Source organism: Vidua chalybeata, chromosome Z (genome assembly GCF_026979565.1).
Source record: "Vidua chalybeata isolate OUT-0048 chromosome Z, bVidCha1 merged haplotype, whole genome shotgun sequence".
Taxonomy (NCBI): Eukaryota; Metazoa; Chordata; class Aves; order Passeriformes; family Viduidae; genus Vidua; species Vidua chalybeata.
In genome coordinates this window covers 31,141,717-31,285,895 of record NC_071570.1, presented here as the reverse complement: position 1 = coordinate 31,285,895, position 144,179 = coordinate 31,141,717, and the positions used below count along the sequence as shown (strand labels likewise).

Genomic DNA, 144,179 nt, shown 5'->3' with positions numbered 1-144,179 from the left:
GAAATTTATGTGTTCATTGATGCAGCTCTAAAGAGGTGTAAAACAGTGCACTCAAGTAAAATATTGTGCTAAATAATTTTGATAACATTGTAAGAGGAAATATTAAATCATCATTTAAGGCGATATAAGGCATCATCTTATGCGATATAAACATTGCTGCCATTATTATTGGTACTAAGTTTGGGTTGGACAAGATGGCTTAGAGTGGCATGAATTTTGGGGCTAAAATTAGTGGGAAGTATTTTTAGAGATGTCACACTGACTGCAGTTTTCCTCTGGGATTGCTACACACATTCACCTGTAACCTGTTACCACTACAAAACTCAGCAATGACCAAGTGGCAGTGAAATAATTGAAGCATTCTGCCTAGCTCCAATCTCTCTTCCCTACTTTTCTGTTCTTTGTCCCATAACAGGTGATCTGAAAACCATCTGCTTTTTATGCAGGACACCTTCCAAGCTCTGCTTGAAAAAATTGCAATCACAGTGGTTTCTTTACCTCTGTGCTCCCCATTGTGAAGTGATGGGAGGTGAAAACTGTGAATCTGCCCTGCACACATTGAGATGAATGCAGAGTGTGAAAACAGAAGGAGCTGGTTCTTCCAGTCATGGAAGTAGTCAGCTACTTTTTGACTTCCACATAGCCAGTCATGTGGCTTCCATGTAGCCAGTAATGTGGGTACCTCAGCTGATTGATTGCACCAAATAGTGTAGTGTTGTGCTCTTGGGTCAGTAAGATCCATTCTAAGGCAAACACAGGGATAAAAATGTGTTATGCAGGTAATAGAAAACTTTAATCCTCAAAAAGAAAACTGTAACTCCTCAGTCCCAGTGAAGAATCCTCTTTCCATTCCCCTTCTGCTTACTCGGGCACAGTAATCAGCTTAGGCAATTACTGTACAAATATAAATCAGTGATGAAACATGTATGGCACCTGATACTTATTTATGCAGACAAACATGTCATTAAGAAAAAAGATACCTGCTTAGTCTAATTGCATATTATGCAGATTGCAGGAGCCTAAAAAGTACGACAATAGTGTTTGAATTCCCTGCAAAATACAGAAGGATGCCCTATCTCGTTGTCCCCTACTGATAACAGTGTTTGCTGGGATGTAGCCTGATACCCTTCACACCCTGGCTGACCAGCCAAGCTGGTGAATTCAGTCCCATGGTTTGCCACCATTTCTGTTTCTCCAGAAGGAACTTGCCTTATTGGACTTTAGGAGAAATTGATGGTCCATGGAATCCCCACGAAGGTTTTGGCAAAGCAGGACTACAGAAGGGTAAGACCAAGTGATTCAGTGAGGGATGTGGTATTAAAATACGTCAGTTTGAGGCAATAGGATATGCACTTACTTCTCATCTACATCAAACAGATCAATCTCGCTTTTTAATTTAGTGATTGCATAGGTTTGTGGATGTGGATCTTCAAATTTGAAAGAAGGAGCAAATTACTGCTTTTTAAATGCATTTAACTAGGCAAGAAAGACAAAAGACACTGAAACATTCTAACACTGTAAGGTATTGAGCAATCTACATGGCTTGATATCCACATAATTTCAATATTCCAAAGGTAAAGTGGGCTTGGATTCTAGCACAAACCAGCTACCATCTGCCTATTAAATAAGAAACTTATTTAATGACCACAGGTGGTAGCAAGGATGCTGAAAGTTTTTCCAACACTACCACCTTGTGCATCAGTTCAACTAGGTTTTTATGCACAATCATCTCAATGATCTTCTTTATTTATTTTATTTTATTTTATTTATAAAATTCCAGTTTCCTTACCAACAAATCTGGAGCTGAGCAAGGAAGAAAAGGGGAATCATTCTGATTCCTCTTCTTTGCTCCTGTCAGGAGAAAGTGGAGGTGGCAAAACCCAAACCTTAGTAGAATATTTCTATCAATTGCCTGTTGGATCTTTTCTCAGGACTTACCATACCCATCCCAAATCAAGAATTTTTTCTCTCTTTCTTTAAAAATATATATCTATATCTATATCTATATCTATATCTATATCTATATCTATATCTATATCTATATCTATATCATCTATATCTTTAAGAAGATTTTTCACGCATTAAGTATTATGAAACTGATTGATGATTCACAGTGGAAATTATTTCGTGATTTAGGCCAAAACTGGCTGCTGAAATGTTGGTAAGATGATGCACTAAAACTGAATCTCTGTATATTAAAGTGATCAGACCAGAACACCCATGTTTAAACATTTATTAAAGGATTATTTAGACTGGGTCTTATCTGCAGTGATGCAGATATAAGCAAACAATTTTTTTCACTTGAAACACAGTATATTAGCTTTTCTAATTAATTTGCAATATTGTTAGAAGATGGTCATTATGACATGCAAACCAAGCATACCTGATTCTAAATAAATGCTCCTGCTTAGTCAAAGCAGGGAGTACTGAAATTGTGGAGAATTTAAATTCTGGGATTTTTGTTGTTGTTGTTGTTATTTTTAACCACTAAAGAAACACTTTTCTCATCTAAAGCACTAGTTTTACACTATATATAATTCCATCTTTTTCTGTGAGAAATGTTCTAAAAGCTTCTAACCAAAAGGAAAAGAAACATATTAACATTGTATAAGGATGATTATTTTGAGCCAGTTTGCAGATATTTTCATACCCAGAGACCACAGCAAAGGTAAGAATGTCAGGCTTGAACACCAGCTACATCCTCCAGCCCCCAGACAAGCCAGACTCTGGTCCATCATGTCACTACGGTGTTTTGTACTATAACAGAACCTGTGGGTCAAAATCAGAATTGAATGTCACTGACTGCACAAAATAAAAAGTAAGATGCCAGCGCCTATCCTATCTATATAGATGTTCTACATTTTTGATATGATCTAACATGCTTCCATCTCAGGCAGCTGGGCTGTGGGATCCAGACTGTCTTTGCCTTCACTGGATGGCTTGTGCAAAGTGACACTGCCCTGGACATTCCTGTTCATGCTTTTCTTTTCCTGCATGCTTGTTTCTCCTCAGTGCCCACCCTACTGCAGGAACAGGGGCAGGTCATGTTGCAGTTGACACTTTTCCCTCTAAACTATGTTTAGCCTATTTATACTTGAGCCTTTGACTAGTGCTGGGCTTTCTTCCAGCTAAGTATTTAGAAAAGACTCTAAATACTAACACTGTGCTTTGGGTTTTCTATATTCTAAAAGCGATAACAAAATATTGTTGAACTTGCTGTGCTGCTGTTCCTAAATTCATGGCTCTGTCTCATCTTTCTCTGTCTGACTGGAATAGCAAGAGCAGACCAGTTTCACTTGTAGGTTCTCACTGATAAGTACATCATTATTATTCTTGCCAGAACAGCAGTATTTTTTTCATCATTATAATTGTTAGATTCACCTCATCATCCTTCCACTCTTTCTACCATTAAAAATAACAACAAACCTGAAATGTGTCCATCAAGAATAGTAGGTTTCTCCATGGTATCACCAGAGAACTGGGATACTGTGTTGTCCAAAAGTAAGGAAATACAGTAATTGATTTGATGCTTTTAATGATCTCCTTCTTGTAGTTTTAAAAATTTATTTCTCTGTGTTTCATGTGAAAGTCACAGGCTTTTCAGCATTACTTTCTACACTTTTATGTTTTCCCTGGGTCTAAAGATTACTGTTTTATTAATAAGAGAGATGACTGAAGAAGCAGAAATGTGAAACTTGTGCACAGTAGGATGCAAAACTGGCATAGAGATAGCATATATTTATAAAATGATTTTTTGTTTTGAGTCTAATAACACCTTGTAAAAACGCAGTTCTTATAAAATTTTCCACAAATTATCTTGAGGCAAGCATGGAGTAATCATGTGTTGAAAAAATGTACTGTAGAAACAGCTCTGGACAAGTATAGTCCGTATTACTCCAGAAGTTGTAACATGTAAATCCTTAAAGTGCAACTTTGAAATATACATAAATTCCTACTCTAAGCATCATCAGTACAAAGATGATTATTGGCATGGGTAGAAACATTTTGGAGATAGGGAACTTCTTTCTTTTCCTCTTTGTTTGGTTAAAGTGACATATAGCACTAAAAATGCTGTGGGGATCTGATTTCAACTTTGAGAATTCCAGAAGGCCTTCAGTCATGACAACAGCCTGTCAGTTTTTTGTCATGTTGGAGTCTGGCTAGAAAACAAGAATTTTGTCTAGGAAAACATTCACAATGTCTTTTATTTCTATATTCACTAGATAGTTAATTTCACATTTAAGTGCAAAATTGCACTTTCCAATAAAAGTAGGAAAGAACAGAGAGATGATCCTGCAATAACGAGGTCTGCACTTCAGAAACACTAGATGTTTCCAGGCATGGGAGCAAAGCTGGATCAGCTGCCCCATGGGGCTTTAGCCCCAGCACCTGCCTGCAAGTCCAGTCCAGCGCAGATGGGCAGCCACAGCCTCTCTCCTGCAGCCCAGCACAGACAATTTGTAATTATTTCTCTAAAGTGGAGTATCTCCAGCAGAAAAGCGAGGACAGAGAATGGCTCCACAGTCACTGTCTAGGGTAGTGGGAAAAGCTCTTTTGTTCCCAAATAATCTGATTGGTGTGGGTATATGCCCTTCCTTCTCATCCCTCAAATTGCCCTGAACCCGGTTCTTCACGTCTGTGTTCTTGTTGTCAAACTTGTTGTTTGTTTGAGGCATGTCGTCAAAACCATGCCATTCCTGGAAAATATTTGGTTTAACCAACTGTCATTTTTAGATGGAAAAAATCTGTCCTCAAAAATGCTTCTACCTGCCGTACTGGGCACGTACTCACTCATGTACACAACCGTGTTGCTTCAGAAGGATTTTTCACAGCAGTTGGTTTTTGTGAAACACTCATCCTGGCCTGATGCCCCATGATTTTAATTGGGGAAAATAGTGGCACAAAACTGAGGGGGACTGCTGTGAATTCTTTGAGACATTTAAGTTGCCACTCAGAAATCAGACCCTACAAACACAAAGTTACTACAGACATCAAGGTGGCCAGCTAACAAAAAAAAGCAGTCTTTAAAAAAATTGGCATTTTTTCTTCAGATTTCTCAGAGTTCTTAGTGCTGATGACATGTCTGACAGCTATACAGAAACAGGAAACTTCTAACACTTGCCCATGGAAATTTTAATTGAATTAATTTTATTTAAATAGAAGGATATGACAAAAAACTATCATAATTTAAAATATTTGTCTTCATGCAAATACAGAGCAAAGTTTGCTGATGCCTTGACTGATCTGACAGAAGCATATTCAGCTAGGAGAGGACTTCAAATGAAAAAAGAGGATAGGAGAGGCATCCATCTCCATTAGACATTGTCTTGTCAGGAATCCTGTCTCCCTTTGGAGCAGTACTAAGGCTGAGGGGAGCACAGCTGCCTGCAAACCAGCCCAAAATGGGGAGCTCTGCAGATGCAGGCTGATGCCCTGCCTCCTTGCCAAACACAGCACTGCTTCAGAAAGGTGCCCCTGGGAAGGCAGGAAGGGCTGGCAGGGTAAGAGAGGCAATTTAGGCTGCTTTAATAGTCTTTTCACAGAATTGCTTGGTAATTACATAAAATGTGTTCTGATTCAGTATTTATATTTAATTGGATTTATCCAGGAAAATAATTTTGGATTTGGTTTGACAAGGTTTGAATTGCAAAAGAAGCTTTGCAACTAGATTAATCAAGTCAGCCTGCTATGAGAATGACAGCCTATTTTGCCACAGTAGGACTTTTTTGTTGGTAGCCTTAAGTGCCAAAATAAGCAGAAATTATGTTCTTATTCTCTAGGGGAAAGTATAGAGCAGTGTGTTTTCAATCCCTTTGAAGGCCTTCTCACGAAATCATATAGGTGTAAGCCTTTGTCAGAAGCTCCTTGAAGCTGAGGGGTAAGCATGGGAACTCTCCATGTGCAGGTCTGGAGCAAGCAGTTATTCTCTTCAGCTGCAGCTCATCTCTGTGGGAAAGCTTAGTTTAGGCACAGCATCTTCCTCCACTAGGTGTTTAGGAATTCACCTATCCATAGCCATAATGACCTGTGGGAAGAGAGTGTGTAATGCTCTCAGTTCTGAATTCATTGTGTTGCTGGGGCAGTGTGGCTGAAAGCTGCCCAGTGGAAAAGGCCCTGAGGGTGCTGGTGACAGCGACTGAACGTGAGCCAGGATGTGTCCAGATGGCCAAGAAGGCCAATGGCAGCCTGGCCTGGATCAGCAATGGTGTGGCCAGCAGGAGCAGGGCAGGGATTGTCCCCCTGTGCTGGGCACTGGTGAGGCCACACCTCCAGTGCTGTGACCAGCTCTGGGCCCTCACTGCAAGAAAGACACTGAGGAGCTGGAGTGAGTCCAGGGAAGGGCAATGGAGGTGGGGAAGGGTCTGGAGCACAAGTCCTGTGAGGAGCAGCTGAGGGAGCTGGGGGTGTTCATCCTGGGAAAAAGGAGGTTTGGAGGGGGCTTATCACTCTGAAAGGAGGCTGTAGTCAGGTGAGGTCAGTCTCTTCTCCCAGGTAACCACGGATAGGACAAGAACACTGAGTCATAAGCTGCACCAGGGGACATTTTGGTTGGACATCAGGAAAATATCTTTACGGAAGGTGTTGTCAAGCCCTGGCATGAACTGCCCGGAGAAGGGATGGTTGCCACACCCAGCAGTGTTCAAGAAATGACTTGACATGCCACTTAGTCCTATGGTTTACTTGGAAGGGTGGTGTTTGGTCAAAAGTTGGACTCAATTATCTTGGAAATCTTTTCCAACACAAATGGATCTATGAAAGCTGTGGAGCAAGAGTCTGTGAGTGCCTCAACAGGAAGTAATGCTGCCCATTACCACTAAAGATTAGATAATATCATAATTGCTGCTCTACCATAGTAAGACCTTATGTAAGCACTTAGAATGGGAACGCTTGCAGATTAAAAAAGGTCTTTGCCAACGTCCCAACCTTAACTGAAGGAGTAATCCTGTTAACTTCACACATTTACTTGCTAAATACAAACCACTCTTGTGAAGAAAGTGGTATATTATTTAGCCCTAAACAAATCAGAATATGCTAAGGAGGTTGTTAGGTGAGGAGATCATTGAAAGATGAAAAGGGATCACACAGTTTGTTTTGAAAATTTGTTTGATTATTCTTTACAAGGGTACAGAATGGAAGATATTCACATTTATTTTTGTTAAAGGTAATCCAACCCTGTACTTTCATTTTTGAAGACAGAATAAGCCTATTTATGAAAATGCCTTTGATTAGCCATTTCCCTTCTGAAGACTGGCTAATGTATATCCCTGGAACACTCTGCCTGTGGAGCACATCCCCGCAGCCTGCTCGTTTTCCCGAGACATTCCTGTGGTGCAGATACATCTGAGATCATCTGGAAAGCCTCTGCACAGAACCTGACAGCCTTTTGGAGATATCTGTACTCCTTCAGCATAAACTGGATAAGCAGCAGCTAGAAAACAAACCTTCTTCAGAAGTTTAGGTGCAGTGGTGGCAATGCAAAATAAAAATAAGAGAGGGAGCATGATGATTTCTATTTAAATCATGGTTGCAGCTCCTCTTTTTGTCTAAAGGGATGTTCAAAAATTTCAAGCATATTTTTTACTATAAAATAAGCTACAGGTGTCCAACAGAGAGAAACAGAGAAGTTAGCACTCAGCCCAACAGCAGAGTGCCTTCTGCGTGTCCCATGAATTTTGTAGTTACTTCAGCTGAATGCTCTTTGAAAACTGGATTTATATATATTCAGTAACAATTGTTCATATAAGCATTTGACAATGACTGCTAAAAGCCCTGCAGTCTGCTTTTTACCTTGTTTATCTGCAATCAGGTGTTTAGCTCTCTCAAGCCAGAGAGGTGTTACATACAGATACTTCTGCCAAAAAGTTGGTTGAGCATTTTTTTCCTTTATGAAATTTTCTCTTTCAGTTCAGCACAGAACAGGGATGTTACTTGCTGTACATTCCATTCCTTTGCCATCACTGGCTGCTCACAGGCTATCTCCTTCTACCCATGTTGAGAGTTGTAGTGTTTTTTGATGAAATAGGCTTTATAAAGATATTTAACAGTTTATTCTAATTCAGTGAGAAAAAGATCACTTATTTCACTAAGGTATGAGCCTTGAACCAACTTAATCAATGATACAGGGAAAGAATATAAACTTAGGTTTCTAAAGAAGCTGACAAATCAAATTGGAATTAATAGGAACAAAAGATATAATCTAATTTTCTTTCTGTACAATTACTTTCTGTAATTTCTGGGTCTTTGTTTGAAGCCCACATTCTCTTGTAGTGAATATTGTTGAGGATGAAAGGATAGCAAGGCACTCTTCCATAATATATAATAGAGGTGTGTTTTTACATATACCAGGCATACAATTTACGGCATGTAGGTTTTTAGGTTAAAACATGAATTTGGACATTCAAGGCAATATAAGTAAAAAGCCCTTCAAGGTAACTAAGACTTCATTTTAATTGAAGATTTACTTTATTATCACATTTTTATTGAAATAATTCTCAGCAAAATTAATTTCCTTCCAACAAACTAAACACTGAATGAAAAGCAATTCTGAATCATGTGCTAAGATACCCAGTAGTGGTTAAATTTAATCAGTAAGCATTGTGTCTAATGAGCTCAGTTGTAGAGCTACTCAATTAATGTATGGTGTTACATATGTTATGGTGTTATATGTTATGGTGGAGTTAGTCTGAATTAAATGCAAACTACCAAGAAGAAACTAGCCATTTAATCAGCTCTGTTAAGACACTAGTTTTTTTAACCTAATGTTACCTAAAATTGCTACATAAGAATGAAAATATATTAGTTTGTAAAAACAAAAACTTTATGTGAAAGACTGAAAAACCTGTTTTACTACACATGTCCAAACAACAGGTAAATTTTCTTCAGTATTGGCTTAGCCTAACCAATTTATATAAAAAACAAAACAAACAAAAGGATGGAGTCATCTCTTGAATGAGTGACTCTGCCAAACTAACACTGAAGAAATCTTATTAATTTAACATTGTTGACGTGAGCTGAGTGACAAAGCAGCTTGCAAAACAGAGTGAGTGAAACAGGAAATTTAAAAATTTAAATAAAACATAAAAACCATTCTATGTGTGGGGAGCACCATTACACACAAGTCAGTGTTTGATATATGGCATACAATTACAGGAAGTAAGTAGAAGGAGCCATGATACCTGTCAATTATCAGCACGCAGAAAATGAAGATAACATACATAATTCATCAGCATACTGACCTTTGTTGTTAAGCTAACTGATTTGGCTCCATAACTGCTTATTTAAAACAAGACATTTAAATTCAAATTAAATACTGTTAGCTTTTAAAAATGTGTTGTTGTTATTATTATTATTTCAAAATCAATTATTATACTGATCCAGATGCAGGTATATGCATTTCTAAATGCTAACAAGGAAGACTACAACTACTTTAAAATTGCTTTTAAAACGGTATACAGGTAAATTCAGATTTATTTCTGTAGCATTTAATTCTGGCTGCTTGAAGTCAGATGGATCTTTAGGAAAAAAGCCATGTAGATAAGGGCTACCAGCATGCACTGATCAGATATTAAGTGGAAGGTTTACACGCTTTTTTCCTGTCAAGGAATGCCCTCATTTAAGATTAAAAAACAAAAAAATTTAAAAACCCAATAGCTACCCAAAAAAAAAAAAAAAAAAAAGCCTGGGTATGAAGACACAACAATTCAACATTCGGAGGAGGACAGACCTAAGAGATTATATAAATTTGTGTACGGTGCAGAAAACATATAGAAGAAACTTACAGATTTTATTTATTATTCCAGAATACAAGAAGGAGAAGATTCATTGTGAAATCAAGAAAATATCAAAGAGATATGAGAAAACTCTTCAAGGGAAATGGCTTCCACATAAAAGCAGGGTGTTCGCAGTTGGAGTTCGCTTCCACAAGATGAATGGGAGCAAAAAGCTCTGTTACATTAGCAGGATTCTACAAAGGGTAAACTTTAGGAGTGATGACTGTATTCACACCCATATATAAAGGAAGCCATGGATGTTCTTACTGTGTATAAAGTTCCAAAGTTCCACTGTGTACCAAAGCTGGTACATCCGATGAATGCATTTCACTTAGAGGAGATTGTCAGCACTTGTCTGTGCTGGGTTTTATTCTAGACAGTAGATGTACTATGCAGCTAGAATGCAGTAAACCCTGTGTTATTGCTATGCAAGCATAACAATTTTCCCAGAAGCAAATTGTTTTCATACAGAAAATTATTTTTCTAGGTAGAATAACAAGATCTAGTAAATCAGATGACATGAAGAAACGCATGACATGAAAATAATCTGAAAAGGAGAAGAAAGGTAGTAAAATGTGCATGGGATCTGTCCTTTCCATGTAGGCTGCAGTTAACCAAAGACCCTCCCTGGCAGCCTGGCTGTCTGGTCTTGGGCCTGGAACCCTTTCCAAGTTTTTGCATTTCCATTACTGGCCTGAATGAGGCCTTGAATGAGAATAGTCTTTCTCACAGTTGAAAGAGAAATTTTAGCAGTTCAGCTTAGGGAAATGTTTTGGGTTAACTTTTCAAAAGATTGTTGATGAGACTAGCAAAACAAGAAGCAATTAATTACATCAACAGGACAACAGTTTGCAAAACTAGCTTTTTGGGAAAGGCTGACTCCTATCCCCATTTCTGAAGATTCCCCTTGAGCCCAGGTACTTTCTCCTCAGCTACTAAGGTGTTTATCCTTGCTGTGTGGATTCTGGATTCTGGGTAGGGATATGGCCTACTAGATCAGGTTGCTTTAAGTCCCATCCAACCCAAACCTGATCACTTCCAGTAATGAGGCATTTGCAACAGGTGGTGAGGCAACTTCTTTCAATGCCTCACCACCTGCACTGTGAAGAATCTCTTTGTAACATTTAATGCAAATCTGTGCAGTTTTGTCTAGGGTAGAGTTAATTTTCTCTACCACAGTGGCTGATTTGAGGCTGTGTTTTGGAATTGTGCTGAACACAGAGTTCATAATATAGAGATGTTTTTGTTATTGCTGAGTAGGGCTTACACCGAGTCAAGGCCTTTTCTGCTTTTTGTGCTGCCACACTGGTGAGGGGACTGGGAGTGCCTGGGAGGCTGGGAGGAGACACAGCCAGGACAGGTGACCCCTGGTCAGTTGACGAAACAGATATTCCAGATAATGTGGCATCATGCTCACTATATAAAATAGGGGGAAGAAGAAAGGACATTTGGAGTGATGGAGTTTGTCTTCCCAAATCACTGCTGTGTGTGATAGGGCTGTGCTCTCCTGGAGATGGCTGAACACTCACCTGCCCATGGGAAGCAGTGAATTAATTCCCTGTTTTGTTTGGTTTTAATTTGCTTTGCTTTTATGCGTGGCTTTTATGCGTGGCTTTTACTTTCCCTGTTGAATGGTCTGAACCTCAACCCACAAGTTTTCCAGCTTTTACCTTTATTATTCTCTCCACGATCTCACTGGTGGGCTAGTGAGAAAACAGCATGATTGCTGGCTGGCTTTAAACCACAACAAAACCTTTCTAATTGTAGCTTAAACCCATTCTTCCTTGCCCTATCACGATCTACCTTTGTGAAAATAATCTCTCTGATACTCCTGTAGCACCCTTTAGGCACTAGAAAGTGCTATAAGGTCTTTCTGGAGCCTTTTCTTCTCCGTGCTGAGCAATGCCAGCTTTCTCAGCCTTTCCTCATAGGAGAGGTGCTCCATCCTTCTGATCATCTTTGTGGCCCTCCTTGGACCCAATCCAACAGGTCACAGAATGACAGGCTAAACTAAATTGGAAGGGACTCACAAAGATTATCCTGGCCCTGCACAGCACCAAGCCAAAAGCTGCATCATGTGTGTGAGCTGCTTGCTGTGACCACTTCCCTAGGGACTCTGTTCCAGTATCCATCCACCTCCAGATGAAGAACATTTTCTTAATATCCAACCTAAACCTTCCCTGACACAATTTCAAGCCTTTCCCTCAGTCCTATCACTGGTTACCACAGAGAAGAAATCAGAGCCTGCCCTTCCTCTTACCCTATAGAGTTGTGACTGCAGTGGGGTCTCCCCTCAGTCTCTTCCAGCCTGAACAGACCAAGTGACCTCACTGCTCCTCATATGGCTTCCCCTCAAGGCCCTTCACCATCTTTGCCACTTTCCTTTGGGCTCTCTCTAATAGTTAATTATCTTACCTGTATCACCCAAAAGTGCCCCCAGCACTTGAGGTGAGGCTGCCCCAGAGCAGAGCAGAGCAGGACAATCCCCTCCTTTGCCTGGCTGTGATTCTGTCCCTGATGCCCCCAGGACACACTTGGCCCTCCTGGCTGCCAGGGCACTTCTGGCTCATGTTCAACTTGCCATGGACCAGAACCCCAGGGCCCTTTCCATGTCACTGCTCTCCAGCCTCTCATTCCCCAGTCTGTCTGTAAATCCAGGGTTGCCCCAGCCCCAGTGCAGAACCCAGCACCTTCCCTTACTCTTGAACTTCATATGGTTGGTGATTGCCCAGCCCTCTGATTTGTCAAGGTCTCTCTGCAGGGTCTTCCAGCCCTTGAGGGAGTCAACACCTCCTCCCACTTTTGTATCATCTGCAAAGTTGCTTAGCATCCCTTACAGTTCTGCATCCAAGTCATTATGAAACTGTTGAAGAGCTCAGGGCTGAGGATGGAGCCCTGTAGAACCCCACCAGTGACAGGTCCCCAGTCTGATGTCACCGCAGTAACTGTAACCCTTTGTGCTTAACCCATGAGCCAGTTGTTCACCTGTCACATGATGTGTTTGTCCAGCAGTGGGATGGCTATTTTGTCCAGAAGAATTTGGTGCTCGAGACTCCAGAGTTGGATGCAGCACTCCAGCTGGGATCTCAACCAGAGTAGATCAGAGGGGCAGAATCCCCTCCCTGGCCCTGCTGGCTGTGCAAACAGTTTGATAGAAACAGTTTATATCCACACAATCTCATATTCTTTACAAGTTCAAACTCATACTAAACTTTGAGTAATATTCATATGGGTTGAAGATTAACATGGAAACCAAAACTAAAACACATTAAAGTGAAAAGCTCAGCTGTCTAAAAATTGCATATATGTAATATATGTAATGTTCATGGTCATGGCTAAAGGTACATTTAGCTTCTAGCAGAGCCAAACTCTAATGCTTTGCTGATAGAGTATGGGCTTTTGGGTCTTCCCAAAAAAGTTGCTGTCAAAGACTATGGCAGTCTCTGTCCAACTTTCATTTTTGTCAAAATAATGGACAGACTCCCACTTACTCAGATTCAAGGCAAAGGACTTTAAGGCAAAGTCGTCTATAAGTAGGGGTATGCTGGCAACTGTGTAACATGTATTAAGATAGCTAGATTCAGACACTTAAAATTTTTCAAATTAGTTAAAAATAGCAGCTGCTTTTTGTTACAGAGTTTTCAGATGCAGAACCTCAGATAGCATAAATCATCAAATCCATTGAAGTCTACTGGAACTAAGATAATTTACATCAGATAAGAATCTAAATTATAATTGGAGATACAGACTCCCCAGGAATATTAAATGAGAAATGCTGCCTAGTGGATATAGCAAAAAGTCTGGAAAAGCATTTGATCCGATTGTGTCAGTCAGTCCATATGTTAAAAGAAAGGTGTGATAGTCTTGGGAATGCCTGACAACTTGTGGATTTAATTGTAATTTAAAGTGCAGATTAGACTCACAATTCTGTAGAAGGAATAAGATTCTATCTATGGAGTAGAAACAGACTTCAAGAGTACCTCAGCCAGGAATACTTTCAGCCTGGAAGAGCCGTTAGGCTTCTACTACAAACACCTGTTATCACAGCATTTTGATATAAACCTGGTGTGTAGCCCAGGAAAATCTCATCTCAAGTCAAAGAAACTTGGGCTCTTTCAAAAGAGAAACCTCCTTCAGTCTAAAGGCAAAAAGTAGAAGTGGAGAAAGGAGGATGGAAGAGGCTTTGCCTCCTTTCCCCAAAACCATAGATAAAACATTTTTTCTTCTGATGCCCATGAAAAAGGAAGATATGATGGTCAAGTGCGGGTGGGAATAGACCAGCAAATGCTGTGCTGCATTGCAAGGTTTCTTCTTGTGACCTTGTTCCAACACAAAGAATAGCATCTGAGATGCAAGACTCTAGTAGAAGGCAAAATTCAGCCTGGAGGTGTGAGATACTAAGCTATCATCTCATAATGTTGTACTTTGAAACCTCCTGTGTCAGTAAGAGTTGTCTGGCAGAGTTTTTGCCAGGGAAGACACACACATAGATTCAAAGTTAAAGGTGATTCTTAGAAGCATTTCAATCTTAAAAGCATTTCAACACAGCAATGGAGTTCCCAAGGCATGGAAACATAGGACCACCCACCCCAGAGTTTCAGACATAAGACATCAGGAATAGTTAACAGTCTGATTATTTGCTTATTCTGCTAGCTTTGTCTGGGAAGATCTAATTTTCTTCATAGTAACCGATATGGTGCTGTGTTTTGGAATTGTGCCGAACACAGAGCTCCATAGTGATTTTTTTGTTGCTAAGCAAAGCTTGCACAGAGCCAAGGCCTTTTCTGCTTTTCATACTGCCACGCTGCCATCCTGCTTCCCGATGCAGGGATGTTGAGGGTTCCTGGGAAGCTGGGAGGACATACAGCCAGGACAGGTGACCCCAACTGACTAAAGGGATATTCCAGACCATGTGGCATCATGCTCACTATATAAAGTGGGGGAAGAGGAGGAAAGGGGGACATTTGGAGTGAGGAGCTTGTCTTCCCAAGTCACCATTATGTGTGATTAGGCCCTGCTCTCTTGGAGATGGCTGAACTCCTGCCTGCCCATGGCAAGCAGTGAATTCATACCTTGTTTTTCTTTGCTTGCGTGCACAGCTTTTGCTTTCCCTATTAAAGTGTCTGTACCTCAGCTCATGAGTTCTCTCTTTTATCCTTCTGATTCTTTCCCTGATCCTGCTGGTGGAGCAGTGAGTGAGCAGCTGCCTGGAGCTCAGTGGCTAGCTGGTGTTAAACCACAACACTTACTATGGATTCCCAGAGTAGTTTAAGTACAGTCAAACACCTACTCTGATGTGAAGATGATTAGGAAGGAGTTACCCTTCAATTACTGTCTACCAGTGAAACTATAAGGCAATCTGATTAGAAAAAACTACTGCTAAAAGAGAAAAAATAATCTCTTCAAAAGTAAAATACTATTGAGTAGCTTAATGAGAAATTGGCTTCATCTGAAGAGAGGCTAAGCTCTGGAGCTACTGATATCAATGGCAGCAACTAGCCCAGCTCCCTCCTGGTCAATGCTGGAATGAGGAGGTGACCAGTGCTTCCTATGTGGCAGTGTTACTACTGACACTACTGTGGTTCTTCCTTCTCTTGACTTCTTGACATTATGCAATTTATTAGCTTTTTCAATATGGGACAAGAAAACATTATTTGTGATGCCTTTTTGTAAATTAAAAAAAAAAAAAAAAAATTAAACACATCCCTTTTTTACTAGTATCAAAAGAGTTAAAGAAGTCCGGAGACTTGTATAGGGTACCAAGGCCAACTTTGTACCAAAGATCTGTTGACAGGAATCGCTATCAGGTATAAGGTTTTAGCCTGGAGAAAATGCAACACAAAAATTCAGATGATCAGTTATAAAGAAAAATGAGTGACAACAGAAAAACAAATATTTGGTTCTTGTTAGAGACTACTTGGAATGCTGAGCTCATTGAAACATGGTCCTTAACTTATTTTAAATTTCTTATGTAATTATACCCTGTTTCTTGTCACTGCACAGAGGTCCCTTTTGAGTAAGTTCATATTCAGGTCAGTTCAGAGAAGCTTCACAGACATCAGAGACAAGACATTGTCCTTCTGCCAATGAGGTTTTGCCCCATGCTGCAAGAAAGCTGAACTAGCCACTGTAAGGGATATTTGTGTCTTTTATTGCTTGCAGAAAGGAAGTTTTCAGCCAAGGAAGGATACAATTTTAGTTTTCTGTGCAGAAAGAGGGAACTGATTTGCTGTAAATAATGATAAGGTAATCTTGATAATTACTTCTGCACTTTATTCAAAGAACAAAATACCACTTTACAAACAAAAGACAAAATACAAGTTGGAAGTTTTTGATAAGCTAAAAAAATAAGTGTCAATATGGACATATCCTTGTTGCATTTAAAATCATATGAGCATACAAGACTTAATAGAGGATCTTAAGCTGTTAATCCAGAATGGGATTCCACTTTCTGTATATGACTACACACATATAGTGATGCAGAATCACCAGATAAACTACTAATGCAGAAGACTATTGCTAAGAAACTGCAATAAGCAGAACAAGAGTGCTAAAATTCCATGTGTGGCTGTCTCTCTTCCGTGTACATCTTTAGAATAGATTCTCAGGCAGTCTGGATCCCTTGCTACACTACATCATTTACAACTGATTATGTCCTTTCTTAAACAGCTGCAGCTGCCCTGAAGTTCCAGTACAAATGGTAGCCTCCACAGACAAAAAATGGATCATGAAATAAATCCATAGGAGAGCTGAAGGAAGGACCAAAACAACTTTGCTCCCCATCAAAGATAAGACTAGAACATCCACTTTGACCATCCTCTGGGCTGACCAGTTTTGTCACAGAAGTCTCTGTGCTGTCATGAACTATTGCTGAGTTGAGCTACAATACCTATTTTAAGACAGGTATCTCTTGAGGTTAAAAATAAAGATGGAAAGCCCATCATAATTTACTTTAAACTGTAAAGATCAGAGTTAACTGATCTGTATTTAGGCAAAATCGTACCAGTCAGTTCCAGTCTGATTTTGTTCAGCTTCCAACATTCAGCAATCAGATCCTTTTATGTCTGTCACCCAGATGGAAAAGCCAGGCATCATTTCATTGCAAATACTTTTGAACTGCAGACTATACATGGTTTTGTTTGATAAAGAGGAAAAACTTCCTTCTATTGTGCCACATGAATCAATGACTTTTCTGGCTTTTCTCTCAACCTTTCCTTTATACTAAGTATTCTTGAATCCTAAACTGCAAAAAGCAAATTAAAAATAAATTTTCAGTGCAAACATATAGTATTGTCTATGCAATCCCCAGGGATTTCTTTTAGCATAGCCGAGATTTACACAAGGCATTTTGACCAAAGCCCCATATTTAAGAGTCCATTCATTGTTACCTCTCTTGACAAATCTCTCTGCATCTCTTCATTCCTCCTCCAAATCCCCAAATCATAACTTGTGAACAAAAAAAATGAAGAAAACCAGCATTTTCAGTTCTTCTTGGGTCCAGCAAAACACAAGTTTCTGAAGATGAGAAAGGCAACAGCAGCATTAGCTTTGCAATAACATGACTGATGATTAGACTATGGGAATTGTCTACAGATGTGGTTTTATTCCCTTTTTTGTTACAGCTGTACATGTGAAAAGGTTATGCCAGGCAGAGAAAGGGTAACAGAAGTAGTGATGAATCTAAGGTATAAGGCATATTTTAAAATACTGGCTCAAATTTCAAAAGTAGAGTCAATTTATAGAATGGGAATGTTTTATCATTGCTCTGAGATACCAAAATAAAATTGTGTAAGCATGTAATATAACAGAACACTCTAGAGAAGATCAGAGCCAAAATATACAAGTAAACACAGGACAACAAATTAGAGGCTTAGACTCACCTAAAACAAAAGGCTGTTGACTAGAGAATTTTACTTTTAGAACAACTTGTTCAACTGGCCTTCAGTGGCTCCATATTTGGGTGTCTTGTCTGTTCTGATGATCTAGAATTTGATGGGTAGGCTAAATGTAAAGGTCATAAATATAAGAGTAAAAAGGACATGCTTTCTCTGTTCACAAATGTTTTACTTTAATAGTTATCCACAAAACACTTGTCTGTTTGCCTCCAACTTATTAAAGCCATCTGGTCTGTATTAATGACTTTGTTGTTTATTATATCTTCAATCTTTAGGGTCATCTGTGAGTATCATTAATAATTTTGTACAATGTTGATGTAATTTAAAACAAGCATAAAATAACACATAGCAAAAAATAATTCCTAAAATAACCCAAATATGAATATACTTGCTTAGTTAGGATCCTGCATTTACTGCTTTTTTTCTGGCTGCCATTTACTCAATATTTTAGTAATTAGCATGTCATATTGATCATTGGATCAATATCCAATGATATATAAAAAGTGTCATGCAGCAGTAAGTCAGAATGTTTTCAAGAAATCAAAACATTACATATTACAGTATTGTCATGTAAACATTATTTGATTAGTGTGTTAGTAAAATTGTAGTCGGATCTGTTTCTCCTATTACCCATATTGACAAACATTAGCTCTACTGATTCCCTTTAAAAGCTTATATATCAGTTGTATTTTTTTTGCCTACATGGGTGCAATAATCATCTGGATTATCCTCTTTGCCCTTTTTACTGCTAATACTTTTAACGACTCTTCTGGATTGTCTTTCCCACTTTAAAATTTTTGAAAACAGACAGCAGCAATACAGATAGCTGCTTGTTCAGTTATAGTATAAACACTGAATTGAAGTTACCTGAATGTGTTATTTTAAAATTAGTTTTGATGGCTAACACACTTCTGAGTTATTGCTGGAAGAGGATGTGTTTTCTCATATTGTGAAGTGATAAAATTTTGGGATTTCCCAGATACTTCAAACACACCAGGGCATTCACAAGCCCTAGTCTTTACTGGGGACTTCAACCACCCCAATACTGGTTGGAGGGAAAACCAGGCACAGGCAATACAGGAGGTTCCTGTGATGCACTGATAATAACCTCCTTCTCCAAATGATAGAGGAACCAATGACAGAGGTGCTATGCTGGACCACATTCTTGCGGACAAGAAGGGAATGTGAAGCTCAAACACAACCTGGGAAGTAGTGGCCATGAAATGGTGGAGTTTGAGTAAGAAGGACACACAAGAAGCTCACTATGCTGGACTCCAGGAGAGCAGACTTTGGCCTCTGCAGGGGTCTGCTTGGTAGAGTAGTAGGGCATAGAATCCTGGAGGGAAGAGGGGCCCAAGAAAGCTGGTTAATCTTCAAGGGTCAAGGTCCTCCAAGTCAGGAGCAATGTATTCCAACAAAAAGGAAGTCAGACAAAAGTACTAGGAGACCTGCATGGATGAACAACTTGCTCCTGGACAAACCCAAATGGAAGCCTACTGAGGATGAAATAAAGGACAGGCACCCTGGGAAAAATATGAAGAGATTATCTGAGCAGCCAGGGATCAGGCCAGATTTTTTACTAGCATAATTTCCATCATTTCTATAGATCCATGATTCTGAAGACTAACTTAACGCTTCCTAAATGTACCACATTTACCTATGAGGGTAGCAAGGGACATGAATGATGCTGTGTTCTTCACACATGTAACTGTCATCAGCACTGTCTTACATGAAGTAGCAACTCCACATAAAGTATATCATATTTCCAGACTACCTGATGTGTTATTCCAAGATGGTGTGTTGTAGCAGTAAAGAGCCGTCACTGTTCTGAGCATCTGTTTAGAGGGCAGAGTCAGCTTAAAATCTAGCCAACTTTCAGAAGTTAGGTCTGCAGTTCTGCATTTTCCTACACATTTCCTACATGATTTGTGGAACTTATTTATATAAACATGTCTGTCCTGCTAAGTGACAGATGCACACAAAAGAAGACATAGACCTAAACAAAAACAGTGATGTTAACCACTGATGAAAGTGTAGACAGAATAACCACAGAACTATTTTTGTTCAGCACTGCTTGCAAGAGCTGGCATGACTCAATGACAAAGGTGTAGTTATGTTGTCTCTGCTTCTTCCAGAAAGCAGTGACCTGCAGAGAGACATCAAGAAGCAAGCTATAATTCAATCAAGTTTAATTCTGCCAGACCACAACTTCCTGTATAAAGGATTTCTGTCTGCAAGAACATCACAACATGCGACTACAAAAAATATTTATTAGTCAAAGTTTAACTGGGATAGCAGGGGACTAATTCAGATCTAGAACTTCCTTTTATATTACTCTCCTTGATTCTCATTCATCCCACAATTTTCTTCTTTATGTGCAGGAAGTAGAACCTTCATCTTGTCTAAGAATTGTCATTCTTTATTTTTTTTCTCAAATGAACTTGGAAAAAAGATTTCAACTATCTTTGCACTACTGTTGATCATAAAAAGCTAGTAGTGTTTGTATGTTTTAGGTATACTTCACACAAAGTTATAGCTGTTATGTGGTCTGAATCACCAATCACCACTGTATATTAGTATTTATACCAATATGCTTTTACTCATCAAAGTAAGAGCTATATAAATGGTACCACAAACATTCTTGCTGAGATCAGCATAAACCAAACTGGTAAATTTTGCATAATTGTCATGCTGCAGATAGCGAAGTGTATTCCCGTATGGACTGTAGTCTGAAACATTCTTTTTCAGTTGTCAAGCTACTTTTAAACAGTTGCCTTCTGAATGCTAATTTCAGAATTGCATTGGCAGATCTGCGTCAGTTAAAAAAGATAGTAAAATTAAGTGGTGTCCGCTCAAATCCATTAGGCCGGAGTTACAGAATCGAGCTAATGAAAGCTGTGAGTTTCTTTTAACAGGATTGGATTTGTGGTCATCCTCATAACCCATACGCTCGCGTGCTGGAAGAAGATACAATGCCCCGGCAACACCCAGAACCTCAGGAGCCAAAAAACAGTGATGAGTCAATGGACAGCCCAGCAGTACCGGAGGGCCTCGTACGGTCAAAGGTGATATGACGACGGTACCTTTGTATCATTCTATTCTTAGGGCTTGTTACCACAACTGACGCCTGGCATTACCTTCATCAGCCGTTCAGGTGGGTCCTATGTCACCTCTTGGGCGACAAACCAATCAAAGAAACATTAGTGCCAGACAGCCTGTCCTTTGAATTTAAGCTGAGGGACATATTCCCCTCCCAGATGGGATTTCCCAATTTCGGGGAGTCACTATACCAAACCTATTGGTGCCCCGCCTCAAACCCGGGCAAAAGCTACTGTAATTACCCAGGGTACGGCTACTGCGGGTATTGGGGGTGCAAAACCCCCAATGACAAGTGACAGATGGCAGCCACAACAACCCGACCAGTTTTTACAGGTTAAATACGCTCCCAGTGGCTGTCGTGAGCCTAAATTCGCGAAAGACAGCATAATATACACACCCCAGGGAGGAAGTAAGTACACCTGCAAAGGCTACACAATGACAGTTCAACAACCAATGCACAAAAACTGGGCCACGGGAAAAGTCTGGTCGGTGTTCGTCCATGCCTTTCATGACCATTGGGTGAACATCCAAATTATTAAACTCCCACAATCGCCATCCTTTCCAACTGGACCCAACCCGATCCTGGCACGAAACGGAGTTAAAAACAGAACTATAATTACCATTAAACCTAGCCATGTGACATACATGCCCAACCCCACCTCCAGGCCGCTTGCTCCTTTAGCACCCAAGCCAGTTTCTTATGACCCATTTTTCAACATGTTAAATGCTACTTTTCTGTCCCTAAACCAATCAAACCCGGACCTTACCGAATCATGCTGGTTGTGCTATGATTCGAAACCTCCCTTTTATGAAGGCGTTGCCTTGAATGTTTCTTTTAACTACTCAACATTACCAAGTCCACCCCAATGTAGGTGGGATACCCCCCGGAAAGGAATCACTCTAAGCCAGATCACAGGCTGGGGTAAGTGCTTGGGCAATGTGCCCCTGACAAGACACAAAGGCATCACTTGTGATATAGCTACACAGCCCCAAACATCGGACAAGTGGGCGATCCCATTTGGGCCAGGGATGTGGGTCTGCCAGCAATCCAGAGTCAGCCCCTGTGTATACCTTACACGTTTTAACTCTTCCATTGACTTCTGTGTTCAGGTTCTGATTGTCCCCAGAGTTCTGTATCACCCAGAAGAAGATATGTATCTTCTTCCTGATGAACCTCACCGGCTCCATAGAAGGGAAATAGTGACAGGTATCACCTTTGCAATGCTCCTCGGATTGGGAGCAGCCGGCACCGCCACAGGCGTTTCGGCCCTCATAACTCAACGGCACAGACTATCCCAACTGCAGGAAACCATTGACGAAGACCTGCAAAGAATTGAGGAATCCATCTCCCTTCTGGAAAAATCCCTCTCTTCTCTTTCAGAGGTTGTCCTGCAGAACAGACGAGGCTTGGACCTCCGGCTCATGCAACAAGGAGGTCTCTGTGTTGCCCTGAGAGAGGAATGCTGCTTTTATGCAGATCATATGGGGGTTGTGCGAGACTCAATGGCCGAACTAAGAGAAAGGCTAGCCCATAGGACAAAGGAAAAGGAAAACCAGCAGGGATGGTTTGAGTCATGGTTCAACCAGTCCCCATGGCTAACTACCCTTATATCCACCTTCATGGATCCTTGCATCATGATACTCTTGCTGCTAATCTTCAGGCCTTGTGTTTTAAACAAGTTGGTGCAGTTTGTTAAGAATCGTTTAAACTCAGTTAACATTATGTTAGTTGAACGTCAACAGCTGCTATAAGCAAAGTTGTTAAATAATTGATTATAATGTTGCAGTTTAAAAGCTGGGATTTCGGTATTTTAATACCTTGCAGTTATTAACATTAAAGTTATAACGCTTGTTAAGTATGTTTTTGCATTTAACTAGGCATAGAGAGAGGGGGGAAATGTGGGAAGATAGGGACAGGTGGTCTGAAGATTACGTGGTGTACGGGAAGATAGGGCCTCCCCTCTGTTTGTTAGTGTTAGTGTTTATGTACCAAACCAGCTGAGATTGAGAGGCTTATGACGCCAGCTAACGGAAGTGATGCAACCCCAGGTTATATAAGGCCGTGTAACTCGGGAATAAATGCCATTTTACCGTCCACCACATTGGTGTCTGTGAGTAATTGGCCCGAGCAGCCAAGGCTGGCTGCCGTGCTGTTCTTGAACCAGGTCGCCACGCCTCTTCAGAGGCAACACAGATCCTTACAGACCACGTCCTGAATGTTGCCGTTGGTTAGACTCTTCATTTAGTAAACAGTATGGAATAAACCCTCATTCACAGGCAATAATGCAACTTAGACTAATCCCCAGGTACTCTTAAAGTGGTTGCTCTTCATTTACACTTCTTAAACTCTGAGTAAGCAGAGACTGCAGGTTTCATTTCCAAATAGTATAGGGGACACCATACCTTCTAAGAAGTGCTCAAACCTAGTAGCAATTTTTCACTCCTAGGACCACCACTGCAGACAAGACAATACATTCCAAGCAAAGGGAGAAGTTGCCTTCTCCCCCTTAGCAGATGTGGTGACTGCAACTCATGAGTAGCAGGTGAAAGTTGTCACCACAGTATCAATTATTGGAAAACTGCAGCTTTTGAAAGGCTCAGAGCTATTTATGGAGGATTTTCCTGATCCTACAATCAGTCCAGGGTGAATACAATTTCCCTGATGGTAAATACCATTTAGAGGGTGGAGCTGGCAAGGAATTGTGTTTTTACATTTATTCCTCAAATCTTGCTTCAGTTCTGCCTTCTCTTCTTCAGTTATTCCACCCCTCATATCTTTCTTGTTTTCTTTTGAAAAAGACCTCTAGCTTTTCTAGTGATCTTCAAAAGCAGCCATTCATCTGCAGCAAGCAAAATTTTGTTTTAGAAGAATCGAAGACTTTATGCTTGCAGAGATAAATTAAAAATCAGAGCAGCATGCAAACCTGGTCATCCAAATGTGCACATCATTAGCTTTGGAGCCTGGACTGTAGTCCCGAACATGAAACCATGCTCAGGCTGTGCTGCTGTTGCTTCTCAGAACCACTGAAATCACAAGAACAAAATTATTCTGGTGCTGTCTGTAGCAAAGCTCTCAGAATCACATACTAAAATTACTGACTGGGAAGCAATTCTGAGTTAGGAGAATATTCTTCCTAGAGATAGTCTTCTGTCTTAGGCTGGAACACTAATGCAACAACTGGACCTTTACTACGACTGGAGGAATTCAGAGGCTTTGCCCAGGTCTTTGCCTAGAGGCTCCATTTTTGGAACCATGAGAAAATACATTTTACATGAAACACTAGAAGAGATTTCTACCCCTCCTGCTCATGGATCATAACATCTGCAGGATGACTGATGGAGACATCTACCTAAGCTTGCCGACACTGATTCTGTATCTCCTGCAGTGCTTGAACCACACCACACACAGTGCCTGCATTTATTCCCCCTGAAGAACCCCAATACAGCCCAGCAGAGGACAGTGTCTAGCAATAAGGCATCTGTCCCATGAGTCCTGCATAATTTATTAAAGCAAAGAAGCATGGGGACATATTAATTACCACGGGGTCCTTTCCTTTTCAGTGGTAAACCCGCCAAATTCTTGGAACTCCTAATACTCCCCCGGAAGAGGCTCAAAACACTAAGTTTCCAAAAGTGTAAGACCCCATTGTGCCACTATTATTCCAAGTGTTGAAGTGCAGCAGAGGTGAATCTATCAGCTCATCTTAATCCCTGGAGCAGAAAAGAAAAGAAAAAAAAAAAAAAAAGGAAAAAAAAAAAGAAAAAAGAAAAAAAAAAGAAAATAAAAAGTTATCCCTTTCTATCCAAAGCAACTTCAAAAGTTATTCAGAGCAATTTCAAAAGTTAAATGTTGTCTAGTCACAGACCAGTAGAAAAAAACCTAAATCCCTGCTCTAAGAAAGGGATTCCAGTGAAGCCTTTGAAGGTAGTGAAGTAAAAAGAAGTACTGGTTTCTCTGACAAAATTTTACTGCAGGCTCTAAGCATAGCTTATCTCTATCTTCTGAATTTGATTACAAGGCTTAGCTTGACATTTCCAAGACTGCAGGACAGGAAGAATAGGAAGAAGGAAAGGCAAGTGGTTGGAAAATTTACCCATTTTGTCTCTTTAATAGGGAGAGAGTGTACAATGGACTGGCAACAGCAAAGTACAGTCAAAGAAAGAAGGGAAAGAAAAAGAAGGGATAGAAACAGACAACCTGATAATGATAATACTTTCAGCTGGGATACAAAATACAAGTAAAAGTATATCAATGTCACTCAAGATATATGTTAGTAAGCTGTGTTTAACCTTGAAAGTTGACTGCTCTAAACAGATGCAGTATTCCACAGCTCAGTCAGTGTTGCAGGGATAGATCTAAGTACACACCACTCTAATTAGCACTTGGGCTACAAAATTTCAAATACTTTCTAAAGTTTTGGGGCAAAACTTTATATCTGTAAAACCAGGTTTTACAGATGTAAGATACAATCTGGGTTGAGGAAAAGAAACTGGGAAAACAACCCTTTAAAATGTTATACCCTTGATTTGATCTTTATTAACTATTCCTCAGCATAAAGTCCTTTTTGAACAAATTAATGACAAGACAGCACAGTGCAATTCTTTTGTCAGACAGAAAAACCTTGGTCTCTTAATTTCAAAGGGTGTCTTAGCTATACAGAAGCCCTTGTACTTAAAGCACTACCTTGTAAGTTTGTCTCTGATACAACCCAAGAAAAAAGTTCTCTGTAAATCTTGATTGGGTGTTTCAGTCCCAGCAAAGCTAGAGACAGGTTTGCAATATTGTTCTAATACCTGTAAACTATGAATTTAAGTATCAATTGGAACAAAATTTTAAACAGAGATCATTAGGAAAAAAAATATAGACCAGCTCATTTTCCCAGCTTGCTAAATGCAATCACTAGGGAAACAAGTAAGAGGAAGCAGGTATTGTACCTGAGCTTTTTAAAAGAATGACAGTCGTTACAACAGGAACCATTATAGTGTTGCTTAGCCATCTCAGCCTTTTCTTTGCCTCCATACTTTCTGAGGTCCTCAGTTATAACTGATGAAAGCTGAGAAGTTCACAGAAAATTGGCACCCAAAGAAATTGCTGTCTAGTTAGCTATACTTTCCTCTTCCTAGGACTGCCTTGGCTGTGCTGCTGAAGACAAGGGTACACCAGCACAGCATGGATCCTACTGAAAGGCACCCCATCTCTATAGTACACAAGCAGGAGCTACAGATTTTGGCATATTTAAGCTGTCCCCTTGTATGTTTGGCTCTCTTGCCATCACACATTAATCTGGACTCAGACTTCTTAGTCAGTTCTGGCTAATCAGGGAGGTTTGGGGATGTCAGAGATGACTGGAAATTGGCCAGTGTGATGTCCATCCACAAGAAGGGCTCAGGATCTAGCCAACTACAGCCTGTCAGCCTGACCTCAGCACCCTGCAAGACTATGGAACAGATCATCTTAGATATTATCACATGGCACACCCAGAATAACCAAGGGGTGAGGCCCACCCAGAATAGGTTTAGGAAAGGCAGGTCCCACCTGACCAAACTGATCTCAATTTACGACCAGCTGACCTGCCCAGTGGATGAGGGAAAGGCTGTGGATGTAGCCTACTTGGACTTCAGCAAAGCCTTTCGTTCTGTCTCCCACAGCATTCTCCTGGAAAAGCTGGCAGCCCATGGAGTGGACAGGTACTGGATTGGCCAGGCCCAGAGTGGTGGGGAATGGTGCCAGTAATGGGGCCAGTTCTTCTGTTTAATATCTTTTTTGATGATCTGGTTGAGGGAGTTGAATGTATTCTTTGCATATTCACAGATAACAAGTTGTACGTAAGTACTGATCTGCTGGAGAGTAGGATGGCTTTGCACAGGGATCTGTACAAGCTGGATCAGGGGCTGAGGCCAGTGGTGGGAGGTTCAAAAAGGCCAGGACCCAGGCCAGTGCTGGGTCCTCCTCTTGGGTCAAAACAACCCCAAGACAATGCCCCAGGCTGGGAGAGAGTGGCTGGAAAGTGCCCAATGGAAAAGGACCTGGGGGTGCTGATTGACAGCAGCTGAACATGAGCCAGGGTGTGCCCAGGTGGCCAAGAAGGCCAATGGCATCCTGGCCTGGATCAGCAATGGTGCAGCCAGCAGGAGCAGGGCAGGGATTGTCAGCACTGGTACTCAGCACTGGTGGGGCTCCACCTCAAATCCTGGGCATGAATGGAAGCACACTGAAGTGCTGGAGCAGGTCCAGAGAAGAGAACAGAGCTGAGGAAGGATCTAGAGTACAAGTCCTGAGTGGCTGAGGGAGCTGGGGGGAAAAGGAGGCTCGGGGGTGGCCTTATCACTCCCTACACCTGCCTGAAAGGAGACTGCAGCCAGGTGGAGTCAGGCTATTCTCCCAGTCAACCAGTGACAAGGAAAAGAGCACAGAGTCTCAAGCTGTACCAGGGGAGGTTTAGGTTGGACATTAGAAAGAATCTCTGTTGTATTGTATTTGCTTTTACTATTGTTATTACCCGTGTTTTAAGATGGTTTGCCCCTGTTGCTCCCCCATATCATTTTGGTTTCACCCTTGTCACTCTTCCCTAAGCCTGCCCCTTGACTCAGCAGAAGTGCTGAGTCATTCCCGTGTCCCCTCCCTGGTGCCCTGTCCATCACTCGGTGGCCCATTCCCACCACCTGGAAACTTCCATGAGGGGCATCGAGTGATTGGATCAGGACTAGGGACCCCTCCCCTACCTTCCCCTAATAGGTTGTCATTCCTATCTGTTTCCCTGAAAGTCACTCCCCAGTTAACCCCATTGGCTGTTCTCCCCTTCCACTCCCCTCTTTATAAGTCGCTGCAGAGGCCCTCTCGGGGCTCTCGTCGGTCGGCTTGAGTTGGGTGTAGTTGGAGCTCCAGGAGTTACCAATAAAACCTGACGTTTGCCCCCGAGGAGAGTCAGCCTCATTCCTCAGTGGTCTCGCCGTCCAGTCGCTCCTCCGGAGGCACTCCTTGTAAACCCTTCAGGGAACCCAAAAGGAGTGCCTTCTGCCGTCATCGTGTTGCCTGGCCGGGCCACTCGAGCGGGATCCGAGTGGACACGATGGCAAATCTCAATACTAAGAGGCTGTCAAACATTGAGATGGACTGCTCAAGAAAGTGGTGGAATCAACATCCATGGAAGTGTTCCAGGAATTACTGGACCTGGAACTTTGTGCTATGGTCTAGCTGACAAGGTGGCGATCATTCAAAACGGTGGACTTGATGACCTTGGAAATCTTTTCCAAACTAAATGATTCTGTGATCCTTGAAATGGGAGAAGGAAGCGTTTTGACTTGTTTAGCGTTTTTCTTTTTTTTATTTAAAGCCATTTTAAAAATCATTCTACCAGCACTTAGCATGTGGAAAAGCTCTTCTGAAAATTTTAGTTTATGTAATTTCTCTTTCTTTGCTATAGGTTAAAATCTAGGTAAGCAATGTCTTTTACTTTGAGACCTCAACCATGTCGAGGTTTTCATGTCCTTCATGAAGAATTTCTGCCCAAGAATTACTGGGCCTGATACTGCAAAGTAGTTACTTGGTCCAATGCAAGGAAGTCTAAAGCGCAGTTAAAAGGGAGAAAGCCCAAGAAGACAAAAAGGGGGAGTTGTTCATGTAGGATGCTTATACACAGGAAGGCAGTGCCCTAATGTTCCCTTTTAAACCACTAGCCCATTTCACTTTCTGTACATGTGTATTCCTACACATGCTGGTAGACCAAGCAATGGCATTTTGCACCTGATAACTTCTAGACCAGACTATTTCATTTTTGGTGGAGAATATCTGACCAGAAGAAGATGAAGTTTTGAGGAACTTTTTTTTTTAAAATCACTTAATCACAATTAAGTGTATGTATTTGCACTAAAAATAGAGAATAAATGAAGAAAAATGTTTTATTATCCAATATTTTCATAAAATTCTTTTATTTTGATATTAGGAAAAGATAATACTTTAAAACTAACAATTACAAAGACTTGTGAGGATAATATACTGTTTTTACTTTGAGTATTCATAAATTTTGCAACTCAGATCTAAATAAGGTCACAACAAACCCAGAGAGACGCTAAATCTACAGTTCCCTCTGAGACAAGACTTTCTCCTTTTGACTTTATGCAAATACTAAATCGGAAGAAAGGTGAGACACTCTTATTCCTCTAGTCTTCCAAGATCTCAATATTCTGAACCATCTAAATGACTGCAACACATTTAATTTTACGAAGTTTCTTGCATATTGTCATTTTGCTTGTAACAGTGATGCTTTTATCCCTAGTGACTTAGTAGTGAGCTGAACTGTCTCAACAGATATCTCAACACAAGGGTCCTTATAAGGAAGAAATAATTCGTTCCCCGGATCTATTCTCAATAAATGTAAACTGAATATGCTCAGTCCTTGAGGAAATACAGACCAGCATTAATTCACACAGCTCTGGGACTATGTGACAATGCCTTCCCCTTCAGTCCATCTGAGAATGACTTCATACATCAAGTATCGAGCCACAGAAATGCAGTGGACACAGAAATTAATGTCAAGGGGATTTAGCCCAGTTTTAGATGTTTGTTTCTTTTGACTATTCTAGAAAACTGGCAAAGTATGCTTAGTATTTTAAGTAAATTTTCCTAAATGCTTTTAGATTCTAGTTAGTCTCTGACTCCAGTTTTAGAATCAACATGGAATTTAATCAAAATAAAAAACTGCTCTTTGAAAGGGCTCATTTGGTGCTGCCAGTTTATTTCCACTTCAACAGAGAGATGCTAAAGAGCTGGCAATATTTATCCTAAAGTATTTGATTTAAAAGGCTAGCAAAAGGCAAAAGTTTTTTTAAGGCCTTAAATTAAAAATAGCTTCTGAACATAATGAAAGAAACTGTTTTATTAAACAGTAAAACTGTGAAACAGTAAAACTGTAAAACTGAGGACAGTGACCAACTACACTATTTTCTTCACCAGCCAATCTTAAGATAGTAATTTCATCAACTCTCATCACTTCTGTCTACTTTTCCTGCATTTGAATTCCCAGTTTCACTACACTGCAAAGTACAGTGATATTCACTATCTTTACATACAGCAGTGTTTTTCAAGCTTTCACACAATGTTAGAATACATTTGTTTTTCGTAAAACCTATAACCTTCCTCCAAGAAATGAAACCCCTTGTTATATAAAAAGGCACACAGAAACAGGTTAAAAGATTTGGTTTAGTATTGCAAATCCCGTTGTTTCAGTAGGCCTGTCATTCTTTTTGTTTTAATTATTTTAGTTCTGTCTCCTCAATTTTTCTTGCTTTTTTTTCCTTATAGCTTTAGCTCCAAGAACCCTTCAGCCTCCATTCCCAAGTCTCCTTCTCTGTCTTTGTCCCCCTACCCTCTGAGAGTTTAGAAATATTTTATGCAGTGCATGAATCCAGACCCTTGTTCAGCTTCAATGCAAGAATGCCAAGTCTCATCTTTCCTGATAAGATTTAACCACTGGGGTGACTTATGTTGACCAGCATTATGTCGCCTGCCATTGTTTTTAAACATTTAGACTTTGGTGTGTTTCATACAAAGACAACTGTGCAGCTGTATGTGACCTTCCTTTTAGATCAGAACAACTGGTGGAATGCTCAAGCCTTTTATACTTTACTGTAATGAGCAAAACTGAATACAATTGGCCTAATGCTCTGAAAAGATTATTAGGAAGGAATTTCACTGCATAGTTGCCAAGGGTGTTTTTCCAAGCAGCTTACAGAATAGCCTTTTATTACATGCAGGAAGTTAGCCAAGTTAAGCTTGCTGTTTTGCAGCCATTCCTTCCTCTCTGTGTAGCTCTGGAATAGAAACTTCCCAAAATGGTGACATGGAAGCAGAGGCAAGAAATGCTCAGCTCAGTAAGGTCTTCACTTGAGAACATCCACTGAAAGAAAAACTAACTAGCAATTAAAATACCTTAGATATGGTTTTAACACTTCCTAATTTCTTCTCTGGAGTTAACACATCTTCCCACTTGGTTTCAGAAAGTGGAGGGAACTCGGGGCAAACCTTGCAGGACAGAAGTTCAGCCTCAGATGAAAATTTGCAAGTTGTTCAAGTGCTACGCCAGTGCAGCTGGAGCCTAAAGTGGAGCACATTTGGTGCCTGTGGCGGCATGACAAGAGTAAAGACACCTCTTCCTTCCTTGTCTGCTCTGTAGCCCAGAAACTAAAAAGATTCACCAGTATTCTGTGTGTCTGTTATTATATACAGACTCAATAGGAAGTAGCTACTCCTGATGAGAGGTAGACAGATTAAAGAGGTGGATCTAGGAATTCTTTCACCTGCTTTTCTCTGGGATTTCTTTACTGAATTAAAAAATTTCTGCCCAGATCTGTGAAGAAAAAAGAAAGACTAAGTTGAGAACTGACACACAGGTTAATCTGCTTATTATGGATGATTTGTTGTTCATTGTCACTCTTCCCACTCTTCTTGGTTTTTATTGTAAAGTTTCTTGACTATGACATGAAGAATTCTTCCAGTGGCATTAGTGTTATTTTTATTGCAGCAGGTGGCTAAGACCTGGTAAAGAACAGCTATTACCCAATTTGGAAGAATATTTTTACTGCTAGATGCTTATTTAAAACAGAAATAGTGGTAGAACAGAGAAGAAAAATTGTTTTGACATGTGAATAATCATTACTCATGAATAAGTGATGGAGTGAAAAATAATTTTCCTCTCCTCTCACACACATGCAATCATGAAGTTCTTTTTTTTTTACCTTTTTCCTACTGTCTACATATTTAGTATCTCTGCTTTCTGAAATGCTGAGATGAAAACCATATTAATAGTAAAATAAAGTACTACAAGCTCATCCCTGGTCTGCAGCATTCAGGCTCCCTAACACTTCCAAAATTCTGTTGGAGTTAAGTTTATAAATCCAGCGGAACATTTATAGAACATGCCTAAAATGAGAAACAAGACAGCTAATATTCCAGCAAGCTACCTATGAATTTATGAAACTGGCTTCTCAAGAGTAACTATTTTGTGAAGTCCAAAGCCAGAAACACAAGCATCAGTTTAAACTCATTTCTTACACAGAAGGTAGGTTTCATGATCCCAAGGGAAGAAACTCCAAACTTATAGAATAAACCCCCACCAAAAAAAAAAAAAACTAACCCAAAACAAAACACAAAACAAACCAAACAAAAAAAAACAAAAAAAAAAAAAAACAACCAAACTGTGCAGAAAATTATTCTGCAGTTTAAGCTACTTGGTTAAAAAGTGTCCATCATTTTCTTAGTATCAGCAATGGCAGCAGGAGAAAAAAAAATAACCCAAAACCAGAAAAACGAACAAACGTACAAGCAAAAAACCAACCCTAACCCTTCCCTCCACCAAAAGCGCAGGTCTATACCTAGATGTAAAAAAATTCTCTACCCGTGAAGTAGAGTATTCCAAGTACTGTTACTGTTTAGAAGTTTAAAAGCATACGCTCTCCCCCCTTCCCCAATATGTGCAAATTCTAAACCATCTCAGGTTTCTGCCAATCTTTCATTAAAAATCAGTCAGCGAGTCTGATAAGTTTCATTCAATTTCCCACCCACTTATAATGGAAAATGCAGTTTCTGCAAAGCTTTTCAATCGCTTGACGACAAAATAAGCTCCTGTTCCAGTCGGAGGTCGAAGAGGGGAGTTGGTGCAAACAAAAAGGAGACGACAAAGTTTCGAGCCAAGGCGATGATGTTTGCACCTCTTAGATTTTATGCCTGGCACGCTTGACATTCCTCCGCCGCATTCCCTGACGGAACCGCCTCCTCGCTGGTGCCGGCTTGCGCTGCATCATGGAAAATGTAGTCTGTCTGGGAAAACCAGCCTACCGGAGAGAAGCCGCTCCAATTACGGCTTCTGCAGGGCATAGCATGCGAGTAAGTGCTGTTTTCAACAGCAAGCCGCCAAAAAATCCCTCCTACAAGCTATAGTTCCGAAACATTTAATTAATTAAAAAAAAAATGGTTTTAAATTTGGTTAATAAAAAATGGCGACTGCTCTACCATGAAACATCAAAGCGTAATCCCATTTCCGAGATGAAATTCCAAAATACCAAAAATATTTATTTTAAAATTTAATTAGCGGAACAGAAGTCAACCGAAGTTGCTCTGCAATGACACGGAGCCCACAGCCTCTCTGCGCAGGAAGGCGCTGTGGTCTGCGCTCGCTCGATCCCTCCCCGGCGGCATTTCCATGCAGTCGGTGTTGCAGGAGCGGCGGCGGGAGCAGCGCTCCGCGCTGGATCCTCATCATATGTACATCCATCTATCTATCTATCTATCTATCTATCTATCTATCTATCTATCTATATCTATATCTGTATATATATATATATATATATATATATTTGAGGCGCCGGCACGGACCCCAACGGCACGGTTTTTAAAGATCACCGAAAACACCATGACCCTCCGCTGTGTCACCACATCCTCACGACCCACCTGGCCAAACACGGTGCTTTCATCGCCTCCAATTGACTCACTGCGGGTCCGTGCCGCCCTGCCCCGTGTCTCGGCTCTCCCGCAGCGCTTCCAAGCCCTGACATCTGCAGAGCCAACCGGGTGCTGGCACCGGGATGACGACCTTTACCGTACTACCGCTAATAGAAGGAAAAGAAAACTCCCCACAAAACTCAACACCAACACATCTTGGTGCGCGCCTCACTCATGTAACTCAAGACCTTGTTATATGCACGCATCGGGGCTCCTGCTCTAGGGGCGGGCGGAAAGGGCTTCGCCCGTTGCGGTCCGCCTCTGAAGCAGGAGCGCAGGTCCTTTCCCCCGGGGCGGCCGCAGCCGGTACCGTACTTCCCATCCGCGAGGCGCGGCTCGCCCCGCCCTCCGGCTTTCCCGGCAGAGGTGACCGAGTTCAGGCCGCGGCGACGGCCCCGCCTCCGCATTCCATTCCCTATATGGCGGCAGAGCAGGGGGCGCCGCCGGCCACGCCTTCCTTTCCCACCACGCGCGCGAGGGCGCGCCCGGGCTTGCGCGCGTGACATCAACGGGAGAAGAGGTTGGGAGGGCGGAGGGAGGGGAGCGCACGCAACTCCTTCCCACTTCCCCCTCCCCCCCCCCCCGTCGTTCTATTTACGTTGTGACGCCGATTTGCATAAGACTCCGCCCCCCCGCAGCCGGCGAGGCTAAAAGGCCCCACCCTCTTCGCCACATAAGGGCAGAGGGGGGCGTGTCCCCGGGGGCTCGCGGGCCTTCGCTGCCTTCCTGGAGCCGTTTATAGAGTACAGCCACTTCCGCTGTCGGCTTAGAAGCGGCGCGATCATGGCGGAGCGCGGTCAGCTCCCCCACCCCGCCAAGCGCCTCTGCTGCAGACCCGGCTATGGCTCGGGCTGCAGGCCGGGGCAGCGGGCGGGCGGCTCTGGGCCCGGCGGGGGCGCGCTCTCCGCCGGACCCTCCTCCGCAGCTGCCGCCGCCGCCCTGGGGCTGCTGCCGTTCGGCAAGACCCAGAGCCCCGAGTCCCTGCTGGACATTGCGGCTCGCAAGGTGGCGGAGAAGTGGCCCTTCCAGCGGGTGGAGGAGCGGTTCGAACGGATCCCGGAGCCGGTGCAGCGCAGGATCGTCTACTGGTCCTTCCCCCGCAGTGAGAGGGAGATCTGTATGTACTCCTCGTTCAACACCGGCGCCGAAGATCCCGCCGCCGGTCCCGGGGGCGCCGCCGCGCCTGGCGGGGCCATGGACGCCGCCGCCGCTGCCGCCGACGAGAACCGGCTGCCCTTCCGCAGGGGCATCGCTCTGCTCGACGGCGGCTGCGTCGATAACGTCCTGCAAGTCGGTGAGTCACCGGCTGGTTCCGCTCCCGCGCCAGGCCGCCGCCGGTCGGGGCCGCGGGTCTCCCCCTGCGTGTCACCCGCTTGCCGTCCCTCTTTCTCCGCTGCAGCTCACCCCCTGCGGCCCGGCCCGTGCGAACCTTCACTCCCCGGCTGTACCGTGGGACGGGCAACTTCCTCCGCCGGTCTCCTCCCCCTCGTGCTCGGGACGCGCAGTGGCTCCCTGCCTCCGTGACACGGACACGGCTCCCTCCTGTCCCTTTAACTCGCAGCCCCGCACCGCTCCCCGTAATCCAGCCTGTGTAATCCCATTTGGCTCTGCCCCCCTACCAGCGTCCACCCCCGGCAATCCGGGTCATCGCTTTTCCTCGAGCCACAATAGCGAAGAGATGCAGCCCCCCCCCCCCCCCCAATCCCGAGAGGGACCGCCGGTGGAAATGAATCAGCAGAAGGGCGGCCGGCGGGGGAAGGAGGGAGGGCGGGATGCGCCGCCGTCCAAAATAAAGACATAAAAGCAGTGCGAGACCCCGGCAGCGGGAGTGCGGGGGGGCGTCCGCGAACAAAGGCATTTCTAGGGCAGCGGCGACGAGCCGGAGGGAAGGGGGCACGATTCGCCCCGCTGGGGGTGGTATGGCTTGGGGGGATGCTTTAGGATGAGCGGCTTCGTGACAAGGTGGGGAAAGCGAAGCTTTCCTCCTACTGGAACAATACCCCCCTCCTCTTCCTCACCCCCAGCCCAGCCGCCTGCCGCTGTTCTTCACCCGCTGTGGGCTCCCTTGGTTAACTCCTCCCTGCCAGTGTTTAAAGGGCTGCAGAGGTGGGTATTCCCCCACTTTTGGGGGCTGTCTGCCGGGAGCGGCTTCCCTTCCATTCCTTGAATGAAAGAGGAGCCGCCCCCGGCAGATAGTCTCCTCCGCCGGTGGAGATGCTCTTTGTGCGATCCGGCCACTTTGTTCTCATTTTCATGTATATTTGCCTCTTTTTTTTTTTTTTTTTTTTTTTTTTTTTTTTTTTTTTTTCTGTCGTTTCCCCTCCTCCTCCCCTTAAAAGGGGAAGACAAAAGAGGCTGCTGCTCGCCTTTTGTTGACGGCGGCGGCTCGGTGTGTGTGTGTTTATGTGTGTTTGTGCGTGTGTGGGGCGCCGGGATTCCCTCCTTCACACTTCCCCAAAACCTCGGTGCTGCTGCGGGTTTGACTTGGCGGGCACCTTGCAAATGTGCCATCAGGTTTTTTTTTTCCGAAGGGAAGATGTGACCCTGCTCTTAGGCTCAGTGTTCTTCTCTTCTGCTTAGGGGGACTTTCTTTTTTTTTTTTTAATTTAATTTAATTTTTAAATTTAACTTTCTTTTAAATTTAATATTTTGACTTTCTCTTTCCAAGGGGTCTGAGGTACATCTGTGGTTCCTCAGGACTGGCAAAACCAGAAGTAGGGCTTTTTTAGTTTGGTTGGCAGTGCTGAGATTTTTTTTTTCCCTTTGCTTGCACTTGATTCTGTTTGCAAGCGATTAGGAGTGACAGGAGTGCACATAGGGAGGGTTTCTTGGCTGATTGCATTTAAGCCAGGAATTCACTGTGAAAATAAAGCCAAGGGGCAATAAATAAAAAAACGCAATCTTCTCTAGGAGGCAGACACCCAGCGAGGACTTTGCTTGCTTTCAGCAGTGGAATAGGCCCCAGTGAGTAGTTGTGAAAGAAAAAAAGTAACTTTTTGTGTATCTTCAAAGGGGAGGGCATTGAGAAATGTTGGCAAGGGTCAGTATGTAGAAAGAAAATATGCATGAATACAACTTAAGTGTTGACTGCTTTTTCTGGAACCCTTAAATGCATTTCAAACAAATACTGTACCAACTGCTGAAAATACATTTGCTTTGTTGTATTTCCCCCCCTCCCCCCACCCTTATGTGAGCCTCCTTTGAAATTCTGTGCAGAAATAGTAGTGGAAATTGATGATATGAAAGATGTCAGTTTTGTTTTGACAAAACTTCTTTGACAACTCCTTTGGTGAGGGAGTTGTGGAGGACCTAGGTAGATCCTGCTGTAGGAAAATTCTTGTGTATTTTGGGTAGGTAGCTGTGTCATTAAGACCAGGTCTTGCTGACAAGATATTCCTAGTGAAGGAGAAAGGTGCAACTGCTAAAGGCAATTCCGCTCTAGAGTGAGTTATGTTGGGCAGAGAATGGAATTGATTCCATATAATGCAGCAGAATATGTAACATTGATGAAAACTTAGAATTAAGGTTATTTAAGTGCATGTTTAGTGACTGTATAAATCTGAACTTGTGTTCTTTGCAGTACGAGTAATGGAAACTCTGTAAATGTTTACTGTTGAACTATGGAAAAGTGCAGTTATTGGACAAAATACATTTTATTATATATCAGTTCAAACAGCCCTACTTGTAACCTGAAGTATTACTCTAAACAGGGAATGCAGGACTTGATTTGAGAGACTTATACATTTCAGTTCAGTGGTAGTTAAATGGCACCATTTGCTTCTGAATTTTGCATTTTACGTTTTTCAATCTAGCCCTGAATAAACATTCTGACTGTTACATCATGGTAAATAAACTTAAGCAGGAAGATTTCCCAAACCTTGTGTCTAAGGTTTGCTAAAAATACTGCTTCATACCTACCAACTTAATCTCTTGTGTGTTATCTTGTTGTAAAGAAAATCTGAAGTAAAATGAATATGATGTATTAGAGATACACACAAATAACATTCTTGATAATCAGGCAGTAAAGTTGTCTGCTAGCCTATTTTGTAGTGTATTGATGCTGTCCTAGCGTAATAATTAGCATCATTTAATTTTGAAAGGGCTTTTTCCAACGAAGATGGCTTTGGAATTCAATTTGCATCTAACTTATTGATGTGTTTATATCTTTTTGATATGCTTAACTGGACATGAAAGTTTTTCTTTTTTAGTTCATTTCAAAAGAGCCAGAAAATGCAGGTTCCTAAAGCAAACCTTCCCAACTGCATAAAACAACTCTTTTACCATGCATGTTTTTAACTTATTTCAAACCAAGTATTTTTAGAAAAAAAATCAAGTCTAAATAAGAAAGCACTTTGTGAGTAAATACAACAATCTGGAAGGAAAATTAGAAATTGACTGTTTCATTTGGCCAAATTTTGAAAATGCCAGGAGCAAGCAGACAGTTTTAGATGGCAAAGTGTATATTTGGTTTCTGAGGTTAGTCCTGAATTAGTACACAGTACTGTATTGTTGTCACAGCTGTGGCTGTCAAGGTTAGGAAGAGGTGTGATCCCTCAATAGCACAGCTGACCTGGTGAGAGCCCTTAATGCAGCTATTCTAGGAGAAGAAATAAACCCCTGTGCCTCGGCTGGTATGACTCTTGCTTGGGGAAAGACAGAGGTTGCGGTGGCTGTAGTGCTGTAAAACTCAGCTTCACTGCTGCAGCCGCATTAGAAGTAGGTTTGTCTTTGTTGCCTAGAACCTGCTTGCACATACAGGCCTTTCTTAAAAGGAGTTAGAGCTCTTTCCATGGTAGCATAAAGCTCTGTGGCAAGTCATGCTTTTAGATATGAATGGGAGGGAAGGGACTCCTAGGGAAGGAAAATATAAAGAATTCATTGACTGGCACTCACCACAGCTCTAGAATATGATGTTAATATTATAAGATAGAAAGCTGCCTTTTCTGTGGAAGGAGGTTCAGCTGAAGAGCATCAGTAGCTTGGAGCTGCAGGCTTGTGTTTTGGAAGCCCCTCAGGTTATCTGGTTGGGACATGTAACCAAAATGCTTCTTAGAGAAAAGCAAAGTAAAATTTCTCCTTTCTTAAATAGTAGTTGAAGGTCACTGATGTTTCTTTAATTTGTTCTTGAGTTAAAGACTGGAGATAGTTCTGCTTTCAAAACCAGGTGAAGCCTTTTTTTTCACCAGGACCAAGAGAAGGCTTTAGGAGACTGAATTGGTGGCTGCATGTAATTCTGGTGGAATCTGTATTGTAGTCAACAGATTTCAGATCCTTTTGGTGGACAATGATTTCAGGTAAATTTTGGTTCTTCCTAGCCATCTTTATTGAAAAAAAGAAAAAAAACCCAAACTTTCTGAAGTGGCAGAGTAAGTAAAACAAAAGTAATTTCTCTTTTTCTGTGACTCAGTTATTTGAGTGCCAGTGGTATAACATGAAACACTTTTTTTTCTTGTGATAAAACCATACTGAGTATTTTATTAGCAAAGGTGGCACAAATGTTATACTGTGCTGTGAGTTGAACTGCGACTTTTAGCAGATATGGTCATCCTCACTGGTGTGTGCAATATATATATGTAATTGTTGATGAAACCTGTAGGACAGATGTATGTAGTAAAAGGATTTACTTAATGAAAGTAACACTGTGTTGTGTGACAAACCTAAGGCCGTAATTAATGGCAGTGCAGGAACTGTGTTTAGCGTTAACTTTTTTTGAACTGTGATACCAAATATTCTGGTATGTGTAGTGACCTTTTTCCCTTGGAAAAAGGTTGTGTTAAATTCTGCCTATTTGAAGAGGAGAACTTTGTGTGCTTACATGCTGAAAGAACAATCATGTTCAATTTAAGGGGTTTGGTTAGGAAAGTATAAGTAAAACAAGTAATCCAGAATTTGTTAATACAATATTGTGGTATGGGTGTAAACAAATGATGTCTGACTTTTTGCTGGACTTTTTTTTGACTTAGTTCCAAGCCTAGTAGAGAGTTTTGTGAAAATACCTTCTTCAATTCCACTTTCACTTTGCTCTAAGAAATAACTACTGATATTTCCAAGTCCCAGAACAGAAACTAGTAAGCTAATTTTTAAATGTTTCTTCCTGAAAGGGAGACATCTAATGCATTGTAGTTTCCTTGTTGAATTTGGAATGTATTGTGTTAACTGGTGAATATGCAAGCTATTTTCTGTGTGCGTGCTCTAATACACTATCCTTAACCTTGAAAATTTTCTTTGGAAACTCTGAAAAAAAAGCTGGAGCTAAAGAAGAAAAAAAGCTGTCTATCAAGACCAGATCACTAAAGGTGGAAAAGCTTTGTAAATGAGCTCTTGCATTTAATTCAGGCTTTCTAAAAGTATCAAATCTTGATTTCAAGAGAGAGTAAGTATTTAAGAGTGATTACAAGTTCTGAAACAAAACTTGTATATATATATATATCTTCCTATGTAATTGTGAATAGTAGGATAAATGTAATTGGACAATGTCAATACTTCTGTAGAATTAATTTATTTTTTTTAAGGAAAATAATTGTTAATCACAAGTTTAAACCAAGAAATCTTCCTTTACACAAGAATACAGTGTTGTATTTGGTTCACGTAACAAAATTTTTAATTGTGTGTTTTAGGTCAGTTTTCATGTTTCTTATGTTCCATTTCCCCCTTAATTTCAAGGTTTTCTTCACTTTCATTTTCAAAGCTGCCATTTCTTTTAGAAAGTGATTCCATCTTTGTATATGAGCCGATGCTTTGGTATGTAGCAATGTTTGAATTTCAGCCACTTGTCACGCCAGCATTGGCTTTCTCTCCCTGTATGCTAACTTTCAGAGGTGAACTATTAATTAAACACAAAATCTGTGTGTGACGGTAGGCTGGGGCTATTTCAAAGTGAGCATCAGACAAACTGGTTTCCTTAAAAATAATTTGCTAGTTGCTGTATTTTGCTGTATCATTTGCTTTTATAAATGAACCTGTTAAAATCAAATCATTACTTAAGACTCTCATCAAGTTCTAATTTAAAAAAATCAAGAGGAAAAAATTTGCTAAATTGTCAGGTGCAGTTCTTACTGTTGAAGGATGAAATGTAGTAGATGGCATGCTCTAAGATATGTCTGCATGAGTTCAGTTTAAGTGTTACCTACTCTCTAGGTCATCTAGTGATGTCAAGATAAAGTGTGAAGTTTTGTAGTAGTGTAAATATGATTGCAAAGCTACAGTAGTATAGGAAAGCAGCTGACATTCCTTAACTTGTTTTCTATTTGCTTGAGGGGTACGGTAGGAGAATTTACTGCTTCTTAAAAAAAAAAACCCGAAGTCAAGTCAAAAAAGGACCACACTATTTTAACTGACAAAAGGTATCCTAATTTATGATTACGCTGTCTGTGACATGAACTAGTTTGAAATCTTAAAAAGCTTTCATGTGTGGCAAGGATACAGATTTAATGTGAATTCTGATTGCCTGGAATGCAGTCAGCCTGACAGCACGTGAATACTTGAGTGTTGTCCAGCAACTGCACTTGTTCTGAGAGATCTGTCTCCTCGAACTTTTAGTTTTTGCTGTTGGTTTACTTTCCAAGATGATGTATGTAAAAAGTTCTCAGCTGGATATGTGTGCAGCCCTTGACATGGCTTCATAACCTTCTGTGACCTGGATCACTGGTGATGTTGGCTGGTGCTGTACACTGGTTTGCATTCTCTTTCCAGCTGCATGCCAATTACCATGATTTATGTGATGGCCTTGCGGCACATTACCCTGCTGTCCTCTGAAGCAGCAACGTGCATCCAGTCTTTGTGGCCTTGGCTGTGCTTTGGAGGGCCAGGAAGTATGGAAAAGCTGAGATATAAATCACCATCTTAAAATAGATGTTTTCTGACTGAATTCTGTAAATGTGCAAACAGACTGGAGGAGTCGAGCCTTCTAATAGTAACTACAGTGTATAGAATTCCTTTGTGGTTAAGTCAGAACTGATAAAAGGCCTGCTGTAAGAGCTGAGTGGGCATACAAAAGACTTTTTCTGATGTGACACAATTCAGTATAGACTAAAGTGTCTCCTAATGTGGAATTTATACCAACACTTTATTAAACACCTTTGAAAAGTGCAAACTAAATATTCAAAGAGGGCAGATTTCAGCAGTGTTTAAAGTATTGTGATGCACATCATTACATGCTTTAAAAATGAGAGTGTAATTTTTTATTTGTGGCTTTAAAGGTCATTTATTTATTTATTATTATTATGTAAGCCTCCATTCCTCTTTGCAAGTGAGTGTATTTGACAGTCGAAAAACCTGGAAGTTTTGCTTTGGAAATGCAAGAGCAGTGGCTGAGAAAGTCTGATGCTAATTGGAAGGATGCAGTAAAACCTGTCAGTGAGTTTAAATTTGCATTAGTAGAGTTAGCTGATCAGATAAATAGGAAGCTTATGTACTGAATTAATGTTCTAAAAATTCAAGTGATATACCTTTTATCATAGTTTATTTAACAATACACTGGTTTATATAAGTCATCTTTCACTGTTAATTGGTGTCAGACCTTTAATACATTTTGGCATCATTGGAAAAATAATGGGGGAAATGGCATAGTAAGATATTTCACAGAAGTGCATGTTAATATATATTTTTATTATGTCTTTTTTACTTTATTTTTCACAAAAGTTAATGGCATTCAAATAATTCTTTTAAAGGCCTGAACAATCAACTGTTGCATAGCTGTATGACTTCTAAGAAATGAAACACTTTGTTGTATGTGTGCCAAATTTTACTGCTAACTAGTTACTGACAGATGAGAGTAAATGCAGTGACAGTGCAGGAACTATGCAGGAACTGTGCAGCTGACTACAATATTTAATTTACACTGACTAATGAAATGAAAAACATTAGGCCGTCAAGGCACTTTAAATTGCATAAACCCTTACAGATTGTTACAAATGTACAGCCTGTAACAGAGTAGAGGCTCAAGTTTGCATGTATTCTAATTATTTAAGTGTTTATAAGGTTGTGTTAAAAGCTTGGCTTTGGGTTAAAGGCTTCAGCAGTGGCTCTCAGATTTGTTTCTGTATGTTATGCCTTCTTTCTGCATAGCAATGTTCCACTATGTGTGCAAGTCAGCACAAACTTTTTAAACTCAAACACTTCAGCTTCTAGTTTACCCTTGTCAAAAGTGGCTCCTGAGCTTTATTATTAGTTTTTAATTTCTGCATTTAACTTGGCTATTTTGACTAGGCTGAAGTGCATGGAGCACCGATCCATATTCAGTGATTAATGATGGGATTGATAGTATGTTTGTCAGTAGTATAAATAAATAATATATAATGTCATCTTCAGAGTTTCGTATGCTTGATTGTTGGTCCTTTCTTTGACTTAAGTGCAGCTGTGGCTATGAAAGGATAGCAGATAAAATCTGTGTTAAGAATTCATTACCAAATACACTTACAGATAATCTTCTTGGGATCTTCTGGAAAATGTGAGGTAATCAGTTTAGTGGAGAGCTGTACTGTAAGTTGTTAGTTGCTTCCACACCAATTCAATCAGACTTTGCTTCTGCTATTGGCGGAATATAATGCAGTGTTTTGGGAGGGTGGAAAGTAGTCTTAGTCATCTGCATATTTACGAAGCTGGATTTAGTGACCATGCTTACTGGATTAAACATGGCTTGTTCTTCTTTGGACAATTCTGCAGAGTCTACTGATTTTAAAAATATAAGAACAGGGAAAAATCAATAGTCTAAATGAATTGTTTAATATATTAGCTCAAGAAAAAGAAAAAACTGGAACACTTTTATTCTGAAATACTGTTATTACCAATGACAGCTGGCTGTGCTGGTGCTGTGGTACATGCAAAATGAGTCTCAGTTCTTCCATTGATTTAGATTGTAAACTGAAACCTTGCAAACTGTCTACAGTTAGTGTCTTGGGGATAAAATATCAAGTACATTATATTCTCTTTCTGGATTTAATGTAGCTATATTATACAGAAGCCCAAAACTTCAATTTTGCTTCCTCCACAGCAGGGGGATGAGGATGACATAAAATGCATGGCTGTTTTTTAATCTTTATTATTGCAAGCCATGATACATGAGTGCGCCATCATGTAGCATTCCTTGTCAAATACAAATACCCATGAATTAATAGAGGTGACTTCAGTTCAATGTGCTAATGCATGAATGGCCGGCAGTGACTAGGACTGGGACATAATTTAACAGATGCTGTGAAAGTCTGATGGAATAAGGAAGCTAAGAAAAAAATTCTTAGTCCTGTGTATAAATTTTAGAAGCAGCATACCACTTAGTTTTACTGACTTAGTTTTGAGTGATCAGTTTTTAAGTTGTCATGTATCCTGGCAGTAGTTTACAGGTTTGATTTCTAGGTAATTTTGTAGATGATAAATGTAAATGACTGTTCGGTAGCAGGGAGCAAAGATGTACTTAGGAATAAACAAGAGTTTGTCTTATTGAATAATACATGCTCGAAGAGAAGAAAGGTGATAAAATGCTGAGTAAAATGCTTTATAGATGAGAGGCCAAGAAGAGAAGCGGGAAAGTGGTACTTCCTGAGATAATACAGAAGTCAAAGACCTCACCAGATACCTGATCAGGTATATTTAAGGAGGATGTAGTCTAAATGACTCTTGCCTCTATACGATCTACTTTTAATGGGTATTAGCAAATGCATGGAAGCTTTTTCCTACAAAATGAAACATGGCTTTCAAGATGGAAAATAGGTTAGCAAACAGTAACTTAGCTGTTCTGTAGCTTTTGAAATTGTAAAATAGTTTTAAGTTATGAAGTGGGTGTCCTTTCACTCTTTTCAACCTTTTGTTCCAGTTTCAGTTTTATAAATAAGGTATATCAGATGCACAAAGGTAATGCTCTGATTTTTCAGGTAATGATTTTCTGTGTGTTTGGAGGGTGTTTGTCAGATTTTCTAATGGAAAGCTTGGCCAGTGGTATAACAAAACCATTGACTTCATCTTGTACAACTGTTTCAAAGAGATTTTTTCATAGTGTTAATTATTCACTGATAAAGCTGTAGACTCATAGTGAATGAAATTCAGTTAAAGCTGTTTCCAAACTGTATTTAATTCTCCTGTATTGGCATGAAATGGCTTGGTTTTAAAGCATTGTATATTGCAAAAAGAGACTTGTTTTCTTACTCCTCTCCCCCAGCAGTGAATATTTATGGCACCCAGACTTGTGAAAAACAGATTTCTTTTCTTCCCAGAACCCATATATTGTCCTGACCTGGGATGGAAGTGCAGACAGGAATCTGATGATGAGTGATGCACAGCTTCATTGGACAGTTCTTCAGACAAAAGTAGGAAGGAGAAAGAGGAAGACAACTGCCAGAGTTGCTGCAGTGGTCATCAGAGGGACTAGAGTTTTTCCTGCTGATAAGCGGCCATATGGAATACAAACTTAACATTGGTAGGGGTTATAAGATAAGTGGTAAAGACTAAAAACATAGGACAGATGTGAGCATTGTAATCTCAGTACCAAAGAGATCCAGAGTCTTGTTGTACTTGAAAGGAAGGACTTGTGACTGCTCAGCAGGACAAGGAAGGAATGCTGCTGTTGTCAGAAAGCTGAATATTCCGAGTATGTAGAATATGCTTAAGGGAGCAAGATGTCAGTAAGATCAAAGCTGCCCCTTCCTGATACTCAAGGTGTGAAATGGTAGCTATTGAAATGTTAGATTGGATGAGTAGAAAGATGTGAATCATGGGTATGTGCTCCAGTGAATCGTGCCTGTTATGAGGTCCATCTTCCCCTCCCCCATTGAATAACAAAAGGAAGTTAAGAAGTAGAGGTCAAATGTTGAGAAACATTTGAAAGGCAGAAGCAGAGGAAGACGACTGAGCAATGAGACACTAAGCTTTTCCTAAGTGATTTTAGGAAGTAAAAGGAGAAGCACAAAAATCTATAAAAGTTGAAATTTCTGGGAGGGAAATCAACATTTTCTGGAAGTGCTGAAAGGTACAGGAACCTGAATCCAGAAGACATTACCACTGGGGACTATGGTGAGAACCATCCCAGTGTGATGCACTGCATTGGAGCCAGCAAGGGCCCAATGGCAGAACCACATTCCAGGCAAGGGCCTTGGTGTACTCAATGACTTGTTGTGGGAGCGAGAGAGTGATGTGGGACAAGATGGTGTGATACAATGAAAGCACCTCAGGCAAAAGTTAATGGGTGAGTTAGGTGGGAAAATCAGCAGCATTAGAGTGCAAGAAGTGTCTGTATACTAGCCTGGCATACATGTAGCTTGATTGGTAGGCATTGGAGGTTTTGTATAGCTATGTTTTGTTCCAGGAGCCCAGGAGGTATAGCATGTCATGCATGCAGCCTTGGTGAGGCAGTAAGTGTTGTGAGCCTGGGGATTGGGGTATGTGGTGTTCATATATGACAAAGTCAAGAGCAGATCCACGTGTATTGCAGTTGATGCTGGTTTGAAGTATCAGAAGCAGAGTGGGGATGCTGTATTTGTATAGTGGGTTGGAGGTGGGACTGCTGCAGAAGGAGCCTGCAATTTAATCTTCCATCAGTAGTTGGGTACAAGTAATGTGAGTCAGCAGCAGCATGTTCAATGCAGGTGGAGGGACCTTTGAACCAGCTTATTCTCTGTAGAGCACACTGCCCTGATACCATACTCTCTGCGTTGACCAGCTCCTCTTGCACAGGTAAAAGCAACTTCGGTCAGCTGCTTTCTGTCAGGAATGGGTATATTTGCAAGCAGGGGGCTCCTGCGACGTTTGTGGGCAGTGTGTATTGTAGGTGTCTTAACAGTGGTGTCCAGTGTGGTGGTGACAATGCGCAGACCCTGATGTGGTGCAGCAGCAAAGGGCCTCCACTGACTTGAGCGATGCATGTCAGCTGTTTGGAGGCTCTTGTACAGGCCTGCAAAACCTGTGTAGATGTGGTGTGCTGAACAAGGGCTATGGTAGGTAGTTTCTGGTCTTTGTAAATATGGATTTCAAGCACAACTGCAGTCCTGATCTGTCTTTTTCTTAAGGCTTGTAACCTTAGGTTGCCTGACAAAGGTTATAAGTGACAAAGGCCTTAAACTCTGACAGAAGTTGTAACTATATTTCCAGTTATTCCTTTTCTTAGGGAGGGGGCATATTTCTCATTGACCAAGCCTGCTGCCCTAAAGAATGCTGCTGATATGGAATCACAGTGTGGCTGTGAGCATGGGAATTTTCCAAGAGCCTGTTCCAGCAGGCTTGCAGTCTCTTGTCACTCAGTGAACTTCTCCAAGGACAGACTACAAAACAGGCCTATCAAAATAATTGTTTTCCATGGTGAAATACTTGTCATGAATATGGTAAATGAAAGAACGGACTCATTGGCTGAGCCATGACTCATTTACTTCTCTGTGCCTCATTGTGTAACTCTTAGAACAGAAAACGCACATTGCTGTGCTTATAAACTTGTATTTTGGAAAGATTTTCTGTGACTGCCATTTGCGAACTTCACTCACTGTGTTATTCACCCTGAAGTTCCGTCATTGCTTTAGGCTGGCTTAAATGCCAGCTGCTGTTAAAGGAACAGTGCAGTTCTCAAACTTTCAGCGTGTGCCAGGGCTTGTGGAGCTGCATGGTGAGCCAGACAACTGGCCTGCTTAGGAATTGCTTGGTGAGTTTTACCTGGTTTATTGGCCAAGAAAATGCTACTCTTGATGAAAGGGAGAGAAGATTGCATGAGGGGGCAGACAAAGTCAGGGCTCCTTTCTGTGTCAGTCAGACTGGTTTAGAGTGGACATGAAGCCATAACTGCTACCTGGGGAAAGGAGGTAGGTGCTGTGTTTGGGACTCCAGCTGTGGCAAAAGGCAGCCTGTTTGTTTCAGAGCCACTAGGACAGGCCTTTCCTGCGCTCAGGTGCTGTGTTTCGCATATATGAGTGAGCCATTTTCCATATCACTTCATCCACAGTGGTTTTTTTTTTTTCTTTTTTGTGGCACAAAACCTTGTCTAAATGATGAGTACCCCTTCCCACTCCCATCAGTGGTTAAAAGAAAGCCAGACAAATGTTTACATTAGGAGTATAGGAAAGGGGAAGGAAATACCCTAACAATTTAGTCCAATTGTGCAAATTCATATCTGTCTGTATTTGCATAGCTGTTGTAAATGGTACTTTTTGCCTTCAAAGTTCATACATTTCCTCTTCTTTTGTGGCAGTGTTCAACTTCAGTATACTTATAACATAGACTTTTAAAGTAATTTTTCTCCTTACTATGCTGTTGTTTGGTGTCCAAATTGTGTGTTTTGTGTTTATTTTCATCATAGCTGTCGACCTGTTTATTTTCATCATAGCTGTTGCTAAAGTGTTCACAGCTTTTAGTGTGACTAGACCTGCTGAGCCAACATAACTAAGAATGAGAAGTCTCTTCTTTGCTTCTTGAACTTTCATCTGTTGCTACTCAAGAGTCACTGGAGGTTGCAGGGTTGTGGTAATGTAGCAGAGACTTTGGGTGTCTCGCATGGTCTTTTTTTTTACTGGTGGTAATGCTTGTGAAAGACCTGATGGAGCACAATGTGGAGATTTCAAGCAGAGTTTGTAGGGCTGGCTTGTAGGCGAGAAAAAGCCTTACTGCTTGTAAAATACGTATTTTTGATATGGATTTATTGAGAGTCTGAAATAGGTTTGTGGTGTTCCAGTATCATTACTGCTTCCTCAAGTAGAACATCAATTGAGCAGAATGGTGCTTTTGTGTAACTTTGGTAGCGTGGAACAGACAGCTGCTTCGATAAGTGAGGTGTGTTTACTGAAATGATCTGTTTTCAGGACTCAAAGTCAATGTGTGATCTATTCCAGATGCCACTAACTAATGCAGAGCTTTGTTTGCCTCTAACTGGTGGAGGGAAGAAGTGCAGGAATGCCTTGTTGCACACTTCACAGTGCAGATGAGGCCATTTTTAGGGCAGAAATGGCTTTCTTTACCATAAAGAGAATTTCTGTGGGACTCATCTATCTGGGAGAGGGTGCTTTGGCTTTCTCAACTGCTTGTGCGGTGGGTGATCAGAGTTTATTACTGGCTTACTTCTAACAGTAGCCTGCTTCAGTGAGGAAGGATTCATCTGGGTTGCTCACCTCCTAGAGGCTTCCTACAGTTCTGACTAGACAGTTGTGGCTGTCAGACTGTTAAAGGCACGGGGTGAGACACGGAGTCCTTACGTTTTGCAAACCTTAGGCAGGGTTCTTTACCTCTCTGGCTTGTCTCCCGGTAAAAGGGAGCCTACGTGACCTCCAACCCTAACTGATGCGTCTAGAGCCTTCCAAACCTTTTCAGCTAGTGTTTATTGTACATATTTAGCGCCTAAGCTAAACATTTCTCATTTGAGGAAAGTAAAGTTATATAGTCTTGTTATCTTTTCTGCTCTAAAGCTCCACTGCTAATGGTATAAAATTAGATGGTTATAAGATTAGATGGCTTCTTTCTGTCATATCTTGTTTTAGGTTCACCAGAAATGTTTAATGTGATACTTTGGAAGCTGACTATGACTTCTGCAAGCCAGGTTTGTTAAAGAAGTACCAGTTTGAACTCTTATCTGTTTAGGAAAATGAAAAGCACTCAGGTGTATAAGTCTTTTAGGTTTTGTACCAATTAGTGTGGTTTCATGGTTGTTTTGGGTTTGACCCCTCCACCTCTATTCCTACTTCTGCTTTGCTATTTTGAAGATAAGTACAATCAGGGCAAATTGGCTCTTCAGAACAGGATTTTGAGCTATACTCAGTGCTATTGCTCACGTGAAACTAACAAATAGGAAAAAGAACAATCCCCGTGGGTAGTGCAGGAGGTTCTTTAAATACAGTCGAATACAACAAAAGTGTTCAAATTTGAAGCTTGGCTAGATTATATTCAGCACAATCCCTGTGAGGATGGGGCCAGGGTGAGGGAAGAGGAGAGGAGCAGAGGTTGTAGATGTCCTTTACCTTCATGAAATTCTGAAGTTATTTCCTGCACTTTCATTTCTATATTTGCACAAATCCAAGATTGTAATTAATGTAATTCTAGAAAAAGATTTTTTTTTCATTTTACTCATAATTGAGTATGTTTTATTTTTAATCGGGGGAAATTTATTTTTGCATTTGTTTTCAAAATAGGGTTAAAAACCTGCAATTTTTATGTGCTGCAGTTGAGTGAATCTCTGTAATGCTGCTAAGTGTAAAACTTAATTGGATTGATATTTCTTGATGGAACAGGTTGAGGTGGATGTTCTCATCACAGCTCTTGGGTTGAATGAAAAAGAGTCTGCTGCTAAATCCCATGCACTTAAGTCTTTGCATACAGATTTGCTCGCAAGTTTAGAATTTTGTGGAACTAGTTCAGGAATCTTGACTGGCACTTGAATCTTTGCATACAGATTTGCTCACAAGTTTAGAATTTTGTGGAACTAGTTCAGGAATCTTGACTGGCACTGGCCATCTGTGCCAAAGTGCTCCAGAATCGTTATGTAAATACCCTCACACCAGCTGTAGGTGAGAATGCTGTCTGTGGGTGCATGGCCAGAAGCTGCTGCGTTTCAGCTGCTCACTGTAATTTTCTCTCTTCAGACCTTTATCTTTCACCTTCCTGAAAGACAACTGACCACTCTCCACCAAGGACTAAAGTCCTCTTGGGGGACTATCCACAGGGCAGTTTCCATGGAACAATGAATGTGCCACCAGCTGTGCTTGTGCATAGTTTCTTCTGTTGCCATAGTAGGTGTGAAATTATCTAAGGTTGTTTAACCTGATAGAGAAGTTTAAGAAAAGTCTTAGATTTTAAATGTGAACATATGAGGATGGGTTCCTACTAGTTTCAGATTACTACCGTTTCTGAAATTGTTTGTGTAGTTTTGTCGCCTTAGGTGCTGTTTGAATTCAGGGTAAAGTTTCTGCCAGTTGTGCTGTGCAGATGGTAGGTTTAGTTCATCTAGTAGTCTCCCTAAATGTATTCATCTTTAAAGACAAAATTTTATGCAAACTAGTAACTGAGACTCATGAAATTACTTTTAGCATGCAATTTCTGTGAAATGCATCCCAGAAAAACTTAGTGTGCACAGTGATTTGATAAGCTTCCATGAAGATTAATCTGTCACAGAGTCAGGATGCAAGTACTGGATCTGTTCTAGCTCACAGTACTTGAGCAGAAACAACAGGCACAAAATCAATTAGTCTGGGTCTCTGGGACGTGTTCTTTAGTATTATCTTCACAAGAGCAGTGCAGCACCAGGTAATAAAGAAAATAGAAGATTTTTAGTGCATAATTGTCGAAATCTTTGCTGTTGGGAAACCTCAGAACATAAAGGTTATTCAAATCAAATATATGAAACTTGCTTTTAGATAGGAGTGTCTGTTCTTGACTTAGACCATTTTGAGCACTTACTGTATTGAGGCATTAAAAGCAGAGTGTCAGTTTTAGAAATACTGTCATCCCTCAATGAAGGAAAAATGTATACTGAATGATGAGTTATGGTGAGTATACAGGTTCACACTGTGTTTCTTACTGAGCTTCATGATAGTTTCAGTTCATTTCTGAACTGAAATCCTTCCCCCACTCATGTAGTAATGAGGAGATGGAAAGACAAAGATATACCCAGACCCAAAGCAGTGTATTATGAAAAGACAGCTGCAATTTAAGCCACCTATTTGTAAGTGACACTGATCTCTAGAGATGCAGTGGTTGTGAATATTTTGAAGTTCTTCAATTCTTAATTGCTAAAATCTCGAAATGCATCCCTGATTACTGCAAGCTTTTTTATCTCTTTGCATTCTGATTATTATGAATACAATTTGACACATCTTTATTAAGCCTATTTTAATTTGATTCATACAGAGAGAGTGAACTGAATGCAAAAGAAGAACCTCTCCTGAAGACTGGAGTAGCTTCATTTAGCCTGGTCAGTTAGAAAAAAATGTATTTCCTCTGAAGAGGGGTTAAAGTATGTGTGCTGTATCTTTGTCGTCATTTGAAGTTATACTTGAAATTATATATCACACTGGGGACTGTACAATAATTGAGAGGTCATTCAAGAGAGAAAAACCAGCAGGTGAATGGAATCTGTGACTTCTAACAAGTTCACTGAAAGTTACTAAGTTTTTGAGCATGCCTGCAAAGTAGGATAACTTATTTCTTCTGTTGACAGAGTTGCTAAACATTTACCCTGTTATATTTACATCAGTTCACCTAGTCCACTTAAAGCAGAAGCAAGACCTCTAGGAAAACCTTCATTAACCTATGTACTGATGATGACTGTGCTGCTCTTCTCATTTCATATTAGCAGTTAGCAGGGAGAGTCATTATAATTTGGAATTCTGAAGCTAATTACATTTACTGTGCTGTCTGCACAGGCTAATTTTGAAGGCTTATAAGATTAGGTGTGAGAGGAAGGGGAAAAAGATCTTTCAGAATATATATTGAAATGATTATGTGTTTTGGAGACTTTTGTGCATTGTAAATATAGAAACTACTTGCCGGCTTTTGTTTTTTGCCAGTAGTAATAAGTTTTTCATACATTCACAGCTGTTTATTGTATGAACAGCTGACAACTCATGCTTTCAGAGGTAAGGTGAGCTGGCTTCTGGGTAGAACAAAGACCTTTGTTAGAGTAGGAAAGAGATTCCCCCCCACTCCCAGAACACAAATGTAAAGGCAGCTGGCAGCATGAATGCAGATCGGAAACATATCTGGAAACTTAATTCCCCCAATTGTGGTGTTACTGAAGTGCAAGGATTTATTTTTGGTTTACTGTCTTTAAGGATTTTAGTATTTAGCAAATAAAACTGTATGCTTTTGTATGCTGCGTTTTTGGGTTGTATGAAAAACTTTAATGCACAGAGAATAGTTGCTAAAAAGGAGGAATGGACATGCTTGCAACATATTGTGTGATTTGTCTTGTGATGAGGAATAGGGGAGTCATTTGGGTTAAACTAGATTAAATAAATAAACCCTGTAGGTCTCAGAGCCCTTGGGTGTCCCTGAATACAGCATTATATGGGAGTGTTATGGAAATAGTCATTCAAAATAAGCAACCCCGATGTTTGTAAACCGGTATCTTGTGGTTACTTCTGTAATCTCCTTCCGTAGACATGATACCACTTATTTTGCATATGTGTTATTACTTAGATAACCTTTAAGGAATGCTACTTACTCCCTCCTTAATTTTTCTGTGTGCCTAAACTATTACCATAGTCTTGATCTAGCTGTGTGACTACTTTAGCTCCAGTGCTTTGTTTATTCTGCCTTTTTACCCTTTAACTTGGCAACAGTGTTTGGAGAGAACTTCGTGAGGGAGAGATGCTCCTTGTGTTTTGAAGAGTAGGCACCACTGAATCAAATCAGCTCTCCATACACAAAGAAAAGGAATTTGAATGCAGCAGCATAACAACAAGAAGTGTGCCCAATTGCACTATACAGGTTAAATGACATATAGAAAGTGGTGTCTTCCACAGATGGACCAAGGTAGTGTTGTACTTTCAGTTTGTTTGTTTGCTGAGAGCAAATTGCTTTTCCTTGAAGAACAAAATGAAAAAGTTTTTATCACAACCTTTGTAATTGGCAAACAGTTGTTTTTGTACTTTGGCTTTGTAAACTGTTATGAATATACCAGTTTGAAAAATAATAGAAACTAGATTCTTCTTTAATTTGAAGAGCGTTTCTAACATGCCATGCTTTTAACTTATGTGCTACTGAATACTTTGGGAGTCTTCCTTGAGAAAAAAGGTTTAAACTTAGCTGAGTTGTAATCTCACACAAAATAACTGATACTTAATATTAAAACAAAAACTACTCAAATTCACTAATGAGAATAAGCTATTATACTGTATTAATTAAACTACATTTTTTATGTTGTTCCATTCTGTGCTAGTCATGAAGTCTTAAAACTGTTATTGTTCTCAGTTCTGTCTTCCATATAGAAAACACTGAGCTTAGTTACAGCAGACTTGAGTGTTTAGGCTGCTTTTTTTACTCCTTTTTTAGGCTCCTTAGAAGACCAGTCTGTTCACTGAAAATAGAAATCAATTTAAAACTGGTTACAGCCACCATTTTCTAAGCCTCTTACACTGTTTTTAAATCACTTTGCTTTGCAATTATTCAAGTACATTATCTCTAAAGAGCAAAAGCTAGTAAGAATTTAGGATTCTTAAAGGGCATAGTAATGCATTTTTGAAAACTGTTTAGACTAGTTCAGTGACATGTAGAGGGTTATCAAAGCACAGCAGGCTCAACACTAAATGATACAGTGATTTGTACTACTCAGAATGTTCTGTGTTAGTGAGAAAGCCAAGCCGACTTCTGACGTATGAAGATAACAGATGGCAATCACTGGTCACCCTGCTGAGTCCAAATGACCTATCTCTAATTGTATACTTAACACTCTTTTGTTTCCTTTTTTTAAATCTTGCTTGTGGCAAAATATGTCAGGTACTTAAGGCACTTTTTGGATTATGTAGAGCAACATTTCTGGAACTCAAGGATCAGTTTGGATTCTCTTTGGCTAGATATTGGTACGATAATGTTCCCTTTCCGGCTTTCTTGCCCCCTCTTCAGATTATTGGTTTGTACTGTGTTCATCTGCTGCAAATAAATAGTGGGATGAAGTTTCTTGTCCATGACCATTACTGTTACAGTTTTTCATAACTCATGTAATATGAAAGCTTCCTTTGGTTCCTTTTTAGTTTGTTTAGATCAGTTCTTTTTCTTATTGCATTTGTTATGAATTGGTTTTGAAACTTTGTATAAATGGAGGAATCCACTAGTCTTGAAATGTGGTTCATTCAGTGAAGATCTGTATGCAGTAAGGCTTACTAAAAGCTATAGCTTGCCTTTGCAATTTGATTGTCTCTGTAGAAAGATTGGGGCTTGGTTGACCTATGCTGTGCCTGTGTAGTATGTCACTGGACATTCCAGCTATTAACATAGCTTTGACTGCATCTACAGTTAAAGAACATGAAACCTTGCAGTGTTGATGAGTTTTAAATTGAATTTGCAAGAATTCCATGTGCTATAAGGCATATGCTACTAATATGGAACATCCTGAATGATGATTAAGGGCTTGCAAAACTTTAATCTAATTTTCAAAATGAGTGAAGTTAGATTTGTAGAGTATTTTGTACCTAAGTTTGTGCACAAGTGTACAGCACAGCAGCAGTTATGCAGCTAATAACTTTGCGCATGTTTGTATTCATTGGCACTAAAATGGTTTTTAAAAAACACAACAAAACCAGGTACCCATTGGTTTCTTTCAAGAAATTACTGCTCCATGAAGGATAAGATTCTTAAACAAAAGCACTGCACCTTTTCTTTTGAGTTTTTAAATATTTTGTCATTAACCATTTGTCACTGTGTTTGCTGGCAGTTGAATTTAAGCTTTAGAATTTTTGGGCAATTATCAATAGAGCTTAGTTCTATTGTCTCCTTGGATTGTGTTGAGGTGTGGATGTTTTTGTGTGGTTATTTTTTGGTTTTGGGTTATTTTTGGGTTTTGGGGGTTTTTGGTGTTGTTTGGTTTTGCTTGTTTTTTTGTCTTTTTTCTCTCTAAATGACTAGGTGGGAATTGAAACTCTTTAGTCTATTTTTTTTTTTTTTTTTTCTGGCAGAATTATCCAGGAAGAAAGATAATTCTGTTTCTGGGATTTGGAACTCTCAGTCAAGGCTGAAGAATGAAACTGTTAGGGCAATAAATGCAAGGTCTTAAGAAGTCAGTAATTTTATCTGACTCCTTCCCAAGATTTCTGTCTAGTTTAAAGACATGGCATGGCAGACTGGTAAGGAATTCACCATGACAGCAAAAAGTGTTTCCTTCTGCTCAGGAGGAGCTTCCTGTGTTTTACTTTATCTTGTCACTGGGCATCATGGACAAGAGTGTGGCTCAGTTTGCTTTATGCTCTCTCTTTCGGTATTTCTTGAGACAAATTGATGAGACCTCCCTGAGCCTTCTTTTCTGCAGCCTGACCCCAGACCAAGTAGTCACAGCCTTTTTCTTCTGTGTGAGGTATTTCAGCTCCTATATCACCTTTGTGGCCCAGAATGAGTTCTGGACTCATTTGAATAGGTCCATGTCTGTCTTGTAATGGGGAGCCCAGCCCTGGACACAAGCACTTAAGTGTGGCCTCAGAGGTGCTAAGCAGAGGGGGAAGATCACATTCCTTGATCACCTGACAGCACTCCTTCTCTTGCAGCCCAGGTATACCACTAGCTGCCTTTGCTTCAAATAACAGTCAAAAGAGAGCAGTTTAACTGGTTCTGGTTTCAGACAACCCTTAAACTGTTGCATCCTGGGGTCAAACGCCACATTAAACCCAAATAAAAGTGGAATAAAAACACTTAAAAACAATCACAACTCTGCATTTACCCTGCCAGTGTAACTGGAACAATTTCCTTCTTTTCAAACTTGAATTTTTAACACCAGCATTAACACCATTCACTTAGTGGATGGAGAATTGGTGCTGCTTTATTTGTGATGAGCTACAAAATAATTAATGAATTGCGTATTCTCTGTTAGCATAATGTTTTCTTGCTGTTTCTATGATTTGCTTGGATTTCTGCTTAGTAGAACTTGGTTGCTTTAGTTCACACAGATAAGAGTCTTGAGGCATGAGGGTACTCATGTAAGCTTTACCTGGATTGCCTCTTTTCCCCATTTCTCTGGTTCCCTCAGATTATCTTGAGTAGAGCAAAATGTGGGTAAAGAGGAATTGAGGCTCTCTCTTGGAGAAATTTTGGCTATTTTCGTATCTTCTGTATGCAATGAAAAAACTTGCTTTGCTTTTTATTATGTGCTTTTAATAGAACAAGAAGAAAGCTTTATAGTGGTTTACCTTCTGGTTTCGTTACTGACCTCAGCTGAAATGGAAATGGTGTAGGTGGAGAAAGCTATCCATCAGGATCTGTTCCTTGCCCTTTCTTTCCTCCCCCTTTCACCAGCAAATCTCAAGATAGCTCTGACTATTCCAGAATGTACATAAATGTTATGAGGAATCTCCTACAACTGCATATTATTACCTAAACTCAAAAATTATAGATGCAAAATATGAGTGGCTACTTCTGGCCAAATGCTGAAAAATGTTTCAGTGTAGAACAGAGAATGCTGTGTAAGTAAATTAGTTTTCAAGTCAATGATTATTTGCCCTTAATAAGTATTATTTTTTAGAGATGCAGTTTATCACAGAGAAAGTGACAAGCAAGATAAATAGCTGCAAAATTACATTTGAAAAGGGAAATTAAAATTTCCTTTCTTAACAGCAAATCTTTTCTTGAAAGTGGCCCAGAGGCTCTCAGTTTTCAGTCTGTGTGACTTCCATGTACAGCAAGACTTGCAGCATAAGCAATTTCATGCAGGTGAAGGGATAACTAAATTCCGACTGTGTGCTGATTATTTTTTTTCCCTTTTATAATGAAAAGTTGAGTTTTCTGTTTGCAGTTCAACCTAGAAACTTGTTTTGATCAGCAGACAGCTGATCTGTGCTCACTTCTACTCTTCCTTCCTGCTGTTTGAGAAGTCACTTACGTTTGCAGAAGATAAATAGTGCAATAGAGTTCAGAAAAAAATAAAAATGTGTTTGTTTCCCAAAGTTCAGGTTTAGGGTGTGCTATTGTTTCTGTTGTTCTTATAATAAACAGATTTGTTTTTTCTGGTTCTGCTTAAAAAATTCAGGTTATGTTTCAGACGTGTATAGTTAGAAAGTAGGGATTAAATAGATACAGATACCACCTTGTAGTCAAAGTTTTTGTCTATGCTCTCAGAAGAAAAAGTGAAGTGCAGTAATGATAGAGCATCACAGATGTTTGCAGGTAATTCCTCCTAAATAAAACAAAATAACTTGTTTTGCAAATAAGATATATTGAGCAGGTGGTGATAAACTTGAAGGAAAATGTCATGCTAGAGATGACAGTGCTTTCTAAGTGCTTTGTTTAAAATACACTGCAGAAATACTAATAGAAATAGATGCTGTGTTGATCTTGAATGTAATACAAAGAATGCATGATATTTAAAGGTAAGTTCGTATATTGTATAGTGAATCATTGAAGGTGTGAGACTAAGTAAACATGTAAAATGCTTAGTATGATGCCAGGCACAGGGAAGTATCTCAAGTACAGCAGAGGACTCATAATTGTTATATTAGTGACAAGTGAGCTTTGTTCCTTCTTGTTCCCTTCATGCTGTGAACAGGTTTAAGAAGGTATTTATTTCACCAATCCCATCAACACAAATTTTTGCCTTGCCTATTCCTTAAAATTTAATCCAGTCATCAAAATAGTTAAGAAAATAACTGAGTACAAGCCAGGTAGAGCAAATTAGATTCTTTGAAGTAAGAATTGATTAGGGAGAGTTTGGAGTTCTACAAGTCCACACTGAAATTAAATAGTACTGGAATTTATGGATTGGAGAGCATGTTAATGGGTTGGAAATTAATACCCAACCAAATGAGGCAAACGTATATTCTCAGTCCAAAAGGTAAAGTTATTTAGGTCTAAGAAATTTGGTTTGACAGGCCTATTTGTGCAAGTATGTCTGTAGAGTTTTTGTTCTGGTTCTTTTCTTTTTTCCCCACTTACGAGGAAATTATCAACAAATAAAATTAATCTTGGCCGCTTCTGTTCTAGTCCTGTACCTCTACAGAACACTACCTTTGTCACTAGAGAACAGTATAATTGAGGCAATATTGGGGTGTTTCAGGTCATCTTTAGAAGTTCTGTACATTTTTATACAGTTTTGTGTATAAAGATATGTTTTGGCAAGATGACAGAAGGATTATCATGCTTCAAATAATTTTCTCTATGTAAAAGTGACAGGATGGGCTAACTTCTTGCTTTTTCCTAAAATTTTTGGAAGACAACATACAGCTTGGTGAGGTTTGGGCTTTGAGCAGTTTTGTTTCTGTTCAGCCAGAGCTGAATCCCTGTCTTTTTACTTCAGTGTCTTTAGGTTAAGAAGTGGTTATTTTGTCCACTGATTAGACCATGACTCATGAGGCAGCTAGGATGAAAACACATTTCTTTCCCAGTTCTCTCATTCTGCACCAGGCAGTGAAACAGCAGGAGAAACTGGCTTGTGTACATCAGTAGATTGTACCTAGACAATTTATTTTGACTGGGAAGTGACACTCTTGTTCTAGCCAACATCCTCCTGGAGAAAGATAAAATAACTTTGAGAGGTATTTCCCACCTTGGAAGTAGATATTACTGCATCCAAATCTGTCATTGTCACTGCAACCAAATTTGTCACAGCAGTTAAATATTTTAGTTTCACCTGTAAACCATTAATTTCTTCACCTTCTAAAGTACTTAAGTTGTCTCTTCAATCAAAAGGCTTGGAGCTTGGGACATGGAGCGGATTCTCAGTAGAAGTTTTGGCATACCTTTGGCTAAGATGTTATAAATGATGTCCTTACATACTGACTTAAGTATTATACTAGTTAAAATTTGAGGTCACTATCACCTCATAATGAGACTTGAGAGGCTGCTCTTTGAAAAATACTTCTAGAAAGTTGCATTCTCTGAAGTAAGAGTGGTGAAGATTTGAAGTAGAGAATTTTGATTATGATGTTATCCTTAAGAAATATGGTAGTTTAGGAACAGCAAGAAGCAAATTCTGTGTAAATGTTGTTTGTATTTCATTATTGCTAAATTCTTTGTATTAAAATGTAGGATCCTTTTCTCTAAGGAAGTTTCCCTAAAGATCTTTGGAGAAGGTGACTTATACAAGAGTGGGTTGGTTTCTAGATCTCAATTTTGCATGCCCAGTTTCTGACATTTTGTCTGTTTGGAAGCTTCAAGAGGCTTCAAGAGTTCCTATTTTGAGATTACTAAGAGGGTGGGTGGCTGCTAGTGTACTTTGAACTTCATTTTCTCAGTGGGACCGTCCCTTAACAAAGGCAGTCTGGATCAAACTCCCTGAGACCTCAGTCTCCCTGAGACCGCTAATGATTCTTGTCATTAGTTTCAATGGTCCTTTCTGGTTTTAACAATCTATCCTTAACTTGGGACAAAATCCATTAGTGTGCCATGGTACTAATGACCCTTCTTCCCCACACCCTGCCCCAGCATTTGTAAATGGAAGTTGAATTCAATGTTTGGTTATTAACTGAACATTACCACTGTAGGTGGTGGTGTTGCTGTCATGACATTCTGCGAGTCTTGGATTTTTCTAGTGTCTTTTTTTTTTTTTCTGCAATGGTAGCTATTCTTGGATTGTAAATTTTTTGGCATTTGTTGAATGGACTTTGAGTCACTAATGCCTCCTAATTTTGCCATATGAAAATTACCCTTCAGTGTTTCAATGCACTTTAAACTTTGTTAATTTTATGTTTTGTCTCAGCAATACCATTGTTTCAAAAACTCGCTTTTCTATGTTGGTGCAAGGCAGGAACGTTTCAAATTTTTTGTAAACCAGTAAAATGTCATTAAGAAGGGATAATTGCTCAGAACAGTGTGTTTTAAGCAGTAGTTGTCTAGCAGTTTATGAACTGTGTTTATTTTAAGTATCTGAAATTTCTTTTTTGTTTAACGATTTCTGTTGTTCAGTGCACAGTTTTAGGACTGTACTGTTGGAGCATAATATACTGTCATTGTATTTTTGCTTTCTTTTTTAACCCTGTGATGATGACACTCTTTCAGTTGTAAGAGTTAGTCCTGAGTAGCTGATGATGCTTCCTTACAGGATATTGCTCTTTATCATGAGCACTATATTATAGGAAGAAAAGACAAGGAAGTTCCTAGTTTGAACTAGGACAGCTTTTTGTGAGGGACAGAAGATAGCACAGTAAACTCCAGCAGGTTGCATAAGTAGGGTTTGTGTCTCTTGTGGATGCTTGATATTTCAAGAAGAAAGATTTAACTCTTGTTAGATATTTAGATATTATTGTTCTGAAAAAGAGTAACTAGCCATATATACCCTGAACCATATCATAATAAAATGCAGAGGTTGAAACTTGGTGTTTTTCACTTGAAATTGCAAGGAGTTTAGTTGTGTATTTAGAATGTCTGTAGTCTGTGGAAGTGTTCCTGATCAGTACACACACGGTGGTGTTTTGTTAGCTGAAGGTAGTCATGAGAATAAAAACCGTCCAGGGACAGTTGTTTTCTTGTCAGGTGAGTAATTTAACTAACATGTAAGTTCCGGGCTTTTTACTTCAAAATGCACTAAAAAGAGAATGAATGTTAGTGAGGGGTGTGTTTTTACCTACTGTCTTAGTATAAAAGCTGTTGCATTTTTAGTTTAGCCACTTTTACTTTGAAATCTACATTTTAAACTGGTGAAAACCTTTTAACGTGGCCAAGATGCAAATGTTTGCAAGTACACTTCACCATGGCCTGTGGGACTCTGTATATATTTTATGATTCAGATTGTGGTTTCACTTATGTTTTTCTCAATGTCTGTATAAGCTGGAGCTGCTCTCAGCTGCTTTCTTCTTTGTGCTGTTCTTTTACTTATGCAGAAGTGTTTAGGTTTGGTTTGGGTTTTTTCAGTGTGTGTCCTGGCATGGTGACATGGATCAAGGAATAACTAGTGAAAGTGAGAGTTCTATTTTTTTTTTTTTTTTCTTATTTGGGTGGGGTGTCCCCCCCCCCCCCCATCCCCAGCTGGGTCCATTCCTTGATCAGATAAATGTAAAACCACAGAGAGGAGTTTTGGTCAAACTTGGTAAGACAGAATAGGAACCAAAAAAGTGTCAGTGGCTGGACCATCTTCTGCCTTTTCCCTAATGCTGAAAGTAATGCACGAGGTCACGCCTGTAGGTATGTTAGCCTGAGGTGCTATGGATTTCCCAATCCTAGTCCTAAACCATTAATAAAACATTACCTTATTTCTTCTAAGCTGTGCTTATGCAAGATCTTTGTCCAAGGAGAAGTGGGGTGCCCCTTTGTGTCCAGCTTACCCAGTTTCTTCTAGCCAGCTCTTAAATTATGTTAGGTCTGGCTGATGAAGCTTTTCTGAAAGACAAGATGGAAGTAGGAAAAACATGTCCTGACACCCAAAACTAAGGGAAGGGAAGTTTCCCTTCCCTTCAGGTGACTCCTTCAGGGATTTGATTTAGGTGATGTAGTTCTGCATGTAAAAAAGTCCATGTAAAAGCATTAGTGGACAAGCTTCTCCCTATTCCTGTCTTTTGCTGGTAGAAAGAAAAAAAAAAAAAAAGGAATGTATGCTGTTTTCCTTCCTCAAATATATTCAAGTTGGCTGGAAAATGTTCCCTCTGTAGTACCTGTCACTCTTCAGCAGGGTTCATGAAATAGCCTAATGCTTAAAGCTTTGATATGCCACAATGCAAGCTGGTAACACTTGATTGACATCACTCCGTGTTTGCGTACTTGACTATCTATTGCAGGATACCTGTAAAGGTAGGAAAGGGACAAGTTAAGGTTTTTTCAAACTCTCTTTTTAGACCACTTATGAATGAAAACTGATTTTGTAGATAAGATCAAGAAGAAGATCTTTCTAAAGTGCAGAGCTCACAGAGAGAGAAAAACATGTCTTAGTCTGCAAAAGTGAAATGCAAGACTTCACTTTGTTATTAAATAGAACTCAGAAATGTCAGCTTTAAAAAAGGGTGCAGTTTAGCACTGGAGTTTGTCTTAAAAAATATCAGCAAGGCTAGTGATTTATATTTAATAGCAATAAAAACAGAAGCTATTTCTTGATTATAAGAGCTGCTTTAGTGTTTCTCTTTGGAGATGAGAATGAAGCTCCTAAATCAAGGGTTTTGGAGATTTTAACTATATAATCTTTAAGCTAAATTGTCCTTTTGCTTCCCTTCGCTCCCTTCTTCATGTGTTAGGTTTTTTCCTCACTGGATTTCCTTTTCCATTAGAAGCTTTTTATAATCATTCTTGTCTGTCTTAAAAGAATAATTTGTTTAGACTTTAGTCATCATCTTTAGCTGATAGTAGAGATGTCAGTAGATGACTAAATGGGTTTTTTCAGTACACCATCACTCCAGTATTTCCCATTCTTCTCTGCCATTACCCACCTGTACTGTAGTTTACAGTATTTATTATTTTGTCTGCTTTGTGCAAGATCCTGTGTAAACTCAGTGCTAGCTCTGAAAAGTTTATTCCTAAATTATAATGCAAAAAGGTGCAGCAAAACAAAAAAAAGTGAATGAGAACAAAGATGTGAACATGTTCCTTTCAGAGTCTAAATAGTTACATAATTACAGCATTTTGTAATTGGCAACCAAAGTGTTCAAAAATCATGATTAACATCTTCCGAAATCAAGAGACTTAAAAACTAATTGGAAAAAGCTTTAGAAGTTAATATTGAAATTTCAGTTACTTGCTTCTTGTAATGCTTTAGGGGTTTGAAGTTTTCAAACTGTCTTCTACAGCTAAAAATAAAAGCTTAAAACAATCCAAGGGGTAAAAAGCAGACAGAAGTAAAATGTATTGTTTTGAATGAGAGAAATAGCAAGTTGAAAACCATGATTTATTAAGGAATGTGATTATTTTAAGAAGAGTTCTGAAGATAGTAGCAGCTGTCCATGTTACTATCAAAATGTTCAGCTTTTTCAAGTTATTAGCTGGTAGTGAAACACAAACCTGGTGATACTAAATGTGCTAGAATCAATTGTTTTCCTGCTTTCAAATCCCAGACAGCAGCCAGAAACAGCACATGATGTGGTTGGCTTCTCTGCTGATGACCTTTTTTGAGGGCTACTGAGATAATTAAAATGATGATACAGTAAAAACCACCCAAAGGACATAGTTTTCAATGACAGCACTACCTGGAATCACCATGAGGAGGAAATGTTAGAAATGTGGTGAAAAGTTACGCCTAAATGGATGATGTCTGTCCACTACTACGTATAAAAGTAATTGTTACTTCAATTTTGTTACACTCTGTAGTGTCTCAGGCTGTATTTTGTCAGCAAAGACGATTTTGGGGCATTATTGTAACAGAAGAAATGGGACATTCATGAGGAGGTATTTTTTAAGAGTTCATGCAAGTGTCACAAATTAAAACTTTTAAACTAGGAAGATGGAAGCTCAGTGATGGAAATCTTTTCAATGCTGCTGTCAGTTGCCCAATGGAATATTTTTGTCAGTTTTTGGAGTTGGCATTGTTAGGAGAATTTTAGGAAGATTGTCTCAGTAAATCTGTGAATTGCATATTCTATCACTGCAGTGATAGAATAGATCAGATACAGCAACAGATCCTGTCCAACTCAGTTGTTTATCAAATGTAAAAGAACTACAGAGCCCATGTGTAAAGCAGAGACCAAATTTATAATCAAAGAACCTAAAAGTCATGGCCCAAACAGCCAGTATTAAGTCATCCCCTGGTGTGCTGGAGTTTTGTGTTGTATATGCTGATAAAAATCTTTCCTTAAAATGTGCATGTTTTGGCAGTTAGAGTAGATATGGGGAACTTTCTATTCAAATAAGTGCCCTGATGCTTTGAAAGCACCAAACTGATTTATTCCATGCTTTTAGACCCTGGTGTCAGTTATGCATTCAGACAAAATACTTGTTGTAGTTAGCTCCTCAATTTGTCCAGCTTGCCACCACATGCAATCGGGGCAAGATTTATAAAACTTAAGGTGAAAGGAATTGTGGAAGAGATAGGTATTTGTTAGTATTTGAAATTCTTAATGCCACCCATTGAAATAGTGTATGCCACATGCATTGTAGTGTAATTATGTCTCTTTTGGTGGCTGGAGCTTCTACACTTCCTATAAGTGGTGGTTACAGAAGCCTGTGAAAGGGACTCTTGTTGAAATCATGCTTTAGACTCCATACATGACACGGAGGGAGTGTGAGGAAGAGATCTTTTCACCCATCCCACCTGCTCATTCAATTTAGAAGTTCACTATAATGTTTCAAATTAAAATGTAGCATAAAATGTAGCATATGGCACAGAAGTAAAAGCTTTTTTGTTTTAGCAATCTTGATCTGAGGAATGTTAGATGAGATGGCTATCTCCCTATTTTGTTTTCTTAAAGTGGGGAACTTTAAAAATCAGAACTTCTTTTTCTGGTTAAGAACATGAACATCCATTTTAGAAAATCTAGTTTGTAATTAAAAAAAAAAAAAACAAAACTGTAAGCTTAGGAGTCCTTGCCAGTGCTGTACTTGCCCTTCTTCAGGAAGTACATAGATTTTTTTTTTTTGTCCTGGGGACATCTGACATCGTTACCGGAATATGATTACTTAGGTTGTAAATGACTCTGGAGAGCTGGAAACAGCTGATGAAAATATCTGTGAAAAGGTTTCCTGTTTTTTTAAACTTTTTTTGATAGTTGTACATTGTTAGCAATTTATTTGCTGACTGAATTAAAAACTATAGTTTTATTATCAGATTAGTTATATGTGGGCAGTACCTGTAATGCTCTATGGTACTGAGGTCATGCTGACAGTCAGAGGAAAGACTTCCATATATTTCCAGATACTTCTTAGGGTGACCACTACTTTAAAAGAAGTGCCCCTTACTGGGTAAGATAATGTGTACTGGTAGTGTGTGTTCATCTAAAAGGGCAAAACTTCTAGAAAAGTATTTTTCCATGGCATGCTCTCTGAAAACCAAAGCTTAAGTTGATCAGGTGGAATACGAATCTAAATAGGAGAACATGGCAGGATAGTACATTGTGAGTTCTTTATTTGGGAATGGTTTCATGCTGTTGGTGATACTTGAACTTCTCAGTGTTAAATTAGCTTGAGCCCTTGTGTTTAACTTAGTCTTAAAATGCCTTTTTCAAAAGAGATTCAGGGATAGTGAAGCTTTCTTTTATGCTTGTCATTGTTCTTGGTCTTGCAGCACAGTTGGTGTGTGTTTGTAGGGGGAGAATTTGGGCAGCAATAGTTCGTGGATGTAATGGAGCTACAGTCTGGGACCAGAAGTCTAAAAATGGGTTGTTATCTTCAGAGAGTCCCAAAACAGTGTGGGTGGAGTGGTGGGAAGGAATTTACTATACTGCCTTCACAGCTCTAGAATAGGAGCCCTCTCAAAAGTAGCAGGGTTATGTGAAAGGAACGTGAAAACTACAGTGGCATGGCCTTCAGAAAGCTTCCTTAATTTTCTTCAGAATTGTAGAGGTATTTGGAAAACATTTACACAGCAGATAGAGCAGGTTGTAATAACCACAGCTATTCTTAGCCTCCTTTCCACCTCAGGTTTTAGACGTGCTTATTCCGAGCCTTTTCTCAGGCCTCCTTCTGTGTGACCTCGGTGCATCGTTCCACGTTCACCCTGTGGCCAGCTCCAGTGCAGACAGAGCCAGTGGTGCTCGCCCCGTTCTGTGCTCGTGTGAATCAACCTGCGCGACCGGCGGCACCTTCATGCTTCGTATATATTATATATGAGAAGGTGATTAAAACCAGACCTGCTATAAATACAGTGTCGTGCCTGGCTATCAGCATGCGGGCTTGCGTAGAACCGGAGAAAATCGCGGCTGTGAGTGGTCCTGCCCGGTTTGCATCTGCTGGGCGGTGCTGGGGCTGGCTCCTCACTTTCCAACCCGCAGTAATGGGCGACTGGGACGGCGATTCCCTGGTCTGGACAGCCTCCCCGTTCTTGTCCTGGTGTGCCCGCGGAGTGGGGCCGCGACCCCAGTGCCGCAGGGGTTAAGGGTGGCGGGGCCGCGGCGTTATGCAAAGCCGTGAAGTAAAAAGGAAGTGCATTGCAAAATGCTGAGCTCAGTAGCCTGGCTCCCGGCCAAGCCCTCGCCTGCCTCGGCACAGCTGAGGGCTCGGTGTGCGCTCGCTGGCGGGGCGGGCCCGCGGCGCTGTTGAGGAATGCCGTCGCCGGCTGACGTCAGCGCGGGCCGGCGGTTCAGCCGGGGGACAGGCGGGCGGGCCCGGCCGCGCCCCGCCCCGTCACACCCGGCCGCCGCGGAAAGGGCGGGGTGCAGTTTAACGGGAAAAAAGGAGGGGCGCGCTCACGCTCCCCCTCCGGCCCTGTTGTAGCTCGTGCTCAGTGCTGCAGTTGAGCCCGTGGAGAGCTCTGAGCTCTCGGCGTTCCAAGATTAGGGGTTTTGGGAGGCACTGTTGGCTCTGCTGCCCTCTTTCTGCTGTCCGCCGGGTGAGAGAAGTACTATAGCAGTAAAGCACGGTCAGTGGTGCCATCACAGCACCTTATTTCATCAATCTTGGGAGAGCTATATATTTAGGAAGGTATCTTGAGAGTGGCAAGGTATTAAGCTTTTTAGTTAAAAATGAATACAATTATCCAGGTTTTGTGTTTGATTGGGTGATGAATCTTATGGATGATACTCTCTTAAGCTCTATAATCAGATTTCAGGGTGGATCTATGCTTTTGGATTATTATTGCGAAACAAATGCAAAAAAAAAAAAAATCATACCTGGACAATATCCAGGTTTGTGCAAGAGTGACAGAAAGCATTTTTCACTGTCAGGCTTACCAGCGGTATAGGTAAGTGGAACATTACTTAAATGTTTCCTCTTTTTAAAAGGATTTTGGGAGACTTGCTGGTTGCAGAAACTTCTGGGCTGCCTGGATACTTGTTTAGCAGGTCCAGGCAGCTTTTTTTGAAGCTGCTCTCTTGTTTTTTTTTTTTTTTTTTTTTTTTTTGTTTTTTTTTGGTTTTTTTTTTTTTTTTGTTTTTTTTTTTTTGGTTTGTTTTTGGTTTGTTTTTTTTTTTAAATCAGTATTTTGGGGTCTACCTTTATCTGCTATAACCAATCTTGCTGCTTGTAGTCTTCACTGTTAAATCTCCAAAACTTCTGGGGCAGTGCTTCTCATCATATGTCTCTGGTCAGTGTACACTTGTCACAGCAGCATAATGCTTCTATATAAATTAGAGTTATAGGTTGCAGGACTCTTTTCAGAGTTTAAGTAGAAATACATGATGGAATTTTTTAACTACTAGTTCAGTGAAGGAGAGGTGAGGTAGGAAAAAACTTCAAGAGAATCGCTTTTCTCTTTCCTATTTTTCCTGTCCAGTTAATGACATTGCAGATATTGGTGACATTGGTATAGAATTGTTCCTGATAGAGCAAATTGTTTTTGCAAGGCAGGTCTAGTTCATGAAATTCACTGTCAAATGGTATTGGGGCCAAGTCTTAACCAGAGCCAAAAAACATCATAAGTAGTAGTACGGAAAACATCTTTTAAAATTTGATACCTCATCTAGTGGTTGGTGTTTTAGGGGTCAGAAGTAGTAAATTTATTTTGTATTACTGTGGTGTGCTATATGACTCTGTATGAATCACTCTGCTTGTGTGTGTTGCTTTCTCCACTGTCTTGTCTGTTGCAGATTATTATTAAATTTTATGACTGCTACTGGACAGTGCATACCATAGTGGTGCCTCAAGTTCTATCTGGGCAGTAGTGACACAGTGTGACTATGAGGAAGCCTCTGGGTTGCCTCTGTGAATCAGACTAGTTTGTACCTCTCATTCCACCGAGCACGATATGGGATTTCCTCTTGAGCTATAAAATGACTAAGTCTAGTTAAATGCAGCATAAACCATATAAAACAGGAGTTTGGATCTTTCAATCTTTCTAAATATTGCAGGCTGTTTAATACGAATGGCCTACACTGTGCTCGAGCCCTGAGAGACCCATTGTGGGTCTGCATTTCTGAAAAAAAAAGGCACCAGATAAAGCGTAACATACTACTTCTGAAATTCACTGTCAGAGGCTTAATTTGATATGTGGAGATGGATTTTGCTAGACTGCCTATTTTTTTATTAAATCTATGAATTAACATGGCAGAGGCAGTATTGTTGTGTAGTTGTCTTTTTTTTTTTTCTTTGGTGTTATGGTATGTAAGTTCCTCATATTTGATGTTTGACTTCTCTTCAGAACCTGTTTTTATGTGCAGTACACATATTCCCTGTAGTATCTTGTCATCATGACTCATAATGAAAGAAACTTACCAGCAGTTCTGAGAGAGAGGCCCTTTTCCTGTTAAGAAGGGACATGAACCCAGTGCTGTATCCACTGAGAAATCCTGTGCATTTACTATAATTTTGGAAAAAAAACCACAAAAAACAAATAACCCCACACACTCAAACAAAAAATAAAAAAACCTCCACAAACCAATAAAACCAACCAGCTAAATCCCAGAACTATAGAGTGGTGCTGCAGCAGTGGTGCCTGTGTGGCACATTTTTCCTTTTCTGCTCTACTGGCTGATGGTCCTGTCTTGTATAGGTTTTTTTTCCATGCATACTGGAGCAGTATTACAAGTTCGGTACAATGTCAGTGTAAGTGTGCAGGAAGAAAGCAACAAGAGACTTGAAAAAAATCTCAAATCATATAGTAGCAGCCCCTTTGCAATTACAGGCATTTTGTCACTCTGATAACGGGCAGACAGTATTAATCAAAAGAGATCAAATATCCAGTAAGTGCCTTGTATGTACTAACTGATTTCTCAGGATCCTTATTTCCCTGACAGTGTATTAAGTGTCATGTTGGATTTTTTTTTTCCAGTTATTTTGGCAAAGGGGTGAATTTGTGTCCTTAAGTTTTAATACCTAAAGAAATTTGAAACTCATCATGTTCTTGCTTCACTTCTTTTCTGGAGGCATTAACCAGAACGTAATTTCACATACAGCTTCTACAGAAACTACTTTTGCAAGGGCTGTGATTAAGACACCACATCTTGTTCCCCTGCTTTTCCCCACTCTATCAGTTTTTTGGGGCATCCCATCTAGTGAACTCCTGAACCCAGAGAGGTAACAGTTGAATACTCTCACAGCTAGCAGATAAATTAGGAATAATAAATTAGGTAGCTATTTGATTAGGTAAGAAAATAACACCCAATATAAACCATTTCCTGAGCTTTACCAGTAGCCAAAAGTGATTGTTCTTAGGTGCAGCAAAGGCATTTCTAATGGTTCTGAAAGGAATCCTTTGCAGAAGATGAGTGTAAAAGTTTTCCAGATGTCTCCTATCCATTGTCCCTCCCCCTGTTTTTCATATGCTGTACTACAAAACTGGCTTTTGTTCTGCAGCTGTTGTTTAATTTGCATGGTGTAGGGATGAAAATGCCCATCTACCTTTAAAATATCAGAATTTTTTGGTTGGTTGGTTGGTGATGTTTCTTCCTCCTCTCTTTCTGGTTTGGTGAATCAGGAGAACGAAAATCGATCTTGATGATTGTATTGATGGGATTTGGATATGGTAGTGGTGACAAATACCTTTTCTTTCTCATCCCATTTGCTGTGTATTATTTACTTTTCCACTTCTCCAGCTTTCTCTTCAGGTCTGTCTGCTCAGCATCCCATACTGTGCTTATATCAGAATGTGAGCCATTGTGTGGGACAGAATTATTGGTGCCCTTTGCCAGGACGTTCTGGGGGATTGAAGTAGTCTCAACTCAGCAGCAACAAGGAGAAACTGAATATTGATATCTCTGGAAACTCTATATAAAATGCAGCATGTGGCTCAGAGAACTCTTGATGACTTGATGATAGTAACTGGTTTGACGATCATAAATTATGTACGTTTTTCTCTAATTATTTGAGTAACAGTAAAATAACTATCCCCAGGGACCTGTAGTTAAATGTGTAGAAAGAGCATTTTTTCAAACATTTGTTGAAATCAGTGCCCATAGAAAATTTGTTAACTTTGAACTCTTTCATCATTTTTATCCAAACCTTCTTGTGAATCTTGTGTCTTTTTAGTTTGAATTTTGATTTGACTATGTTCCACTCTTATACCTTATTCTGTATAATATAAACTGCATTTTATTACCTTTAGCATGTAAATGGCACAAGTCATTGTGCTGGGTATATCTTTTGTGTGCCTACCAAAGCAAGACACCGGTTGGTGTGGTTGGCTGGCCAGTGCTAGCAGGAGGCAGAAGAAGCTGGATCCTGTTCTGTTGGAAAGAATTTGGTTATACCAGGAAATATAATCTTGTTCTAGCCTTGAAGCATATCACAGAGCTGTTTGGTGGTAGCTGGCAAATTCTTGTAACATGGTGTGGTACTTGTGTCACAAAGATACTGTAATAGTACATAGAGATACAGCAGTGTCTGCATTTCTCTAGTGCTTTGAGATTTGTTGTATCTCTAGGAGCAGACTGGAAGAGTACGGATGGGGTTTCAACTGGCTTCATGACATTTTGAAAACTTTCTCTTGAGGTTAGGCTCTTTGAAGTGACAGTTGCTGCAGAGATCCTTGTAATTGATATTATTGTTGTTGTAAAGCTAACTGAAATAAAGAATAATAAGAAAAAACATTCACAGGTTGTGATATTGTTCCTGCCTGTCTGGAGTTACATAGTGTTTTTAATAAGAATCTATTAAAAACCTATTAGCTGCAAATTGAGTAATGTAGAAGTACAGTATCTGGGTTTTTATGCTGGCACAAAAAGAATAATTCCTCTCTGTTCAGAAACAACATCTGTGGGTAACTATGTGATAATACTCTTATTTTCATGCACTGATGTTTCAACAAATAACAAAAAAAACAATTACAGAAGAAAAGTGACAAAGCATTTATAAGCGGCTTTATGCAGGGTGAGTTTTCTTTTTTGCATGCTGCTTTTCCCTGTTTGGCAAAAAGCAGTGGCAGATACTCTTCACACTCCCACACAGGTAGGAACATGAAGGAAAATTTTGCCTTCACCTGCCTGTTTAAGGATCTGTTGTCTGAATTTTTTTGTTGCCTTCAAAACAACAGCTGTGTTTTATATTACCAATTTACATTTTTTTAATGTGAACTAGTGCCTAGCAGCTTTTGCTCCTATAGTTACTCTGTCACTGAGTGTTTAGTATCTGGTTGTTATGTGAAGCAGCATTGTTAAAGATACCGTGGAGTATCTGGGTTTCTCTGAGTCTTATGTTGGCTGGAAGTGAATTGTTACATTTGGTAATAGATATTTGAGCTGTTCCTGAGTCTGAAAAAGTTCAACAGGTTGTTCTTTTTTGGCAATAAAGCTTGGACAATTCTGAATGCTGAATGTCGGCTTGTTCTCCTTAAATAAAAATTAGTCATTGAAGGAAGCATTAAAACTCAATTCACAGTGAATTCTAGGTGATATTTTTTGGCGGTCAGGGAAGTATCCCAGAGAGACTGCCAATATAAACACTGTGTGCGCGCTACCATGTGCTTCTTCTGCGTCCTCCCGTCTTTGGTACAGCTACGTTGGCACTGACTTCATCAGCTATTGTTCAAGCTGCTGGAGTTGAACTGGTGCTGCCACTTGTTTGGGAATTACTGTCTAAAATTAGAGTCTGTTTAGCCAGCAAGACCTCCATGTGGCAGGGAACATTATCTGCAGGTTGTTGTCCTGCTTCCACCCACTGGGAAGGGGATATGAATGCAAGACAGCCAGATAGATTTTGGAGAGCTGGAGAAAGCAAATGATGAGGTATGAGCTTTTGCTCAAACTGTGTCTGATGGGCATAATTTGAGTTCAGCATGATATTTTTGTGAATAATATTTGTGGCTTTGTGAATGGCTTTTTAGCTTGTAAGGTTTCCATAGAAATGCAGTTCATAGTTCATTTGATGCTAGTTGTGAAGAGTTGGTAGAAACCACAGGTGTTTTCAGAGGTGGAAAGCCTAGTGTTAAAGAACCTGGTCCCAAATACTTCCAGTTACCCAGTTTAAAAACACACAGGATTTGCTTATTTCTTTTAAAACCCCCAACACTTATATATATAATTGTATTTGTGTTATGAGTTATGATGTAGTTTATTAAAATCAGGACTAGCAAGATGAGCAGTATTGTGTCAGTGCAAAGCATGCTCGAAAGCTGTCTCTGCTGGTGGGGATTTCACATTGTGAATATTGGAGCTTGTCTCTGTGGACAGGAAGGAGAAAGTTGTATATCATATGCCAAGAATTATTTAGTAATTAAAAATTAGTTTTATTAGACACCTTTTGAACTATCTGCTTAATTTCTTAGGTGTAATTAAGATATAGTCACCTTGTACTGATACGGATGTAAAGTCAATGCCTAATTTGCCTGAGGAGAAGGCTGGTTTTCCTTTGAAGGTCTGGCTGTATATTTCCCATTCCCCCTTTACTTCTCCCTCATGTTAAAGAAAAAGTCATTATCAATTAGAAAGGAGAAGCAAATAGCCAGTTTTAAAATTCATGTCCTCAAATGTTAATTTGATGCTTTGAGGCATAAATGACCTTTTTAACCTGCCCAAACAAAGAAACTATAGAAATAAGCTGCTTTGTTCTAATACAACAGGCTGCTTCTCAGGGAGAATTTCTAAACAATTCTTCCTCCCTCTTCTCAACTACATTAAATTAAACTTTGTCCTTTGCAAAATTTGAATTTAGATGTGTGTATGTGTTGTTGGAAAGATAATAAGGAACTCTAGACAATGTGTCCAAATTTGTCTATGGATTTCACCTCCTGAAACCCAGGGCAAGTGAATAATGCTTTCAACCACAGCTACCCCAGCTGGTATTACTTAGCACTGCAAAAGCAGTTAGGTGTGTGTCAGAAGCTGAGGGAAAGATTAAAAGGGGTTTTTGTCTTGTTTCAGAACTAAAGAGTGAGGAAGAAAGAGGGGGGAGAAGAGAAATAAAGCAACCACCATTTCTTGAAACCTTTCATTTAACTGTTTGGATGGCTATATACACCTTGGAGGTCAGATTTAAAAACTAAATATAAAGGTTTCTTAACTTCTAGGGATTTCATTGAGACTGGAACTGTGATTGTGTACTCTACAAACAGGAAGAACACTTGGTGCATCAGTGACTGTCATTACCAGTTTTACCAGACAAAAGAAATACAGAAAAAGACAAGGTAGAAGATATAAGGCAATATAAAAAAATACATGTCTTTAGACAAGAAAAATGTTTTATTTTCTACCTCTATCCAAAAAGAAAATAAATCAAAATTGATACTTGAATAACAGTCTTCTCTGCCATCTGTGTTTGTAACAAGTGAAAGTAATCTCTTGGAAGAGTGACATGTTTCTGAAGCAAGCACCACATTACAAGCTTTTTCTATAGGACATAAGCAGAATTAGAGTAATAGTCTGGTGTTGCAGTTGTTATAGCTTGTCTCTTTTTGTTTATCCACATTTTTGCCTTTTCTAACAGTGATCTGCAACCCCCCCAAAAAAAGTGTATCTAATTATTGAATTTGTTCTGACTTCAGAAATTGAAATATGTCCTTTAATTAGTCACTATTTTTTCCCATTACTTCCCTGTTCGTAGATTCAGTTGGCATGCTCTACTGTATAACCTGTATTGGCCTTGTTTATCTACAGCTCAAGCCTGCTGTAAGAGTCAGACAGATGTGAGAATGCAGTACCTGTCATTTTCAAATACTCAGCAGGTGAGCAGTATCATAACATCTCAGGATCACATTGGTACTATTCATTAATGTTTGGTTGCTTGAATCTTTTATTTAGTTATTTGGGTACTGAAGTGAATACGTATGTGGATGGAGCATTAGGTGATGTTTTCAGCATGGCAGAACTTGGAAAAAACACCTTATTGTAATTATACTGTCACTGGCTTTTATCCAGCCAAAGCTTATCTACTCTCTGGGGCCAAAGCCTTTATTTAAAGATTGAATTCTGCAATATAACTATAAGATATCCACAAAGTAAACTGCTGAAAATGCTTCTTCACCTCTTCAGCCTTGAGTGTGTTTTGTGCTACCTTGACAGTTCAGTCACAAAGAACCTTGGGTTTGTGGCTTCCAGGCCTGATTAATATAATGTACTGTAATTAAAAAAAAACCCACAGGCTCTTTTCCAATTTAAATATTCCCACTGCTCCCAGGACTTATCCAGCTTTCATTGAGCATTGTTTCAGATTAGTCATAATTTAAATATTTGTTTTGTTTACTATGACCTGGACACTGGGAAGAGCCCCTAGAATAAATCCATGCCTTCAGTGTGATTTTGGAGTCTCTTTGAGAAAGTGCTATGATTTGCTATGTACCCTAAGAACGACCAAAGGTACTACTATGACATCATTTTCATGTTGTATTTCTGTAGCACTGGTACTTATCCAGAATGGAATTACAGATAATACAAGATATATTTTTCTTACTTGCTCTTCACATGTTCTTCAGTCACTGTTACTTCTGGACTTTGAGAGTGCCAGTGGCAAATGAGTTGATGAAGAACATTAAAGCCCTGAAATGGAAAATACAGCAAAACACAAAGCTACCTATATTTAATTTTTCCAAGTACAATGGTAACTGGCTCGATAAAATAATCTTAGACTTTCCCAGTTTTTAATGTGAGTTACCAAATGGCATTACTTAACTTTTTTTTTTTACTACAGCTGCTGTAGAAATGTGTCCACAGCTATTGTTTTGGTAAACAAAGCCTAGCAGCCAGATGGCAGTAATATTTAAAAAGTTGAGTGATATGGTTTGGGAAGCATCCAACTGGAATATGTGTTGTTTTGCTAGGTACTGTAGATTTAGTACACCGTGAAAGACTTTTAAATGTGTTATCACTGCAGTGGCTTGAAAGAACACATAGACTATTATGTAGAATACAAATAATGCTTATTAAACTTGCAGTTGATTCATTCTGATAGGTGATCCAAACTTCTGTCAGACTGTATTTACTTGTACATAAACAAACGTGATTGTGCTCTAAGTGAGTATAACTATTGCAAACCTAGTTATGCATATTTTAAACAACTGTTAAATACTATATTTCAAACAATTTCTGGGTTTGTGAAGACTTAAATTATTTAATATGTCCTTTCCTCACCCTTACTCTGTTGTATTTTCCTGTTTGAAAGGTTGAGACTTGGTACATTTGGCGAGTTGCTGTATGACTGGAGAACTTCTCTTGAGAGAAGATGATAGGCAGGGCATAGATGCTTAGGGTAGCTTGCTGTTCTTTTTGTATTTTTAATCTGTTGGGTAACTCTTTACCATGATGCATTAAAGCAGTCAGCTTGGTGGTTTCGTCTAGTTTCTGAAAGTAAGTTACAGACTGGAAGGTTCTTAGCATCAATTTAGACACAGTCAGACTTACTGGGAGATAATGAATTAGATTCATTTTCCATACATTTTTCCACGTATGGAAAAATACAGTCCTTGAGTTATAAAGTAGCAAATCAGCTTTTCTAAGACATGAAGTATCATGAAAAAATGGTGGCAGACTTCTTTCTGTCTTTTTTAAAAGTGGAATAGGTCTTCCTGCAAGGCTGCCTGTCTCTTTCCCCTCCCTTCCCCTCCTTTTGATGTGGGAAAAGCCTGCATTGTGGAACAGTCGAAGCAAACAAGCTGCACACCCCCCGCCCCCATCCTGTCTAGACTGCCTGTTCCTCATGCACTGCACTTCTTTGGGGCTTACATTTCTCACAGGTTGTGCTGCTCTCTCCTCCACGAGCGGCAGTGTGGACTCTTTCCCTCTTTTTGTTAGCTAGTTCATCTTCTGCTATGCTAGACATCCTTCATCTGAGGTGAGTTAGTCTGCCCTGCAAACTATTTCCATACAGACTTCTGTTTGTCAGCGTGCACCAAATAGGAAGTAGTTTTTTGGCAGCTGTAGCCTGATGCCTGTCCGGGCCTAGGGGCACAGACATTCCTTCAGTATAGCTGCCAGCCTGGCTGTGGCTTAGCCCACTCTGCTGTTGAGCCTTCTCACCATCATTTCTCAACAGAATGCTATGCAATCCATGATAGACAAAGAAATATATCCCTCTGCCCACCCCTCCCTCTGCAGATGATTTTTGTGGATTATGAGTAGAAATAATACTCTGTTGATGCAAACATTAGCAAACTGCCTCTGGTGGGTTAGAACTTTTTCTCTGCACTTTGAAGTGGTAGTGACTAATGGTATGCAGCATCCAAATGTCAGAATGAGAGGCTTCCTTCCAGCAAAGTTTTTCAAGAGGAAAAGAGAGCAAAACAAACTTCATAATGTTATTGAAGGCACAGGTACTTCGTGATATTGCAGTAATTTTCTGTTTCTTCTTTACCCTTAAAATACGGTAAGAAGGAAAGATGTTTCAAGAAAGATGTTTTCTTACTGGAGAACTCCAGTCAGGAGGTCTGAATTCAAACTAGTGTTCTCTCTTTATTAGGCTTTTTTACTTGCTTAAAGTAATTACACTAGGGAAAGAAATTGGTTAAGTAGTTTGTTTTCAGGTCAGTGTACTGCTGATTTCAGTATGATCTCTGAAAGAACAACTGCAAGTTGTATAGTATAGTAGTATTTGTTTCAGCCTGGTTAGATTGTAGAGCATTTTAAAAGTATTAATTCCTTTATTTAATTAACCACCATTTCATTACAGCAACAGATCCTATGAATGCAAGTTACTTCCTAAGGACAAGTTACTTTTTTTGTTCACCATATTTCCAGAAATTTAAAAGGTGGCTTCTTTAGCTGTCTTGTTTTTCATGGTCTAGAAGGTTTGTAATTTGCATTGGCCTCTCAAAACAAAATGTTCAGACAGTGACATGATTACTCTTAAAAAGAAAATGAATTATTTTTCTAACCAGTTTTATCACTGGCAGGGATCTTTTAAAATCATATTAAATTTTCCATGCAAAATTACAACAGATCCATTTTCTGCTTTATGAATTTTGTGTAGATGAATTTAAATATATATATTAGTCTGTTTTAGAAGTGTCTTGGTTCTGCTTCATTATTTTGGTATTCAGATGGTTTCTCTTCGTGTGGAATGCATGGGGGTTGTCTTTGTTAAATATGCCTGTGATGGAAGAAATAAATTTTGTTGTTTTTTTTTTTCTGAATCTGACATAACTTGAGAAATTACTCTGCTCACCCTCATATGCTTTATAAATGTCAAGCAGTGATGGCCCTTCCTCAGTAATAGGAGAACCATTGCCTCATCTTATGAGGTATTGATGGGTTATTTGAATAGCTTACTGCTTTAAAAAGAGAAACTTTGTATATTCCAGTAGCAGCACAAAAAATGAAAATATTCTTATTACTTTGTATAATGTCTGAAGTAATCCCAAAATGTAGAAGATTAAGTGAGAATTTTCCCATTGTTCTGTTTGCATACAAACCCTGTGTGTGTGCATATGTGTGTAAGGAGCAGATGTTGGTCTTTAATTCTGGAGTTCCTTCCATGTCCAGTCTTCTCTGCTATTCTTATTCTCATCATTAATGCATTGCAGGCAGCAACCGGCGTTAGCCTCATGCTCTCAAGCATTGGGGTGATGCTTAGTTCTACAAAATTCTCAGGGCAGAGTTTGAGTTGCACATCAGAGTAGCCTTCGTGTCTATTGGGTGAGTAGAAAGGCCCAGTCCATTGGAGTCGTTTTTGTCCTTAGGAAGAAGTTTGTCTACTCTGTAAATAAGGAGAGTTAGGAAAGTATTGGGAACCCTTTCATATTGAAATAATAGGCTAATTGACTATTGAATGCTCATAGCAGAAAAGAGATTACTAGACTGAGACTTTGCTCGGCCAGGAAGGACTGTCTCTGCTACTCCTTACTCATCTGTAGATTTATTTGTAGCTTGTTACAAGGAGAATGGACTGGTTAGAATTTTGTTCCTAAAAGTATCCTGTGGGTACACTTAAGTGTTACAGCTCTCACATCTTTCTAACATCAAAATGGTCTGAAGACAAATTCTGGAGTGAATGTCTACCTGCATAACTCTAAATGCCTACTTGAGCTTGCTTTAGCTCAGAATAATGGAATCTCCTTTGCTTTGAATTTATGTTTGTCTTCCAACAGAGACCAGGTTATTGCTTCCTCAAAATCAGCTTTAAAGTAATATTTCCCAGAGGGCATCACTTCAGTTATGCAGAGTCGATTAATTTCCTATACTTTGATTGCTTTGGAGGTATGTAATTCAAGTTGAAATCTGATCTGGCAATCATAGATGTTAGTGCTACTGCCTTCTATATTAGATGGACAGTCATTCTGCCGCCTTGAATAGCCATGTTCATAATCACTTTTCCCTGAATTAGGTGTAGGGGAGGATTGATGATGCTTAAGATGAGCATACTGAGGTTTTTCCTGTGGGACATGAAACACCTGACATGTTGGTCCTACACCAACATGACTCCTAAACCCTCTAGTTTCAAACTTTGATTTTTTTTTTTCCTCTGAGGTAGTTTGCTCTGCGAACAAAATTATTAGTAACTGCATGTGATGGAACTTAATGTTACTTCTTTGAGTGTCTTTCAGTAGAAATAACGAAATCTGTTGCAAAGGCCACTGCTCTTGAGTATTCATATTCCCAGTAGCGTAGTATGAGTACATACCACATACCACAGATACATACCACACAGGAGTAGTGTGGAGTATGTATCTGACCAGTTGTCAAGATATGATTCCCTTTCCAGTTCCCTTCATATTGGAACAATGTAAACTATAGTCTGGAGTGAGACCCAGGAAACAAACTAAATTATATTAGTAGTGCATGCAGAAGCTTGTCTCAACCCAAGTCATGGGGGTTTTTGGTCTAGAGTAGTGCATGAGCTTCTTGTTTGGGGCTCTGTTATAAGGAACGCCAGGGAGAAAACCTAATAAAAAATAGTGTTTTTCAAATGGAGTAGTGCTACTTATGAGCATATAATATCTGAACAAACAGGCAGTGAACAGCATCTAATTCTGCACATTATGCAGTGGCATTAAATATACTTATTAGTAAGGTAGCAGATGCTATAGTGCAAAATTGCCATGTAAAATAGCAGTCTTTAGCAGCAGGGTGCTGCTCTATGTGAGACTCCTTCACATGTAATGAATAGCTAATTTCAGCTTGATAGTGCATGAGAGACCAGAGGGGACTGGGGAGGGGTAGAGTGTTCCAGCAGCCCTAACCAGCAGGATGTGCTGGGATATGCTTTTAATGGAGCAACATTTCTGAGCTCTTGGGGGTAAGTTCAAAGAGGGATGCTGTCATGGTTTAGGCTTAGCTGGCAACTAAGTCCCACACAGCCACAGCTACCAGCTCAATTGCTCCCTGTGGACAAGGGAGAGAATCAGGAGAATGGAAGTGAGAAAACTTGTGAATTAAGGCACAGACAGTTTAGGTAAAGCAAAAGCCAAACACACAGGCAAAGCAAAAGAAGGAATTCATTCACCCCTTCCCATAGGCAGGCACATGTTCAGCTATCACCAGGAAAGCAGGACTAAATTGCATATAACTGTAACTTGGGCAGACAAACACCATCACTCCAAATGGCTCCTCCTTCCTTCTTCCCATCTCTTTATATGCTGAGCATCATGTCATATGGGATGGGATATCCCTATACTCAGTGGGTGGCAGCTGTCCTGGCTGTGTCCTTTCACAGCTCCTTGTGACTCAGCTTCCTCGCTGGTGGGGTGGGGTGAGGAGCAGAGAAAAGGCCTTGACCCTCCCTGTGTGATCACTGTTCAGCAGCAGCTAAAACATCCAAGTATTATCGACACTGTTTCCAGTGCAAATCCAAAATAATAGCCCATGCTAGCCCAGTTCTCCTGGGAAATTTGGCTGTGCCAAAACCAGCACAGATGCTCAGTGGTTTGTATGCAGTTTGAGGAATTGTTGTGGCAGAGGGACAAGTGGGCATGTGAAGTACCTATTGCAGGGATGAGATGGTGATTGATTTAGGTGCCTCATCAGGGATGGTAGATGTCTTCTTGTCTTCTCCTTCTTTCTATGTGTGCAATCAGCAGATCAGCTAAAACCAAGCAAACACATACAGGAGAACTGAATTCATCCCTCTTTCAGAGCATATGAGAATGCCTTTTGATCTTATTAATGTTGGTCATAGATTGAAAGATTCTGCTAGCACTTGCACAGCTCGTGGGCTTTGTCTTGTGAGAAGTGAGAACTAGGAGTTTTCTTTCTGAGAAACAGGATTTTCTTGCTGAGTAAGCAGAAGCCAACAAGCTGGGTATTCCAGATCCATTGCTGACTTTGTTACATGTTCTCAAAGTATTTTAAAAACAGTCAGTCTAATGTTTAAATATTTTGGTAGGAAACTGACACCATTTAACCTCAAAATATCCACATTGCTTGTTAGGACCTAGCTAGGTCTGTGAATCTTAAATTTAGCTTTTAAGACTTGCTTGGAGAATTTAAAGAGGGAGGAGATACCGTATAGGGCATATGGCACATTCTCATCCAGAGATTCAGATGACAGAGAGAAAAGACAGATTTCTAAGGAAGTTGCTGATAATGCTTGTAGCTCCTGATACTAGTCTCACCCTTTATCAGAGGGGGAAGCCTCCAGTTTGACTAAGTAAACAGGAAAAGCAAGATGTAGGAAACAGTAATCCCTGCTACATAGTCTGTCATGGTATAGTGAATGATTTATTTTAACCATTTCTCAACAAATGAAATAACCTAAATCATAACTGACTTTCTGGAAGCATAGTGCTAGTTAAACAGTTTTTATCTTTCCCATTTGTCTGAAGAGGATATGGATGGACTTGTTTTGGGCAACATTGTAATTTTAAAATCTGGACAATTTGACACAGTACCCAGTTGCCTTCCTTTAAATTCCTCTGACAGAGAAAGCCGGGGACATTTGCAGAAAGGGATGGGGATGTTGTTGCAGGGGACAAGATGAGAGCATTCTTTCTAGATACTTCAAATTTCTTTTGAACAAATTCAGGTATGAAGAAAATAAATCTATCTGCTTTTATGTAAGGGGCCTGAATTTTGATGTATTTGAGTTTATTTTGCTAAGACTGGGATACTGATAGTCTTAAACCAAATTTTCAGGTAATGGTTCTTTGTCACTAAGAGACACCAGATGCTGAATTTAACTACTTTGTTTTTGTCTCTTATTGTGATACAGATCTACTTCAAATAGTAGTAAGTCTCTCAATCCAAGTATATTGAGCAACACTGAAAACTAATTCATAAGTGATCTTGTCAGTGTCTTGCTATTTAAATGAACTCTGACAATACAACCTTAGGTGACAGGGGTTTTGTGTAATAATCCAATACCTCCCTGAATTTAGTCTTACTTTAGTCTAAGCTAGAAAGCAATTTTAATTTAGTAATAATATCAACAACTGATAGAGGCCCAATTTCTGTTCAGCTTTTCTGACAGTCTCTGTTGTTACTTGGATCTGTTTCCCAGTCCAAATAGACATGATTTTCTTCAAGAACTTCGAGTGGTCTTCCCTTTTTCCCCCTCCCAATTATATTTAGGTAGGTTATAGTAAAAGTTAAGAGCACAGACAGAGAGCCCTTCATTATTGCAAAAGGTGGCCCTGTAGGCATGAGACTTGCATGTAAAACAGCACTGTCTGGTGTGCAATAAGTAAAATCAACACACAACATTAGAGTCACCAAATTATTCAGCAGTGTTCTTAGTCTTGTGGTTTGGGTATCATGTTTGTCAGCAAGTCCAGCTCTTCACTACTTTAGTAGGCAACCAAAGCTAACAAAATGAGGCATTAACCACACCTCCACAAGTACACCACCTACTAGCTTATCACAAATGCAAATACTTGTAGTCTAGATAGGTTATCAGAAGCTGAGGCCCAGGAAAAAATTAACACCAAGAAACTGTAGAAGTCTTCTGAAAGCAGCTTGTTACTTGGCTTACTGGTAGAGACACTTGCCATCCTTTCTGTCAGTTTATTTTTATAAGTCTCTGACTTGCACTATAAAAGTGAAATAAGTTGTAGAGGTGGTATAATTTTTTCATTTTTCTCTGTTGAAAGATAGTTCAAAGATAGTGTTCTTTGGCTTGTCAGTGAAACTTAGAAATTTTATATGTTACCAGACATGCTTTTTTGGTTTTTTTGTCAATCTGATAGTTTATGTATTATTAAAACCTGGTCTTTAGGCTGAAATACAATGTAAAGAATTCCAGTAACTTGCTTAATAAATGACAAATTAAATTGTATTTTGCTGTATAAGTTTATTCTTTCTTAGATTGCTTTCTTTATTTTATTCTGGAAGCTTTGCTTTCTTGTTCAGTTCTGGTTTTTATTCTTCATCCCCCTTTTCCAAACTTTTCACTATCACGTAGTTGGTGTCTATAAAGTTTCATGGTTTCGTGACTGTGGGGCATGAATTAGGAAAAAAAGTCTTTATTTTTTAACCCTGTGCATGTTATTGGAGGCTTGAATAACATGCATGTTACGTGCTGATGTACTATCTTGAACCTTTGATTAACAGTCAGAATAAGTGCAACTTTTTAAACTTCTGAGGGCCGCACGTTAGAGTTAAATATTACTGAAAAACTTCTTGGCTTTTGAAAAGAAGGGTATGCCTTGCTAATTCAAGGAGAAGTAGTGTGTGGCTTCAGGGGATGGGGTAGGTTTCTCAATTTTGTCTTAAAGAAAATTGCATACTAGTCTTACTTGTATTGTTTGAGGAGCAGCCATCTGCTACGAATATGCTCATGTTCGCTTAGAATTCATCTAGGGTTTTCCCACCTGTACACACCTACCCTTACTTGTTCCGAGTCCTTACTGTGCACACAGCTTCCAGAAATCAGAAATGCTAAGGACTTCTGGCCTGGGAACATACTTTTTTTCCCCCCTTTGAGCTAGCACACATTTCCACTTTATAAATATGAACAGATGTGAGCAACTTACACTCAAAATTGTTGATGCCTTTGGAAATCCGTTTTTCTTACATGAAACCTAGTCATTCTTCGTCTGATGTCTGGAGAAAGGTAGTGCATGTCAGTATGGAGGAATACTGCTATGGCAAGTATTCCATTGCCAGTCAGCTTTGGCCATGGGGTGCACTTGCTGTAGCTACTGTATATTGATTTGATTTTATTGAATAATAATTGAAATGGATTCAATGGAGGGAAATGGATTAGGATCTAACTTAGCAACAGTATGGAAAAAGTGTGAACCACAAGAACCTGATTTCATACAGGATGTTGGCTTGTGTGGCTGTGTGCCAATGTTATCAAGGATGTTCTGGTTTGTAATACAAGTGATGTTTTCTGACCTTTTCCTTAAAACACTTTTATTGTTATCACAGTAGTATTTTTGGGATTCCAGTCCTCATTTGTGACCCTACTGCAGTTGGCCCTCAAGAGCTAAAAAAAAAATGCTCCCAGCAGTGTTGACTTCAGCCATGGAAGGGTGCTCACTTGTGATATTGGTGGATTTTTCTACTTCAGTTCTGGAATTCTTTCAACACTATTGTTTTCATGGCTTTTTCTCTTTTGCTTTTTCAGGAAGTACTCTGTTATACTTCATTATTTTTGCTGGAATCCTTTGTAATGTTCTGGTGACTAGAGAAAATTGCTGAAAATGTTTCTCTTGTAAAATATATAGTCCAAAATTAACTGAGCCCTTCTGTAAGTCCTACTTAGTGACTATTGTTTTCACACTTAAAAGCCTATTTTTCTGTTTTCTCCTCTGCTTTGATTATTAATAAAATAACAGTTCAGTGAACAACCTGACACCTGCAGTGATCATAAGCATTTATTAAAAAAACTAAAACAATAAAATATTGTGAATGTTTGTCATTGTGAATATTTAGTATACAATTGCAAAAATAGAATCGTGGCCATAAAGAAAGGGTTTCCCTTACATTCTGTGACTTTTAGTACCATTTTTCATTTTGCACAAGTGCACCATTGAGTTTTTTATTTCCCCTCCCTTTTTAAACAAAAGAAAACTATTTATTCCACAGTTAGTAATGGAAATGGGAGTGGTAATTTCCTCTTTTAGGCAAAGTATAACATTTCCTGATGGAAGGTCAAAATTACATTGGCTTGTGCTTTTTCATAGCCTAGATTTGAACTGTTTGAGTGCAGTCTTAAATTACTCAATCAGTTAAATGTTTTCTGTTGTTGAAACGACCTAAGTACCTTTTACTGCAGGATGCCTGTGTTTCAGACATCCTGGCTGGAGCTGGGTATTTCAAACTATAAGTATGGCTGTGGAAATCCAGACACACTCTTTTCAGGAAGGAGTAATTTTCTAATATTTCAAAAATTTATTTTGAAGTTTATATCAGTGATTGCTGTCATCTTCCTTTTTAGGATTTTATCTATTTCCAGTTAACAAATACAAATTTGATTAAGTCATTACCAAGCAGGTAAGAAAAAAAGCAGTTTTTCCTGATGATAAAGCAATGAGTCAGACAGGTTGTAATTTTCAGTTTTTCCATCTTTCTTTCCCACATCTTCTATTGAAGTTTGTGCTGTTCTGTGGCCTGTGTAAGTCAAATTCAGTTTGTCCTTGAAAACCATGTGGACAGCTACTGCTAATGCTTTACTAATTAGGATGAACCCTAACTTTGGACAATAAAGTGAAACTGATATAGCCTGTGTAACATAAGCAAAGAACATGTGGTAGCAGCAGTAAAGAATGTGGTTGAACTGGCAGACAGGAATTTAAAAAAAAAAAAGAAAAAGTTCTCATACTGGGTTTGTCCTCTTTCTCCCCCTTTTAAATGAGAAGGTCTTGCTGAAGGTTTTCTTCAGTCTCAGGTAATTTAATTTCTGTTGTTTTCTTTTGGTGGAGACAGGCGATTCATAGTTGAAGATAAACCTTAACTGTTGACATACAATACCAACAACTTCTGCTGTTAGCAGTAAAGCAGTATATAGAAACTTTAAAAAACAGTCACATTCTATATATTTGACAGGTAAGAGATCTTCTGAGTTGTTCAAAATAACTGATAGTCTCCGGATATTTACCTTTTTGAATGCAGGAGCAGTCTATTTCTTGTATGGCTTTAAGGATGTTTAAATAGGAGGTTTGGTCTGCTCAATTTTGTTGCTCTTAGTCATTTGCATTCTCATATGTGATATTTTACTTGTGCTCTGGCAAGTAATAAGTTTCTCTCTGCAAATGTGATTAAAATCCAAAGTTGTAATAAAAGCTGAAATGGTATCACCTTGGGAGATGAATACCTTGGGCTATGGGAAGAATCTCTGTTGCCTGGTGGTTGCAGGAAAGATGTCAGCTTCTCCCCATCAGAGCAGGAGTGAATTCCTCCTTGAAAGCTAATAACAAGTACTTGTGCAGTGATCCTGTGAAGACTGGTTGTAATCAGTCTTTGTTCTTAGGCGCACTCAGGGTATTCTCATGGTGCAGTATGGTGGCCTGGAGTCCCAGGGGTCTGTCAGGCCCTCCTGGCCAGCAGCCGCTGTAGGCGTAGGCACAGCCTGTCTGGGCCCTCCAGCTATCTCTGAGCCACAGGCAACTTTAGCGAGCACTTGTGGAGTGATTTCAGCTCTCAGTGATTTCAGCTCAGTGCTCACAAAGTGCCTCGGCAGACACAGGGATGGAGAGAGGTGAAGGCTGTGTGGAATTCTGTGGAGATGTCTTTATTGGCAGCTTCTGCAAAGGGTTCCAGTGACAGCTCTTCCACTGAACTGGGCAGAGGTGAGGGTTTAAGTAGGCTACTGGGGGATTGGAAATTGTCCAATGGCTGGGGTTGGGGAGAATACGACCCATAGCCCTTACAGAGAGATAACAAGGGTCTGATGATGGAAGAGGGGCAGCTCTGTTCCACTCATCATGACTCTGCACTTCTTATCTTAGGCTAGTGACCGCCATGGAGGCCTTGCAGGGCCTCTGACTGCTACAGTGCAGCTCCCTTTAGACTGTTGATGCATTCTCCTGTCTCAAGCATTTCCCTTTGCAATAAATACGGGCCTGTGAAATTTGCCAGCAGAGTGAAGGTTTGTTTATCAAAGTTCAAATGTAGATTAGTAGTCTCTCCTAACTTCTTGTTTCTAGTCTTCGTTATGGATAAATGTCAACTTAATTGTGATGCTGACGTACATTTATATTCTATTAAAATCTACCTCTAAACATGTAAGTGTACATTAGGGAGGTGTTCTGGGCATCATGGCATGTTAAAAGCTCACACTTCTTGCAACTTTCTTTAGTGCTAATTACCCTTTTGTTACTCTTGCTTTAATTTTAAATTTATTTCCAGTTTTTATTCAGCATCAGAGTAGTTTTGATGACTCTGATTCCTGTTTTGCTTTAGCAAGCTGCTGTATGACATCCAGGCAGTCCCTCTCACCTCAGTTAGGCTATTAAGTCTTCCTCAAATGTTTGAGGATTACAATATTCCATGCATTCTAAATTACAAAATGTTGATTTGCCCAATTCTACAAAGAATAATTTCTTCACCTTCTTGTTTTTGTAAATTTCTGTTGCATGATCTCTGTTGCATGATTTGAAAAAATGTCATATGTGTAAGTAAATCTCCTATCTGCTGGTTTCTCAGAGTAAACTGTACTTAGCTATCCTCAGATTTGGGGTTTCCAGGCTCACACTGAGTTTTTTTTGTTTTGATTGCTGGTGCTCTCAGGATATGTGGTACTGAGAGGGGAGCTGTTAAACTTGTAGTGTAGAGGAGCATAATTTGTTTCAAACTGATGGCCTTTGAAAACAAAACAACATGGCAAAACTGGAAAACAAAACCAAAACAAAAAACAAACAACAAACCAAGGCTTGATTTGTTTATCTGAGAGAGGGTGACCTGCAGCCATGGATTGCTAGCCTTGTGACTTCACAAGACTATCAACATTGACAGTTTTAGTGATTCTTGGCACCGTGTTTAGCCTTCAACAGAAGAGACTTGTCTTCTTCATCTCTGCTTCTGCTTTGTGAGCCATAAGCGTCATTTGCCACAATATCCTAGATCACAGTTTGAGCACCACTGTGTTAAAAAAAAGCTCTGTTACTGCTGTCTGGAAATCACCATTCTTAATATATCTCTTTCTTATTTTGCTGCTTTCCCTTTGTCTACAAAGCCTCATGCTACAAACACCTAAAATGGACTTGACTGTATCTGTATAAAATGAGTTGAAGTGCAAACAACTTTCAGGTTTTGCAGAGATGTGATATGAGGCTCTGAGCAGTGCTGATCAGAATGTCATTCTGTGGTTTGAATGGTGTTCCTGTGGAGTGGGTTGCAAGTTGTTTAACCACAGGGATAGCAGTGAGACCTTGAGGTGCCCTTCAGGCCATGTTTGTTTGGTGCATGTTTTGTTCCAGACAGCGTGAGCTGGTGCAGTCTGCATCTGTCTTAAACCAATCCAGGTATGATATAGCTATTGGGCAATGGAAGGCATTTTCCTGTGTTTCTTGCTGTTTGCACAGCCTTTCCTTCTTTTTAAGGAAGAGTAATCTGGATGGATTTATCCACATCATCCATGACTCCTGCTTGGGCTGCAGTGATATGTGTCTGCTTTTGAGCAGCAGAGATATGATCAAACTTGGCTTGGAGGTTAGTGGAGACCTTTGTCTAACAGACATAATTAGTTGACCAGTTGTCATACTTGGAGGTTTGGGCTGGAAGACCTGGAAGATTGATGTTTTTAAATACAACTGTTGAACTCAGTGTTGGGACAAATAAATCTTGTTGTTCAAGCTACTGCAGCTGCCTCTGTTGCAGTGTGTGTGTTCTTGGAAGTGTGCCAGTGCTAGTGAACCTTCAAGTTCTCAGTGTCATGTCTGTGGACTTAATGCTATTCCCACTGTCTTGCTTGCAAAAGTACTGAAATACCAAATCCTAATTATTATCTTTATGAGAGGGAGGAATCCAGGTAGTTAGTTGAGACAGATCCTCTGTTAGTGTTTGGGTGCAGAGGTAACGCTAATTTTTTAATTGTAGGTGACAGTGATGTCAAAATACAAGTTTATCCATACCCTATGCATTGATCAGAAACAGTAAACATCTTATGTATTGCTCTTAATTTATTTTCCAACTCCTTAATAATTTTGTATTGACATGTTTAAGATATGATGGGTGAATATTTTTCATTTAAAATCAATGTTTTCTCTGTTCTATGAAAACGTTGTTAAAATTAGCTTCAGGCTAAGATGGTATGCAAAGTTTTGACTTCATAATAATTTCAAAGTGCATTGTTGATCTGTTCTTAGAGTGTTCCAATGTTCAGACAGAATTGAATGTAGGATGCTACTTTACCATCACAAAGGAAAACCACTAATAAAAAGACAAAATTTGAATGAACTAAATATGGTTTAGATTTTTGCTTGTCTTGGGGAAAAAATGTAACCACTGATGTAAGTATGAAAAAATAACTAATGGGCATGGTTGGGAACTACTTTACAGAAGTATTTCTGTCTGTTGTTAGGTAGGCAAGATGAAACAGAGGAGTTTACACTTTACACAGTGATTCTGTGTTTGCCAAGTAATATAGCAGTCTGAATAAATGTGAGCTGGTAGCTGCTCTGAATAAATGTGAGCTACAAATTATTTTAAAGATTGTTAAAGACAATTCTGATAACCAGTGTAAAATTATATGTGGGGGAGGTGCCTGCATAGGTCTTGCACTCTGAATTACCCAGCTCCCAGAACAAGCTCTTCTGTTTTTGGTGGTTTTTTTGGTTGTTTTTTTTTTGTTTGTTTGTTTGTTTTTGTGTGTGTGTGTGGTTTTTTGTTTAGTTTTTTTTGTTTGTTTTTGGTTTTTTTGGTTTTTTTTTTTTGTTTGTTTTTGGTTGGTTTGTTTGTTTGATTTGGTTGTTTTTTTCTTTTTCCAGTATGTAAGTTAATCTCCTGGCCTCTTCTGTGAAAGGAGAACAGCTCTTGTGTGATCCTGACCAGTAGGCAGTATATATACTTGGGAAAGGAGTCGGTGGATCAATGTTAAGGAGAACATTTATTTCCAAATAAAGCTGGTAGAATACTTCCTGATTTTAGGAGAATGTGTACACAGTGGATGAGGCATGGACAATGTTCTCAAAAGGCACATGACGGAAAGCTACTCAAGAGCACCATTTCTAAACTTTGGGGTTTTACTGTAATCTAGTTCTGATATTTTTATATTTTCTGTTAAACAATACCCAGTGGTGATCCATGGGTGTGTTTCAATCAAATCCCTCAATTGCAAGTATAAACTTATTTTTTTTTTAAATGTTTTTTGTTGTGTTGTTTTTTTTTTAAGCCACTGGAGTTACTGAACTGAACATGTACAGAGACATAGACCACACCACCCCCAGCATTTTACATGGCTACTTCTGATAGTTTTTATTCATTTTGGTCTGTATGTTTTCAAAATGCCTCTTTGGACTTGGACCGATTAAGGAGGATGCTTTTTAACACTGACATTAGAGATATATTAAGCTTATTAGATGTCATTAATGATGCTTATTTGATGCAGTACCTTTGCTACTTATCCTGTTAGGTAGTGAAACTCACTATTTCAAACTTTGCTTCTGGCTTGAGTAACTAAAACCTACTTGCTGCTGCTTCTCCACATGCCACTGTTTTTTTCTACTCCTTAGTGATTTATAGTTTGAACTTGCTTTTGTTTTACTCTAAAGTGGTGGGTGTTTTTGTTACGACAGGCATATATCCTTGTGCTGGCAAGTACTACATTGTAATAGTGTGAATTTCCAGTTATCAGGTGGCTTTAAAGTCCCAGAATATTTTTAGTGAATGGAATGCTGTCTAGCAGATTTTGGCAAAAGTTGCTTTGTAAAAATCAGACTTTTAAATGCTTTCTTCTTGATGGCACTTTGGCACAGTTCCCTTCCAAAAGTGTGACAGCTGAGAACACTATTTTAATGGCTATTAAATAACAATGAGGTGTTTTTAAAGTGAGTGTCCAACAGAAGCAATGTTGTTTTGTAAAAGAGCTTTAGTTTATACATTATCTTAATGCTTCAGTTGCTTTTCTAAACACATTTTTGCAGAATGCCTCTGTGCATTGGACATGTTAACTGAGCTTGTGTTACTGATGACAAGCTGGTTTGCGAACAGTAAAACATTTCAAACTGCCACCACTAAAGGAAAAGATGAAACATGCCTGTTCTATAAATAGTTCCTGTAGTGAACACACTTTTCTGCAATGCTTTTGTTGTCTTTAGCTAATAATGAATGAGCTCTCTAACTAAAAGTGAAATATCATTGTTCTTGGAATTGTTTGGAATGGATAAATATTTCTAGCAAAGGTTCTGTAACTTTGGGTAAAAGAAATTTTCCCCTTGAAGGGAGGTACTTGTTTAGGGTGAGGTCTTGGAGGTTTTAGCTGAAGAGACCTTTTCTGCTCCTTTGGACCTGTTAATGAAATGTCATTTTCTTCAAGTCCCCCATAGCTAATTCCTTCTGTCTTTTTCCAGGAGCACGTAGCGTCTTGCTTCTTGACAGGCTGTAAGTTACTGCTGATGAACACTTTCTAGCAAAGCACAGTGCATCAACTTTTTGCCTGTTCCAACCTTCCATATTGTAGTAGGAGCATATTAGATGGTTTGCTTAAATAAAAATTAAAGCTATGTGTTCAGTACTCTGCAGTATTGAGGGTCAGTAATGAAGGTGTCATTTGATTTCTGGTGGGTTAAATTACAGCAGCCTTACCAGTTCTTCTGAAGTGAAATTTCCTGAATTGTTTTTTTCTGATACGGTTAAACTTTTTAAAAGGTCATATTTACTAACAACAATTTCTTTCTTTAAAAATGCAAACAGATAAAGAGGAGCAAAACAGTGTTTCATAATTAGGATGCATATCCTGGTGTGATAGTTAATACAGAGCTTCTATGTCTTTAGCCTGCAGGAGAAGCCCGTGTTTTTGTTTCAACTCCCAGTAATTTAAGAAGGGTAGGTTAAGTAAGGCGACTGTATTAGTGCTGTCATTTTTTAGACCAGTATCTGTGTTTCTAAATGTTTCTAAATTTTGGTGCTTGTAACATGAATTCTTAATAAAGAATTCTCCCTCTCCCTCAGTGGAGAGGGAGCCATGACCTGTGTTTCTATCTAAGCAGTGCAGGGATTTAAGGGCAAGCCTGCTCTTAACTCTGAGTATTTCTGGAGACCTTCATGTTTCCAGGAGGGTTTTAACTTTTTTGAATGCTTAAATATACCTATGAATTAAAAGTGGTAATATTGTTAGAATAGCTGGTTGGTCTGTTTTATTATTACTTTGCATCAGTTCAACAGAAAAGCTTTCACTGGGCATTTTTCTACTGTAATTAATAGGAGTCCAGGTATTTACAAAGAGTAGGAAGGAGTAGGAGCTCATGATGTGAGGGGCACTTCCACTCCTTTTCTCTCAATAAGGGATGAGTGAGAGCAAGAATACTGCTTGATCCTGGTCTTGTTCATACACTGGCTTTCTTCTCTGTGCACTTCACACTGAATGCCTCTTCAGCCTTGACTCCTAACTACCTGGGAAACATCCCATTGCAAAGTCAATATTAGTCAAATATGCATATGACTTTCTCAAATAGTCAAAGTCAATCCGCTTTTCAGGGTAGAGTATGAGAGAACTGCAGTGATGCTGACTGCATAACCTGCTCTGAAACATACAGTGTAAACAAATGGAAAAAATAATGGATTTTCCTTTTTGTTTCCTGTAAGATGAAGAGCATTTTAAAATTTATTTGGGATACAGCATTTTAGATTAGAGCTATGTATGTATTGCTTCCTCCTCTCCCCCCATGTCTAATCTTCATGTGATAAGGCTTCCTGCAGTACACTTCTTTGGTATTTCAAGAATATGAGATCAGTTTTTGACATTGGGGGACAGTGGGTTCATATTGTTTCGTTTGTAAATATTTGTTATATAACACCTTACTTGTATCTATCTCACGTTGTAGATGTACTTTCCAAATCTAGTGCTGGTACGGCATATGAAATTCAGTTTCATTGCCCTGTGTCTGTGTCTCTGATTTAATGCTTGAGCTGAAATCAATATCATGCTTATGTAAAATCAAAACGAAACCCCTGTATTCTGCTATTCAGTGATAAAGCATTGAGAGCCAAACCTGGGCCTTCATGTTGGACAGACAGGTGGGTTTAGGTTGAATCATCAGCATCTGAGATCTTGTACTGCAGTAATACATTTGCTGTGGGAAGCATCTTGCTTAGGATATACCATGTCTCCTTAAAGTACACACAAACCTAGCTCTTTTGCCTTGTTCTTACGAAAGCACAGCTTATCAGCTTATTATACTGATGGAAAAATAGGACTATAATGCAAACTGCATAAACATCTGGAACAGTGCATATGGTGTCTCAATCAGTGTTACAAGTCTGACATGCTGTGTGTTGGTAACTGCAGCAGTTTCCATGTCCAAAATGCTGCACAAACATAGCCATTCTGCTGCATCACTTGGGTGATGGTGAGCTTTAGCATGAGCTCAGTGGTGGGAAAGGTGAAAGCAAAGAGTATATGTGAGTTGTCAGTGAGTCAGCTGGGACTAGAACCCAAGTTCATGCCACTAGAGTGCACTACTTCTTTTCACTTACTGGGACAATGCATAAATATGCTAGTAGGTGCTGCAGGCTCCCTGGTTGGGGGGGGGTTGGAAAATTGCTGTCAATTTACTGAGTAGTTTCGTGTTGGTCTTGATGGGATGTTGGTCTGCTTCTGCAGTTGTCATTACCAAACAAATAGTTCTCTTGCTGTCAAACTTCTGTGAATGTTGTGATAGAATGGCAGAGGGCTTGTAAACTAACTTCTTACTCCCCTTTTGATTTTATTGGAGATGAAAGAGGTATGTATGGAAAAAAGTAGTAATTATATTTGTAATTAAAGCAAATTCTTTAAGATGTATCATTTTTCATTAACAAAAGTTCCTTGATAATGAGATGTAATATTTTACATGTATCATTAAGTTCTCTTTTTTCCCCACACAGGTTTCCACTTGAGTGGCACAGTAACAGAGCCTGCAATGCAATCGGAGCCAGAAACTGTTTGCAATGTAGCTATCAGCTTTGATCGTTGCAAGATTACCTCAGTGACCTGTAGCTGTGGAAACAAGGACATATTTTACTGTGCCCACGTTGTGGCACTCTCTTTATACCGGATCCGCAAGCCAGATCAGGTCAAACTGCATCTTCCCATTTCAGAGACACTCTTTCAAATGAACAGAGACCAACTACAAAAATTTGTGCAGTATTTGATCACAGTACACCACACAGAAGTTTTGCCAACTGCTCAAAAATTAGCAGATGAAATTCTTTCTCAGAATTCAGAAATCAATCAAGTCCATGGTGAGTTTGGTACTCGTCCTTCCTTTTGCTTCATTTCCTCATAGGTTTTGAGCTTTTTTTGTACATGCAGGAGTGTGATATGCCTAGCTGTCTTCCATGCTGAATTATTCTGTGTTTCAATGGTATTTGCAAGGATTCTTCTATTGAACCTTCATTTTAAGATATTTAGAAAATGATACTCTTTGGAAAAGAGAAAAGAACTCATAAGCAATGAGCTTGATGTTTTCAGTGTTCAGTTAAGTGATCTGCTCTGCTTCATGCTTATGTTTTCCAACTAGTTAAAACTGAGTAGTGGTGTTCTTTGTATAGCCATATTGCTTAAAGGAACTCTTTTATCAACTTAGCAATGGTGTCTGGTTATTTTGTTCTTTGTACTAGTTTTCTGACACTTTGATTTTGGAATCATGTTTTAACAACAAAGTATAAAGGCAAGTAGATGTTACTGTTATGTCATTCATTAAATACAGTTCTATTAAGTTTTGGGATTTGGTTTATTTATGATGTCAGAAGAAATATAAAAACTGTATTTCAATGCTTTTTTCCTGTTGGTGCTGCAGCAGTTACAGCATAGCCAAGGTCTTGATCTTTCCTGCTCTCTCTGCTGCACATGATTTTAATGGCTGTTTTTTTGCTGTGAGCAGCTTGTGTGTGTTAAAGGATGCTGAGTTTGACTTGAGGCTTCTGACACGGCTTTCTTGTGGGCCCTGCTGAACTGAGAGTGGGTAGCTGTGGGTTTGAGGTGACCCAGCTAGTTTATTAGAGTCCTGTGTTCCTGTAAGGTCACCTGATAGAAACGTCCTCTCAGGTGGCCAGAGCTGTAAGTATAAGGGCAACTTAGGGGGGAAGAATAAGTTACCTAATACCTAAAAATATCTTCTTGTTTCTCTCTATTTTTTTTTTCATTGATAGGACCAGGTCTTGTGTTAAATATTTGAGGTATGACCATTACTGAAAGAACTTGCAATACAAACAGAACCAAGATGCTTAATATTAAGATAAAGAAAACCATGGGTATGTTAGTTACAGTGTAGGCAGAAAAAAAAACATTCTTTTTAATAACACAATTAATCTGCAGCTTAAATGTTTTCCTTTTGCTTCTGTGACCCTAACAGGCCCAGACACGTGATACTGCAAGAAAGTGAATTTCAGGAGCAGTGGTCTTTTTTGGCACTGGGGGCTATGGGGATGTGGTCAGAGGCAAGGCAGTTGCTGTAGTTGTTGAATGTAATCGTGACAGTGGAAAGGAAGTGAAACTAAAGGAGAGGCAGGACATTAAGCAGCAGAGGAACATGCTCAGATGTTATGAGCTGAAAGTATGTATCATATGAGAGATGTTAACAACCTGAACATTAGTGAGCTAATGGGTAAGGAAGAATTAGGGTAAGAGAGGGGTACAGAAGATTCAGTCAAGGGTGATTAGAAAAGGGGAAGGCAGACGTGGGACACAAAGGACAGGTGTTACAAATATCTGTATACTATGGCTGATGTAAGAGAAATGACAAGCTGTTACAGACTTGATAAATGTGAAGTCTGTAAATTAGACTAATCATAGGCATGTTAGTATTTGTCACCTATTTACTGTCAGAAATTTGCTCTGACAGTATTGCTCATTATTATAATAAGTAGTTTTGGAAAATTTGAGATTTGTATCACTGAAAATAGCAAAAAGTTTATTTCCTATTCTAAGTTGATGATCAGTTATGACATTTCACATAGAATTTGAGTAGGTTAGTTTAAAATAATCCAAAAAACTGTAATGTTTCTTCCAGATGTTGCTGTCTTCCTAGCAAGTGAGATTGCAGCATGTCTTTATTGACAATTTTCTACAAAAATGCCAAAAGCCAAAATAGAAAATCCAGGAAGCATAAGAAAATGAACTACTATTACCAAAAGAGACAGGGTTATAAAAGACTTTATACAGTTTCCTGCTTTTCCTCTCAGACTCACATAAAACTATGGTCTGAATTTTTTTTTTTTTTGTGTTCACAATACTAAAAAATTACATAGTTCTTGTAAGGAAAATGTGAGTTCTTCTGTAGAGAAGTGTTCTTCTGGGATTCATACTGTAATTCTGTTCTTTTGATCTTTAATCAAATTCCTTAGATTAAAAATAACACAGTTAACAAAAAAACTCTATGAAAAATAACCAAATAAAATGTTTCTGATTCTAATATCATAGGGTGATGAATATAAGATCACCATTTACTCTATAATATCTCCTGTGCTGCAGATGTTGAGTTCGTAGCACAAAACTGCCTTGTATATCTGTCTTGCTTTGAACAGTCTGACCTCACTGAACTGGTGTTTGAAGAGAAGTTATAATAAATTCAACTTCAAGGCAAAGATAAGTGAGAAGAAAAACTTGGAAAAACTTGTTTATTGAAAGTAGAGGAGACCTGGCACAGAAACACCTGAAACAGCTTTGATTAAGAGAAATTATGAATCTGGAGTTGAATGGGGAAATTCTAGTGTTGCCTAGAGGTAGTTTAATTTCAGTATTATTCTGTATAAGACTTCCATTCTTTTGGTTTTGTTTTTTTTTTTTTTTTTTTTTTTTTTTTTTTTTTTTTTTTTTTTTTTTTTTTTGTTTTTTTTTTTTTTGTTTTTTTTTTTTTGTTTCTCCTCTGTGGTCACTGTACTAGTTCTAATTTTCATATATTTTCAATGATATGTAAAAAAAGTCAACTCTTGAATAGTATTTATTTGTATGTTTGAATGGTCTGGGACTTGGAAGAGCTTTGACCACAGTTGTCTTGTCTTCCTTATGAGCTAGCTGATGAGAGAGGTGATTAGATGAAACAACATCAGGGTTCTCCTTTAAAGAAAAAGCTAATTGGATAATGTTTCACCTGCTCAAAACTCTGTGTTATGCAGTGTTCAATAACTGTCTTTGACCACCTTTCAGGAGGTTACTGGGGGAATTAGTGAAATGACTTACTTTAACACAGGTTTATAATAACCAATTCCTTTGAGTTTCTTGGTAGACACAAATGATGCAGTATCCTTTCCTGCTTCATGACTGAGCCTCACTGCAGGAAGAAATAAGAGGATGCTGTTAAAATCACAAGAATGTGTTGGCTAGTCGCTAACTTCTTCAGCAGAGACAAGTGATTTAGTGGGAATATTTTTCTGTATTTGCCATGCCATTTTCACTTGGTGATCATTGCAAGAGTGCTCTGCATATTTTTAGAGCACAAAAACACCTCTTATTTCTGAGAAGATACTGTGCTCTGATTTTTTCATGTGACACTCTTACAGCTGTTTATGTTACTGATGATCTCAAAACTGGAGTTTTGTGGTGTCTAATCCATACTGAAGACAACTGCATGTATTGATACCCTTCCTGGTGTTTGTACTGCAGAACTGCTGGCTTCACATTGGATTTTGATTTAGATACGCTCTCACAGGAAGCTGAATTTAGTTTTCAGTCTTGCTTAGCTGAAGCTTTTTTCCTCCCTTTTAATTTTTGTACCATTGTAAGAGAGAAAGTAGTCTAAGAAGAGAGCAGTCAGGATGACAACAGATTGTCAGCTGGATTTGTTATCTTAGATCTGCCTTTTCATAGGCATGAAACTCTCACTTCAGCAAATTTATTGTGTTCATGAGGATTTGAGTAGAAATAGCAAAGTAACTGTGGGATGGGTGGAGGGAGAGAGGGGAGGTCTGTTTTTATATTAGTCTCATTAACATTGGGTTTTTATTATGTGCATAGTGAAAAAGGCTCTGCTGGTTTTGGTATAAGGACAGCCTGGCAAACTAACTTAATTTTTACCTTTTAAGCTGTACTGTTTCTTTTCCTGAGCGTTTACTGCTGCTGCTGCAATCTCTGCTCTTGGAGGAACTATATGGATTTCTCTAGACTTTCTGCCATTCTCTGATTCTCCAACTCACAGTAAAAGTCACTTGCCAGCACAGACCCACATACAGGTGAACTCAAATTTAAGAGGGAGGATCTGGGAAGAAGCAGCTGAAGTATATTCATCTTCTGAGAAGGACAGGCACGTTGTTTCTCTACTTTTTTCTGCATTTGTCCAGGCAAGTGTGGGTACATCCTCAGCAAATGTTAATTTGTAATGTATATTAGCAGTGCTGGAGGAGGCATTCAAGATGAAAACATCTACAAAAAAAAAAAAAGCTTTCAAAGAAAATTTCAGAATATCTAATATTGTTCCTATAACTATTAAGTTCAAAGGGGCAGTCTGGAGGAACAGGTTAATATGTGTTTAGATATACTTAATGTATTTAACTGGAATGATGGAGGTTTTAGTAGAAAATTGTGTGGTAGGGTAGGACTGAATAAAATGTATTGCTGATGTGCTAGTAAAAAGAATGTGTAATGTTAAAGAAAATAAATTATTTTTAAAGTTACGGAATCTTTCACATGCCCCTGCCTGAAGTGCAAAATTGATTGAGAGTCTAATTGCAAAAGAAGAATGCAGGAAATGGCAGGTGAATTTCCTTTCAAGAAGAGTGAAAGTGAAGTGCTTAGTATGAGAATTATTTGGTGAGGCAGATCTGGGGAGGAAGTAAAAGTAAGAGTAGCCAAAACTAGCGAAATTCAAGAAACCTAACTAAATGTAAATAAGTAGTAGAATGTAAAAATAAAGACTGGTAGCTGTAAAGTAACATGAAAAATAATTTATGAAACTAATATTTTTAGGAAAGGTTTTTTCAGATACACTAAACATAAAACTTGTTACATAAAAAATAGTGAGATTTTGCTAAAAGACATGGAAGGTAAATAATTAAAATAAAGTATGCTTATTTGTACTGATAAAGTTCTTTTATCTGCCATGCACAAATAAGTTTTGAAACATACTGCTATATGATGATGTGGATTTTTGTGAGATGTGGATTTTAGCAGGAGGGGTTAGTTTTGTTAGTAGATAATACAGCATGTTTGGCTGCATATACAGAGGGAATGCAGAATTTTTTGAAGTTAAAAAACCTGTTGGGATTTAATTAACTTTCCTCAGCATCTTAGCATAGTCTTCACATTTTGTGTTGTTATCACTGACAGCTTCATAGCATTTATTGTTTTCCTTTGGTGCTGTGAGCTGCTGAACAGATGTTAAATACTTCACCCAAAAGTCCTGAAGTTATGTGATTTATGTCTAAACTTGGAGTCATTTGGGGAATCAAAGACATAATAATATTTTTGAATCATTATTGTAATGATCTTTGGTTTTACGTAATTATTGTTTAGAATAATTCAAACATACTGTGTTTTTAAAATCAATCACTATTCTGTTGTGAATCAGCATACAGCAGCATTGGTTTCTAGATGGGTTTCTTTAATTCTGTCTTCACATAATACTCATTGTCATGTTTTGTATTTGTAATAATTTTTCCGTATCTTCTCCTTAATGCTACCATGGGATGACATTTAATAAAATGTAATGGATCTACAGTTCATTTGTAAACTTAAATTGATGACATTTTTATTAGAAAGTTCAAGAAAATATCAGTGTGGATGGCTACAAGTGAATATTTTGGCATGGATTTATTTGAAGTCAACTTTTGTGATGCTTCAAAAATAAGGATCAGGGAAGCAATTTGCCTTGTTTTTTCCAAATTTCCCTGTTGGTCTGCCCCTGAGTAGCTGGCAATATAAGAACTTCTTAGTCTATTTTTAGTCATTGCTCCCTACTTGCTTCTATTTTGTGAGGTTAAGTTCTTCATGTACAGCTTCAGTTCTTAAACATGGTTGCTCATTTTGAAAGCAGTTGCTTTTAAATGCAATGTAAATGAATAAAGCATTTGTTTTTTAAATGCTTCTGCTTCTTAGAACTTGGGAGTTGATTATATTAAACGTGAGACCTGCTATGACTCTAAATGTAAAAGGCTGGTACCCTGTTTTCAATTGCTATTAGGTGTTCAGTCACAAACAGTTGTGCACAATATTCCTGCTTTGACTGCTGATACTGCAATTTAGTAATTACAGTAAAAGAGCATGAGTAAGTATATATGGCTGTGTCTGTATACTGGGTATGAAGACTTTATTGTATTTAACTGTATGTACATGATGTACAGTGTATTTCAAAGACTAGTCATGGCAGAAGTTTAAAAAGCCAGAGGCTGGGGAGGAGGAGATTAATATGTTAGTTTAGTGTCTATAAACTGACACGCTTTAATTACAGGTTTTAATATTAGTATAATTATACAGTACTTCTCACTTTCATAGTTCAAGTGTGAACTCATGTATCCTCATGACATCTCTCTAAAGCACATGAGTAACACTTATCCCCAGGTTACAAGCGGGAAACAGAGTTTAGCCTTGGTACCAAAGTGCCCTGCAGAGTTTAAATTCAGGGCTGCTCATGTTCCTCATTCCTCTCTGCAGTCAAGTTGTCCTTCTGCCAAAGCCTTGCCAGTGCCTATTCAGGGCCATGCCACGCCCCGAGCGAAGCTGCTGCCTTTGGGTTGAACCTTCATCTCTGCTTATTCCATGCTGAGCCTGAGCCTTCCTGACAGCTACTGCTAGGGCTTCTCACAGCCCCTAAAGCAGCTTCCTCCTCTTGCTCATTCAGATAGTTCCTTACCTATTCACTCAGTCCTGTTTTCAGAAGAGAAATGCCAGTGTAGAAATCCCATCCATGATCTGTTTGAGTGGGAGAGGAAACAGGCTAGATGAGTCACCTGAATGTAGGTGACCCTAGTGAAGTTGAAAAGTGCCTAGTTGTGAGAGGTGGAGGATGGTCATGTCTTGACCCCAAAACAAGAATGATAAGTAGCAGAAGCTGAGGCCTCTCCAGCAGCATCAGTAGAATGGCTGGCTGCTGCCTTGGTGGGAAGGTGGCTGGACTTGTGCCTGATCAGACACAATGTCCCCATGTCACAGCTATTGCTGAAGACTGGCAACAGGGTTGAAAGATGAGTGAATTTTAACTGTAGCTGGTGCTGGTTATATATACACTGAAATTTCTTTAGAATTAAAAATTTTGATTATACTGAATGTTGCCTATGTAAGATCTTGTAAGAAAGAAAATCATTCTTAGTCAGAGTATCTGTGTACTGTGCTGAAGAGCACAGTAGGGAGCAGACTCTTGGCATCTTCAGCTTTTAGTTGTCTGGCCTAATGGCTTGCAAGCAACACTGGTGTGAATATAGTGATCCTGTGATCCTGGTTAAGATATATTTGGGATTGTACTGGCAGGAGTAGCCTTGGTAGAGGCAATGCTGGTGGCCCTGGGTAACAGGCAGACTTATTTTTGTAAAGGAAACCTGTTAAAGAATCCGTGGCAGCTGTATTGCTTTTCTAACCTTGTAACACAAAATGACAGGTGAGCTTTTGATAAAGTGTAAATAGTTGCAGAAGGATATTTTTTCACCCACTAAATAAGGAAGCTTAGTTGAGGAATATTGGGCAATTTTTAATTCAGTTTGAAAATAACCATACCAAGATTGTTTAAAGATAAATCTCTATTGAAGTAAGGAACAAATTTAAGTGTGTATTGTATACTGTTACTTTTATATTCCTCTTCACCCTCTTTGTTTTAGAGCAATGAAATATTTAAACTATTTGCAAGGTGATACTGCAAACCTGGGTCTGTGCAACAGCTGCACTGCTTATCCTTGTATGGCTTGATTTTCCTTTTTATCTTGTTCTTTGCAACCAAAGACTTATCAGTATGTGTTTCGTGTAGCTGACAGAATTGAAAACCCTTTAAAATTAATACATTGAAGATAGAAACATTTGCAGAAGAGCAAGTTTTTGATTCCTTGGTTTTTATGCTGTCTTGAGCTTGATTCCTGTCTTCTGAGACACTTTTATGTTCCTGTGGAAAACAGGAGAGTTTATTCACGTCTCCAAAGACACAATTTCTTATTAATTAAACACATACATGTATATATATACAGCAGTGCAGTGTTCCTGGCTCTAGGCTGTGAAATTGAGGCAGTTTAGGAAGTTACTGAGCTGGAACATCTTTTTGTTTACTATCTCAGCAATTTGTAGATACGACATCCCTCTGACCTTCTAAATCTTCTGTTTGTATTATATTAAATAAAGAGTTCAGCATTTCCTGTGACGACTTAAAAGCTTCACCTTCATGGCAGAGCTGCAATTGTGAAACAAAGGCTTGAATCAATAGAATCAATGAGTTTTTTCCCCCTGTACATCGTAGAGTTGTAGCTATTTTGATTTTTTAAGTTTTTAGAATTTCTATTAAAAATCCCAGCTCTTTAGAAGTTTGTTATTTTCCTTCCCTGGCAGTATTTTCTTTTTTCTACAGAGGTAACGTGGACACAGATTTCAATGAAAGAGATTGTTGAATGTGATTCAATTTCTATAACATCTTCACAAAACATAGTAGAGATAGAGGTTATGCAGCTGTGATAAGTTCAAAATTAAAATGTGAAGTCAACTTGAGTCTCAGCCATGCTTAAAATAACTGATATGTGGTATTGTGATCCCAGCCTTGAGCTGAGTCCAACACTGTAGATAAGTACTTCTCATCCTGTTCAGTTCGAAGACCTTTTAACAAATGTCCAGTGGAGGTGCAGGGTTCTTCAGAAAAATATAGTTTACTAGATGGTGCAAGAACTTGTTTTAGTTAAGTTTGTCATTTTTTAAGAGAGGGAACATCACTGCTCTGATCTGCAAAAGCTGCATTATGGCAATCTGTGGCCAAAGCACTGCCAGATGTGAATCTAGTAATTTCATTTGACACTGGGCTAATTCAAGTAGAGTCTCTCTAAACTGACTCTGTGCAGATGACACTGCCTATGTAAAAATGCTTCCTTTGAAAGCAGCATAGTCTTAAGTATCTGTAGCTTTTACTTATGATGGAAATGCCTTTAGTGCTTTAAGACTTTGGATATGTTTGGGGATTTTTTTTACTCTTTGTTTAGCTTTGCAGAGCCATCACAGCTCAGAGGCACCAAGGTGATGATTCTTCTCATGTTCATCAATAGCAGCGCTCACTAGCAGTCACTTAAACCTGAGCAAGATTGCTGAAGGTACAGGAATTACACAGGTGTTTTGGGGACAGTGGTTTTAACATCACAGTGGTAGAAATATAATTCAAAGTCTTAATTTTCCTTGTAAAATCATTCTAGTGTAGCTGCTGAGATGGAAGGAAAAACTCTTACCTTGATTCTAATGTTTTGTTAGAGAAGAGAATATTATGTATTTAAATGCCTTTTCATAAGTATAATTTCTAAGTGTTTAAGGCTACTGAGAAGAAATTTAAGTTTATTTTAAAGACTGTTTAGATTAAAATCAAGGCCTCCAAAACAGGAGAAGACACAAAAAAAACCCCTCTGCAGTAGTCCTCTCCCCTGGACTCAATAACCTCTCTTCTTCATATAGAACATAATGATTTCTTTTCTTGCTGTTTGCAGGTGCTCCTGACCCAACAGCAGGTGCTAGCATAGATGATGAAAATTGCTGGCATTTGGATGAGGAACAAGTCCAAGAACAGGTTAAACTCTTCCTTTCCCAGGGTGGATACCATGGATCAGGGAAGCAGCTCAATTTGCTTTTTGCGAAGGTGTGTTGAGTACTCTGAACCTTTTTTCTTTCCACTGTTCTTCAAGCCAGTCTGTACTTGCTTGCATCTTACTCAAAGTTCTAGATTCTGCTGTTCTAAAATAACACAATGCTTTGGGAATACAATGGCAACTTGACAATGAGTTGTACAGCAGTGGACTACAATCTGATGTGTCTTGATCAGTGTAAGGATATGAAGTAACATTTCAAGTTTCTACAGCTTTGCTGTTCTCTTCTTCCTTCCTACCCCCAAAATGTTGGAAAACCTTACAGCAGTTTGTATAACACACCTGTGGATTGCTTGTGGAAAAATTCTCTGAAGAATTGCAATTGGATACTGAGCTCAAAAATTTGTTAAAAATTGGGAAGGCAGACTGTTTTTTCTACTTAAAAATTTCCCATCACACATATAAATTGCATTTCTAACTTAGCAAAAGGGGAATATTTAACACTGCAGCATATTGTCTGTACTGCAATTTCTTTGCTTTTTTCAAGTTTGTATTAAAAGACTCGTTTCCTAGGTGCGAGAGATGCTAAAAATGAGAGATTCAAATGGAGCTCGCATGTTGACGTTGATAACAGAGCAGTTCATGGCTGACCCCCGTCTGTCGCTTTGGAGACAACAAGGAACTACAATGACTGACAAGTATAGGCAGCTCTGGGATGAACTGGGTAAATTCACAGACTCATTTAGGTGTTCATATGTATAATAAAGAAAAAATTACATATTTGGAGTTGAGAAAAAATTCTGTTGTGGTTCTAGGCTAAGCAGATGAGAGTTTTCGGCAGTTTTCTTTTATTCAGTTAAGTTAGGGTAAAATCGAATTTCTGATCTACAGCTTGAGACAGTTGCCTTTGAATGAAGGGAACGTGGCATAAAAAAAGTACAATTCCAACACTTTTTAAGTACTAGAGGATCTAGAAAGAATAAAGCAAAAAGTGGAAATGTAGCTATACAGTTTAGGTGAAATACATAAGCCTCTAGTGCTAAGCTGGAAAATTTGAGGAAGAAACCGATTCACAATTACAGAAGTCAATTACTGAGCAAGAAAGGAGACAAAATACAGAAGACTAACAATTAACATTGCTGTACAGAAGAGGTTACCTGATACATGACTTCATTGGTCAGTTAAGAGAATAACACAGGCTGAAATGGGAAAGGTATATTTGAACTGAGGACACTTGCCTGTAAAGTGCTCAGGACCTCACTAATACAGTTTTGAACTACTACTTCAGAAATTTTCAAAATCTGTAAGAATCTCATCACAGGATCATAAAATGGTTTGCGTTGGAAAGGACCTTAGAGACCACCTAGTTCCAACTCCCCTGCCATGGGCAGGTACAATTTTCACCAGACGTGTTTGCTCAGAGCTTCATCCAGCCTGGCTTTGAAACACTTCAAGGGATGGGCATCCACAGCTGCTCTGGGCAGATGGTTCCAGTGCCTCACCACCCTCACAGTAAAGAATTTTTTTCCTAATACTGAATCTAAACTTTCCAGCTTTCACTGTAAAACCATTCCCCTTTGTCTGATCACTACATGCCTTGTAAGAAGTCCCTCTTCAGCCTTCTTGTAGGTCACCTTTAGGTACTGTAAGGTGTTCTGAGCTCTCCCCAGAGCCTTCTCCAGGCTGAGTAAACCTGAACTCTCTCAGCCTGTCCTTGTATGGCCAGTGTTCTGTCCCTCTGGTCATTTCTGTGGCCCTTCTCTGGACCTCCTCCAACAGGTCCCTGTCCTTCCTGTGCTGTGACCCCAGAGCTGATGCAGCACTGCAGGTGGGGTCTCAGTAGAGTAGAGGGGCAGAATCCCCTCCCTGGCCCTGCTGCCCACACTGCTCTGGATGCAGCCCAGGACACGTTTGGCTTTCTGAACTCTGAGTGCCCATGGCCGGGTCATGTCCACCCTCTTACCCACTAGTAACACCAAGTACTTCACTGCAGGGCCATTCTAAATCCCTCCCAGCCTCAGCCTGTATTGATACAGGGTGTTATCTGGAGGAAAAATCAATACGACAGTATTTCAAGATGGCACAGTGAGAGGAAAGATAGACAGTAACCACAAGCATTGCTTTCCTAGATATAAAGTACTGTAACAAACTACTGACTAGTAGATATGCAAGTGTGTGGAAGATTAAAGACAACCTGAATTATTTAAAATATAGTGGTAAATCTAATTCATTTATCTGAAAGGTAATTCACTGAGTGTATGAGTGAATGTATTAACATATCTGTCTTAGCATTCCAAACCTTACTACAGTTGTCTTGGAGGCTTTCCTAAAGCAAACTGAAGACACACATGGCCTAAATGGAACTGCGTTGTGATTCATGGAACTTGGAGTAGAAACCTGTGTTCTCATTCTGGAAAGGCTTTTCAAGTCTAGACTTAAAGAAGTCTGTTTTGATGTGTTGTGATCAATGTGGCTGTGCCTGACTTACATGGCAGAAAACATAAAAACATCTAATAACAAACAAGCAAAAGTTTACAGATGATGTCCTATGAGACATTATGTAAGTAATGTAAAGAAGAGAGCAAATATCATAATGCTCTTAATGTAATTTTAATGTCCAAAATCAAGCTAAATGAAATCAAATCCGCGTAAGAGTAATTTGCTTCATTTAGAAAAGAAGTCTCTAATGCAAAACTTAGCTTTTGCACTCTTAGAAGTCAAAAATGATCATGATTCAATAACATACGAACTGGTGCGATATAACCTGTATAGCAGATATAACCTGCTAGCAAAAATTGGATATAACCTATATAGCAAAAATTATGTTCACTCTAATTGAAGCACTAGGCTGATAAACTGCTAACTATCTATACTTCTGTGATCAAAATCCTTAATATCATAGCAGGCAAAGCTCTGTTGGAGTCTAGAAACAACTGCAAATTTAACTACCATTTTTATGATCCGTTGTTTTTGCCAAAAAATAACAGTTTTTGCCAAGCAAAGCACGTGCCTAGCCAGACCTAAATGGAACAAAATTGTATCTCACAATACTGAAACCTGGAGGGTCTCATGCTTCATTGCTTATGTGTGTTGAGTTGGTAGGTGGTGGGAGAGGCAGAAATGTGTTCTCCATCTGTTACCTGTAGCAGTCTTGCCACATGCTGTCAATAAACAAAAAAGTTTTTTTAAAATTTTTGTAGCGGCTCCTCTTGTTTCATCAGTCTTCTTTAATATAATTTTCTTGACAACACCTGTCTGAAGGTAGAGGAGGTGGAATCGATGTCTGCAGCATCAAATAACAAATTCTTTTGGATTAATTGAATTTAATTTACGTTTATTTAATCAGAATTCTAGATGTCACTTCCAAAAAGCAGCCTTACCACTACCTGAGCTGCTGTATTTGCAGTCTGAGGCAGACCATATTGTTTCAGTTCTGGACTGCTCTGATACCTCTTAAGAGAATCAAAAATATGTTGATCTTGTACCATATACCATTTACATACCAGTGTAAATACACTTCAGTCACACCACCTGGGCAGTAGGCAAAGGGTAGAACTTAACTTGGTTCTTCCATCTCCAGATAGTGTCTGTGATTCTAAACTGTCTGCTTCTTCTCCCCACTGATAAGATATCTTGGTTCCTTCCACTGGGCATAGCAAGTTGCCTCCAAAATGCTGTTAATTGTGTGAATTGCTCCAGATTAACTTCTACCTGATGTGAAGGCTACAAGCTTCTGCAGTGTTTTTGCTAGGATCTTATTTTGCTTGACTTTCCCTGTTTTCATGCTTTTTCCATATGAAGCTTGCATCTCAAAAAAAAAAAAAAAAAGAGTGAATGTATAAAAAGTTCAAATAGATTTTAAGGGAGAGCAGAGTTACAATAGCAGACTGCAGAGGGGAAAATCAGGGTGGCCCCATCAACATATAATCTGTTGTAGTAGAAGAAGTAACTCAGACACTGAGTTTAAAGCAGTTGTGCTATCATGATGGTACAAAGTAATGTTGGCTTGTTATCTTCTAGAGTGTCAGAGAACCAAAATACTAATGGAGGGTGTGAGACAGAGGCCTCTGCATATTTAATGTTTTTTATTACCTGTTCAGAGTAATCTCTTTTAGCTGTACTCTCATGTATGTCACAGGTAGGCCGCCATTTTTTGTAGCTAGGGAGAATTTTAGGATACACAAAGTAAGTAAATATAGACTCTGCTTAATAAAGGCTCTTTTGCTTGCCTTGGTATGCTGTCTGCCAACTGCTGGGCATAGGCCACTTAGTCAATTCCATCTTAGCATAGACTTCTAAGCATAATTAAATAACTTCAGCTTTGCTCCTTGACTGGATCATTTGAACCTTTAGTTACAATTTAAGTGATGCTTCCTGCCTGGCATTGGGTGGTGGCAAGGGTAGTGGAAGGACACACTGAGCTTTGATCAGAGTTCCTGTTCAAGTTTGTGGTAAATTGCTGATTTCAGTAAAAGTCAGTTTGGGTTTGAATGAAGGTGCTGATTTAAAAACAACAACAGTGAAACCTTGCACACCTAAAATAAAAATGAAAAATGCCCTAAAAGTCACTGAAATGTCCACTCAAGATCCCCAAATGAAACAATTTATGTGCAAGTATGAATCTGGCAATTTTTTAGTACGAAGTCCTAATTTCTTCAGCAACTCATGATTCAAAAGCATCATGTTAACAAAAAAAAAAAAGGCCTTCCACATAACTAGGCAGTTGTTTTTTAAAACCTCTAGATAGGGAGTAAGAATATAATAATTGCCTAGCAGATTTCCCTGTTCTACATCAAGGAATGGGATGAGCTATATGCTGCTTATTGAATGTCAGAGGTATACTATTAGAAAGGTTACAGGTCAGAGCTCTAAGGCTTGCTCAGATACTTCTCAAACTGGGAGAATTTAGATGCCATTTCAGTGATGCACTGGTGATTACTTCCAACTTGCCACAGTAATACATGAATTCCACTTTGCAGAGTTTAAAGCAGAGTTGGAATTCTTCATGTTGCTGTTTAAATGGTATCCCAGTATATAAATTTCACATGCTGATCTTTAGATGTTTGACTCGTGGTGACCATGGTTAAAGAGTTTAGGGTGTCATAATGATTAATTATCTGAAGCCCCTTGGTTTGCCTTTTAATTAAATTGTATTGGTAAAATGGGAGTATGGAAACGGAAATGCACAGTAAATACCTGCTGATACATGTTGAGCTGAGATCTCTGATTTGAAGGAAAGCTTTCTTTGTAGTCTAGAGAGAAAAAAAAATGGACTGTGTAATCTTAGTAGATGGGTAAGTCATTAATACTCATCCATGAAAAATAAAGTAAAAGTTGCTTATTCTCATCAAAAATGAAAAGATTTCCCTAAAAGAAGGGGGAAAATTGACTTGGTACTCCAACCCAGGGGTCATGATGGCTGTGAGGCTCTGTTTTGGAATTCGATGTTGAGCTCTGCCAGACACTGGGAAGAGACTGTTTGGTTGGCAAATGGGATCTGCAAGTTAATTGGTGTTTTCTGCAGGCTTCTGGCTGTGAAGTGAAATTGGAAGTCCTTTAGCCACATGGATAATACAGGACCTGAATACAAAAGTCATGTCACCATCAGGGCCCGCTGTGAAACAACAGTGTTCCCACCTGAGCACTGTGCCATTACAGATCATTTAAATATGGGGGTTGCATTTAAACTAAAAACCCCATTTGCCTCTTACTGCAGTTTAACAGTCCTCTTAGCAAAAGCTAAGTGACAAATTAAATGGAAAAAGTGTCCACAGTTTTAAAGCTGTAATGCAAAGCAACTTTTTATTGCTTCTCATGTGCTGTGAATGAATCACTGTACTTGTCAACCCTAAACCAGGCCATAATTAGACCAGCTACTGTTATCAGAGTAGGGCTGCTCTTGTGACAGCTTAATAAAACTGAAACTCTTAAATTAAATCCCAGATGCTTAATCTGATGAAAGCAGTCAAGTAGAAAAATCTAAGACAAGTATCAACTGCTTGATGGAATGATGGAGCCCAACACCTTGTCACCGTGAAGATTACAGAATCAGGTTTTTTCCTGTGAACTGCCATTTTCTGTATCTTCATATCCTATTGTTTATCTTCAAGGTGAAAAAACTTTGAATAATTTGCATGTTTCAAACAAACATTTCTAGTAGATTTCCTCCATTTTGATATTTAACAACTTCTGAAGGGGGAAGAGAGTTTTGTTTTTTTTTAAATCAAGAATTAGTTTCTTGTGAAGTAAGTTGGTGGTGTCCTGGAGAAGAGCTTGTGTCCAAAGATGTCCTTGGCAAGGCAGGGCAGTGAACAGAATTGGTGAATGTGTTCTGGTTTTGCTTCATGCTGATCCAGGTCTCTCTTGGTCATCTTATTTTATGATGTTGATGAGAACTTAAATGGTACTCTCTATGTTCAGCTGGGTACCTTCCATATTTATTGCATAATCTCTCTACCTCAACCACCTATTGGAATCAAAAGTGTTTTAAGTGTAGGAACCTCTTATGGTATTAAAATAAGCTTCATTCATGTGATAAAGTTCTTCCCAGTGACATTCTTGCAATCCTTGATTGTTACATACTAAATATATACTAGCATATTAAATGGACTATTTCTACAAAGGAATTTCTTGGGTGGATAACATGGCTTTGTTCTTAGTAGGTTTTCACTAGTACTTTGCTCTATTGTATACGACTTTTTAATGATGGGTCAGGCTGATAGTCTGTTTTGATTTCACACTTATGGGTATTTTGACCATTTTCTATATGTATATGATATAGTTTTGTGTTAAAAGTTAAGTACCATTTTACAAGGTCACATGATACAGAAATCATGCCTAGACCTTTATAAGTAACACTTTGCTCCTCCTCTAAAGCTTAATTCTAAATGTTGAGGTTAGGAAAGGAATCATTATAGACTAATTAAGAGAGATTTAATTACTGTTTTGCCATGAGCAAACTAATGATCAAGTGTTAAATAATATTGTTGTTTTTTTTTTTTTTTTAATTTGGAAACCACTCTGATTTTTTTTCCTTGTAAAAGTTTATAGTCATCTCTAGAAAACAGCAAGTTAGATTCTTTTAACCTTAACTGAATGAAGCTATTTTCTATCTATATTTCTGTCTCAGGCATTCCTTCCCTTTGCAGTTAGAGACAAACTTGTATGAATGGGACATGCCAGCTGTTCCGAACAGATTATCTATGCTTAGTGCTTAAGTGGAGGGGGAAAAAGGACAAAAGCAGCTATGGTTGTTGCCAGTGTGCCTCTAGAGAAATTCCTTCCTGGTGCCAGATTTAATGATTACTCCAGGGCTGGCATGAAAAAGAATGGATAAAGTTAAGCATTTTTTACAGTTTTGGTGCTCTAGTACCATTTTTCTGGACCTGCATACTTCATGCAATCCCTTTGTAGGGTCAACCATGTCGTAGAGATATTTACTTACCTCTGTATTTTATTGTTTTTATAAAACAGTACAGCAAGACTCTTAAATATGAAATTTACTGCCAAGTTTATATGCATATTGTCTTTATATTGTTGAATATCCCCACTTAGAATTGCATCACGTATTGCCTTAAAGCTAAAGAAAGTACCCACTTGTAGAAAATAAAGTTAACTTCAGATTTCTAGGTATAGATTAGTCAGTTGCACATAGAGCATTTCTGGCCTTGAAATGAAAGCTGTAGGAAGCCCTGTTTTTGAAGGGAGGTTGGATGCACCCTTTCCTTTGGTCTTTCATTGTGGGACCTTCTAGGTAGAGTAGTATCTTACACATATTTGTGTCTTAAACTGTATCATATCCAGTCAGCTGTCTTTGCTTAAGTAGTGGTTACATTAATATTGCTTGGTGTCAGCTGTCATGGTCTTACCAAACACGTGTACCCTCAGGTCATGCACTTAAGGTAACACCTGTTTTATCACAGAACAAGCTGTTGATTTATGTCAGTGTCTTTGAGTGATTTCTGTTGTTGGAGGTGCTAAATTAACAGTGGGTCAGAATTAGCATCACAGGCAACAGTTTTGCTGTTCTAAGACCTGAGTTATGGATGACAACTTAAATTGTTGTTATGGCCCTACAGTGTCTTGGTTGATGCTGTCACCTTCATTTCCTCAGTGAATGAAGCCAGGCTGCTGTTCTGCAAAGATGGATTTTGTCCACCTTCTCTGGGGATCATTTCCTTCTTCCTCCATTACTGACATTGCCATAATAGTATTTGAAATGAGGGTGTGTGTGAGGCCAGAGTATGACAGTAAAATGTTTTTAGGTAATTTCACAGAATATTCTGAGTTGGAAGGGACCCAGAAGGATCATTGAATCCAGCTCATAAGTGAATGACCCATATGGGGATCATACCCACAAACTTGTGTTATTAGTACCATACTCTAACCAGCTGAGCTAATCCTGAGGCATTTATATTTCAGAGATAATGGTCATAGTAATTACCTTAGTGTGTAAGCATAGCTGGAGGGATGTCGCACTACAATATGAAATAACTAACGCACTAACACTTAAGATCAAACGAGCAAAAGGAAGTAACTTTTATTTCTAACCTCACAATATATAGAATTGCAAAAGTGACAGTGGATTGGAGGATGAAATTGCTACCTCTCCAACCACACTGGTCAAACCAACAGTCTATCAGTTCTCTCCTCTCACAAAGAAGAATACAAAACAACCATTATTTACATAAACAGTGCGTAAGAACTTCAGTAAAAATATGTAAACATCAGAAGGCTTAGAAAACTTTTAAAAGACCTTTAAAACTTTTAAAATAACAAAGCAACAGAGGTGTTTATTTTTAATGCTATACAGAAAATTGCATTTCCATTCTGTTTAGTTGGATGGAAAGTATTTCAGATTCTTTTTAAGTACCCACCTTAAAGCAGTTGTTGTTTTTGTTCCTGTGATGTTGAACTGATTTACTTACAAATGTCCTAACTGTTGTGTATTGAAGCTGGTGCACAATTCATTGCAGCCCTAACTGTGGAATCATGTCTGCAAAGATTAAGGACAAGAGTTTTGCTCTAAGCCAAGCTGATAACTAGTGTTATTTTTCCCTGATGTGTTTTTTCACACTTCAGTAACATCAAGCTGCCATTCAGTTTTCCAGTGCCACTTCTAGTAAATACCAGAGCTAGAGATAAGTGATAGATTGATTCACGGGGAGGAATTACTGAGTCTTCACTGATTTCTGAGCTTTATCTGTGGTTCAGCCATCTATCCTTGTGCTATTTTCCTTTTTTTTTTGTCTTGAATGACTACTGGAAAAAAATCTCAAAAATTGGAAGTGAGAGGTGAAGGAATATCAGTCCACTTTGGTGTGTCAAATCAAGACAAAGGAAATCCTTTATAATTTATCTATTACATAGACTAAAAATTTTATAGGGAAGACAGTTCTAAACCCACAAAAGATAGCTGAAAATTGCAATTGGAGCTGGAGAAATTTAACTAAAAAACTAGAAATAACCTTAGAATTTTGCATTGTGGTAAGTAGTCACTAAGCTGCCTAGTCAGGTGCTATGCTAAGTTTCTTGTATTAGAAGTTGTAATTGAAGTATGCTGTTTTTGTAAAAACTCATCAGTCATGTTTGGACTGGAAGATTAAAGTGACTTGGGAAACAAGTGTAGGAAGGAATTCAAACTAGACAATCAAAACGTATTCCTTTGGTCAGTTAAAGTGCTTTATTTATGTTCTGTGAAAATAGTTGTGGCAATTGTAATTCCCAGTATGCAAGGGAGTGTTTGCACTTGCTCTGTGCTTTTGGTGGGGTTTTTTTTTGTGTTTTGTTTAGTTTTTTGGGGTTTGTTGTTTGGTTTTTTTTTTTGTGAAGGAGAGGTACTTTGATCTCTCTGCTTTATTAATAGCCTGTTCTGTTGGACAAACATCTCCTCTTCTGCCTCTTCCTTAAAAATTAATTGTGAGAGGAATTAATTCATCTCAAGGATAAATTTATATATAAGTAGCTTAATGCATTTATAGTTACAGTCACATCAACTTTCTGAAAATTCTTGAAGTCTCTGAAGATAGACTGTGACTACTGAGAGTGTATAGCTGGATAAAGTAATTGGTAAAATATCTGATACATATTTTGGTCAGGAACATACTTTGTGTTCACCATCTAGCTGTAAATACTGGCAAGTAGTTAAAATTGTGGAGAGTTATGTTAAGATAAAGGACTATTTTTGTAGTGCGTATGTTAGTATTAGCAGTGCTTTTGCCTTCAGCTGATTGATTGTAAACAAATTATTAAATAGTTTTCTAAATATAAGGAAAGTTAATCGGTGAGGTTAATTTGTAGGTTCTTTATACTTTTCTTTAGCTTTGTAGACTAATAGCACCTGTCTTGCTACAGTGATTAGGTTATAGAGTACTATAGATGCATACAGGTTGTATCTAATGAACATGTGACTTATCCTTAATGTTCTCTTGGGGAGATCATAGTCCACTGACACACTGTAAACTGCACCTTTCAAGCAAATCCCTGTTCTTTGAAAACCTTTGGTCAAATGGCAGAGTGTCTGCAAAGATGCAGGAATTTTTAAAACATTCTTTAGAGGTCATAACCCAGAACAACAGGTTCATGCAAAATGTCAAAAGTGTGTGGTTAGTTCCTTATTCCATTGTGTTAAAAGTTGAACATAGAAGGAGAAAGCAGAAGTTTGTAGTTACTTGGTGAAGAAATCGGACCATGTGGTTACTGATCACTTAGAATAGAATCTCCAGATACAAATACCTGTTGCAGCCAAATGCAGATGCCTTTAACCCTTATAGCAGCAGCAGGCAGCAAGAAAGATAAACTTAAGGAATTAGGCATTTTATTTTATCTCTGTTTAACACTTCCCCTCTCTGAAATGTGTGCTTGGAGGTTAGCCTGCAGAAGGGCAGTGATTCCCTCATGCCATCAGTGCTGCAGGTAATCTATTGTGTTCATCAGCCAGCTAGTGTGAACTGCAAGGGGAGTGATTATGCTATCATACACAATACAGTCAGCATGAAGCACTTGTCAAGACCAATACATCAAAGTTTAATTCAGTAACAGAATGAATTACTGCAAAATGAAATGCTCTGTTCTCCAAGAAACACAAGACCCAAAGCAAACCTTTTCTGAAGGCTAAACATTGAAACCAGAATGCATTAAGGAATTTTGTGAATAAAATTGCAACTTGGGTGCAACTGAGTGCTGAGAATAGTTTTCCGTGATGTTGTAGTTGAAGAGGGAACAATCCTGAAGTGCTTTGCCTATCTTTACTGTTCTATAAAAGCAACTGTTTATTGGAGCAGTCTCCAGTGGGACTTGTGATTATGCTTTGTTCTGGTGGAGATCTCTCCGTGCCTGGAGAAGGGCAGTGGCTTTGCCAGTTATTCTGAAGGCACTTGTCCTTCTCATTCAGAAGCAATAAACACCACACAGTACCTTCTTTGAAATTTTCAAGTGGCTGTCCCAGTGAAAGTGAGTATGTGTTTAAAATACAGATGTAAACCACTTTAAACTCCTTTGTTGACACTTGTACTTCAAAGCGTTCAAAGGTTCTGTCTTCCAGTATTGTTTTTCTTCTGGCACTTTCAATGCTGGAAGATTATGCTTTTGTTATAGAATTGATTAGTCTTAAGGGGCACAATGGCAAGTGTGCAGCAGGTGCTGAAGCTGTTTTGTCCCTTGGCAGAGGAAATGATGTTGATTACCTGGCTCCATTTTCTTTGAAACGGTCAAATACTACTCCTGTAGCTTATGTTTTAAGATGAAGTTGTGCATTGATGGAAAGGGCAAAGAAATGTTACAGCACCCGTTTCTTGAATATTTTAATTTTGGAAATGCACTGTTTGATCAAAAGTATATGAAATGTATAATTCCAAAGCAAAGGCGAAGTCTTAGCAATTGATTACAGAGGTGTTTTGAGTGTGGAAATGCTGACCCGAGCCCTGACAAAGACAGCATGGTGTTTTTAGGAAAAGCGTGTAAAAGAGTGTAATCCAACAGATGAGCAGAACTGTATGCTGGGTCCTCGGTAATGATCAGTGTCCTAGGACCCCCCTAATGTTGTTTCCATCACCACCTTCCCACTTACTGAGGCAAGAGTAAAATATAATAGGGTTTATGAAAAATGAGTGATGCTTAATCTCTTGGGAGGGTCTATACACATCCCTTGCACTTCCTTTAGCTTTATGGATACCTGTGTACAGAGGATGTGTTGTGATCCTACTGTTCTGTACTACATCTACTTTTACTTTTCAATGCTCTTAATGTTTCTCAGTTTGTGTATTTAAATCCTGATCAATGTAAATACAGGCTGTCCCATAAATTCAAAGGTATGGATGTATCCAGAGAAACATAAAAGTACTGATAAAAGTACTGATATTCCCTTGTACATACAGGGAAGGCCTGCATGTAATTTTTTTTTTTTTTTTTTTTTTTTTTTTTTTTTTTTTTTTTTTTTTGGTGTAAAGATGAATTATAATTATGCATTTTCAAAAGGAGGTCTGTTTTGGCAAAACTGCCTTTTTTCAGGTCAGTGTTGAAACAAAATAGGCAATTCCTCACTGCAGTGTGACAGTTCTAGTACCCTTTCCCATGTGAAATTAGTATCAAATTGCAGTTGCAACATGTAATATTTTCCAAATATTTTCTGGGGAAAACTTCCAGTATATTGAATTGTGATTGTTCTGGCACCGTACTGTGGGGAGTTTTGTACTGAAAAGACATGGGTTAGAGTCCAGGAATTTAAACAAGAACTTCAGTTGTGTTCTAGTAGCATGCAGTTTGGGGTGAGGGGAAGATGTGTCAGCCTGCTGAGAACAAGTATGGAAAAAAATCTGGGGAAAAGGAGATAGGAATGAGAGAGAGCTATGTGAGTGAGAAAGGCAGTCTCTAAACACTATTACTTTCTCTGGGGTTTTGGTGTCTCTTTTTAAAAATATTATTTTTTAATGAGACTTTTGTTCATATTGGTGTTTGCATTGGTGACATCATTAAATGTAATCAAACATGTAAACTTAAGAATGGTAGGAATGTATTTTGGAATGTGTTCCAGTTTCTTTGGAGCATGAGCTGTTTCCAAAAGCAGTTTTTAGGCTGAAGTCACTGGAAATTGATTCCAGTACCTTTCTTGTGAATTATGAGTACCTGTCCTTCATTTTTTCTGTAGGCCTTTTCTGTAGTAAATGGTAAACACGGTCAGCAGTTTCCCTAAATGGGAGCCATGAGGTAGAAATAGAAACTCTCTTGTTTGAGTCTAGGGTACGCCTTCAGGTTGGGGTTGACATTTAAGGGCTAGTTCAAGAGGGCTTCCACTGAGCAGCATCAGAGTCAAATGAGAATATCCTCCAGGCTCCTTCCACTTGACATGTGATAAAGTCTGGGCACAAGTGAACATTTTCCTCAGACTTCTCAGTGCGAGGAGCAGAGCAGGAATCAGTGAATTGAAAAAGCCAAAATGGAGCATGTGTCAGGGGAGGGGGTATAGGGAGCAGGAGTAGGAAGGGATATGAATAGAGGTAAATGCGTACGCTTGGGGCAGGGACAGAGAGAGGGGAGAAGGAAAAAAATACAGCAAAAAAAAAACCTCACTAAAACCCAAGTTAACCAAAAAGACCTAGAAATCCAAATAGATTGAAGAGTGCAGGGTCATTGGCATTATGCATCATTCTTCCAGATAGTAGGCTTTGTAGCACTATGGGAGCTCTTTTTGTTCCTTTTTTTCTTTTGGTGAAGGAGTTTTGTCTCAGACTCCTCTTCCTGCAGGGAATCAACAACCATCAAAGCTGTTTGAGACCTCAGATGTTGCATGCATCTTTCTCTGAAGTCATAAGGAGCTGGGTGCAGTTGTGGGTTCTATTGAAATTTTAAGTGGATTTTGAGGAGGTTATTGGAAAAACACTAGTTCTTTACATGAAAATTGCCTGAGTTTCAGAGACAATGACTGCTAATAAGGTAGTTAACCTTGACATAGTTTCCCATATGAAACTATAGATGTTTTTAAAGAATTTTAGTCCTTTGGGTTATCTTGCCCTCTCCTACCTTATAGATGTACCACATGGGTAGTGGAGCTTCCTTAGGAGGCTGGTGAATTGTCTTGCCTCTAGTGGTGTTCCTCAGATGTAGAGAAAAAAAAAAAGGCCACTTATGCTGTAGGGGTATGGTACAACACAGTAGTGTGTGTTCTGCATTGATGGATGATTGCAATACTTACCAAGTGGGTTTAAGATATTCCACTTTGCTTTTGCATCAGTCTGACTACACTGGGAATCTAGTTACAAAGTATTACAATGGTGGGTTGCTGGGGTTTTGATTTTGTTGGGGTTTTTTTGTTTGGGTTTTTGCTTGTTTGTTTTGGGGTTTTTTTTGGGTTTTTGTTTTGTTTTTGTTTTTTGGTTGGTTGTTCTTCGGTGGTGGTTTTTTGTTGTTGGGTTTTGGTTTGGGGCTTTTTTTTGTTTGGTTTTGCTTGGTTTTTTTTTGTTAGACACTGAGAGGTACAGTGTAATGCCTTCAAGTGATACTTGATTTTGAAAATAAATAAGCAAGCCCACAACTGTTCTCCAAGGTTTTCCAATATGCTGCATCTTGTGTTTTGTCTTGCAGATTTCAAGAAATATAGTTATTCTGTCTTGGGCAGTACTGAATCGTTGATGCTTAATAATAAGAACCAGTTGTAATTTGACTCCTTTTGGAGAGTGAAGTGTGCTGGCAAGTGTGTCTAAAGAAAATAATATGTTAAAATAAGAAAATAGGTTTTTAAAAGAGGTATTGGCCTTATTCAACCTCATGGCAAGTTTCAGACACTTCGTGAACCCAGAAAATTTGCTGTACTCTAATCTACTGTGCCGTAATAAACTGCAGTAGTTTAGTGTCTTTCTGGTGTTCTGAAGAGTAACATACTGTATTTTGTTTTGGTTTTCAGATCTTTTTAATATTGCTTCCCCCAACATGTTAGTGTTGAATAGCAGGAGACCTTAAGAATCATGCTGTGTTTCCATTGGGTTCTGTGCTGTGGCCTACCTAAGCTACTTTAGGAATGAATATGGTGTGATGGCCTGTGCCGTGGGTATCAGTTTTGCATTTTTACTTAGCAAAAGAATCCCAGAATGGGAGATATTTATTATCCTAGAAGAACCAGCTGCATTTTTATTCTTTTGGGCTTTCTTCCAGCCTGTCTTGAACATTGTATAGGCTAAACGTATTCTCATGAACTCTTTTAGTGTATAAGGCATGTCCTTAATGAGCAAATGAACTGTTGCTAAACAGTACTTTCAGATGTCTTTATGCTTCTGTCATGCTTCTGGTGAAGGGACAGCTGATTTTCCATTTGAAAATTGCCTCTAGATACCCAGATGCATGTATGCCTGCTGTACTAGATACAGTCTCAGGGAGCAGTTTCCAAAGTGGTGGTATGTGATATGTCAGCACAAATTAGCCTTCCCTTGGAACTCCCTAAAAAAAAATGTAAAACAAATTTTCTAGAGTAACCAAATTACTGAAATAATTGCTGTAAAAATGTCTTATTCCTATCACACTGCACAAAACTAGTGTGTACTGGTTGTCTGAAACCCAGATGCATTTGGGAATGAATTACATGAGTACTTCCGATGGGTTCTGAGAGCGAAAGTATATGTTTAGAAGGTGCTTGCCTTACTAATGTGTGTCTTTGTTTCCCGTAATGTGAAGTTGAAAGATATATAGTTCTCATTAATATAAAACAACATTCACTTCTGATAGAGGAATTAGAAGAAAAACTTGGATAATGTAACTTCTGTAACTTTATGTGAATTCTTTTTTGCCTTTGAATGATATTCCTGTCTGATAAGCCATACACTGGGAACTCTGGATTTCTAATGCAAAAGACCTACTAATGCCTTTTAATTGAGAAGGCTGGCTTGGTACCATCTTTCAGCTGCTTCAGATTGGCCACACCAGCCCAAGTGCCTGTGTCAGGAATTCAGTCTGTGTGGTGTTAAACATAGCTGGGAAGCAAGCAGTGTAGCCTTTGAATGGAGAAAAAATATATGCTGTAGAAATTTGCAATTAGTTATTGGCTGCTACATTTTTAATAGAAAACATAATTTAGCAATTTTTTTAAAATCAGGTGCTCTGTGGATGTGTATAGTCTTAAATCCCCACTGCAAGTTGGAGCAGAAATCCAGTTGGCTAAAACAGCTGAAAAAATGGAACAGTGTGGATGTTTGTCCCTGGGAAGATGGAAACCATGGAAACGAACTGCCCAATTTAACCAATGCTTTGCCTCAGGGTGCAAATGCTAACCAAGGTGAGCCTAAACGTATGCACTGTCTGCAACATATAACTTCTTTTTAAACACTCTAGCCTTGCAGAATTCATCACTCTTTCCTGGGACAAGTAACTTTCTTGTTGAGGACTGACCAGAGAAAATCACTTGTACTAATGCTATCTTTGCAGAAGAACAAATATATGTTTTTATGTGGTACTGGGGCTGTAACCCTTTCAGAGCAGGTATTTGTGTTTTATTAGGTCTTCTAACTCTTCACTTGGTGCTTCTAAATATTGTTGCATGAAAATTCAATGTCCTTGAAGTGTGTTGTGTAAAAGCCCATTGTTTTTTGCTTGACTATACTCTAGTATTCCTTCTGCTATTGAGGTTTTTATTTTGTTTGCAGTTACAAAGCCTTGATAGCTGTTTAAAGAGAGATCTTTTTAAACTACATGAAACTTGTATGTGAGAAACTGAAGCATCTGTCTGTAGGATGTGCTCTGTATGTGCTGTCTGCATTACTAGGTGTGTGGAGCATGCAGCTGCAATGATGCTGTCTTGGAGGAGGTGTCCTTGTACTTGATATCATGCTTTCTAATCTGATATGTGACTGTCAAACCTGACAGAAGCTTTGTACAAAGTCATCTTCAAACAAAGATGACTGCTAATAACTAGGCAAAGTGCAGGGTGTTTTTGCAGGTAAAACTGCTCATAAGCCTCAAACCATCCGTAATAATACATACTGCATACAATTGCAATAAAGTTATAATTAAATTTCTTGGTAGGTGGCAGATCTTCTCTTAGTTGGGTTTATTGTTGTTTCTTTTTCTTGGAAGATCACCTGTGAAGGAAAAAAACTTGATTCGTTATTAAATTTCACAGCTAGCCAGGAAGATAAGTTCTTTCAGCAAATGACCCCTTACAGAGGTATTTTGCTTGCTCATCATGTTTAGACCAACCTGGACATGCTGTTGATAACTCTGCCGTGACTTCTGAGCATTGATAGATGCAGTGCCATGTCACTAGAGAAATTTTGCCATAGGAAGATGTCCAGTGAGGATTATGTCAGCCCCATAGTTTCAGGACCTCACTTTATTAATACTATTTGTTTATGCTCACGACCAACAAGGTTATACAAGTGCTCAAAGTTAGTGTCACTTCTCAGAAAGAAAAACTACAAATCTTTTACGCAGTTTATGCCTCCTTTATTCTGACAATTGTGTATCTAAGGAGAGACAGGGAATGCTTGAGTGCCATATACTTTCTAGTTTGTACTTGCTGTTGAAAGTCCTTCACCTCTAGGAATTCTCTGTTCAAAGTCCTATCTGCCATCAGCTGTGCTGCTTTCTAGATCTCTCTCTGAATGCAAGATGAATGGCACACACTTCATCTGAGCTCTTGGATGTGAAATGTCATCTGTGAGCTGCCTGGTGGAGAGAGGGCAAAGCAGACTGCCATTGGCTAGGGGCTGGTGAATAGGCAGAAGACAGGAATACTGTGATGTCTGATTCATGTATGAATGAGTAAAAGCTGATTCAGCTTTCTAAATCTGTGAAAATGACAGATTCATCGAACAGGCCACATCGGACAGTGTTTACTCGAGCCATTGAGGCGTGCGATCTGCACTGGCAGGACAGCCACTTACAGCATATCCTCAGCAGTGACCTATACACCAACTACTGTTACCATGACGACACTGAAAACTTGCTCTTTGACTCTCAGGGGTGGCCCCTCTGGCATGGTAAGTGGCTAAACCGGAACGATGTTTCTATGACTTGGTGCTTTGTTCATTTTCTATGGCATTATTTTGAGGGGGGTGGTGGTGGGGAGATGGATGAAAAGCCTGGCAAAAAGAACAGAGGCTCCCTTGAAATGTTGGCTCAGAAGTAGTCCTTTAAGTCTACTTTTTTGAAACTTGCATAGTCTACTTTTAAGTCTACTTTTGAAACTTGCATAGTTTCAAAAACAAAACAAAACAGAAAAAATTGAAACAAACTTTTACTTTTGAGTAACCTAGGAAACAGGCCATTGCATTTATGGAGGCATTGCTATTCTTCAGTTACTTTTTCTGTTTTAGAACATGTTCCTACAGCCTGCGCAAGGGTGGATGCATTACGATCTCATGGATACCCACGAGAAGCACTGCGGCTAGCAATAGCTATTGTTAATACGCTAAGGAGGCAGCAGCAGAAACAGCTGGAAATGTTCCGGGCTCAGAAAAAAGGTAAATGTGGGGAAGAGGAGGGCAAGGGCATGTAAGTTGACAGTAACACCCAGAAGTTCACATGAGGAAACTGATTTTGAAACTAAAGTGAAAGAGATGGCTTTTTAACTCTTCAGTCTGGATAGTGGTGTCACATTCTGGATGTCAGAGGTTTTCTGTAAACTGTGTTGTGAGCTGTGCAGGGCTCTTGCCAGCCTTTTCCAATATATATGGCATGGTAGGGCCTTTATTCCAATCAGAGGTTTTGGTTACACAATGAAAATAGTCACCCTGTTTACACGGTGACCTTGTATTTGGCATGTCAGATGTTTAATTTTTTTTTCTCTGATCTATAATTTTGCTGAGCTTTATATTCTGAAGTGTAAGTCTAGAGGGTACAATGAGGCAAAATCTGGACTAAAAAAATTTGGCAATGTGTTCCAAGAGAATCTCTTATAACTCTTAAAATTTTAGTTTCTCTATAGAGAGGGGATTGGATTTTTGTGGTTGTTTTGGGTTTTTTTTGGTTTTTTTTTTTTTGTTTGTTTGTTTGGGTTTTTTTTTTTGTTTTTTTTTTGTTGTTTTGTTTTTTTTTTTTTTTGTTTTTTATTGGCTGGGGTTTTTTTGGTTTTGTTTGGGTTTTTTAATGCCATTTCTTATAAAATATTTTGTGGTATTTTACTGAGCACTACCATTGTTTTTTTTGAAGGGGTGTTCTCCTTCAGATATAGTTTCTGCAGCACATGATCCTTGCAACCCAAAATTATTCTGCTCTTGAACCTTTGTAGTTTGAAGAGGCAGTGGAAGAAGGGGATGGCTTTGTGAAGAGTAGAGTAGAAGAGTGTATGTGGAAAAACTGGAATTACTTTCTCAGCTGCTACACTAATCCTTTCATTCAAATTTTATTTTAGATCTTCTCTGTTATTCTAAACTGTGTGTATCCTCATGCATTGTAGTCAAAAATATCAGTGTGAAATCACATGTGTAAATTTTTCAAGTGTGTGTTCAGATGTTTTCCCAGAAATGAGCGTTTAAAAGATATGCACCTAGCTGAAAAAAAAAAAAAATTAACTGCATTTCCTATGTACCTCTGTATTTTTTTCACACAGAAAAATTGAGTAGTTTTTTTTTTAATGTTGTTTTGTTAAGAAGAGTGGTGCCTGTGTCACTGTGTGTGTTCGTACTGGCAGGTGTAAGGAATCTTTTGCAAGCGTGCTGGTTGTAATAGTGCTCCTTTTCATTCCCAGTTGCTAGTGCAGCATGTAGACATTCAGTAACTCTGTTAAATTCCTTTCCTTGTGAGCAGTTTCTGTAGCTATCATCTAATATTCTATTATCGTTTTTAAAAAATGCATGAAATGCGATCCATCCTGCCCTGAAACAAAGTAGTTTGTTGTTTCTGTGTTGTCACTCACTGCTTTTTTTGTTATTTAATTTCATGGGGAATATTTAAAAGACTCTTTTAATACCATAAAGTGTGCTGGTCTCTATAACCAGAGGCAAACTGCAGCTACAGCCCAGCTCTAGGCTTTTTGTTCAGCAAACACCCCATGCTTCTGCTTAGCTTTTATTCATGTGGCTGATCTGATGTCCATGGAGCCCCTTGTGTGATTTTAAGTTAAATGTCTCTGACCAAGCCTTTGGTTGTCATGACAAAAGAGAAGCTCATAAGTAGGCACAACAGAACAAAGTGAATCACTAAGAAGTCACCGTGATGAATCCTTCTTGGTAATATTCCTTACTTCTACCTATTGTATTTACTATTTGTTAGGTAATGGGATGATTTACTTGTTTTTTTTCATATTACATACCAGTGGATACTTTAAAAAAACCTCTACCATCCTGGCAGTGTGTCTGTGTTTCATTTTGTAGCCCCACAAATTTAAATAGGAGAAAGCAGGGCTTAAAAGTTTAATGCATATGGTTACTCAGGTATATGATGCTTTGTGAACAAGAGAGAGTGAAGGGAGGTACAAGTTACTGTGTGGCAGGCAGAGAAGCAGAGCAGCCGTAATGGCTTGTATACAGTTTTTAGAGGGTAGTCAATAATGCATCTGATCTCTCATCATTTACTTGTGTTTGTATGTCTGGGAGGAAAAAAAGCTGTGAGTGTCAAGGGGAGTTGTTGCCATATGACGTGGATTTGGGGAATAGCTAATTCCTGTTACCACAATCACAATTCCTCCAATTCATTGCACTTAATGTTTTTTCTGTGTTCTAACCAAGTAATGGGTAAGGGCTACAGAAAAATATTGATGAAGGTATTTGTGGACTAAAATCTTAAAATGACCAAAAATACACTTGATCCTATGAAAAGACAATTTTTCTTGTATAACTTATTTAAACATTAGTTGGGTTTTTTTTTTAAGTAACTGTCATGCTGAGTTTAGTGCAGAGAGAGAAAGAGAGAGAGAGAGGTTCTGTATAAGCTCATAATTTATGAAATTGGAACATGTTTTAGAATATTTTAATTTATTTCAGTTCTATCAGACTAACCTAAAAATGTAGAAAGGGTACTGTGTCTTTTTGAGTGAGCAAATTGTTCTAAAAATTTTACCAAAAAAGTCCTTGTTGTAATTCTTCAAGCAGACATTTTCAGAAGAGTTCTAGTAGTATCAAGGAAGAGATTTCAAAAGACATTGCCATTGAAATTTTTGACCCATAATATGCTTTGCTAGTGCCCAAAAAGTTTGGCTTCCATTCTTTCTCTTTTCTTATTCCTCATTTACATATTCACCAAGGGCAGTGAATTCACCCTGAAAGATATTATTTTCTCTTTCTATGCAGAAGCTACTGGAAATGCTTTGAATTCTGTACTGAGGGCATTTTCAGCAGTTTCACTTGTGCAATTGTTTTGATGGGCTTACATGAGCTCTCTTTCCCTCACTCCCTCCTCTGTGTGTGTTTCTTGCCACAGACCTTCTCCACAGGGGAGTAACCTCAATAACGAATCTTGAAGGCTGGGTGGGACACCCTTTGGACCCCATTGGCACCCTTTTTAGTAGCCTGATGGAAGCCTGCAGGGTGGATGATGACAGCTTCCATGGATTCTCCGATTTCACGGGTAAGACCAAGAAAATGCAGCAGTCTGGTATATTTCTTCTTTTACTGGAGGTATTTTTCTGTCTTGCCTTTTTGAATCAGTTTCAAAGTCATTGTTTCTATAGTATAAGAACTCACATTTGCATACCTTAGGAAAGCACAAGGGGGAGAAAATGTATAAACTAAGAAAACACTTAAAAGTTACCCGTTACTCATTCTTGAAGAAAATTCCATATTTCATGTTTGAAATAAAACCCAATATGACTTCATAGCGGCACATACATTGCACTGTCCTCATTCTGAGAAATTGCAGGAAATCACAGGATCACAGAGTTGTTAAGTTTGGAAGGCACTTCTGGGGATCATCTAGTCCACTTAGTCTGCTTGTAGCAGTCACCTAGAGCAGCGCATTGCTCAGGTCTGTGTCCATTTGGGTTTTGAACAACTTCAAGTATGAAGACTATACAACCTTCCAGGGCAACCTCCTGCAGTGTTCAACCACCCTCACAGTTAAAACATGTTTTCTTATGCTCAGATGGAATTTCCTGTATTTCAGTTTGTGCCCATTGCCTCTTGTCCTGTCACAGGATACCACTGAGAAGAGTCTGGCACTGTCTTCTTTACATTCTCCCATCAGATATTTATACATTTTGGTAAGATCCTCCTGAGCCCTCTCTTTTCCAGGCTAAATAATCCCACCTCTCTCACTCTCATTATATGAGAGATGCTGCAATCCCTTAATCATCTTTGTGTTCCCACACTGGATCTCCTACAGCATGCCCATGTGCTGGGGAGCCCACAGCTGGACACAGCACTCCAGATGTGGGCTCACTAGTGCTGAACAGATGGGCAAGATCACCTACCTCGACCTGCTGGCAACACTCCTAAAGACAGCCCTGGATGTTATTGGGTTTCTTAGCTACAGTGTACATAATATTCCAAAACAATGACAAAACTCTTGAAATTAGTAACATATATAGTCTATAAATGGTAGGAGTTGGAAAATAGTGTTGCTGTATCAATACATGACTTAGGATAGGGATAGGATACGTACAGCCATTTCAATTTCAGTATTTGCTCCCCAGGATTTTAACTGATTAATTCCTTACTCTCAGTCTCTTTCCACCTTTGGGGTAACTTCTTAACACTACTAGTGTGGACAGAAACTGGATTCATTACTTTACCTGAAGCTCTTTTATATACGCATCCACAATCTTCTTGGGGTTTTGCCTCAAAAATCCTTTTATTCAATTAGATTTTCTTCAGTAAATCTCTACTCTCTTACCCACCAGTTCTGGAAAACATTTCAATTAAAAAATTTGGAAATCAGATTCTCTGCTGTTACTAAAAAACCAAAGCAACCCCATGAAATAAAAATATTGTGTGCTGAAAAGTAGCTTCCTGTTGTACACATGCAATCTTCCAAGTGCATTCAGCCTTTCCATTTTTGCAGTTGCCCTTCTCCTTACATCTGACAACTACAACTTTTTGTTCCCAAATTAGACTGTAAAATACTACAAGCTGAAATAGCATTTTGTCATATGTTGTGTTTGTGAAGTGCCAAATGAATTGATAGCACTCTTTAAAACAGTTTATGGCTTGGCCTGTGTGGGATTTGCTTGTAATTGTTACTAAAAATAGGACTTCTAATGTTAACAATATGCATTTTTATCATGAGCACAAGTGCAACAAATTAAAAGCTTGAAAAGAGTGCTAGCAAACAGAGCATATATTAAAGGTGAGGAGTTCCTGGGTCCTGGGCCTATTGTATTTGCACAATTCCAATAACTTCAGCTGACATCTACATAGGTGTAAAAGCACTTTTCCCTTCCTCTTGTGCATCAGGGCTTTAAGGAAATATAGAAATGGGTAGGGAAAGAAATTGGAATGGATCTTGCAATTTTGGCCTCATTAACACAAAGCTGGAGGAGCTGCCTTTTTTTAAATTTTGTGGTTTAAAAATGAAAACCTTTATTTTTACTTGAGTGGATTATTTAAAACCAATTTATTTTTGTGTATTTCTGCTATATGGAATCAGATTACATATTTTAGATTGGAGTGTTGTATTTTGAGACTAGCTAATAATTTAAATAATTCTGAAATAGTAATACTAATGGTGGAAGCTTTTGTATATGTGGCATTGTAGGCAGATTATGGGTTAAAATGGTTTGCTGAAGTGTTTTCCTTTCTGTGTCACCCTTTACAGAAAACCTGGGGCAATGCAAATCTCTGGAGTACCAGCACCTGCCTGCACACAAGTTCCTAGAAGAAGGGGAATCTCACTTAACGCTGGCTGTGGAAGTAGCGTTGATAGGGCTGGGACAGCAGCGAATAATGCCAGATGGCTTGTATGCACAAGAGAAGGTTTGTCGAAATGAGGAGCAGCTCATTTCTAAGCTACAAGAAATTGAATTGGATGATACTCTGGTGAAGATTTTTCGAAAACAAGCAGTCTTCCTATTAGAAGGTAGCTGAATATAGATGCTAACTGCTTCTCTAAACTGTCTCCACTGACACAAATCAGTGGAGAACTAGTGTTCCTGTAGAACCTGCCTTACATCCTTCAGATGGTTTTTTTTTGCTTAGAACTCCATGAAAGTTTTTATCAAATCTCATACGAAAATTGCCATACTTCAGATAGCACGTGACTGCAGAGATAAGGCATATACTGACCTATAAACATTTTATTTTAATTTTGAATACACTTTGTTCTTTACATTTGTTGCATGTCATAATCTCAAAAACCTGATTATACACTCCAGGCTAATTATTATATAATACAGACATCAGTTATCAACAGTTCCCAGATACCAAAATTCCAGATACCAAGTATTCTTTGTATTTTGCGAAAGGAGCTATACTGGCAGCTTTTTAAATGCATGAAGATTTTGACCACTGTGCCAAAGTGAAGAGCTTGGAAAATTCACATATAATTTCTGAGGCAGAAATGCAGCATTTTATTTGTGAAAATAAAGAAGATTACCTGCCTTTGAAGTTTATTTCATAGGTGGAAATTAAAGTATTTGGTCAAATATTGTGGCTTCAGGTCTGGTCTTGTGCCTAAGTTATGACCATGATACACAATTTGTGTTTCAGAATTAGGCAGCATTGAAATAACTTCTGTACATGGAAGTGCATACTTTTGCCTTAACTTTGAAAAAGCCTTGACATGTAGCACTTAAGCATCATGTTCAGAGAGTGATGACATGGGTTCCAAGGCTGTCTTTCTTGTTTTTGTTCTTTTTGAATGGAAGAAAAAACTTCCAGGGGAAAAAAATAGCCAAAGGCATAATGCAGGTTTTTGAAGGCTAGGTGGGACACCCAGCTTTTGAGTGCATGCACATGGCTTGAAGGCGAGTGTGGTACTGTCCTAGGTAAGTTGAGAGATGGTTGCACAACAGTCAGATTTTACTCTATTTTTGTGACATGTTAGTCTTTTAAAACTTTGTTTTTTGTGGAAGAGGTACAATATGTTGCTTAGGGTTCCCAGCTTTAAGTCACTGTTTTTGCCTAGATTTGAAACTGCACAGAAGCTGCAACACAGGGAAAGTTTCCATCATGGTGTGTCTGTACTGCTGCTTTATGGCCTTTGGACAAGAAAAGCTACTGTCTTGATCTAGCTATTAGCATACAGGATTCCTCTGCATTATAAAATCAGTTTGCCACATCTCTTTACTGGTAAGGATGCTTTATGAGGAAAGGGCAGGATTTTTCTGACATACTCTCTGATAATTCAGTTTACTACTTTATCACTGAATATTTTCTTAGAGTAGTAAAGAATTGATCACAGCAGGAACTCTGCTAATAAAACTATCTAAAAAATTGCCGTTGTGAGCAATATGCGGCAGTTGTCTTGCGTTAGTGTGTGATGAGAAAGCTGGCTTTTCTGCAGTAGTTTCAGTTTGCTCCACGTTAGGCAGAAACTGCCAGTTTACATGGAGGAAAAGCTATGCAGTGATTTAAGGTGCTGATCATACCAACTGTGAGTTTTTAGCTGAAATTTGGTAGATACAATAAAGAAGACTTAATCCAATATTAAGCTAATTTCTCTGCTGTTAATGCAGATTAATGCATGCTGTGTGTAGCTACCATTTGAGTGTGTGGGAAAGCAGAACATAAGACTTTTGCAAGAACTTAAAATTTTTTGCTTAACTGCTAAGTTAATGGCAAAATATATTTTCATATAAATTCTTTGTCATGTGTTCATTGTGTCCTGACTGAGTTTCTAACTGGAACACCAACTGGCAAACATACATGAAATGGCTTCTTTCATTCAAGCAATGCCAGCTAGATTTGAATGGCTTTCAACTTCATTTCAAATGGTTATGAGACACACTGTCACCTATTAAATCTTCTTTGACATTTCCTTTGCAATCAGCCCTGGTCTTTAGAAATGTCCACCTATGGAGCTCAGAATATTTTCATGCCTAGTGATTTCTATCCTTGCACGTTGTGCTAAGGCGGCAGTCAAAAACATTGCTGAAACAAAAGTGCATTCACACAGCTGGCCATCCATCCATCCATCCATCCATCCATCCATCCATCCATCCATCCTTTCAATTGTGATTGGTTGGAGTCTTTGTAGAAGTAGTAGTAGCTTCTGGGACTGCTGAGTGCTATCTGTGCAATAATTGTCCAGTAATATTTAATACAAGATTCTTATTCTGTATCTTGCAGCATTTAATGCCTGAACCTCTTGTCACTGAAGTCAGAAACTGTTTGACATAGTTTTCCTATTAACAGGAATAACAGTCTTAAGTGTGCAGGAAAAAGTGTAGAAATAGGGTTCATATGCACTGTGAACATTTGAAACTCCACAAGTAAATAGTTGCTTTTAACTTTGTTGTTGTCTATCGTGATGCTGCTGTTATCAATTGAAATCTAATTGAACCTTACTGAGAGAGAAAAATCCATTGCCCCAATAATAGGGATAGTTTTCACATAAATAAAATAGAATTTCTAAAATTATGTGGGTATACTGGACTAACAGCCAGCTTTGGTGCACGATGTGGCCTTGTGTTCATCATCATAGAATAGTTAAGGTTGGACGAGACTAATAGTATGGTTGAGTCCAGCCATTAAGACAGCCACCACTATCTTCACCACTAAACCGTGTTCCTAAGTGACACATCCACACTTAATTTGAACACTTTCAATGATAGCTGCCCTGGGCAGCCTATTCCAATGCCTGACCATCCTTTCAGTTAAGTTTTTCCTGATATGCAGTCTAAACCTTGCCTGGCACAATCTGAAGCCATTTCCTTTCATCCTGTCTCTGGTTGTCAGGGGCTTCTCAGGCAGGGGTGGAGAATCATAAGGTCTCCCCTGAGCCTCCTTTTCTCCAGGATAAACACCCCCAGCTCCCTCAGCTATTTCTCAGGACTTGTGCTCCAGACCCTGCCCCAGCTCCACTGCCCTTCTCTGGACTCACTTCAGCACCTCAGTGTCTTTCTTGCAGTGATGGACCAGAGCTGGACACAGCACTGGAGGTGTGGCTTCACCAGTGCCCAGCGCAGGGGGACAATCCCTGCCCTGCTCCTGCTGATCCAAGCTAGGATGCCATTGGCCTCCTTCACCACCTGGGTACACCCTGACTCATGTCACCAGCACCCTGAGGTCCTTTTCCACTGAGCAGCTTTCCAGTTACTCTGTTCCCAGCCTGTGGAGCTGCCTGGGGTTGTTGTAACCCAAGGGTAGGACCTGGTACTTGAGTCATGACTGCATTCAGACCAAAGGGTTATTTAAATGCCAATGTCAGGTGAGACATTTGAGGGCTCAGGTCTGCTGTGGTGATTAGTCATTTCAATTAAAGATGCACATTTTTCTATGGTCATCATTCTTTTTTTACTGGTGAATTTGTGATGAAGCAGTGGCACACTGACAGAACGCATGGGCATTGATGTACATAATATAACTCTCTGGAGGCTGAGCTAGGATTATGACTTTCTACTTTTGCATACCAGGCTTGCTGAATGAGTCCCATTAAGTATGGTAATCATTCTGTCATTCTTATAAGCACTGGCAGTGTGCTTAGTATTATACAATTTGCAGTGCGTCTTGTTTTCCAAATAATACATGGTATTTAATATAACTGTAATACATTGTGTATATATGATGTGTTATCTATTTCACTGAAAATAGCAATGTAACTTCACCTTTTGTGAAGGTGAAGCAGGAGTCTTTGAATACCACTTCTAGCTAAAGGTGTATTGAATGCTTTTAAAGGTTCAGAAGTTGGGGTCTAGCAGTTTGTAAAGACTGACATTCTGTTTCTCTTTCCTGCAGGTGGACCATATAGTGGCTTAGGTGAAGTCATCCATCGAGAGAGTGTTCCAATGCACACATTTGCCAAGTATCTCTTCACCTCTCTCCTACCTCATGATGCTGAATTGGCATACAAAACTGCACTGAGAGCCATGCGGTACGTATTCATGAGTCGTCTAAAAAGAGCACGAGTAGTAGATGTGGAAAGGCAGGAAAGGTTTGGTAATCAAGACCTACTCTCTCTTTCTAAAATATACATTCTTCCATTCAAGGAGTCAAGGAGGTGCTGTTTTGGTTCTGTCATCTATAAAAGTAAATGGTATTTGTAGTTACTATATTATAATAATTTATAAGTGTCCAATTAGTGTTTATTTAGGCTTGGAAAACAGGATTTTCTGTTTCAGATACTTCTAGAATCCCACACGTGTGGCACAATATTTTGTGTTATAAAGCCACTTTAGCATATGGATTCTCCCACCCCTGTGGTTGTGTGTGCATGATATTGGTAATGAAATAAGGAAAGAGGTATTTTATCGTAAGTCTCGGGATTGTTTGCTGCTTAGTCTGCTCAGCTGGACAATTTGTTCGTCTTCTTTATAAATTGACTCTCAACAATAGATTTGAGAGTCTAGGCCTGTGGTCAGAGCCTGTGCATTTTTTTAGTGCTTCATAACATCTTAGCCTCTTCTGGGTGAATGTTGGGATCTAAATGTGGTACATCCAATGACAGCAAAATGTCTGGTTTACATCCTATTTGTCTTTAGTAATCAGGAAAAATATTATTCTCAGGCAGTGTTCAGTGTGTGCTGTCTCAGGACAGGTCAGATTGGTAATGGTATCTAAAAAAAGACTTCTGAATGAGTTTTCAAGGACCTAAATGATCAGTGATAAAACTGTTGTCCACATAGAATGCAGGGAAGAAAGTGGTCCCATCTGGATTGTCTGCTCACTATCAAGAACCTAGTAGTTGATGGTTGGCAAAGAATAGCCACAGCTGAATACTAAGAGCAGTCAAGTCTTAGATTATAAAAAAGAAAAAAATGTTGAGTTTTCCTGGTCATTATCACCAAGATTGATTGCACAGTGATGGAAGGATGACCTGTCCACATGAAGAGTATTTAGCTTCATCAAACAGGTTGTGTGTGTACAGTCAGGAGGTGTTTATTCTGGAGCTACTCTCTCCAAAAAGCTAAAGAGAGTGAAAATAATTCCGGTGTTTGAAGGACTAAATGGGAGGCCCTGCATAAGAGCAAAATATAGCTGTCATTTTAAGCCAAAGGTCTGCTTAGCCTGTTGGATATTTTTCTGCCTCCTAGAAAGTCTAGTAATGGATGTTATGGGAAGAGTCTAAAAATGTGAAAGAGTGACCATGCATACTTGCTGGTTACAATTAGCATTTTAGGAAATAGATTGAGAAGATAAAAGTCCATTATTGGTGAACTATTGAGAACATTCAGATGGGTGATCAGAAAGTCTGGGCAACTTAAGTTTGCTAGTCTTCTTTTGTCTCAGGGTAAGTACATGAATTACTGATTTTATCAGAACAGGGAGATAGTACAAAATTTGGTACGTGGGGGTTTTTTGGTTGGTTTTGTTTTGGTTTGTTGTTTGTTGTTTCTTTGGTTGGTTTGGTGTGTTTGGTTTTGTCTTTTTGCTAAAGAAAAAAAGTTAATTCTTTTATAAAACATACTTGTCTTGTATTTACTTTCAGTTACTACCTTAAATTATTTCTCAAGAGGTATGATTTCTCTGAGAGTTTGTATGGATTTTTCCTCCTTAAACTAAGCTATTGAAATGATGCTCCAAGGCTGGAGTAGTCATCCATCAGCAGCTTTCCTGACTGCCTCAGTGAACATGAAGTCAATATGCAGTTTCATTTGAACAAGGATTTGAAACCAGTCAAAACTGAAAACTCTTTTGGAAGTTTCCTTTCTCAACTAGAAAAACAAACAAGACACTGAAAGATCCAAATTATGAAATCTCCAGTTAGTCTTGGGTAGCTCCAGCCCTCAACTGCTATAAAGCTGTCATCTCAACCAAAGAAATTACTTCTTAAATAGACCAGCATAAGAAAGAATTGTTTTTTTGTTTCCATCTGGTAAAATCACAGGAGATGTGAGTGCAATCAGGGCTGTTTTCCCTCCATAGCTATTTTTTTCTTCGCTTTATAAGACAGATGAAGGTTCAGCCCTAGATAGTAATCTTTCTTTTTGTAGTTTGATATTTGGCACTCTTCAGAAATGTGGACTGCTGTCTTGAAGGGTTGTGATGGCAGATTTAGATGCTTTCTATTCTGTGTCTGTCTGCATTCATCTGCACTTCTTAAATTCTCCTGAAGAAGGATGATTATTCTTTCCATTCACACCAGAATGTTAGTTCAGTTAATAAAGGACTCCCAATACAAACCAAATGAAAAAGTAATGTAATACTGCCTTGAGGAGACAAGAATAAAGCAAATATGAAGACTGAATGTCTGTCTCATGGCTGAGAAGTTGAATGGGTCAGAAGATGAAAATTTGAGCATCTTGTCTTCCATGGGAGAGAGGAAGTGGCTGTGGCAAGGACAGAAATGCCATGTGGAAGTTAGTAAAGGTGCTGCATGGAAATCGCTACAGCTGCTCATTCTTTTAGAAGTGAAGCATACTTCTTTACTCACATTTGTTAAAGAATTTAATTTCCCAAGATCCCAGGTAGTTGCTCTTCAGATAGAAGTGTTCAGTGTCAGTCTGCATACAAGTCTACATGGATCAATTACCCATGGCAGCTCAGGAGTATTTAACCCATCTGTATTCAAAAATATCTGTTGCTGTTTAATTTTTTGAGTCCTATTTGAGTGTATGGAACACTTATTATGAAATAAATGGAAACTGAGACCAGAAAGCCATTCATGTATGCATCTCAGGTCCGCAAGGACAGGGTTGTGCAGTCCTTGATGGTCACTTGTATCTAGTTTTCTGCTTGCAGCACTGAAACATATGGAGCATAGCCTTGGAGAACGTGGATCTGCAGTTGACTGCTCACTTGGAATCTGAGCTTGAATGTTTGGCTTAGTTTGGTTTGATTCCTTGTTAAGCCTGAATTTCAGCCAGGCTTTGGGACCAGACTTTAATGGTGATGTTTATTCACAAGGTAGCTTTGCTAAAACCTAACTAAATAATTGATGTTTCAAAGAAAAAAAAAAAAAAAACAAAAAAAAAAAAACCAAAAAAAGAGTGCTAAATCTACTTCTGCTTTTCTGGTGTTCCCTAACCTTGCCAAAATTGTGTGCAAGCCACCAGTTCACAACAGTACATCTTTTCACAGCAAAAGAGCACAGAAGCTGGCAGTGAAATTCAAAGTGACAAAAGATTTCTCCAAAACAGCCTTTCTTTCATGCTTTTTGTCTGTTTACTCATAACCTACTATTCCCTTTCTTAATTTAATAGTTAGGATATTTTCTGTTCATTGAAGCTATCTTATAATGCACCTCTGCAATCTCACTCTATGCTTGGAAAAAATCAGCTTTAGAATATGTTTATGAAGAGAGATATCTTTGTGCTGCTGGAGAATAGATTTGACTTGATGCAAGGGGTTTTTTTTCCTATTTTCATGCATTTGCATGTGTGTGATAGTTATTTGGGTGCTGTGTTGTATTTTTATGTGCCTGCTAGTTGCCTTTCCATATATTCAGAATTACCTTTCTCAATGAATTTTTATTATACTGTATTATTATTTTACTAATATATCATATGCTTCAGGAATCTAAAAAAACCTGATGGAACTCAAATCCATCTTAATGCAAAAAAAAAAAACAAACATACTCCACAGCCGCTTACAGAACTTAGATATTTATTTAAATACAAGAAATTGTAACTTATATTTAAATGGGCTTATTATATAAGAAACAGTCTATCACAAAAACACAATGCATTGGTTTTTCAATGTTCGGTAGTTGCAGTTTTGTCTCTTTGCAGGACAAAAGAGATGCGACTTCCTTGATCCTCACAGATCACTTCCTTCTAGAAAATCACAAGTGTATGAAAGCTGGTAGAAACAGACCTCAGATACTAAGAGACATCAAGAAGCTAAGCACTGGAAAAGCTTTTCTTCTGCATACGGCCTTATTACTATTTCTTTAACCGTTCATATGCTGAAACTATGCTTAACTGTATTGAAAAAAAAGCCTATTTTTGTTCACTTCTACTTTTTGTACTGATATTTATAGAGCAGCAGATGTACTGTCAGTATTTAGTGTATTGCAAGGGCAGTAAGGTTAAATCTTTGCTGTGGGCTGTCATTTGGATTGTCATAGTCAACAACACATTAATTTGAATTTTTTAAGTATGAATGCTCCTTGTTGGGTAAGATTATTATTTACTGATGAGTACTTGATGAGAAAATGGAGTCTGAAAGTCATATTAAAGGAAACTTCTCTATCACTGCTGTTTGGGACCCTAACATCTGATTAGGGTACATTATAAAATACCGGTAGGTTAAAAACGCCTATTGATATAGGAAAGTTTGGCAAATGAACTTTTGATATTCCCCAAGAGAAGTGGTTTTCCATTTTTTTTTTCTTTTCTGAAACTGAAAAAGCATATTTTATGGACAATACCAAGTATTCTTGCACCTTTAGCTTATGAGCAACCAAATGTAGTAGTGATTTAATGAAAGAGGATTTCTTTCTTATTTCAGGTTGCTGGTACTGGAATCCACAGCTCCTTCAGGAGACCTGTCCCGCCCTCACCACATTGCATCTGTTGTTCCAAACCGGTATCCCCGTTGGTTCACCCTAAGTCATATCGAATCCCAGCAGTGTGAGCTGGCATCAACCATGCTAACAGCAGCCAAAGGTACATTGCTCTCAGTTATGTACTCAACTAAATGTGTGCTTTTAATATTGCATAGATAAACAGATCATAAAACTCATGCTTAGGAGTCCAGGTCATAGTCTGGCAGTAGTTTGAAATGGGCATAACAAACCAAACTGGCTTAAATCTGTCATGTAATTTTCTAGAAAAGTAGTTAATTTAGTTAGCTGGTAGCTAGATGAGCTTGGTATGAGGCTGATGAGACACCTTTTTATTCTCCTGACACATGACATTGACTATGAGACACAAAAGTGGACAAGTCAGTTCTAAAATTCACAAATCAGAGTGACTTTTGGCCCTGCACTGTGCTAACACCTTCAGACAGATCAGTTTGTGGTCTCTTAAATCTTTCATTCATACACAATTTAATTATTGAAGGTTTCCAAAAATAGAGTGTGTGTAATTGAAACATCATACTATTGCATAGCAATGTCAGGCTCAGTTATAATGGATCTCTGGGTGTTTTGGGAGCTTATTCCATTTTGGTAATTCTGTTTACACCTTGCAGGTGATGTTCGGAGACTAGAAACAGTGTTAGAATCCATCCAGAAAAATATCCACTCCTCATCACACATCTTCAAACTTGCCCAGGATGCATTTAAAATAGCAACACTCATGGACAGCTTGCCAGATATAACTCTTCTGAAAGTTTCTCTGGAGTTGGGCCTTCAGGTATTTCCCTTATTTTTTGTTATTATAGTAGAAGAAAGAAATTTGATGCAGTGTTGGTGCACGTAGCTTTTAAGCGCAGGACAGGATACTGTCTTTGGGCTCTATCTGGACTTGGTTTTAAGTTCTGTTTTCTAGTACAAAGCTTAATGTATTGGTAAACACAGACCAAGAATCTGCAAAGTCCCTTTGTGCCATTCAAGTGGAAGGTAGAGCTGGCATTTGTTGGCTGCACTCTTCTGTTCAGGGGTGAGAGAGGACCAGTGTGGTGGGTTCAGGATTATATTTAGGACTGGCTAGAAAGTAAAATTACTCTGCTTGCTGGAAATGCACTGTATTTTTCGCGTGGTCTTCAGGGGTTTTTTCCTTTTCTTTCTCTTCCTTTCCCCTAAATGAGAACTGGTACATGCTTGTTGAAAGCCAAGGTCAACCATAATGACTGGTTGCTAAGGCAGAGCATGTTGACAACAGCCCTCTCACTTCCATCAACATCCTGTACTCCACAAGCTGTGGTATAGTTAGATGCATCTGAGGGTGCTTGAGGTGTACAAGTACTGCATATCAGTTTTCAGGCTCTGACGAGAGACTTTGCAAGCTAAAAGGAGACAGCCAAAGCTGACACTTTTGAATCTTAGAGTTTAAGCAGTTCATTTCAACAAAAGCAAATATCTTCATCCCTCTTTAGGGAATTCTTAAAAAAAAACCATGCAAAGATCAGAAAACCATTTATTACTTTGCTTCAGTAAATAAAGCTCCAAAGACTTCTGGGGAAAGGATATTTTCCCAATTGCTTCTTATGCTGAAGAAAGGTACTGAAATCTTTAATCAAAAAGATGAGGGTTCTGTATGCTTTTTTAGGCTTTCATATTTCCATGGTGACTGTGGAAATCTGTTTCATTTGCCTTAAATGTTTATGTGAGAGAGAGAAAAGTCCTTAAAATTGACCTGTGTGTCACACCAAGCTTTCACCAAGTATCATTAGAAGGAAACAGCACACTTTGGGTATTCGTGTATTCATGGATACTCTCTTGTGGCTGACAGTGTCATCAGAATGTCTTCAGCGCGGTCTAGTGAAAGTTGTGTCACAAACCCAACAAACTGGAACTGTTGTAAAATTTGCCCACTGTTCTGTTCCAAGCTTACTAAAGGTGTTTTAAGAATCTTAAAGATTTGTTTTCCAGAAGGAAGGTGCATAGCAGTGTAATTCCCACCAATTCCCAGCTGTGTAGTTTCTTACAGTAAGGCTTTCCCTGCAAGAAACAGTCTCAGCGCTGTCTTTAGTGGCCTATATATGATTCCCCCTTCTTTTCTCCTCAACTTAATTGTAATTTGGTTGTCTGTGTTCAGTGTCTAGTATCTGACTACTTAAAATAATTAAATGCCCTGGAATATCACACGATGATTGCTGGTATACTTGTGCATAGAAGGAGGAGATGTTACATAATTTCAATAATTGGTTATTGATTGTTGGTTGTTGTTGTCTGGGAGAAGGTTTTTCTATGGGATAGCGTTTTTTCTTGCCCTCAGATAAAACAGCCTTTGTCCTCTATCCCTGAAGGATCTGCAGGTGGAATTACTGTCTGCATGCTGTTCAAAAATACTCAAACAGTGTTTTTCAAATTGTTTGACATATCAGCTGAAAAAGAGGAAATGGAATGGAGAGGGCAAGAGGCTGCCATTTTTAACTCTAGTATGTTTAAGTACTTCAAAATTGCTATCTGTTTGTCTATAGCCTTGGTTTGCTATTTAATTTTTATTTTGTTTGTGTTCTTTTAACAGGTGATGCGGATGACGCTGTCAACGCTGAATTGGCGACGGCGGGAAATGGTGAGGTGGTTGGTAACATGTGCAACAGAAGTAGGTATGTTCTGAAATGTTTCTCATTGTCAGCTACTCTTACAAGGTTTGATCTTCCTTGTCAACACTCAAGTTCTGCAAATGCTTCCCACTTCATGTTCATCTCTAAAATTCCTTTGGTGAGAACACATCATGGCAGTGATTAGTGGGTGTTTTTAGGCACAAAGCAAGTGAAACAATAGTTGAGTAATGCAGTGTGACTTCTTTCCCCCATAAGGTGGAGGTGTGCATAACCTATGGGAAGCATACAGATGCAAATACTAATACTCAAAATACTCAACACAGAAGTGGGAGATCAGCGCTCTCTCAAGTAGCATGTTTGGATCATTTTAGGCTTTGCTATAGATTTCTTGCATGTCTTCTCATAGTTATGAGGCATCTCATAAACCTTCTGTGTTAAGGTTTACCATCTTCAGAATGATGATGCAGGGTCTGAAAATGAAGATGACTGCATTAAAAGCTGTATAGCTGTTATAAAAAAATCAAAAATCAGCACCAATGCTAATGGGAACAATCTAAGTACTTGTGATAATGGAGCCATTTTAATTGCCAGTAAAGGTATTTTTGGTATTTCTGAGTTGGATTGTATTGCACAGATGCTTCTTGAGTTTCAGAACTTAGGAAGATTGCTGCTGCTTATTCTCTGGATTAATTTATTTTTTGCTTTATGCTTAGCTGGTCTTATACTGGTGTCAATAGCATGGGGAAATAGAGCTTGCCTTTGTATGCTCTCTGCCAGAAAGTGGTTTGTGTCTGCAAATTTTCATGCAATCCTCTTGTTTTATTGCTTTTATATCTTTGCTGGGGTAATTTTTGCTGAGGTTATCTTACAGATATTAATGCCTGAGTATTATTTTGTGCAGCTGCATCTCAGCAGATAAAATACTAGAGTTAAAATCACTTTAAATTGGTTTACATATTCTAATATAAGTGTCCTGTAAAGAACCTAAAATGTTGTGCAAAGTACTCTTGAGACTTAATCAACACAGTAAAAAATCAATATGGTAATGCTAGGAATCTGTTTATTTAAATGAAGATACTGTGTTCTCTGGCTATGATGGTTTCCTGCAAATGAGTGATTGGGTGCATGGGAAGTATCAGAGTCCTGCAGAGAAAATGAAGACCTCTGTGTGTGGTTTAGGTGAGCTCACAAATGTGTGTAAACTGCCTCTAGCAATAAGGCACTAGAGTTAATTGTAGGTTCAATTTATGGAACCCATCAGTCAGTGTTTCCTCTGCCTGCGAAACACACTGGGAATACAGTGGCACTGAGAAATCCAATATCCAGTAGTTCATATTGCTCATTGTATTTCTTTAATAAGGATCTTGATGATCATGTACTTACAAATTTGATTGCTTTAAGGTGTGGTTTATAAGTTCTGCTAAGGTATGCCGTGGTGTTCTCTTAAGAAAGCCATTTTGCCTACTTTTCACATGAGCTGTGCCTTGAGATTCACAGTGAGAAAAGAGGTTGCAATTGCCCTGGTGTGCAAGGTGAGGGCTGCTTTTGAGTGAGATGATGAGATGAGCCAGATTTTACCCAAATTGTCTTAAGTAAAACAGCTCAGCTGTCACAACAGGAGATTAAAGCTTACCTTGCAGGCTATTTTTGCTATTTTCTGGGTTTATGTGATTGCTGCAGAGTTTGTACAGTAGTCTTAGTTTAAATGTTCTTTTCTAGCCTTGTTGTCTGTGAGCCCTTCTTGTTGGGATGTACTGGTTACCTCTTAGACTTTGTGGGAAGTATAATCTGCTGAATATCTCTGTCTGGTGGGTTCTATCGGTTGTGACTAATCCTTTCTTTCTCTCCCCAGGTGTTTACGCACTGGATAGTATCATGCAAAACTGGTTTACACTTTTCACTCCAACAGAAGCCACTAGTATTGTTGCTACAACAGTGATGTCCAACAGCACCATCGTCCGTCTGCATCTGGACTGCCATCAGCAGGAGAAGCTGGCCGGCAGTGCTAGGACACTTGCTCTACAGTGTGCCATGAAGGATCCTCAAAACTGTGCCCTTTCTGCACTGACCCTATGTGAAAAGGATCACATAGCTTTTGAGACCGCTTACCAAATCGTTCTAGATGCTGCTACAGCTGGCATGAGCTACTCGCAGCTTTTTACCATAGCACGGTACATGGAGCACCGTGGTTACCCCATGCGGGCCTACAAGCTGGCCACTTTGGCCATGACACATCTCAACCTGAGTTACAATCAGGACACACACCCTGCCATTAATGACGTTCTGTGGGCATGTGCGCTCAGCCACTCCCTTGGGAAAAATGAGCTAGCAGCTATAATACCTCTGGTGGTCAAAAGTGTCAAGTGTGCAACAGTACTGTCAGACATTTTGCGAAGGTGTACTTTGACCACTCCTGGCATGGTGGGACTTCATGGAAGGAGGAACTCTGGGAAGCTCATGTCACTGGACAAAGCCCCTTTACGGCAACTCTTGGATGCCACAATCGGAGCCTACATTAATACAACTCATTCACGTCTCACTCACATCAGCCCACGACACTATAGTGAGTTTATAGAGTTCCTCAGCAAGGCAAGAGAGACTTTCCTAATGGCTCATGATGGTCACATCCAGTTTACACAGTTTATTGACAACCTAAAACAAATCTACAAAGGCAAAAAGAAACTGATGATGCTGGTTCGTGAACGGTTTGGTTGATGAAAATGCGTGAATGGGGGACTGGGGGGGGAGGGGTGGTTTGTTTTTACTTGAGCCTGCCTTTGTATCCTTTTTAACTTAAAGAAACAAAGCCACACCGGTATTATATGTGTATAGTTATATTGAGTTTGCAAACTAAACTGTCATGTTGTGAAAGTTTGTGTGTTTAATTTTCTTTTCTTTTTTCTCTTTTGTATGAGAGAGAGAGGTTAAAAAAGGTTTGGTTTACACTGAGTATATGTTGTCAAGTGGCAAAAGCCCACATCGCTCTCCTGTTATTTCTGTATATGTTCACAGCCTCAAAAACAAATATATATTGCAATGGCTTTAAAAACCAAACAAAACACCTCCATCCTGTGATAAGTACCTCGAATGGATTCAGCTTTACTCCTTTGTAACTCATCCTTACATTTCAGCATATTTAAACAAACCAACAAATGAAATACTAATAGTTAAAAGGCTGACCACGTGGCTTTGCAGTGCTGTTCATCCAGAAGCATGGCACACAATGCTTGTGCATGTGGAAACTTAGCGACTGTCAACATACATTCTCAGGGATTTATCAAAAAAATTAAAAAAAGAATGAGAGCATTTATTGTACTGTATATATATTATAGTATATGTCTGAATATTAAAAAATATAACATTAACTAATTTATAAAAAAAATCTATGTAATGCAAAATACTTGAAGCTGCAATAGCTTGGTTTTAAACAAAAAAAGAAAAACTGTCAGAAGGACTAAAGTGCGCCTTGCTTCAGGGTTGGCTCAGGTGGTGAACTATATGCTGGGTATCTATGCAGAGCCACCTTTTGGATTGCATGGTTGGACTGATACCTATTGGGGAAAATTTTATATATATATATATTTATACAACCTGTGTATACATATATATGTATACACACATACACACATGCTTGTAACAGGCACTATCGTAAAGAGGGACAACAAAAAATAAACAGCCAGAGCAGCAAGCCTTAGCATTAAGAATACAGTATGCCAGAACTGGGGTTTGTGCCTCATAGCCTAGAAAACTTAAAGAATATCCTTTTTGACACAAAACGCAAAATGTTTTCCAAAATTATTGACATAATACGTTATGCCTTTGCAGTGAGCTAATAATAAGCTAACCTTTGTGCACAAATAACATATATATATATTATATATATATATTCTGCATAGGTATTTTGACTTTGTGCAGGACAGAAAGTTGTGTAGGTATGACTGTTCTACTTTTCAGTTTGTTTTTTGAATTTATTTTATTTTCTCTAGAATTACTCAAACAAAAGCAGCCTTCTATCTTGCCTTGTCTTAATGCTTTAAAATAACCAAACTGGAGATCTAACTACCAAACTGTTCATTATATTATTAAATACCAACTTTGGTTACAGTATAGTGTCTTTACTTTAGCTGATGGTTCTGTATCCTTGTGCTTTTTAAAGCAGTTTTTATGTTTTGGTGCAAAAGTTGTCCAGTGTCTCTTGTTCCCTTCATTAGAGAACATGCTAGAGGTATGTTTGTAGGTATTTTTGTTTAGAAAAACTATTTCATGCTCTCCATTTTATTTATTATAATAGGTAAAAAGGTTGTATTTCATCACCCATGTAAACATGCTCATGAAGTTGAAAGTAATTAAGATTTGATACACTGATATCAATTTATTTATGTAACTAAATCACTGTTTTATAAACTTGTTAATGATCAACAGTTTTTTTTGTTTTGATTAAAATTAGTTTTTTGAAAGTTGATTCTGCCTCCTTTAATGGTGTCTGTTACTGGATTTGAATTGTGTTCATAGATCATGAATGCCCATCTAACGATTTCATTGCAATGTGGTGGTATGCAATGCAACCACCAAGTCCAGGAAATAAATCTTGTGTTCCTCAAAAGTTCTGCTAAGGAATCATAGTGTTCACAGCTGCTGGTGGAAGAAGACCTGGTAAGGAGAGAAGGGGCCAAATGCTGCCTGTGTCTGAAGAGGTGTGTTCTGTACATGAAACAGTAAGCATTGGTGTACCATCCCAGTAGGATTCTGGACTGAGTCTGTGTTTCCACTCTGGGTTATTTGGGTGGCCATGAGAGTTGAGATGTGCTGTGGATGTATTCAAGGACAATTAGTCCTGTTTATCAATTGGTTTTTCTAAATTGTTTTGTGTATTTTGAGTCATGCAGCTCATTCTACACAGTGTGAAGTTTTTGCTCATCAGCTGATAGGTGATATTTCTATTTTTTGGAGCCCTTACTCCATAGGAATTGTGTGACTTTTCTAGCCCTTGGAGAATAATGGAATATGACATGATTGCAAATTGAAGAGGAGCTTTCTGCTTTACCACTATTTAATCATCTTAGGAATGTTACTTGATGTCATACTTGATCTGATAATTTTCAATTCCTTTTTTTTTAGTATTCTCAGCTGAAAAGATAATTAGTATGCAGCAAACAACTAACAGAGTAAGTACCAGTGTAAACGTGAATTCTGACAGTGAGGCTCGCGTCACTGAAGATTAAGAAGGAATAGGTCTGAATCTTTGCACAACTTATCATGTAAAATACGAGTCTTTTACCAAGTCTTGCTAACAGCTAAGATGTCCTGATCTAATGGTGCTAACATTCTGTGACATTCTGTGACTTCAATTCCTTCCAGGAATTGAATTCTTATTACATTTTTGGTTCATTACTTTGTCCTAGATGAATTATCTGTCATGGACAGTAGCACAGGAAGGAAAAGAGGAAGTATAATTTCATTTTGTAATAGGGTTTGCATGGTTGCTTTTTTATGTGGTTGTTTTAGTTGAGGTGTTTTTTTTTGTTTTTTTTTCTACTTTTACAAATAATGCCACAGTAAGGGTAATTCTGGATTATGCAGATTGTAAAATTGAAGCCTTTTTGAAGACCAGGCATTAGAATTAAATACAGTCGAGGTAGTCGTCACCTGGTTTAGACAAGCACGTCGCTGCTTCTTGCGGAACTGATGGAATTCTATTTGGTTTATTTTCTTGACGGAGTAAAATCTCTTCTGTGCCTGCACTGGTGCTGTGCAGGGCAATTCACACCACGTTACAAGCCCTCAAAGACTTAACAGAGACTTGGCCAGTCTCTCTAGTAAACATATCTCAATATGTCAAAGAAAAGCCTCAGGGCTCTTGTTAGAGGCTTTCAAAAGTCTGAAAGTCACTCTTTAATATCTCTTTAGTGTTCTGTCAAATTAATTCAAGCTTTTCCTTTCCATTTTGGTTTTGGTTTTTTTTTTTTTTTTTTTTAGCAATTCAGATTTTCATGTAAGTGGGTGTAAGTAACAAATGCAACAAAACTGGGGTGCTGCTTACATGGAAATTTTATCTTCTGAGGTGTAGTTAGAGTGAATTTGCAGTAATTTGTTTTCACTGAGATGCCATCATCGCAGTGATTTTGTAAAAATGAGGGGGTTTTTTTACTGAAAATCATACAATCTTCCATTTCTGCTTTAATAACAAAAGTTCTAGGAGTTCATTTAATTTTAATGGAGGGTATGATTTGGGAAAGTAGCAATATAGCTGATACCTTTACCTGAATTAAGAACCCTTAGATATCCTCTTGTTCTGCAGTTTTGACTAGAGATAAAGTATTCAGAGGCAAATATTTTTCCACTATTTAAATGCTTGCCCTGTGTAAAGTATGTACTTTGTGCAAGAATAAGTGGGGAAACAAGGAAGATAAACCACAAAGTGTTTTGCCAGCCCTTGCATTGCAGCAGGCAAGACTACTGAATGTGAAATGAAAAGCTTTGTAAGAATCTTAATTGGAGAGACACCAAAGTGTCAGATATATCTTTACTTGTGAGAAGAGGTTGGTGGGATCTGCCTCCTGTGGAGAAGTGTACTCTCCATACTGCACATGGGGAGGTCAATCTTGCCTTGGCTAACACCCTGGGCAGTTAGCATCAAGTGTGCTACCTACCTGTCAGCTGAAATGTTTGCAATCCATATTTATGGTGTTGTCTGTGTCCCTGCT

General features: G+C 39.0%; 1 protein-coding gene across 5 annotated transcripts; it reads left to right on the top strand.

The window, feature by feature from the left end:
- Positions 1–33,901: 33,901 nt before the first annotated feature.
- ZSWIM6 (zinc finger SWIM-type containing 6) lies at positions 33,902–141,937 on the top strand. 5 transcript variants are annotated; one of them, XM_053969046.1, is made up of 14 exons: positions 33,902–34,554; positions 92,612–92,968; positions 102,314–102,462; positions 102,983–103,133; positions 118,488–118,667; positions 120,193–120,369; positions 120,706–120,852; positions 123,749–123,895; positions 126,080–126,340; positions 130,159–130,294; positions 134,812–134,969; positions 135,496–135,659; positions 137,436–137,517; positions 139,328–141,937. In XM_053969046.1, exons 1-14 carry the CDS (start codon positions 34,044–34,046, stop codon positions 140,188–140,190), a joined length of 3,483 nt encoding a protein of 1,160 aa, XP_053825021.1. In that variant the 5' UTR covers positions 33,902–34,043; the 3' UTR covers positions 140,191–141,937. The 5 variants fall into 5 exon arrangements, with proteins under 5 accessions (XP_053825021.1, XP_053825022.1, XP_053825023.1 ...); XM_053969047.1 differs by lacking the exon at positions 33,902–34,554 and adding an exon at positions 66,106–66,243; XM_053969048.1 differs by lacking the exon at positions 33,902–34,554 and adding an exon at positions 66,106–66,273.
- Positions 141,938–144,179: the final 2,242 nt, after the last annotated feature.

Excerpts from the sequence above, each read along its gene's own strand:
- ZSWIM6 (XM_053969046.1), top strand. The coding sequence starts at position 34,044 with ATGGCGGAGCGCGGTCAGCTCCCCCACCCCGCCAAGCGCCTCTGCTGC. Across the intron at positions 34,555-92,611 it reads CGATAACGTCCTGCAAGTCG|GTTTCCACTTGAGTGGCACA; the intron begins GTGAGTCACCGG and ends TTCCCCACACAG. Across the intron at positions 120,853-123,748 it reads GTTCCGGGCTCAGAAAAAAG|ACCTTCTCCACAGGGGAGTA; the intron begins GTAAATGTGGGG and ends TTCTTGCCACAG.